Source organism: Platalea leucorodia, assembly GCF_965183815.1.
Source record: "Platalea leucorodia genome assembly, chromosome: 21".
Classification (NCBI taxonomy): domain Eukaryota; kingdom Metazoa; phylum Chordata; class Aves; order Pelecaniformes; family Threskiornithidae; genus Platalea; species Platalea leucorodia.
In genome coordinates this window covers 5338220-5460138 of record NC_138843.1, presented here as the reverse complement: position 1 = coordinate 5460138, position 121919 = coordinate 5338220, and the positions used below count along the sequence as shown (strand labels likewise).

The following is a 121919-nucleotide window of genomic DNA, read 5'->3' as shown; positions in this document are numbered from 1 at the left end:
TCTGGCGCTGGGATGGCTTAGGGCTGGCTGTGCTTCCACCGCAGCTTTAGGTATTTGCCGCAGCGTTCTGTCGGCCTCGTTGGTTTTACAGACCGTTTGCCGTGGGTCTGAGCCCCCCGAGGGCCCCGGGGCGGCAGCGGGCGCAGGGTGGGCCGTGGCGGGCGGCACGGAGGTTCGCGGTGAGCGTGGCCGGACAGCAAAGGGCGTCGGGGTGGTCCGGCGCTGCCGGAGCTGCTGGTGTGGCATCGTCCCACTGATCCTGCAGCGGGAGAAACTGGATTTTTTCGCCACTTACTTACACACGGACACACGGACACACGGACACACACGCTCCCTGTTCCTCACCACCCCAGGGCACTGCAGCTTTCCCCCGTGACGGAACCGTGCGCTGTTGTGTGTGCTGCTCATGACACATTGGGGGGGCACACTTCCCTTTACCCAAACCCTGTTGTTCTGCCCCAAGCGGGGGCTGAGGCTGTGCTGGGGCTTTTGGGGGCGGGGGGAGGGAACCATCTGTGGCTGCTTCGAAACATTTGACCAAACTGACCGTCTCCGGCCCCGAATCATGGGCGGGGCGGCGCCAGCCGGGGGGGGAGGGGGGGTGGGGGGTCACCCTGTCCTGCCTGGGCACCCGTGGGTGCCGCGGCCGCACATGGGGCCCTGCGCCGTGGCCCCTCTCCTTCCCAAATTCGGGATTGACCCCGGCTTCGGCTTCTCCCGGGCCGCAGCGGGGCCGCGGCAGCCAGGGCAGCCCCAGCTGCTGCCGCGTCCCCCGGCCGCGGTGGGGGGCTGATGTGCGACGTTTGGCCTTGTTTTCCCCCAACGAGGCAAACGAACAAACAAAAATTTTAAAAATCGCCTTAAATTTTCACTGGAAGCGGCCCCTTCTCCGAGCGTCGGCTCAGACCAACCCAAGCGGAGGCGGAAGAGGAGCCGCGGCGGGGAAGGGCCGCGGCCGCGGGGGCAGCCGGGGACGGCGCCGCGGCCCCCGGGCCTCAGCGTCCTTCCAGCGAGGAGGCCAAATACTGCGATTGTACGTGAGGGCGTTTGTTCCATTGCGAGTTTAGTTACTGCTTTAAGACAAAGTGTACAGAAATGGCATTTAAATTTCTCTGATGCTTCCTGGAAGCCATAGAATTTAGGGGCTTTTTTTTTTTTTTTTTTTAATAAAAACAATTAAAAAATAAAATTAAAAAAAATCATCTTCAAAACCCTACGCTTTCTTCTGCGCTTGACTGCTTGGCCCTGAGGGTGGGGACATAAAAAAAAAAAAAAACGTCCCCTTGTTTCTTTCTCACGTGAAGCAGCAGGAGGAGAGGCTGCGGGGTCGGGAGCCGCGGTGGGGCCGATGGCTGCGGGCGGCCCAGGGCTCCCGCCGGATGGGCCGGGAACTCCGGTAAAAAGCGGGGACGGCAGCGGCGCAGGAGGGCAGCTCCCAGCCGGAGCCCAGGGCTCGGACGGGGGGGTCCGGCCTGAAGGACCACAGCCCTGAGCGGGTGGGGGAGCCCTCGGCCTCGCTGCCGAGGAGGAGGAAGGACGGGATGGGCCTCGTGCTCGAGCCATGGCCACGGCACCTCACACCCCTCGTCCCGGCTCCACCGCCCACTGCTGCCGGCCCCTCCGCGCCGGATCTGCCCCGCGGAGAGGGCAGGGGAAGAGCCCTTCATACCCCCTCAGAGACCCGGACTGACCCCTGCAAGGGCCAGGGCCGCTTTTAGGGCGTTTAATGTCCAAAACCTTCAATCGAGGTTAAAGAAATTCAGGCATAAAAGGACGGGGTAAAGGTACCCCACCGACGGAGGGGATACCGCCCGCTCCGTGCCCTCCCGCTCTCCTCCCGCCGAGAACCAGCGGTTCTGTAATAACCGCGCTCCCCAGAGGCCTGGGGCTCCCCGAGCCGCGACTCGCGGCCTCTCGGGGCTCCCGGCCGCGCACCGCGGAGCGGAGGCCGAGCGCCTCGCACCCTCAGCTGGGGGAGAAGGGCCAGGAGCCAGCGGGGCCCCGCTCCGCCTTCCCCCGACACGGCGGCGGCTGTCGGCTCTCTTCAAATGATGAAGAAACTTCTGTAAAGACAACCTGAATGTCTTTATTGATTTCCTATTTACAAATCACAAAGCTGGCCAAAAGCAGAGTGTGAACACTGAACGAGAGCATCGGATACATTCATCAATACAGCACGGGAGTCGAGACAGCCCCAGCTCCGCTCGGAAGGTGACGTGGTACAACAGAACGTCTCAGACTTTTGGAAACAGGCATGTCCAACAATGGGTTACATTCATCTATCTACAAAAGCCAGAATTGCGTCAAACTGCGTAAAAGCCGTCAGAACAGAAGTTGCTCGGGTGTAGCTCGGCTGGACTCCTCTCCCTCCCCGCCAGGAGCGGCTCCCAGAGCGAGCGGGCGGGCGACGGCGGGCGGGGGCTTTGGGAAGAGAATCCACGCAAGGAAAGGGCCGTAAGAGCAGAGGCTGCCGGGCAGCGCCAGCGAGGAGGCGCCCCGCTGGGCCGAGCGAGGCCTCCAGCCCGGCTCTTCCGCAGCCACGGGCGCAGCTTTGCTTCTGTCAAATTCCAATTATTCCGCTGTCGCCGCCTGCCTCCAGGAGCGCCTGGAGGCGCGGGGCCCCGGGGAGGCGCAGGCCCCGACGCGGGGCTCGGGCGCCCGTAGCGGGGTTCCCACAGCCCGTGTACGGCCCGCGGGGCCGCCGGCCTGGCGGGGGCTGCTCATCCATCTCACGACACTTTGCATTGCACAGTCAGGTTCAATAACTAAGTCATGGACCCATCTTTTTTTTTTTTCTTTTTTTTTTCCTCCTTTTTTTTAGTACTGGCCATATTAAAAACATCCTACCTTGAAGCAGGCTTACAATGTACACATCTTACAACGTCTTCCTAGAGAACGTAACACACTATCGACATCTCTAATAGCTACGGGTTAGGAGGTGCAGGGCGTTCCTGGCCGTGTTACTGCTGCGTGGCTGACGAGGAGGCGCCCGGCCAGAGCCGAGGGGAGGGCGCAAGAGGAGGAGATGTCACTTCCCCGCTGAGCGAGGGGGCACCGAGCCGTCCGCACCAGCCCAGGACGCCCAGGTTTTAACTTCTGGCAGCTAAACACGGCGGCGACGGCTGCCCCGGGGGTTACGACGGCTTCGTGCGCCTGGAAGCAGAGGGGGAGGTTTGCAAAGGGGAACCTCAGCTGCGAGGCGGCAGCAGCCCTGCCAGCGGGTCCCGCGCAGGCTCGGGGAGGCGCTGGCCCCGCTGCCCGGGGGTCCTGCCCTTGCGGCCTCCTCTGCAGAGGGCGGGGAGGAAGTCACCTCGTAGTCTTCACCAGCGAGCGTAGGGTGGTCAGGCCGCTGCAAGTAGGAGCCGTCCGCCTCCTCCCCGGCGGGACGGCGCCTTCCCTGCTCAGCTGAAGTCGTACCTGCGTACGGGGAAAAGCGACCGGCCCTCAACAGCTAAGAAGGGGGCGTCTTCAAGATCACGGAGCTCAACGGCCCGAAGCCAGGTGATCTCTGCAAATACGACGTCTTCCTCCTGCGCCTGTCCCAACAGGCCGACTGCGCCTACACAGGCGAACAGAAAATCTTTGTTTTCCTCAACTGTTCCATAAATCCTCATCCCTCTGCTGCGTTACTAGGCAACAGGCAGTTGCACATCAAGCCTCTTCCTATTTCGCATCAGGGCGGCAGGCTCTGAAGCGGCCCAGGAGTGGGTTAGCGATGCGCAGAAACGAAGAGAAATGCATTGAAACGTGCGTGGAAACAGCCGGGATGCGCAGGAACGGGGGCCAGGTGAGGCAAGTTCCCTCGCTTGCTTCAACTGACAGACCCCGGCGCTGTCTGCAAAGGATTTGCTTAGCACAGGAATGACGAACAGGGGTACGCTGCTGCTGAAGGCTGCACGGGGGTTACCGGAGGATCACCCATCGCTTGAAGCGCGCTACGGAGTTTGAAAGAAGCACCACCAGGCCCCGGCGCGGCAGCCTGCACGCAGGGGAGGAATGAGCCTGCCCGGCCAGAGCCGCTGCCCCTTCTCGAGTCCGCAGGGCCACGGGCCGTCCGCAGGGGAGGGCAGTTCACCGTCGCCAACTGCCCAAGGTAAAGGATTGTCACAAATTAGTGAGAATCGCATGAAAACGCCGCAGTCTCTCCAGAGGCGCTCTAGTTTTGAGGTCTCCCTCAAGACCGTGTAGTGCTGAAACAGCAGAGCCTCAGGGAAAAGGCCACTTTCCGTAACTTTTTGAAGGCGGCTGCGCGTGCCGTGGCTGGCGGGAGGGAAGGCGCCAGGCACGGGCCGGCCACGAGGCGTGGCAAACCGTCTCACCTCCACTGCTGAGCTGGAGCAGAAGAGGACGGGCCACACAGCCCCCGACCGCGTCTTTTTGCAGGATTAGCTCCTCACAGCAAGTATAACCACAACCAGAGCCACTCATTTCCATGCTTCTGACTGGTGGAAAAGCATCTACATTCATTACAGTCAAAAAAATGCATGTTGTTAGATAGGATTAATCAGTAAAGTGAAAAATGACTAGCCACAGACAACCTACAAATGATACTGGTATACCAGTTAGCCTGGTACGTGATAGCAGCAGAATCACTAGCACAAGGCAAAACAGGAGCTTCGAAATGATTTTACTGAGACCTTTGGCTAGTGTGGCTCCAATTGGTGTGGTCAAACTCAGCCAGAGATTTAGTTTGGAAGGTCACGGGGAAGAGAACGGAAGAGTCCAGAGCCAGCTCCGCAGCTGCACTATGTGTAGAAGATGATCTCTGGGATTTGTCCATCCTCCACAGAAGTGCCGTTGTTATTCCCAGCTGCGTAACAGAACGTAAAGCAGGTTTTGGCTCCCGTTGTTGGCGATTCGTGGATCACTTTGCGCAGTCCTTTGGTTCCGTAGTGGGAATCTGGACCCTGTGACCGTCACAGAAGACAAGAACAGATCAAGACAGGGATGGCAGCCCCGCAGGAACCTGCCGCCCAGGCACGCTCTGGGAGGTTTGGCCTCACAGCCTGGCCCGAAGCAATGAGCTCTGGAGATCTCAGCACCTCCCTTTTCTTTCTGGTTCTTGCACCTCAGGTATTTTGAGCAAAATTCTCGTCTCTATCAGACCTTAACACTGCATTTAACCAGGTCTCAACAGTTAAATATCAACTTTTTTAAACCAGGGCAGGCAGGCTCTGGATTACACGCCCGCAGAACTGACAGCTTATCTGTGTACACCAAAAAAAAACCCAAAAATCCCATCGCTTCATCACTAATGCACGCTGCTAATTACCGTACACTTGCGAGACAAGGTAAAAACCAACTCTGAATGCTGGTGGTGAACGTGCACGTTGCACCGCCAGGCGAAGGACCACAGAGCAGGCCTTCGAGATCATACCACAGGCCTTGAAAAATGCAGAGCAAGAACCACGTTGCACTGACAGGACCACAGAAGCCTGCTTTCCCCTGTCTTTACAAGCCTCTCTTCTACCCACGCCGCCCCAGGACAGTACCTTTAGGGTAGCACACGCTGTGTAGTTGACGTTGGGTAAAATCTCAACAGGTTCCTTGAACATGACCCGGAAAGTGTTTGATGATCCGTCACAGCTGAACCCCGTGTCGTTCTGCCCCAGGACCGTGTTACTGTCCGTGTGGATGATCTGTAAGACACGTGTTAACTTTTAATCTGCACAGTTAGCTGAACGCTGCCCTGCTCCAGCGCAGGTCTGCGTCCCCTGGACTGGATCTGAGGGACCCAACAGTTTGACCAGCCCCTCGGCGACTGCACCATCCCATTACTTATAGAACCATCATGGAATCACAGAACGCTTTGGGATGGAAGGGACCTTTCAAGCCCATCCCGTCCATCCCCCTGCCATGGGCAGGGACATCTTCAACTGGGTCAGGTTGCTCACAGCCCCATCCAGCCTGGCCTTGAAGGTTTCCAGGGATGGGGCATCTCCCACCTCTCTGGGCAACCTGGGCCAGTGCTTCACCACCCTCATCGTAAAAAATTTCTTCCTTATATGTAGCCTGAATCTCCCCTCTTTTAGTTTAAAACCATCACCCCTTGTCCTGTCGCTACAGGCCCTGCTAAAAAGTCTGTCCCCATCTTTCTTAGAAGCCCCCTTTATGCACTGCAAGGCCACAATGAGGTCTCCCCACAGCCTTCTCTTCTCCAGGCCGAACACCCCCAGATGTTGGTATGTATGTACGTTACATCCGTCTTCAGTGCTGTGATCGCAGCGAACCACTGCGGGCTCGGCTCCCAGACAGCCCAAGACAATCCCTCCTTACGCCGAGGCCCGGCAGAGGACTGCAGCCCGACGTTCGCTTGCCTTTCTCCTCCAGAGAGGAGAATCCTCTCCTCCAAACCTGCACTTGCCTTTCTCCAAGAGCTCACTGACCCGACAATTAAGGAAGAAGTGCTGACAGCCTGTGCTCGTCACACCGGCCGTGCCGGGGTAACTTTCCTGGGGACAGCTCTTCTCAAATGATCCAGACGGGGGTTACGTACACGCATCCAGGACAAGGCACACAAGATTTCCGTAAGCCACCTCACTCTTCGAACAAGATCACGATGGACTTCTGACGACTGAGTCTCCCTCAGTCCTACTCGGCATCTCAAACAGGACACGGACGACGTGAGGCCGCACATCGGCACGGCACAGGCCCAGCACTGACACAGCAATTGCTTTCTTCTCTTCCCGCGTTGAATCGTGGCTGCTCTGCTGCATTCGTACAGCTCGGAGCAAAAGACGTTCCAGGTACTACTGCAGCACCCGACTGTCGCTGCAGCGCCTGCAGGGCAGCATTGGCCTGGCCTGCTCGGCGTGGGAAAACACGCTCGGCTTCTTCTCGAGCTGCGTCACAACTCTCCGAGACGTATTGTCAAAGGCTGCGAGCGGACTTGGGGAGATACCGCAGCGACGCGCGCAACGGGAGGTTGCATAAAATCGAGCGCAATAATCCCTCTTATCCCCAGTGCCCCATCTGGCCCTCGCTACATCTGCCAGCCACCCTACCTAGAAACAAATACAGTCCCTTCTAACTTAAGATTTTGTTGCATATTCACTAAAGTGTGCGAGTTAGTCCCTACATCAGCAAATATTTTTAACGTAGTAGAGAGAATTACCTGTATATTTACTTGGTAATCCGTTGGCCCATGTATGGATCCGTATAATCCAAACCCAACTACAAATATCCTTTTGTTTACTGAGAACCTGCAGGAACAGATCAGGAAAGTCAGACCAACTTGCCACTCCTGTACTGGTTTAGTACAAGGATGATTCACAAATATCTTCTCTCACTTTCGTTTTATACCTATGATTTAATCAAACATACTCAGTTTTAAATGCAACTAATAACTGAGATCCTTTGCAGAAACCATAATTTGTAAGCTTACACCTTTCGCTGTCCTAATGGGCCGGCGATAATTTTCTTTGCTCATGTAAAATAACAAAGCTGCACAATCCCATCACCGAACTGCAGAGTCCAGGCTCCGAAAGCGCTGCGAGGTTGTGGTACAACGTCTGCGTCCAAAACCGCCAGGCAGGCAGGGGCAGGGTAGCCTGCAGAGCGCGGGATAGTGCCCACCCTCCCTTTCCAGCAAGGTAACAGCAAAGACCACTTAACGTGTCATTAGGTATTTCACTGCTGAGCACTGGAGGAGAATCACTAATGTGCTTCTGAGTATTTGCTGGCTCTAGCTGCACTCAAGATACCCAAGAGTAGAAAATAAGATTCAATGGCTCCTGAACGCAGGAATCCCTGCTGCCTAAGGCAGCGAGGGGAAGGACATTCACCCCACCGCCCCACTACAGCTCCATCTTCTCCGGTAGCAGAAAGCCTCAGCGCCTGCCAAACCGCCAACATAATTTCTTCACCTGTCCACCAACTCTTCCAGTCCTGCATGTTTCAAGAACAAACGTCTGCAACAGGCTAGAAGCCACTGCTCTGCCACCAGCACAGAACATTCGGTGTTGAAACCGCACACAAGCCTTGCTGAAGGCTGACCCTGATGCTGAACCTGAAGTCAAATACAAGCTCCAAAAGGTCTCTGGACGTTAGATCCGAGAGCAGGAGGCGTTTGGAGCTAGCAGCTCTCCCAGTTACGATCTCCTGTAAGAGGATGAATGGAGCAGGAGATCCAACCAACAGCTCTGTCAATATGCAAGAGAACCATCGACAAAAAGGCTTACAAATTTTAAAGAACTATATTAACGTGAGTCCCCCTTCCACCCAAGACAAAAGACAAATTGGGAAATAACCCAGGCTTTCTGATTACCTCCTGTCTTGCTCTAATCGCTTGGCCACACAAGGCTTGCAAACCACCATTTGCCACGCCACACCTCCACGTCTCTGTCACCATGACTGGGCTTTGCTGTTTCTCTACAAGCTTAGGTCTAAACAAACTAGATATTAGCAGAAAAGCAGGCGCAGCAAGCGTTTTATCCTAATCCCTCCCTCAAACAGGCAAGATTAAGGGGCTTCAACAAGCCACATTCACACTTACAACAGAGCGGGGAACCAAGCTGATGGAGCACTGGTTAGCTGGCATACCCGGGCGCGGGAGGAAGCCAGGAGCTGCCCGGTGACTCCAACCACTACGTGCCCGTACAGCTGCAGCGAGCCACTTGAAAAGGAGAGAAATAATCCCCCGAGAAAAGGGCTTGGAGGGCCACATTTGCTGGAAACCTTTGCCAACGCAGCAGCAAAGTGGCAGCCTGCAGCTGCACGTGCAGGTTAAGGCATCAGGCGATGCTTTTGCCCAGCAAAATGTTTTCCCTTCAGGGTTCGCACTAGGGTTTACATGGTGGAAGTCAGGGTCTAGCACCCCGCGGGTTTAGGTCTAGTGTAGGCTCAGAGCTCAGTAAACATGAATCTATCAGCAGCAGAATTAGCAGAGAAGCTGACCTTATCCTGTCACTAGTCCCACTGTACCCCCAGCGGCTCTCCACCTGCTGGAAACGGCTGATGCTGCACTCCTTCCCTCGCAGGCAGCAGCGCGGTCTGTCGATGAACTCCACCCGTGGCTTCGGGTTCACTGTGAAGTGGAGGAACAGGCTCACCACTTCCCGGTCCGTGAGGATTCCCGACTGGGCAGGCCCTGCAAAGGAGCACGAAAGCAGCGACGCCGTCAGCCGTCAGAAACCAGAAGGGATCCTTTTTTTGGGATTTACACGGAGAGGCAAACTTGACTCGCAGCTAAGGGCGGGCCAAACCCACATCACACATGGGATCTCGCTGGTGTGTCAGGAAGTTAAACCCCAGACAGGAACGCGCTGCTCGCCTTTTATTTGCACACCAGTTGCGGACTGCAGAGCCTCTGTACGGAGCACGTACATGAAACGGCGATGAAGCGCACAGCTCTGCAGAGCTGAAATGCATTTGGCTAACAAAACTGGTTTAAAAACCCAAAACATGCAGCTAATCCTTCCCCCACTCCCTCAGGAGATGATAATACTGGTAAGAGATGGGGATCTTCATACATCTACACCGGTATTTTATAACATCACTGTTCAGACATCATGAAAGCCCACGAGGGGTAGCGGGAGGGAATGGCACCTCGTTACCATCAACTTAGAAAGTATAGGAGTATTTTTCAGTCAAGACAAAGGTGTTTCAGCTCATGCCCTGCTCTGACTCCCTCCTTCCCTCGGGCATTTAATCCCTGCTTTGGGTTCGTTTGGGTTTTTTAATACCTTTATTGTAGAACCTACAAGAAAACGCTAGCAATTTTAGCAAGAGTTGAAACACGTTCTCATCTCTTCTCCAGTAACTAGATGTTTTTTCCAAAGTGATGCTAAACTCAAGCTTTGGAAGCTAGTTGGAATACTTTCAAAAGTGGAACCGGGTAAAAATTAGTCTTTTAGCACGAGAGTCAGAAGCTGCTCTGCACCTCTATTTGCAAGAAGCTTTTAACAGAGACAAGACTACTGCATACTGGAGAAACAAGTGTTAAGTGCTTTTTAATGTGGGAAGCAAACACCTAGCTACTTGTTGGTCCAAAACGAGTTGTAGTTGGTTAAATTCAGCCCGCTGTTACGCAGACATAACGCGGTCCAAGGCTGCAATAGGTAGAGATGAAAGAGCTCAAGGGAGTCGACTGTTAACAGATAAATGAGCTTATGGATACTTTGCTCAGCAAAAATTAGTCGTCATTGATCATGTCTAAACTTATCCTGTGTTGCTGCAATTCCATTCTCAAATGTTTCAAATTACTTGCTCTAAGGGAAGGGAGTGACACATTTGCCAGTTAAAACACCTTCATGCAAAACTCCATGTTCAATACCAGATTATACAATAAACTGGTGAAACCGCTGCCTGTAAAAACACTTTTTTTTTTTGCCTTTGGGAGAGGGGGGCAGAGGGGAGTGGTTTCCCTCTCCTACCTCTGCTGTGATCACCAAAGAAATCAGAGTCACTCAGAAGAAGGACAAAGCAATTCCACGGCAGCCCCCTGTTTAAGGAACAGCCGACCAGCGCAGCCTCTCGGGGCTGGGGTTTCTTTTGTTCATCTTTTAGGTTAAAGTGGATGGAGAAAACTGAGGAGCTTCTCTCAAAGCAAGACGACTAACCAAAGATCCGAGCTGAACGAGCAGCCGTGACAGACAGTATGGGAAAGGGCATTGACATTCCCTGCTCAAAGGCTTCAACCCAGATATGCCAAAATTAACACACGCCTCCCAGTGAGACAGAATGATACAAGATCAGAAGGAAGGGTTGAAAGAAACAGGATCTACAGAAAAATGCAAAGCTTGGTATACACAAACTACTCTGATGGCTGTAACGCTATCCAGGAGGAGGACGCTCTCTCCCATCAAGCCGGATCGTAAGCCTGCGATCTGCTGCGAAGCTGCTGTTTGGCACGACGCGCACCGAGGAACAGCGTCTGCCGTGCGCTCACCCGTGCCAACACAAAGGAAAGTCACCCCGTTGGGATGAACGGGTCTCTGCATCCCTCACCAAGCCGTTTCTGAAGAGATTCACATCCCTAAGACCACATCGGAGCCGTGACAGGCAAAACAGAAAGTAGGTACCAAGTTTAAAGCACAGATTTACTTCTTACTAATATCCCTCTTCATCTTGAAATATGTACATTAGCTGTCGATAAGCCGATGCCATCTCCACCTTGAGAAGTGATTTCCAAAGGAAGTGGTGTCAGCGACCCTTTTTGCTTCTTTGTACACAGAACTGCAGCCTAAACCAAGTTTCGGTTTTGAAGATGGCTCCACAGTGTCTTTTAGCATGAAAACTATTTAAGCCAGTTGCCAGTTTTCAATCCCTGGAGAACCACCAGAGTATGAAGTCAAAGACAACAGGCAATGAAAATAAAACAAAAAAATCTTTAGTCAAAACTGTTAAATGATTTAGACCCAGATTTTAATGTAAACTTGAAAAATGCTTTGAGCCACAGACTAAACAACGCCAACCCTTCGGCTCAAAGAACGTTTTCAAAGTTTTTTCTGTTATGGGGCTCTGCTCTGAAGAGCATCAGCAAGACATGGGCAACACCACCACTGGATTACAGGCAGCAGCAAATAGAAGATGGGGAGAAACACCCTCATTTCTCTTTGGGAGCAGGCTACAATCAACACCAATTATTTGCAGCTCCATTAGCTTTGTGTAGTTTTAACACTTGGAAAGGTTAGAAGGGAAAGCATGTGAACCCCTGTTTGGATCTTTGCTCTCAGCTGAATGAGAAAGCAACCATAAAACGTACTAGGAGTACGAACAGTCAGCTATGATCCAACTTGCTCCTACCTGACGGAGCACTGTAGGCTTTAAAACAAGAGTGAACGATCATGGATGAAAACAGCATTTACACAGTAGATTTTGTAGATCAGTGGGAATGAGGGATAATTGCAAATTTAAATTACTACAGGATACACAGAGAAAATCCATTTTCATGTACTTGATCCTCTGTAGTTCAGAGAAAGCAAAGACCAGGGTTGCCAGAAATGCCTTTGTTCAGTTACCTGCTGCAAACTCCTCAATAGTCATCAATGGGAAGCGGATAAGAGAAAGTGCTTTGCCCAGTACTTTCCGCTTGTTCTCTGGAATCACCTGGAGTTGCTGCCGTTGACACTCAGCCTCCGACCAGCGAACCACTGCATTAAACAAACGAACCTCCCGAATCCCCAGGGTATCCCTCTCCAGCACCGCAACCAGGGTGTCTGCAAGGCAGGACAGATAGTGACAACTTTAGGCACTAACCCAAATCACCCGATTTTACCTCGCCAGAAGTCCCCTAGGTACAGCCAAGGTAAGTCAAACAGAAGCAATTCAAAAAACAGCATCTCCCAAAAGTGCTGCCTGCAGCCTCTGAGGAAGATATATCTGCATATTCCATAAGCAAGGAACTCACTGGAGCAGCAAACAGTGCCCAATTAATTGGCGTGTTAATGGAAGTGCAGTAGAATGAATTGCAACTTACTTGATGTCAAATTTGGATGAAGCTAGCAGCATGAAAGCCAGAAGGTTACCCGTGCCTTACCTCCATAGTCCATCTCATTAGAAGGTTCAAGTCTGAATGTTAATGTTTATTAACTGTGCCCAGCAAGTTTGGAAACTGCATGCGATAATTAAAACAGCCAGTTCTTGCTTCCAAAAACGCAACACCTTTTTAACTCCAAAACCTGACAAAGACTCAGGGAAGAATGCCAACTCCACAAAAGAAGGCAAGTTACACCCACCCAAAACCTGCCAACATCAACAGAGGAAACAGGCTTTATATCATGCCCAGAAAACTCAAGTTGCACCAAAGTAAGCAGATCCCAGGATGTTTCTGCAAGCAAGCATGCTCTTTTGCAAATGCCTTGTCTCTAGCCACTTAGTGCCAGAGACTGTTCGTTCTCCAGAACAGTAAAGCCACAAAAGAGGCGTGCCAAATATTAACCTGTAATAGCTTTAGAGGCTAGGTTGTTATGAAAGCATGTCGAGGGAGGAGGGAAAAAAAGCTTACCCAGATCAATGTCTGTAAACCCCTCCGCGTTGATGGCATCCGATGTGTTCTTGTCTATGTTCTCTAGGCAAAGGCTGGCCAGCTGAGGCTCATCAAAAAGTCTTGCCTAGTAACAAAGCAGCAGTTGTTAACACAAAAGGTATTTTAAAGTTTACACTAAGTAAGGACCCCTCCTTCTCTCCCGGAGCCCATCTTCATTAGCGATACTATGCCTGACTGCACCATGAATTCACTGGGCTGCAGCAGTCTTTCACAAGCAGTTAAGCATGACAAGGCAAACACTAGAAAAATCCGCGTTTGGCATCAGTTCTGGTTTGGCTGTGCAAGTCTTCAGGCACGTCTTTGTTTTAACATCACGTCAGTTAACATGGCTACGGTGCTTTCTAGCGCCATACTGACCGTGTCAGCTAAGCATAGGTAATTTTTACTACATAATTTTTATATTTAGAAGAAAGCTTTGCCCAGTGACTCCAGGCCTGCTTGCTCTAGGAATACGTAGAGACAGCTTATTCTGTAAGAACACAGTCACACTGATCTCATGTATTAGCAAAAACGCCTTAGCAGGCACACTGCTTGCATCCCAGTGCAAAACCCTGCGGGGTACGCAGCCTGCTTAGTGCATTTGCATGTTTTGCACAGAAACAGCTACTCTAATCTAGTTACCTTAAAGAACTCCCCCCACATAGGTTACTATCCCAGACAAAGCCTGCGCACAGCTTAGAGAGTTGCTCAGAATCTCTCTGCCCAACTTACGTGTGGTCTTGTAGCAATTCCACTACCGCTTCAGATCCCCCTGGACCGCCCAGACACGTTACCAGCCCCGTGCCTAGCATAAGCAGAAATGGGGTGGGAACACACCAAAGTCACTCAGACAACCTCCTATTTCCAATGCTTTGGTTTTGCTATTTAGGAAGGAACTGCCTTAACGTCACACCTAACATTAGTGCAAGAGTACACTGGGACTTGAACTCGCTGCCACAGGTAAGGTTTAAAACTTGTGTTTTGGGCTGGGAATTCAGTCGCTCACGGAGGCTAGCGCTGTCGAGCATCTTCTGCTTCACCCTTGCTCAGGGGCTGCAGAGCTCAGCAAGGCCACCCTTCGATGCGGAGACCTCAAGTGCAGAGAGCTGAAACAACGCTCCATTTTCTCAGGGACCGGGGAAGCTTCAGCAGTCGTCACCTGCTCCTGGGGCTGGAGGACTGCCAGCGCCTTGCGCTCTTGGCATCCCAGAGCTGTGACTGACTCAGACTTTACTCCTGTAGTGGCTGTCTTTTGACACGTGAAGGACTTACGTTACACTCGCAGAGTTCTCCCCCACAGCAGCTTTAGGCAAGCTATTATTTCCTTCTTGAAAGTGACATTTGCATGTACGTCTGGCATGAAAGAGGATCACGGTTCACTATGAGGCACGATCAATTAGGAGAGCTATTTGCCACTGATATTTCTGCCCGAGATCAGCAGTTGCTCAAAACGCTGTCCACGACACAGTTGCTGGACCAGCAGGATTCAGCAGTGATACACGCAAAGGCGGTTTGGGGCTCTACGATCTCAGGTCCACAGTCTTAAGCCTGTTGGGAAACGCTTTGTACAAGATGCATCTCAGGTCTGTAACTGACTGTACAACTGGTCAATTCGTTGCAGTAAAAGCAGAAAACGGATTTTCACACTGAAGGACCAGAACCGAGAACATTTTGAGAACAGATCCATTAATCGAGGGGCCTTGTGCAGCCAGTCACTGAGATACAGATACGTTTCTCGAAGAACACCAGCCTCAAACATTTTAGACTTGATATACTGCGATAGTGAACATAAACTAGTTACAAATCGCCACTGATAATTAACCATAATGGATAAGCCACAAACAAAAGGAATCAGGAAAGCCTGTCTCCATCTGGCACTTCAGCTGCCCCAGTACAGCTGACAGAGTGTCAGACAGTCTCTTGTTTTTGATATCTGAAAAACTAGGACACCTTCCTCTTTTGCCAGAGAAGGACCTTGGTGACTTGTAAAGAAGCCACCACAAACCTAAACGTTACCTTGCCAAAGCTGCGAAGTCAGGTTGCAGAGACTTAGCATGCCGCAAAAATCCCTGCATAAAGAGCACCACCAAAAAGCCGACACCTCTAATCCTCGTGAGGTGACGGCTAGCGTAAGACGCCTCTTCAAAACTGCAGCCTACGGGAAAGATCTCTTCTCGGCTCCTGGATAACAGCTCCTGGTCTTTCAGATGGCAGGCTGCTGAACCCAAAGAACGGGAGAGCTGCAGCCAAAGAGTTACAATTGTCCTACCACGCATCAGATGGGAGCGCAGACTTGGCTACCATCACGCAAGCAAGAATGTTTAAGTCCTGAATCTTGCCGAGGGAGGTGCAGCGTGGTTCCCCCCATGTCTCAGGCTGCCTCGCCCATTTACGGCATGTGGAAAAGGGCCAAGTTAAAAAGAGGATGTGTAAAGAGGGACATGGTATTTTGCAGCAATAGCTGAATCCTAGCAGTGAAGAGCATCTACAACAGCAGTGTAACAGGGAACTAGTTTGAGAACTTGATCCAAATATTTAAACTCAAATAAAATCCCAGCCTAGTCGCAGCAAAGAAGCAAAGAGCTCAGCAGCGACTGCTTCAGGCCAACACCGCTTTAGGGCAACACTACAATTTCTGCAAAAACTGCTGGTGTAGACACTGCCACCGATGTGGTAACTACAGTCAGAGCCTGGAAGACGCCTGTACTCCTGACAAGGAGGAAAAAAGCCAGCAGACAGATATGCCGGGCAAGACAGGACAACCCCTCAGAGCCAGACCACCTTAGTGCGCTGGTTCCCACGTCACAGCAGCTGCAAAAACTCCTCTGCAAGGTTTGTTTAACATCAGAAATCACGGCAGCTTTCCTGAGCTGGCTGATCAGAAACATTCCTCCAGAGCTGGTCAAAAGTATGCCCGTTCCCTAAAGGAAAGGAACTCACACATGCGATGCCTATTTGTTTCTTGCTCCTACACCACCCAGAACAGGGTGTCCCTGGCAAGGCTACAGACGCTGCAACGCACAGGTGACAGCACCGTGGAAGTCACCGATATGTCCTCAGCTGTCAGCAGAGAGGGCGGCGGGGACCAGAAAGAAAAGATGGGGCTAGGAAATGGGAAGGATAGTGATGCTAATTGCATCAACCTGCATGCAAAGGCTGATCTTCTCCAAAATAAGTAAAGTTGTAGACACCGTCTTGTAGTTTGCTGCTTAGAAGAGCCCAATGGAAGCTGGAGGAGTTCAAGCCTCACAGATTGGATCAGACAGAGGGGCACAAGGACGTGCAACCGGCCTCAAGAGTCAAGAAACACAGCTGCACCGAAACTCCAGGTTTGCGTGCCTTCAGTACAGCGGGAAGGTGAGCTGGAGCTGGCTGAGGAAGAGATCACTTTGTTCCTCTCCTAGGAAAATAAATCGAAGCACTCATGAAAAAGTTGCATTTTCTGTCTTTCACCCCCATTTTAGGGAAACTATTGCAAAAAAGCCCTTCAAAGAACATCTGACCAGCTAGATGCAGCAAGCTTTGCAGAGCGAAAGCTTATTACACCAGTCCTGAAGCTGAACAAGCGAAAATCCTCTCATTTCACTTTTCTTCTTGGCAGATGAAATCTTTCCACCCTGTTAATTTCTTCCCCAGCTCACACTCTGGAAGGAACCGCCTGCCACACCGAAACAGAAAGCAGATCTGAAATGGCAGTAACATTTGCGTATTTTATTGTTCTTTGTAAGAACCTGCTCATCAGCGCTAGACTCCTGTAAGGAAGAACTCAAAATGACACAGAACTGCTCTATTTTGGATGATCAACTCCGTAACACTCAGAAAACTTCTGTTTTCCTATTGTGATGGACCTTGCTCAAGGGACTTAATGCAAACGATTGCAAACTCACCTGTGTTAACAGCATGAATGCATTGTCTGCTCGGAGGTTTTTTTTAAGAAACTCCACACAATGAGCTTCAAGGGCTGGAACTGCATATTTTTTAGCTGTGTAAAGCGTTGTCATAACAGTCTCTGGTCCGATCTGAACTTCGTCTGAATAAAGAAATCTGAAAACATGCAAACAAACATTGCTCTGGTGAAGCCAAAAAGATAACAGGGTAAAAATCCTTGCAATTCATAAAAAACGTTTGTGCTGCTGCCCACCATCCCGGCCCCATTTCCTATACTTGAGAGATAGAAGGGTTTTCACATCCTTTCCACTGACTATGGTTTACCAAAGAGGTCTTTTTGTTGTTGTTTTGTTTTTTAAACCCACACTCTTGACAGTGTAACTTTTCATGAATGAAATAGCTGGGATATCTGCGGAAGCACCTCGAACTGCATCCCACAACCAGTGAGCTGTTTAGCCTGCCACTGACACTGGGCCAGAACAGCCTCTGGCCAAGCGTACCCCTTAAAATTAACATTTTTGGCTGTTCAACTAGACTAAACAAGGACAAAAATTCAATCCTGCCTGCCTACTTCAGAAGAGAAGCTCCATTTTATATACTAATTCAAAAGCGATCAGAAGCAAACATATACACCCACTGCAGGTGAGGGGTTTTATCCATACCCTGCCTTCCCCTCATCTCTTGACTTTATATACTGAATTGTTTCATTTCATTAGACAAGTGCCAAAGTACAGCACGCAATATAACTTCAGCATAAAGCAAGAGTTAATTGCAATGAAGAACAAGGACCGCCACGCCGCTAGCAAAGCATCAGCCTTTGCTGGGAGGCCACAACAAGGAAGTACATTCATACGGCATGGAAAAACAAAGGTCTTCGTAGGAAGCCTGACCGAGCCTCCTCGTACCCAAGCGTGCCGATTAGAGACGACAGGAACTGACAGGCTGAGCTCAGTCAAACCAGTTGCACGCTTGATGTTACTCCTAATCCCATGCAGAGTTTTTGTTTACTGTTTGTCCTTTAACCAGTTGAGCATTTGCCAATCAGGATCTGAAAGGCACGAAGCACTGAGGCGTTAATATTAAGTGCGTTAACTGTGCTTGGCATTCCTATTCCACGGGATATTTCGGATACTCCAGCCATTTCTTCTCCCGCGTTTCTCCAAAGGGGGCACAGCAACGTGTCGTGCGGCCGCTATTCCTGGAGGCTTCAGGCAGCAGCAGAGCTCCTGCTCCTCTAGCTCGAGAGGGCCAGGGTGCGATGCAGGGAAGCGTAAAGGGGGGGATTCAGAGGAAGGGAAGCGCTCTCACTGCTGCTGAAAGCAGGCTTTTGTGCTGCTCTAGAGCATCTGTTAATAACAGCATCAAGCCACAGGCTCCTGAATGTATTTTGCACACATCCCTTCGCCAGTCCTATTTTCACTAAGTAATCCTTTTTAGTACAAGATTAAAAGAACGCAGTTGCTCTAAAAACAACTAGTTCTATTTACTGCAATTACTATGTTAGCATTTATTTTTACGATAGTCCAAACAGTGTGCGCTAAGAGGGACAACAAGAGAGACTCAAACTGTGAAAAAGTGTAGCATCAATTTAAAAGAAGATTTAGATTATAACCCCAGACAATCAAAAATGTTCTTTGGACTACTATGAAAATAATACTAATACTACTCATAAAGGATCTTTTATGCCATTACAGCAGACCTATTAAAGGCCACTAGCCCACAAACACAATCTAGTGTCCAGAAGGGACCTTTGGAACATTCAGGATGGGCACCTTGTCCCTTGATAAGCTCCTGATCCTACAGCCTTAGGTCATGGCTTGGACCAAGTCCAGAGACAGATGTAAGGATCAGCTGCCACCTCAGAACAGCGCTTGGAGGGGCTGGTTTTACTCCAGGAAGGCTCATACCACGTACCTGGTAAGGTTCCTACTGGAACGCAGCACCCAAACTTCCTTTGGCACGTTAAAGCTCTGAGCATTTTAAAAGCAAAGTTCGATTCTAGATGTAAGCATCTAAGATATCACTGGACCATGTGCACAGCTACTGTAGCATAACCGCAAGCTTTAGAGGCACTGTGATAATCCACACACAATTTCTCTTATACAAAATATAAACATTTCTGTTGAAATCCACCTAAACTCATCACTTTCATCTTTTCAGATGAGGGTTCTCTTCCAAGATCATATTGTTTATACAAGTGCTGAAATCTCAGCACTGGCAGGGAAACAACATGAGTTTGCCTCTAATTCACTCGATATTTTAGCCTCGCTCAGTTTTAAAGACAGATACTAACTCTGCACTCCAGAGGGCTCTACCTGGCTGACAGAGTCTTACGCCAATTAGAGGGATTCCCCACGCGCTGGTGTCTGGTTTAAAATGAGCCAAAGGGAGGGGGCTAGGGGCTCCCTATTATTTCTGGCCTTTCGCTCTAGCAAAGATCAATTTTAAAATCTTCTAAGATAGCACAGTCATGACCAAAGCAGTTTTTGAAGGTAAAGCAAAAAGTGTGCCAAAGCTATATATAGTCACTGTTCCCAATAGGAAGCAAGCGGGGAACATGTCAAGAGCCCAGGACTGGAAACCCCTGGAAGTAGGTTACAGAAATCCTATAGAAACGGGACAATGACTTCTCAGCATACATTCAGGATTGCTGCTGGATGTTATACGGCACCAGCCGAGCTTAAAGAAATCGGTGAATAGGATGTTACGGCCCCTTCCTCCTCCTTCCCTCAGCATGCAGACTTGCAACGCATTCTGTAAATGTAAATTCAAAACCAGCTCTCCAAAAGAGGAATAAAACACACGCAGGGGCAGATACCACACAGAATGGCTGATGCTGGTTTCACACCCTTGCTTACCTGTTATAACTTGCCCGTTTGCCCATAACCTAAATGAGCTCCAAGTATTTGTAACTTCCAGAGCTTTAAGAGGATTACTTTTCCCCACTTCTCTCAAATAGCATTTGGATCAAATCAAACCCATTCATGAACAAGAATTTATGAGACAATGTCTGAACAGTGAGTATCAGCTTAACTACAAGGGCCAGCACGTGCATTTATTCCAGTTGCTGACCAGAACACCTCCCTGTTGCTGCATTTGCGTGGTGCAACTATACATAACTACGTATTTACAAAATTATCACCTATCCAGTCTAGTTTTGCGCATACGGCAGATCAGCAGCAGCAGGGCGTATTCATTAACTATTGCTAAACCAAAACATGAAGCGAGTCAGGTATTTTTGTGTAGCAGCTACACTAGACTTTCACCCAGGAAAAGAGGGATTTAACACCAGCACTTAAAACACCCTTGAACAAATCAACAAAGAGGCATTTTATTTAGAAACTTAATGATCTCCACTCTACAAAATAGTTCACTGCTTTCATTTAAAATATCCTTCTCTATAATAAATCTGTTCATTCCACTTATACCATACGTTAGAAGCAGCTTACTTCAGCAGAGCTAGGAAGGCAGCAGGCTCCACATCAGGCAGCTCAATCTCTGTAGAAGTTGTGGCCATTCCACCATTAAACATCGCATCGAAGACTGCGCTGCCCACAGCCAGCACAAACCTAACATTAAAAAACAAACAAGCAAAAAAAAAACCCCTTATGTTAAATCATATTTACTTTCCAAAAAAATCCCAGGCTAGTTGCTATTCCCCAAGGCCACCCCCAGGGAAAGAAAATTGTTCCTAGCGTCAAAGCAAAAATGTTTTGCAACAGAAGGGAGCGTCAGGCTTTCTGTTCGTTTACTGCAAAAACACCAAAGCTGCAAGCCACTTCATTCTGAGCCCTGTCCCGGGATACAACATAGTAATGGTTCCCCCAAGACAACATTTTGTGCATCGTGGAACAGAACACATGTGGCTGCTTTGCAAAGCCCTCGTAGGAGCCTACAGACCATACACGAGGTTGAGGAGCTAGGAAAGAACGAAGTTAAGGAACCAAAGTTCTTCCAGGGAACAGAGCCCAAGTCTTGGTGCAGTTCCGCACGGTCACGTACTGAAAATACTTAGGGAAAACTTGTCACTATGCGCTACCATCCTCCTCCCTTCTCCCCAGACGCCAGGAAGACATCCTTGGTGACAGCAGAGCAAGCTCTCCAAACACGCAGGTTGCACCGGCAGCACCTCCCGCAGCACCCGGCACAGGAGCTGCCTTCCCCGGGCACGCTGCTGTCCCCTTCCATGCAAAACCTGCTTCAGGCTTAGCCTAGAAGGTAGAAAAAACCTCATTCGAAGCAAACTAGCACCGTTAGGTGCACACAAACCCTTTTCGCACTGCTGAGTTTACGCGGTAGTTAACGGCGAGAGGCATATTAGCGGCCCTAACGAAACAGGAAGCAAGAATTCCCACAAACCAGGTTTAAGACCAAAAATAATATTCCAGTACTCCCATGTAAACAAGATGATTTCCCTCGCTGATAAACACCAACTCCTATTTTAGGAGGAGGCACAGACCTGGGCTGCTGAGAGGCCTGTATACAGGAGCTGCTGTACCTGCCTTACGCCTTAGAAAAGCCATTTTGAGAACGTTCATTGTTTGAAAACGCAGAGATGAGTTTTTCCCAGGAAAGCAATCTCGCTCCTGGGTGTCTGCAATCAAGCAGCTCCTTGAAGTTAAATACAGCACAGGCCACGAAGGTCACCGCTCAGCAGCGTGGGGAAGCAGGAGACCAGGCTGCAGAAGCAATTACTGCAACCAACTTCTCCAACCAACTGTGAAAAGGAAGAAACTGGAAATGCAGGGGCTCTCGCTGCAGCAGAGTTTGAGGCACGCTTCAACAGAGAAAAGCATCAAGAACTGCAGGCAGAAAACCACACAGGACAGAAGGCACGAGGCAGAAACCCTCGGTACTTGGGCCCCAAGGAAAGCCCATCACTAAAGGGGAATTTCAGGTAGATTTTGCTGCAGTAGGAAATGTCACAGAAGCCTTTTTTCTTTTAAACAGAATTTTTCATTTTCTCGCTTTTCACTCCCCTCCCATCCAGAGGAGGCCTTCCACGGACACAATAGAGCGAAGCACCGTGGACGTGCCAGGCTTTTTTGCCGTGAGGGACTGCGTGGCTGACAAGCCGGGTTGTATTGTTTCTGATCGGTTAAGAGAGCGAGGGACAAACCACAGCGGTTAAAAAAAAAAAAAAAAAAAAAAAAAAGAAGTACACACATGCATATTTTTATCAAACAATTCTGAAGAAAAACGTCAAGAACAAATAAAAAACCTTGTTCACAATACTAGAATTGCCAGATGAACAAAAATCCTTGCTCCTACAAAAGCAGTGATGGTGGCAAGACAATCGCAGGCATTATTTGCTACTAAAAATTAACATAAATTAATTACACTCTAAAATCTTCATTCTCACAGCCAGCACAGTGTACATCCTCAATGAGCAGGCAGCCTTCAGAAGCAGTTTGAAAAGGGCAAAAAACAACTCTCAAATTTTTGCTTCCATTTCACCCAGGGATAAGTCAGTCTGATTTTTTTAAACTGCTGAGCCCTAAAGGGATCCCAGTAGGTGCCAGAGAGATACGCAAGACTCTGAATTTTAAGTTCCCTTAAAACATTAAGGGAACACAATTAATATAAGAAAATCCCTCTCTCTTCATGGTGTCTCTTGCTAAAACAAACACTTAAAGCTATTCTAAAGACACCCCAGGAAAAGCAGGGATGCGCACCATTTCCGCTACGCAGTCCAACAGCCTTCCCCAACTGCTCAGGTCTGCAGAAGGAAGAGATGGGGGTTGTTTCAGATGGGAGAAGCACAACTACGAAGCCAAACTGGCAGAGTAACAGGGCTTTCTTTTGTTTTCCCCTCCTATTTTCCGCAGCGCTGTAGCGACCAGTGCACAGCCTCTCTCCGAACCCCACGGAGCGCTGCCCGATGCGAACGCGCGACTCTCAAAAGGGAAACGCAGGTACCCTAAGCTCAGCGCAGTGACCCGCCTTTGTCAGAGGAAGAATTCAAACAGAGGCTTATTTTTAAACAACGGCATGGTGGCCAACAGAAAGTGGGCTACTGAAAGGATGCAGACGATCAGAAGCAGAGCAAAAGAACTAAGAAAGCAACACTTGATTTCTTGTCATTCCCTCTGCATGTGTAAGAATCAAAGAAAACTGACTTCCAGCAGTAAGAGTCACAGGAACTTCCATGAGGTTAATAATTTCATTTGTCTTCCTGAGGACCTAAAGTTGACTCCGAAGGCTTTTGAAGGCCTGCAAGAAAATGTCTTTCATTCCGCTACTTACAGCTTCCTACCCACCAATTTTCACTGCTCCCTTGCTCACCTTGGCAGCTCCACCTGTCACCTACTTTAGTTTGTATACCCAACACTCCTGCTCCCTTTCTAGGCACTACGGTAGTACCAATAATAAAATAAACCACTCGAGAACCATGACTATCCCACCGCTGCATACCACCTCCCTCCTCCATCTGCTCCACTGCAGAGAAATCTTAAAATATCTATTCCGGAAGAGCTGGCACAGGAACAGAGCAACGTGTGATGTGCTGGAGCTCGGCGAAACCGTAGGTGACAAGAAGCTAATGAATGACAATCGTTTGCTGGCTGCATCCTTCCAGCGCAAGGACTGAAGACACCAGGTGAAACGAGCAGGAGGCAGGTTCCAAAACGCCCAGGAGAAGCCCTTCACACGCGACCCCAGGAGCTGAGCAGTGGGACACCTCGGCACGTGGCACCGCGGCTACTGCAAATTAATCCACACCCAAGAAGAGAGAGGGTGAGCTCAGAAGAGAGACACCTGGAAACAGCAGCCAAAAACCTACTCAGACTGTCCCCAAGCTTCAGATCTCCCAGGCTGGAGTACACACAGGGGTGCGTCGCCACACGCTTGCCCTGTTCCCTTCTGGGCCATGTTTTCTGGCCAATTAACAAGCTTAATTATCACACCCATGCAGCTCCTGGCTGATGAGGTTTAGATGTTTCATCTCATACATGTTGTGCTCGATGAAGCAGAACTGGAAAAAGACAAAAAACCCTTCCCTCTTACTGCTGGGCCTAATCAACGTGTTGACCTTGGCCATGTTCGCATCGTGAAGTTTCGAGACAGCCTGCTCGGTCTGGCATTTGTTAGCCTTGACATCAAAAAAAACTTAAGGCTGTTCCATCTTCTTCATGGCTGAATCAGCAGCAAGAGGGAACGAGCTCAGGGTGCAGAAATCGACCTTGCTCCAGGGTACGCAAGCAACTTCCACAAGGTCTGGAGCCTCCTAAAGGTGGAAAACATCTGATCTTCTCAGGGCTGCAGATGCTTCACAGGACAGACGCTTGGACAGATGAACCTTCAGTCGAACCCAGCACAGCCACTTATGCCATTTATCTACAAACATGGCTTTCACACGCAAAACGAACGTTTGCTCTTAGTTGCTACGTGAGGTATCTATTGTCCGCTTCTACGGCTCGATCGCACGTTTGTGCTAAGCGGTTTGTTGCCAAAGCAGGCAATTTCTAACACACCATGCAGCCGTATCAAAGATGACAAGTAAGATATTGCAGACCACTCCTCAAGGCACCACAAGCTGCCGTCCAAGAACCCTATTTAGGATACGCTCCTACTGCAGCCACGCTTTATGCCTGGTCCGGTCTGAAAATTAACACAATAAAACCAGACTGTAGAAATACTTACCTGTTAACTGCGCACTATTTCAGACACCTAGCATCAAAGTACGAACATCTGCCCTTGGTCGCTGAAGCAATACAGTGCCTCGCAAATTAAACTCATGGTTGCTTTGCGACTCAATTCCAGCGCAAAATATCTTCTGCTGTCAGGCTGCTGTGGGAGAACTGCGCACAGAAGGGGTCTGGGCGGTTTTATTTTAAGCTCTCTGTTTCTGAAATAACCACGGTACTTCATGAATCATCAGGATACCCCAACTGTAATATCATACAGGCAAGTTTTACTAAAATCTATATAATCCTTAAGTGGGATGTCACGGCATGACACACTCTATTCTATCTTTACCACCCAGAGCACCAGATGGATTTCAGAGCAATTAAGCAGCATTTCACTTTGGGGCTATTTTTTTTTTTTTTTTAAAAAGCTTCATTTATTTTCCATTTATTTCTGGGCTGAACATTGCCCCTCCCCACCTAGCAAGCCCAGTTCTCGGGACAGGAACAAGCTCACTCAAATACTAATTAAGCTTCAAATTATAAAAGAACAGAACTGACACCCTAAGTGGGCAAACCAGCCTAGAACAAGCGTGTTTCATTGAAAAAGGGAAATCTGAAGGGGAAACTTCCAGGAGCACAAGCACGTATGAGAAAAGCGATAGTTCAAAATAGTTTGGAGCCAGGCTCCCTTTGCCAAGCACCACTTCCAAGTACCCCAATAAGCCTTCCCCCACCCCAATTAAAGCAGGTCCGGTCTTCGAGCAGCCCAGGAGCACCTCCCGGAGCGGTGGGTTGCGAGTGGCACACATCGATTCACCAGAGCCGCCCCAAGAAGCAGCCCAATGTCAATCATGGGCCACATCGGGTTTGCATTTTCCAGGTGGAGGCAGTTCCCAGCTTCTCAGCGAGCGAGCAGCTCAGAGCTGCGAACTCTTAAATGGCAGCTCGGCCTTAAACGTTAACCTCGACGGGTTACCTCCTGCCCAGATGTCATTCTCAAAACAGCTCTTCCAGAATCGTGGGGTTTCTTTTATAGTGGTAGATTACCCCCCCAAAAGAAAAGATTCAATAAAGGTTATTTTAAAAAGAAAATGTTGTGGCAGAAATTTGGTTTCTCAAATGCTCTCTCTTTCCTTTCCATCCCCAAAGCTCTCACCGATCCCTAAATCTATCAGCAGAAATCAGGCAGTCTTGGAGACTATTCCCCCTCTCCTCCACTACCCGCAAAACCAGGGATTGCTTATCAGCGAGATCCAGGGATTTGGGGCTTTTCCCTGCTACGCTTGCCTACCCTCCCGGGAAAACAGGCTCAGCTGAAAGCTGGACCCCATCACCTGGGCTGTAAGAAGAAACACGACATCGATCCGAGGGCTGGGAGCGATTTGAGGTGACAAGGGCCCGAGGGGCAGAGCTGCCTCCCAAGATGTCAGAGCCCAAACCCGGGGGTCCCGCGCTCCGGACCCCGGAGCTCCATCGCGCCGGGGCGTCCGAGGCCGGAGCGGAGCTGGGCCTCGCCGAGGCCGGCGCGTCCCCCCGAGCACGGCGGGTAAAACGCGGGGTGAAGCTACCCGACCCCCTTTCTCCTTCCATGAGGGAGGCACAGCAGCCCAGACCCCGCACCCCCCCAGGGGGACCCCGGACACCCCACGGCAAACCCCGCACCCAGCCCACGGCCTGCCCCGCGGCCCGGGACCCCCGGCAGGGCCTACGGGCCACCCTCCACGGCCCGGCCAGGCCACCCCGGGGCCCGGGGCCCCCCCCCGCGGCCCACCTCGGACGCCCGGGTCGCCCCCGCGGCGGGGCCCACCTGTGCGCCGGGATGCGCTGGGAGCCGCGGCCCTTCCCCACCAGGAAGTGCACGTCGCTGAGCACCTCGTTGTTGAAGAGGAAAGCGAAACGCTCCTGCACCGTCGGCTTCGTCGCCTGCCAGTTATAGACCGGCTCCCGCTGCAGCGCCCCGCCGGGGCCGCCCGCCCCCCCGGCGGCCCCCGCCGCCGCCCCCGCAGCCGCCGCCGCCGCCGGGCCCCCCGCGCCGCCGCCGCTCGCCGCCGGGTTGGCAGCGCCGCACTGGTTGTAGGTGAGGCCGGGAGGCGACGGGGGGGCGCCGTTGGTGCAGGCGGCGGCGGCGGCGGCGCCGTTGCCCGGCGGCGGCGGCGGCGGCTGCGGGCAGGAGGAGGAGAGGCCCCCGGGGCCCCCGCCGCTCCCACCGGCCGCCATCTTGTGCGGCGGAGGCGCAGGAGCGGGCGGCGCGGGGCGGCGCTGCAGCAGCACCAGCACCAGGAGCGGCGGGCGGGACACGGCGGCGGCGGGCGGGAGGGGGGCGGCGATGGCGGCGGCAGGGCGGGCGGCGGCGGCGCCGCGGCGGGTGCTGGTGCTGGTGGTGCTGGTGGTGCTGGTGCTGATGCAGAGAGCCGGGCAGCAGCGGCGCATGGGGCACGGCGCGGCGCCGCCGCCGGCCGGGCCAAGGGGGGAGCGGCGGCGGCGGCGGCGGGGCGGGGAGAGGGCGTGGGGCGGGCGGGGCCGGGCAGGCCCGGGGTGCGGGGCGATCCCTGAGGGGCAGTTTGGGGGATGAGGGGGCGATCCCTGAGGGGGCGATCCGTGAGGGGGCGATCCCTGAGGAGGATGAGGGGCGATCCCTGAGGGGCAGGTTTATGGGGTGAGGGGGACGATGGCCTGAGGGGCGGTTCTGGGGGGCGAGAGGGCAAATCCCTGAGGGGCAGTTTGGGGGATGAGGGGGAGATCCCTGAGGGGGCAAGCCCTGAAGGGGTGATGCCTGAGGAGGAGGATGGCAAATCCCTGAGGGGCAGGTTGGGGGATGAGGGGGAGATCCCTGAGGGGGCAATCGTTTGGGGGATGAGGGGGCGATCCCTGAGGGGGCGATCCCTGAGGAGGATGAGGGGTGATCCCTGAGGGGGCAATCGTTTGGGGGATGAGGGGGCGATCCCTGAGGGGGGATCCCTGAGGAGGATGAGGGGCGATCCCTGAGGGGGGGATCCCTGAGGGGCAGTTTTGGGGGATGAGGGTCCATCCCATGATCCCATGAAGGGGGTCATTCGGAGAGGGGGGGGATGGGGGGCAGGGGGGGGCAGGTGGCAGTGTGGGGAGGGATGAGGAACAGGGGGGCAATTCATGGAGGGGAGGCTGGGGGTTTGGGGGCTGAAGGGGGGTCGGTGCTGGGGGGTGAGGAGCGATGGAGGTTTGGGCCATGGAGAGGGGCAGTCAGGGGGGTGGAGGCGAAGGGGGGCAGCCCTGGGGGGGGAAGGGGGGGGATGTGGAGGGAGCAAGGTCGCTCCCTTCCCGCTCTCACAAACCAGCCTTTCCTCTAAAGCAGAGACCCAAGCCTCCGCTGTCCCCAAGACCCTGATTTGGGCCCAGCAATTCCTCAGAATAATGAGCCCCGAGTGACAGGCTGCTGCTGCTGACACCGGCCCTGGAGCACCACGTTACCGGGAGCACCGTGGGCGTTACCCTGCCTGTACCGGGGAGCCGCAGCTCTCCCTGGGGACAGGCTGAGCCACGGTGGCCTGATCCCTCACCTGGTCGTGCCCTGTTGCCACCAAGATGCTGAGATCTGCTCGGCAGAAAGGCACGCTGGCCAGCGGGTCCCCGCCGGTGGCCATCTCCTTGCCAGCCAGCGTGAGGTGGAAAATGGTGTTGGGGGGGCAGGAGGAGTCTGAAAAGCAGAAGATTAATTAAGACGCTGTGCCACTGCCTTGCTGTGATCTCAGCAACTGAACCGTTAAAGTGATTTATTCTTCACGGGGTAATTACATTCCCCCTTTCTCTGTTATCCCTCCCCTGATCTGTGTTCAGCTCTTGGAGGTGCGCGCACATGCGTTCGGGAGCAAACGCGTGGTCCTTGATTCGACACGTTCAGCGAGGAGATGTCCTCTCTGCCCCTTCTGCTCGCTGTGCCTTTGTGTCACCGGCTCTGCAACACCCGACGATGCGCTATTTATGTTGATTCAAAGCTTCCAGACCCTTGTGTAGCTCAGGGATCTCTCCCGTTAACCACCGTGGCCAGATGCTGCCGTGGCACATTGCAGCGGTGTCGTTACACCGCTAATTTTGCTCGAGAGCTTCCGGCCTGGTTTTGTATCGTGTTATCAAATACCTGGTTCTGCTGCCTTACGTGCCGGCAGGTTTCTGCTGCGTTTTTTTAACGCTGCGTTACACTTGACATGGACGAGTTTGGGAAACTCCTGTGGCCGCAGCTCTGCGGCGCTCAGAGCTGGCCGTCCTGATGGTCCCTTCTGCCGTCTGGTCTGGGCACGCAGGAATGAGTAGAAGCCTTTAGAGGAACAGTTCTTTTTCCTGTGCCATCTTTCTTGTATTAATAATAACCGAGCATTAAATACAGCCGTATTCTCTTTTAAAAACACTGCATCCTTTTGTCTCGCACGCCATTTGCTTAGCACATCGCGCACTGGCCGAGCCGCTTCCGTGCGTTTCGGCGTCACGTTTTTTACTCGCAAATGGGATATCTGGATGCCTGCCGGGTCCCTGCTCCGTCCTCTTCGGCTTTCGGCTGCTTCATTCGGGCCGTAAGCATTAGAGGGAGCTAAAGACTGCTGCGTGCGGCTGGGTGGTTGGGTGCTTGGGATTTCTGGCGGGGTGGCCTGGAGCCCGGTGGCAGGGCGGGTGGGCACCGGCGCGTTGGTCCGGCGGCCCTTCGGCTCCAGGGGTGCTACCGGGAGGTCACCAAGAGCCCCCCGCCCTGTCCGGGAGGTGCGTGGGCACCCAGCCCAGCCCACGCTGGTGGGGATGGAGGTGGTGGAGGCTGAAACATCACTGTAGCGTTCCCTGCTCCCGAATCCCAGCAAATCCACGGCTGGACCATCCTCGAGGACCAGCGGTGTCTCGGCGGGGCTGGTGTGCCTGCCGGGGAGGACGTGTGCTTCTCCGTCATGCGGGGAGGGGATTCGCTGCCCACCGGAGCGGCACCGCGACGGCCATCCCTCCCCATTCGATGCCGATCTCCCCGGCACCACCACCCTTCTCCGTGCCTCACTCACTGTGCCGGCCCTGCCGCGGCTCCTTAGACAGATTAGACGTTGTTTAGTTTGGAGAAGAGGAGGCTGAGGGGAGCCCTCATCGCTCTCTGCGACGGCCTGAAAGGAGGCTGGAGCCGGGGGGGTCGGTCTCTGCTCCCCAGGAACAAGCGACGGGACGAGAGGGAACGGCCTCAAGCTGCGCCAGGGCAGGGTTGGGTTGGGTATTGGGAAAAACTTCTTCCCCCAAAGGGCTGTCAGGGCCTGGCCCAGGCTGCCCGGGGCAGGGGCTGAGTCCCCATCCCTGGGGGGATTTAACAGCCGGGGAGATGTGGTGCTTGGGGACACGGTTCAGTGGTGGCCTTGGCAGTGCTGGGTTAACGGTTGGACTCGATGATCTTAAGGGTCTTTTCCAACCTTAACGATTCTATAATTCTACAATTTATTTATTCACCTGTTTATTTGGCAGGTGATGAAATAAGCAAGGATGATTCGTACTGCGGCAGTAGCCAGAGGCTCAGCTCAGGACTGATGTAAAGAAACACAGCTGCAGAAGTAAGGGATAACACGGACAGCACAGCAGCCTGCGCGGGGCACTGGCGCCTTGGCTCTGTGGGATGGGGCGAGGTGTTTGCGGCAGCGGCCCCGGAGCAGCGCAGCAGCGCTCAGCCGTGTGTTAGACAAAAGAAATACAGTCAAAGAATAGTGCCATATGGGAGACTTAAACATCCCAAAAATAAATCTGAGAACTAATGCTCCTAAAAATGGCATGGCGTTGTTATTTCTGGATCTGATAGCCAATAGATTTCTTCACAAATTAGGCACTCAGCAAAAGGCAGCGCTATTTTAGATGGGGTAATCGCAAGATGATAAAAAGCCTGGCCACAGCAATAACTCGGGTTGGGAACTGGTGTGATTCGGTTGGTGTTAGATGAAGGCTGGCCAAATATAGCGCTGGAAATAAAGGGTCTCGGCTGCACGAGGGCAAGCTACGAGCAGCTGGAATGAATGCGGTGGGACCGGAGTGCTCAGAATTCGACGGCAGAGGACACCTGGCCTCGTAGAGGCAAAAAAATACATTTGGAATCCATATTCCAAGGAAAAGCTGGAAACGCAGCGATAGCTCTTACCTGGCTGAGCAGCTCATCTCAAGGCGCGGCGTTAAGGTGAAACGAAGCTCCGAGGAGGACTGCGCGGCAAAGGCAGAGACATCGTGGGTGTTCGGCAGAGGAGGGCTGAAGCGGGACTGGCCAAACCCCGCGCGTTAGCAACAAGCCTTTACGTAAACCTTCAGCCAGGTGAGAAGATGAATCGCAAGGCCCGTGACCAGCCACGGGCAGCGGCAGAGTCTCCGAGGAGCAGAGCCGGAGAGGCTCTCCCAGACTTTGGGAAAACCTGACGCGGCTCCACTCCCGCCGACCGACCGCGCCTCCCAAGGCCTGTGCAATTCCACCCGGAGCTGCAGTCCGGTGGGAAAGCTGAACCCGCACCCCGTGGCTCTCCAAAAGCCACATTTCACCATCCGAGCTCACAAACACAAGACTGACCGAGGTCTTTTCCAGCCACCGGCGGAGACGGCCATGCCATGCTGTGCTCGTGCCACCAAGGCTCGACCTGGTGCAGCGGGACCAGCCTGCTCAGGGCGTTCAGGGGCAGTGACTGACCGCAGGCAGGGCCAGACCCACACGCTGGGGTCTGCCGGGGTGCACGTCGCAGAGGGAGAACCTGCACACCTCCACACCAGCCACAAAATGACACCAAAATGGTGCATTCTACCAAAAAAAACCCCAAACCCACAAATTGGTTTGGTTTCGTTGCCTGGACAGGAGTGGTGATTCACTGCAAAATGCACAGTGGTTCTTTCCTTCTCTGCTCCGTCTCATAAAACATTTTAAAAGTACAAAATGGAAAACTAAACCTTTTTTTTTTTTTTTTTTAATCCAAAACAGCCCTTCACGCCCTCCTCTCTGCACGCCCAGCATGGTTTTGGGGCTCCCTGACTGTTTAGGAGACCAGTCTGGGGCTGAGGGAATGCGTGTTCCTCACGTCAGGGTTTTTTCGAGCAGCTAGTGAATCAAAACCTTGGCTAATCACCCGGATCGTCTCCTGCCACCGGTACAGCTGGGCTTAGACCCAAAATACTGAACACACTGCATCTGCCTGCTTGCCCACCCTCCTTGGTGCCCTGTGCCGAAGCCAGGAGTGACTCCACCGGCCACCCAAGCACCGCGGCTGCTCGCATCTGATCGTGACCTGATGGCTCAATTAAATCCTGAGACCAGGAGCACTGACCCAAGCCGCCACGTCACCCAAAGCCCGACTGACCCGCTACATCACCCAGGCCACCCCGGGGGCTCTACAGTGGCCCCTTCGCTCTCGCGGTGCCGGCGGGCCAGCGTGGGCAGCATCGCCACTGCTCCTGCTGCGGGGCTTTTCTCCAGTGTAAATCACCGCAGACTTATTTATAGCACCCTTATCCCAGCGGGAGAGCCTATTTTGGGCCGATGCTCAAGCAGGTTATTTTAACCCAGCGTTGGTTTATTTTTGGAGCTGCCCTTCTCCGCACGTGCTCTGAGATGGTTTCCAGCTACCGTGTGCTTTCTAGGGGTGGTGAAGCCGGGGTGCAGGGGAAGAGAGACCACGCAAAGAAATTTCACAGCGATTAAAGCCTAAACCAGCCTTCACACAAAGCTCCCTTTGACACCGCCTGCCCGGGAGCCACCCAGCATCTTGGAAGGTCCATCGACTGTAGCATAGGCCACAAGCAAAGGGCGGGAGAAGAAGGGTTTCTGCAGCAGTGTGCTGGTTTTGGCTGGGATGGAGTTAATTTCCTTCACGGTAGCTGGTATGGGGCTGTGTTTTGGATTTGTGCTGGAAACACTGTTGATAACGCAGGGATTTTTCATTTATTGCCGAGCAGCGCTTACACAGAGTCACGGCCTTTTCTGCCTCTCACCCCCCCACCAGCGAGGAGGCCGGGGGGCACAAGGAGCTGGGAGGGGACACGGCCGGGACAGCTGACCCCAGCTGACCCCAGGGATGTCCCACACCATACGGCGTCAGGCTCAGCAATTAAATACCGGGGGAAGAAGAAGGAAGGGGGGGGACATTCAGGGTGATGGCGTTTGTCTTCCCAACTCACCGTTACGCGTGATGGAGCCCCGCTTTCCTGGCGGTGGCTGAGCACCTGCCTGCCGATGGGAAGGAGGGAATGAATTCCTTGGTTTGCCTTGCTTGTGTGCGCGGCTTTTCCTTTACCTATTAAACTGCCTTTATCTCAGCCCACGAGTTTCCTCACCTTCACCCTTCCGATTCTCTCCCCGTCCCACTGCAGGGGGGTGAGCGAGCGGCTGGGTGGTGCTGAGTTGCCGGCTGGGCTTAAACCACAACAAGCAGATAGCTGAGCGCCCAAGGACGGGTGAGGCAACACGTGAGAGGGGAAGCAGAGCAGGATACACAAGGGGGGAGAAAAGGAGAGCCGAGCTGGATGCTGGATGCGTCCAGGGTCGCGATACGGTGCCCCCAGGCACAGGAGGGAGCAACAGCTTTGTTCAACAGAGGCAGCAGCGGGATGGGACACGCTCCTCATCCTCTGCATCCTCAGCTCTGGTCCCACCACGGCCATCCCGGAGCAGCCTGGGAGGGGAGACTCCTGGAGCCGCCCCGTCCGGATCCGGATGCTGCAGGAAGCAGCTGCACCATTTTCAAGCAGCGAGCACGGACTTCTCGGCAGCGAGTCGCTGCGGGACTTTCTCCGCTCGGAGCCGCCCTCGCCAGCGTGCAGAGCTACGGGGCCCCAGCAGAACTCACAGCCCCGTCCTCAAAAGTGGGGTCTGCTGGGACAGCAGCGCCAGGCAGGGCGTCCCCACCAGCCACGGCAATGGCATCCAGGGGGCTCACAGCTCCATCCTCTGGCATGGCAGCAGGGCTGGAAAACTTGCTTATACAAGGCCAGAAAATACCTTAAAAATTAAAATACATTCAAAAAAAAAAAAACAAGGTCTCTGCTGCTGACAGAAGAAGGCACAGCAGGGCTCCCGCAGCCCTTCTCCCGCATCCTGATCACCAGCCTCCAGCCCCTGCTGCTGCCCACATCCCCAACATCCCACCGCGCACTTTCCTCTTGCCTCAGTTTCCCCTTCCACAACCTGAAAGATAAGGGGAAGCGGGGGTAGACAAAGGGCCAGGGGTATCTCCGAGGGGTGGCAGGGCAGCGGGCAGCCTCCGTGCCGCTGTTTGGGGCTGGCAGGGAGCACCGTGCCGCACCCGTGACCCACCAACCCATCGGGGGACTCGGTGGATCACACCACCCCGCTGGGAAAAGTGAGTCAGGGCCTGAGCCGCTGCCAGCCCGTATTCCTGGCATCCGACCCCACTGCCCTGCGGCTCCAGCCCTGCCTGGCCCCCGGCCGCCCTCCCAGCCCCCTTCGGGCCAGCAGCAGGCTGGGAAGGAGCCAGTGGAGACTGGGAAGGACGACCATGGGAAGAGCCCTTGGATGGAGCACCGGGGGGCTCGCTTCCTCCCCGCCGCCTGCCCAAATCTCCCCCCAGCAGCCGGCCGCGGCCCCGCGCTGCCCAGCCGGCCCCCAGCCACGCGCGGCCCACGTAGGTCTCAATGCATTTTTATTAAATCCTTACAAAACAGAATACAAAATTCTGGCATCAACAATTGTTATAAAGGAAAACTTCAATTCAGCTGTATCAGTTCACCTGGTACATACAGTAAAGTGCTTGTTTTTGTGGTTGGTTTTTTTTTTTTTCCTTTTTTTTTTGTTTTGTTTGTGGGTTTTTTTTTTTTTTTCTTCATTTTTATTTTCCAGCCAGCCCCCGAGCGGAGGCTGCCATTGTACAAACCAACAGTGCGTTAACATGACTCTTGTCGAACCAGCTTTGGCAGTCTTCATCAATTGTAAAGCGGAGAAAGTTTCTCCTGTTTTGATTAAAAAAAGTTAGCTTCACAGTAAACGTTTCTAACCAGTTCTAAGTCGAGTTAGTCGGCCGAAGGAAGGGCGGGGGGGGAAGGAGAGGAAGCCAAAACACTTAAAATTTCCAGCTTAAAAAAAAAAAAAAAAAAAAAAATCTTTTTGAAGTTGGTTTCCAAGACAGATGCTCTACGGGGGGGAAAGGCTTTGAAAGAGGAAGAGAAGGGCGGTGGTGAGAGGGGTTAGCTGGTGCTGGACCACAGGTCGGGGAGCATCTGTCTGGAAACCACCCCGGAGAGGCACCGGCAGCGGGGAGGGGATGCCCAGCCCCGGCACGAGCACCTCCCCAGCCAGCCCGGTGTGGTGCCAGGCCCCCATGGCTCCCCAACGCCGCCACGAGCCAGGGCTAGAGGTGTTTCAGAGTCAGTCCCCCAGCTCTGGAGGCATTTAAGGATCCTCTATAAACGCACAGACCCTGCCACGCACACCGCACACCAGAGGTACTGGGAGCTCGCCACCCCGGTGCCACGGGTCCCCCCAGGAGTGCCATGCCGGGGACGCTGGGTCCACGGTCAAACTGAACCCCCAAGCCAAAACGCAAAGCCAAGCCTGGGCCGAGCAACCAGCAAAGAGCTCGGGTGCTCCCCGGCACGTCCAGACCCTCGCCACCAACACCTGCAAGCACCTGCCGGCTGCAGGCATCCCCGGCCGAGGATGCCCACGCACCGGCACAGCGCCCACGGGGACAAGCTCCCGCACCGCATGGGTCACCCAGGCCACGCACCAGCCATCAAAAGTGTGTGTGTATATATGCAAGAGTTAGGTCTTGCACATGGGACGAGGGGGAAGCTCGGTTTGCCAAGAAAAGCACAGGGGACAGAAAAATTTCAAAGACATGCCCCTGCCATCCCCTTCCCACGATTTTTTTTTTTGTTTTTTTAAAAAAAAAAAAAAAGGCTGCGGTGTGCAGCATTAACAATAGCTTTCACAATACCAGCTCAAGGCATCGCGCACTGTACATCATTCAAGTATTTCTTAATATAAGACAACAAGGAATTATCTACAACTGATAAAACAAAATAAGCTATAAAAAGTAACAATGTACAATCAAGATGGATTTTTTTTTTTTTTTCCTTTAAAGGAGGCCTCTCCGGAGTGTCCCGGTGCCTGCAGGGGGGGGTCTCCCCTCGCCACCGCCCCGCTCCTCCTCACCCCGCGCGCTGGGACCGGGGGCACCCGGGGGAGAGGGCAGATCGCAGGTGCCAGGCGGTTCGGGGGGGAGCCCCCATCCCGGACCCCGCTCGGGAGAAGGGCCGGGAAGGGTGAGAAAAGACGGTCCCTGCCCCAAACGCCATCAGCACCCGCGATCGTCATCTCCCAAGATAACTCACACACACCTCCCTGAAACAAAAACCAACGTATATTGCATAGTATTGCTGTCAGCAGTCTTAAAATAAAAAGGAGAACTTTTTTCTTTTTTTTTTTTTCGGAGACAGTGCCTGTCTTCAGCTGAAGACCCGGGGAAGTCTCTTCCCCAGCTCAAAGCAAGCTCCCAAGGCCTTCACCTGTGCACACGATGGGCCGAGGCTGCTTTTTCAAAATATAAAGCTCAAAGCATTAGGTTGGAAGGGAGACAAGATTGCTAATGAAGGGGGCACCCACCCTCCCTCCCGGTGGGCCGCGGGGACGGCAGCGGGCGCAGCTCGGCGGCACGAGCCGCGGCAGGGAGCGGAGGTTTGCCGCTCTGGCTTGGCGCAGGGGTGTTTGGAGGAGCTGGACGCCAGCCCGGCTCCGAGCACGGGCACCGCTCACTCGCCCGGACGGATCCAGCCCAGAAACCAGCCAAGGGCCTCATCCCGATTCAGCATCCCAAGTCCTTCCCTTGCCTGCGTTCCCTCCCTTGCCCAAAGCAAGCTCGGAGGAAAGGGCAACTCCGTGCACACACATGCATGAACAGGCATGAACATGGATGCACATGCACACGGGTGAACACACATGCCCAGCTCTCCCCCAGCGCTGCTGCCCTGACCCCAAACCCTCCGGCCCCACATCCCGAGCCCTCCCCAGGGTGCTCCTCCACGCCATGGCCCTTGGGTGCTGCCACCAGCCCGGCCACTTGCTCACCGGCATCGCCGGGGCACTCGGCACCCTCCGTGCCCCCAGACCCTCCTGCCACGGCAGCCTCGGGGCCAGCCCAAAGCCACGCCAGGTCGCACCGCCCTGCAGCAGGTCCCAACGCTCTTTAAGTGGGGGGTCCTTTGCTTTCCAGAGAGCACTCCGCTATTCCCAGAGGGATATTTTTTGGCTGCTCCAGCCACCCTAGAGACCTCATTCCCTCCACGAGGGCACAGACACTGGCAAGGAGCCCCTCCAAAAACAGGGGTGCAACACCCAACCCGGCGCAAGAGCACAGCCCCAGACGCCTGTGCATCCCCCGGCTCTGACCTTACCCCCGGGGAGCTGGCAGCTGGAGCGCGGGAGGATAGGAAGACATTTCTCCATGCCCTGTAGAGAAGCACAGCTGGCAGTTTAAAACCAACAATAATTAAAAAAAAAAAAAAAAAAAGGAAAAAAAGGGGGTGAATAGCTTATTCTGGAAGCAGGCTGCCAAGGAGAGAGGGCGGCTCGGTGGGACAGGGCACTGCTCCCTCGCTGGCACCATCTCTCCCCGGCCCGAGCGGTTCCCTGCACAGCGCCCGCCGCACCCCCCCGAAGCGCAGCTGGGGTGTCGACACCCCCAGCACGGGACGGAGGGGCTCCCCGCGCCGGGAGCTGCCTCCCAGACCCCCGGGAAGGGTGTTTCGTGGGATCTGCCCCAACATCGGAGAAAGACCTGCAGCTCCGAGGGGAGGGACGAGGTTAAAACGCGACTCCCGTTGTTGAAAACGCGACCGAGGGTCTTTTGTTCACAGTATGAAATGAGCTGAAATCGTCAAAGCAGCCGCGGATACAAAGAGTCCTTTGGTGTCGGGGAGGGGGAGAAAAATGTCAGAGGAGAAACCAAGAGTCGGGAAACAAAAGTCCGTGTGTCTGTCAGATGTCCTTGAGTGTGCCCTGGGTGAAGCAACCTCACGCTTGATTTAATACCTTAAAATAAAAAAGATCTTAAACAAACCCTCCCACCCCCCGACCTGCAAGATCAGCAAAACCTTGGAAACCAGCCACAGGGACGAGTCCTGATCTTGTCACTAGCCAGAAATGGGGGGGGCTAGGGGTGGGGGGAAGAAAGAAAGAAAGAGGAGGGGGACACGGGGTACAGCAGGTCCGAGGGGCACAGCTCAGGCTTGGTCGGCCACCAGGACCAGCGGGGCCACCAGGTGCTGCCCGGCGGCCACCGCCTTGGCCAGGCTGTTCTTCTGCCGTCGCTTGGCCAGCTTGGACTCGGAGGGGGGGGAGAGCTGCATGGCCCGTGAGGTAGCTTTGATGATGATGGGTCGTGCTTCCTCCTCCGCCTCCTCCTCCTCATCCTCGTCGCGCCGCGTCAGCTGGCGGTTGACGGCGATGGCCTCGGCGGCGAAGGAGGTGAGCTCTTTGGCACTGCTGTTCCTGCGGGGGAGGCAAGGGCTCAGGGTGGGGATGCGGGGGGCTGGAGGGAGGTTGGGGTCAAATATTGGAGTGTCCCCCCCTTGTGTGCACGCCACGCCGGACGGCTCAGGCACCAAAACCACGGCTCGAACCCCAATCACGTGCTGCAACTGCTGCCCAGACAGAGAGCCCCGAAAAGCAGCAAGGGTGGACAGCAGCCCGCTGGGGAGAGGAGCCAGGATTCAGGGGGCTGGGATGTGTCCCCCCCCCACCCCAGAGCCACCCGCGCTCACCTCTGCAGGATGATGGGGGTCGGCAGGGTGTTATCCGGGGCGCACTGCAACGAAACGCAGCTGGTCAGAGCTGGGCACCCTGCAGCGGGGTGTCCCCTACCCCGGCTTTTGGGAGCAGAGGATGGAGGGGGGGGCAGCAGCACTCACCCCCTGCACCCAGGGGTGCTCCAGGACCTGGGCCGCGCTGAGCCGCTTCTTGGCGTCTCTCACCAGCAGCTTGGAAATGAGGTCTTTGGCTCCGAAGGAGATGTGTGCCCAGTCCTTGTCGGGAAACTCGTACTTCCCCTCCTGGATGCTCTCGAAGAGCATGTTCTGGGGGGAGAAAGAAATAAAAAAGGGGCTGAGCCAGGAGCGGTGCTGCCAAAGCGGCGGCGGGTTTCGGCGATGCCAGGGTCCCCCGCGCACCTGGCAGGTGTGGCACGCCTCGCCCCGGTCCCAGCCGCAGTCGGAGCCGCAGTGGCCCACGAAGGGGGGGTACCCGCTCAGCATGATGTACAGGATGACGCCCAGGCTCCACAGGTCGCAGCGCTTGTCGTAGATGGACGCCTCCTCGTTGAAGGCTTCCACCACCTCCGGGGCCATGTACTCGGCGGAGCCGCACTGCGGGGAGAGGCGGGGGTGAGCCCCAGCACGGGCGCCCCGAGGAATGGGGGACCGATGAGGCAGAGCCGTGCTGGCCGGGGGGACTGGGGGGGTCCTGCCAGAGCTACAGGGCTGCACCCCCTGAAATGAGGTGCAGACATGGCTGCCTCCCCGGTTTGCTTCTGGCACGGCAGATCACAGTCCTCTGGGTTTCCCACCACGCGGGGGATGCCACAGACCTGCCTCTCTCAGCGTCACCCAACGGGGGGCTGCCACCCAAAAAAAAAAAAGCCTAAAGGGGTGCAATCCTCTCCTGGGCACCCCCGCGGGGAGGCCAGACCCACACCCCACAGCGTCGCTGCCGCTGCCACCCAACCGGCTCAACGTGGCAGCATCCGTCCCATCGCCTGGGAGCGGCCGCAAAACACCGCGGGCGGGCGGCAGGGACCAGCCTGCTCTGCCTGTTCCCCTGCCTGATGCAGGCAGGGCTGCCGGAGCAGGCGCAGGATCCGGTGCCGGAGGAGTTAACACTGATGCAAGGAGAGGCGAGAGCCAGCGGCCATGTTCCCCTATTGCTCCTGGGACTCGGGCTTTCCAGCGCACGTGACCCGCAGCCCACACGGGCCTCGTGACGAGGGGAGAAAAAAGCTGCAGCCAGCAGATAATCACCCCGTAACGAGAGGCCTCCAGCCCCAGCAGCTGATGCCACTACAGGGAAAAAAAAAAACAAACCCAACCCCAAACCCCAACCACCACCCTGCAGCAGGGCTTTAACCCTGCAGGGACCATTGCTGAGAACGGGGAAACTCGGGACACCTCAGAAATTCAGCCCCTGCCCCAGGAGGAGGGTAAACGCGGAGGAACGAGGGGGCTGGAGTGTTGTGGCCCCCACCTCTGCTGTTGTGCACCGCACATCGGCCGGGCTCTGCCCTCCCTAGCACGTGAGCACCCCGAAAACACCGGGGTGCAGGGCAACACCCTGCACGGGGGGCCCTGCTGCTGGCGATAAGGGAGCGGGGCTTTCTGCGGTGGGGGGGAGGCTCGGCGCCCCCCCGGAGGGTGGCACGGCTCCTTGCAACATGGGGATCCCCCCAGAAGCTTTCGGGGTGTCCACCCTGCAGGGTCCGCATCGCACACAAGCAGCATCCCGCAGCAGGGGGGGGGGGGCCCTTCTCATCCGCAATCGGGGGAATCACGGTGGCCCCCCCCGAACCCCCCCAGCCTCTCGCCTGACCCACTTCTCCCCGCGCGCGCCAGCCTCCGCGCAGCCGCCTCCACCGGGGCCGGCTGTTGCTAAGGCTCACGGCAGCCCGGGCTCTGCGCCAGCCCCCCCGGCCCCCCCTGCATTATGCAACCGCATCTCGCCCGCCGCCGCGGCGGGGGGGACGCCGCGCAGCAACAGCGACGGGAGCGACGAGCAGGGGGCTGCGCGCACACAGCCTCGTCCCCAAAGCCCATGGGGCCGCTGGGGGGGGTCCCCAGGGACAGCCCCCCCCCCAAACCCAAGGGTTTTGCCCGCTTACCGGGGTGAGCAGCTCCGGGGTGGAAATGGGGGAGCAATCGCCGTTGAGTTTGATGCCGCTTCCCAGGTCAAAGTCGCAGATTTTCACCGGGGAGACCTGGGGGGTTGGAAAGAGCAGCCAGTGACCCCCCAGCATCCCCCATGGGCACCCGCGACCCCCGGCAGCACCCCCCTGTGCCCACCCCAGCTGCTCACCTGGTCGGGGCTCTCGCACAGGATATTTTCTGGTTTTAGATCCCTGTGTGCGATTCCTGGGGGGGGGGGGGAAAGAGACGATAAAGGCAAAAATCCCCCCCCTACAAAACCTCTGTGGTGACAGGTCTGGGGGTGGCACAGGGACCCCTCCCTCCCTGCCCCAAATCACCGCCTGCGTCATGGCGAAGGGCAAAAATTGCTGCTGGCCTCGAGTCCTGGCTGAACCGGAGGAACAGGCTCTGCCCCACGAAAAGCTTCGTGATTCAGCTGGGCCTGACCCTGTGCGCCTGGGCCGGCGCTGTCCCCCGGGCAGGAGGCAGCGTCCCCCCGGGGAGGGCACGGCGGCACCCCGGGGTGTCCCGGCTCACCTTTGTTGTGCAAAAAGTGCAGGGCGCTGGCGATATCCCGCACCACCACGCTGGCCTCCAGCTCGTTGAAGTGGCGTCTCCGGTGGATGTGGGTCAGGATGGAGCCTGCGGCCGGGCGAGAGCAGAGCGGGGGCTCGTGGGGGCTCCCACCGCCCCGGCGTCCCCCATCCCGGCACCGCACTCACCTCCTCTCATCTTCTCGAACACCAGGTAAAACCTTTCCTCCTCCTCAAAGAACTCGATCAGTTCCAGGACGTTCCTGCGGAGACAGCAGCATCAGCGGAGCATCCCCCCAAAAACCTCCCGGGGTCCCCCTTCCCTGCAGCCCCCCATACCCCCCGGCAGCACAGGTCCTGGGCGGGGGGACATGGGACAAACTGGGTTTCCAATGATTGAAACCACACGGCCGGGCCCCCCGGCCGCATTCCAGGGGGGAGAGGGACTTTCAGCGCCCAGCTCCGCTCCCTAATTGCTCGCAGACCCTGCTGGCTCGCTCGCCCCTCTCCAGAAACAGCCCCGCTCAGCAGCTTTCCACGGCAGGACGGCAAACGCCGCCGCGGCAGCTCGGCTCGCCCCTCGGCACCGCTCCAACTTGGCCGCCGTGGCCCCCGTTGTCATGGCAAACTGCTTAACGTCGCCTCGAGATGCTCCCAGCAAGGCCAAGAGGAGGGAGCACCGTGCGGGAGGGCGGCCTGGCTGCAGCCCATGGGTGTCCCGAGCATCAGCCCGGTCTCAGCCTACTCCCCGTGCCCGTGGAGGGGGGACGGTGGCTGCCCCGCGGTACCTGTGTCCCTGGCACTGATACAGCATCTCCACCTCCCGGAAGACCCTACTGCGGATGTGTCCCAGGCGCTTCTCGATGATCTGAAACACAAAGGAGGGGAGAATCAGGGAGAGGCACCGCCGTCAGGGTTGGGGGGCTGGCGGCTGCTGCACCCCCACCCAGCCGGCGCTGGGGACCCCCGGGGCCGGGCGGAGGCAGGCTGGGGGTGTCCGAAGGGGTTAAGGCAGCAGAACAGGCTGTTCCCGGCAGCGATGCCAAGCCGCTCCCTCCCGGGGCCCCGGCCAAGGCGAGGTCCATGTGATACCGCCGAGCCCCAGCGGCAGAGAAGGGCTCTTCGCCCCGACAGGCGCTGGCACGGCGGGCGCCTGACGGACATGCCAGGGGGTAGGCAGGGGGTCCCGACCCATGGCCCCGTGGGGGGAAGAGCAGGGTGCTCCCACCAGCCCTTCAGGGCACACAGAGCACCCTACCGCCATGCAGCCCTCCCCGCTGCCTCAGTTTCCCCACTGGGGCACCCAAAGGCCCCCCCAGGGCAATGGGGGAAGCCAAGTTCCCCTTGCATCTGGCTGCATTTTGACATGGGGCCCATCCCAGCCCCCTCACACCACGGCTGGGAGCCCACAGAGTGCAGAGCCACAGGACCCCCAACCCCAAAAGTGGCCAGCTCGTCCCAACCCTCTCCAGCACCCATGTGCTCGCAGGGGCACAGAGACGCCCTCGGGGCGAGTGGGAGCTGGCCACCCTGCCAGCACCACACACCCCTGCGTGCCCCGGGTCCCCAGACGCGTTGCAAGCATTAATTTAATCTCCCGCCTGCCCTAATTGACAGGGAGAGAAGCGAGGCTAAGGGGGTTGACCAAGGTCCCCGAGCTGGGCGGTGGCAGAGGACGGTGTGCCACCTGCATGGCCCAGCCCCGCCACGCTCCTGCCCCTCTCCTTCCCCTCCAGGCCATGAAACCGTCACCCTGTGCCAGCACTGGATGGGCATGGGAGCCAGGAGAGCCCGAGATGCAGAGGGCGGAGAGGGAAACTGAGGCAGGAGGCTGGGAGGGCGCCAGGTCTGCAGCCCCGAGCGGCAGAGCTTTACCTTCACTGCGTACTCCTTGTTGGTGATGAGGTTAACGCAGGACTGGACTCTGGCGTGGGCCCCTTCTCCCAGCACCTCCTCCTGCAGCTGGTAAACATCTGGCAGGGGAGAGGTCGCCTGAGCCATCGGCCCCGCCGCAGCATGGGACACCACGGCTGTCCCCAAGCCTGGGGACGCCAGGAGGGCCCCAGCCCTGCCCCAGGCCGGCGGGGGACCCCGGGGTCCTGGGCAGCCCCGCTCACCTTCGAACCTGCCGGAGAAGCTGTCGGTGGCTCTGCAGCGCTTCTTCTTCTTATTCCTTTTCTTGGCGTCGGGGATATCGATGGGTTGACTTGAAGGCATGTCTGCACCGGAGCAAAGCCACCGGCATGAGTCACCCCCATCGCCATCCCCGGGGCAGCCCCCCGAAGCCTTTGGGGTAACACGAAGGGCCAACAAACCGGGGGGCGAGGATGGGAGGAGCCCCCCCGGGACGCAGCCCCGCGGGAAGGCACCCGCAGCACCCACAGCTCACCGGGACGGGGCGGGCACTCAAAGTTGAAGACGGGTTCCAGGTGGTTGGACTGATCAAACTCCAGGTCGAAGGGGTTTTGTCCCTGCAGGGGCCAAGAACTGGAGTGAGACGGCAGCCGCCGGATCAGCCGCCACCGGCCGCCCGGCACGGACACGGAGCCTGGCACACTCCTGGTCTTGGCACACGCTCTGCTCACCCGCCCCACCAGTGCAGGACACCAGCTCACGGTGCAGGACACCGGCTCACGGTGCTGGTGCCAGAGCCATGGGAGGAGGAGGAGGAGGAAGGGTTTGACCACATCTCCTGATGGGGATGGTGCCATGTGGTCATGCCTCCACGCCAGCAGCCCCAGGCCAGCAGGCAGGGGACGATGAGAGGGCCTGGGGCCGCCCACACCAACCCAACCCTAAATCTCCACCCAGACCTGAACTACAGCGAGAGGGGAGAAAAAAAGCCACGGGGCAGGACGGGCTCTGGAGTCACCACACCGCGTCCTCCCGCCTCCCCGCAAGGGCACGGTGGGCCGGAGCCCGCTCAGCCCTGCTCCGGTGAACGCCGCGCTCACCGGGCTGCGAGGGACCTGCAACCTGGCAGGATCAGGCCCCACCACAAACCCTCCCCGCGCCCCGGATCGGCGAGGGGCATGGGAACCGCTGCCTCCCCCACCCCAAGCCCCGGTGGCTCTGGTCCCAGCACCCAAATGGGGACACGGGGACCCTCTGCCCCCCGCTCCCCTGAGCCGCCCCACCATGGGACGGGGCAGCGCCGAGGGAGGCAGAAGGGCCCCGTCCTCTCCAGGGTTACGAAATCTGTTTGGGTGGAGGGTGGAGGTGGCGGATCCCGGCGGCGTTCCCAAACCCGCCCCTGTGCCCCGGTGCCCGGGCCGGCTGCCAGCCCCAGCGCGTCGCAGGAACAGCGAACCCCGGCCACCGCCGCCAGAAAGAGCCAGAAAGCGCTGGGGCGGCTCTCAGGGTGCCGGGGAGGTCCCCACCGCCGTGCGGACTGGGTGGGGGGTGTCACGCCAGGAGCACCCGCCCACCAAGCACCACTCCAGATCCCCGGGACCGAAATGCTCCTCTCCAGCATTTTGCCATCTTCCCCCCCCTAAAATATCTGAATTTGCAGAGTGCAGCGTTGCCCTTCGGCTGCCAGCCCCCCCCTGCAGCTGCAGGCCACGGCCCCTGCGCCTCGGCAGCCGCCCCCCTGGGACGAGCAGCTCCGGCCCAAGGCCCTGCACCGCGGGCAGGATGAGGCCTCCCGGGAGGGTACGTGGGGGGGACACAGGGGACACGGGGCCCTGCCAGCTGCCGCAGCACCGGCACACAAAAGGTTTGGGGGATGGGAGGCGCGGGGTGGACGCTGCTCATGGGCTCCATCAGCGCATCCGAGGCGTCCCCCCCGTCCCCCGCCACGCAGGAGGGCGGTGGGGAGGGAGCCAAACCCCAGCCAAAAAGCCTTAAAAGCAGGATTAGGTGTCAGCTAAAATAAGCCGGGCAGGTTTCGGGTGATCTCCCAGCATCCCTCGGAGCGCCGGGAGCCAAACTAAACAAAGATCCCACGAAGCCGCTCGGCCACACGCCGGGACAAGAGCGAGCATTCAGGGGTGCGGGACCCGGCAGGATCCGGCCCCCCCTCCCGCACACCCCAACCGTGACAGCGGCCAGGACGGCTGCGCTGTGACCGGGCACGGGCCTGCCGGTGCTGCGGGTACCCCTGGGCCGGAGAACGGGCGCCGTGCTGCCAGGATCCGGCCCTGGCACAAGATGCTGGCACAACAGGTCCCGGGCTGGGCCTGGGGACCCCCGCAGCCCCCCACCCCCCTGCTGCGGCCCAGCGCCCCGCTCGCAGATTAGGGGCAAACGGGTGGAGCTGGGTGGGGGGACAGTGCAGCCCACGGGGGACCCTCGTGGGAGCTGCAGCCGGGTGAGCAAAGCCTTGCTGCAGCATCCCAGCGCCCACCCGGGAGGGGGGCGGTCTGCGGACCCCCCCCCGCCCCTTCAGGAGCACCCCGACCCCCGGGGTGGGGGGACAGGGGGGTCCTGCTGCCCGGCTGGGGTGGCAGCACCCCCGGTGCTTCCCTCCCTCGGGGGGGCGGCGTTGTCCTTGTCCCCGGCCCCCCCGGCCCGGGCAGGGGCTGCGGCGCAGGGCGCTGCGGAGCGCAGGATCCGGCCACCGCGGGCCCGCACCGGCCCTGCCCGCACCCCGGCGCATCCCCGGGGAGGGGAGCAGCCCCTTACCTTGAAGGAGCGATGGAAACCCGGGATCTCTGATTTCTTCTGCACCATCTTGCTGCGGGGGGGGGCGGCGGGGGGCGGCGTTGCTGGGAGAAAGGGGGGGGGCGGAAAAAAAAAATAAACGGGGAGGGGGGGGGAGGGAGGCGGAGGAACGGGCAGAGCCGGAGGGGAGTCCGGGGGGTGGCCGAGACCTGCGGGGAGAGGAGGGGGGGGGGTCAGACGGCTGCGGGCCCGCAGGGAGCCCCCGGCCCCCCGGCGCTCACCGGCGCGGCCCCGCGGAGCCGCCGGTGCTGGTGGTCCCGCAGCCCGCACCGCACCGCACCGCACCGCACCGCACCGCACCGCACCGCACCGCACCGCACCGCACCGCCGCCCGCTCCGCTCCGCTCCGCGCCGCCGCCGGGAGGGGACGCGCGGCTGCCGCCCCCGACGCTTTTATAGCGGCGGCTCCGGCCCGCCCCGCACCGCCCCGCACCGCCCCGCACCGCCCGCACCGCCCCCGCCGCCCCGGGCACCCCCCGAGCTGCGCCCCGGGACGGGGTCACCCCCCCGGGCACCCCCCGGGGACACGAACGCCCCCCCCGGGACACAACCACCCCCCCGGGCACCCACCGTGCTGCTCCGGGGAGCCCGCCCCCCCCCCCCCCCCCGGGCACTGTCCTCGGTGCAGCAGGGGACGGGGACACCCCCCCGGAGGGTCCCCGCACCCCCCCGTGCTGCGGTCAGGGACAGGGACACCCCCCTGGCCGCCCCCTCGCACTGCACCCAGAGGTGGGGACACCCCCAGTGCGTCCCCCCCCCGGCATTGAACCCAGAGACACAGGCACCCCCCCAGGCTGCACCCAGAAACAGGGGCACCCCTCAACCCCCCCTGCACTGCACCAGGGGGTGGGGACCCCCCCAAGCACCCCCCCAGGCACCCCCCACCTCACGCCTGGGGACAGGGGCACCCCCCGGGCACCCTATACTGCACCCAGGGACAGGGACGCCCCTTTGGGGTCCATCCCCCCCTGCCCCCGGGGACACGGCCACTCCGCCTCCGTCTTCGTTTTCTGCAGCCCCAAGGCCCAGGGCCGGGGGTGGCCCTGCCCCCTCCCCAGCCCACACATGCCATGAGCGGGCCAGTGCTCAGCCCCACAGCCAGGCCTGCGCCGCGGGGGGAAGCAGGGCGCGGGGTCGCGTCCCTCCGGCCCTGCAGGCCACCGAGGTCCTGCTGGATGCGGCCAGCGGCGGCGTGGGGGGAGTCTCAGGAGCGGGACCCCCACTCCAGGCTCGGTGGCACCGTGGGAGGCCGTCACCGTGCGGGTGTCCCCCCCCCGTCTCGCGTGACGCCAGCCTGGGCTGAGAACAGACGCGTTCGTTGCGCCGAGCGGCAGCGGCAGGGCCAATGGCTGCGGCACCACGGTGCATGACTTCACCGGCCGCGCCGCGCATTGGCTGCTCGCCCCACCGCCGCCATTGCGCACCCAGCGGGCCCCCCGTTTCGCCGCAGCCGCCTCCCCCGGGGCTCCCCACGTCAGCCCCCCCCGGCGATGCAGCCCCCCGGCCCTGCCGGCACGCTCTTCCCCCCCACCCCCAGCTTCTCCTCCCCCCCCCCCCCCCCGCTGTTCGGGGACGTTTCGCCGCGGGATTTGCAGCCCCTCAAAGCCACCGGTGCCATCCTGGCATGGGGCCACCGCAGTGGGGTCCCGGTTGCCCCCCTCGTCCCCTCCGGCCCCTCCAAATCTGCCAAAATTCCTGCTTTTGCAAGGCCCTGGCAGCCGCTCCCGTGTCCCACTCGCAAGCAGAGCAGCTGGGGAAAGCCAGGCACCCCGGACCTTTCTTCATTAGTGCTGCTAACGAGGCCTCCCCAATTAGCCCAGGCCGGCGTGGCAGGGCCCAGCGTGGTGCTGCGGGACCGGGGGGATTTGCAGGGTTTTGGCTCCCAGGGTTAAAGGAGGGACAGGGGACGGGGACGGTGCCGCGGGGCGCGCTGGCCGCTGGCACCCGTCGGGCGACTCCGGTTCTGGCAGAGGAGCCACATGCCTCCAAAATTGCGCACGCTGCCATGTAGGTCACCGAGCCGCTAATGACAGGGCGGCAGCGCCGGCACCCACAGCCCCAGGGGGGCCACCCAGGGGTGCCCGGTGCCGTGGGGACACCCAGGGCCAGCCGGGAGCTCGCCCAGCCCGTGGGGGTCCCCATCGTCACACGGGGTGCTGGAGCACTCGCAGCCGTGCTTACTGGCTGCGTGCTCACTGCATGTGTGCTGCCTGTTTGCTGCGTGCTCGCTGCATGTGCAGTGCGTGCTCTGCGGGTGCTGGCTGCGTGTCACGGCACCTGCGTGTTCTACACACCGTCACTGCACCCTCTGCGTGGCTGGTGCGTGCTCACTGCGTGCTCGCTGCCCGCTGTGTGCTTGCTTCGTGGCCTTTGCATGTTTGCTGCACGCCTGGCGCACGCTCTCTGCACGTTCACTGCATGCCTGCACACTCGCTGCACGCTCAATGCATGCTTACTGCATACTCCTTCCACGCTCAGTGCTCATGCTCCACACTCACTGTTCACTCCCTGCATTCTCCTGGCCTCTCTGCACACTCTGCATGCTTGCTGCATGTCTGCACCCTCACTGCACCCTCACTGCACGCTCACTGCACACTCCCTCCGTGCTCACTGCTCATGCTCCACGCTCAGTGTTCGCTCCCTGCACGCTCCTGGCCTCTCTGCACACTCTGCACGCTCACTGCATGTCTGCACCCTCACTGCACCCTCACTGCACGCTCACTGCACACTCCCTCTGTGCTCACTGCTCATGCTCCACGCTCACTGTTTGCTCCCTGCACGCTCCTGGCCTCTCTGCACACTCGCACCACGCTTGCTGCACGCTCTCCGCGCTCTCCCTCCCACACCGTACCCCACCTGCGAAAGGCCCCGACCCGGGAGGTGTTGGGGCGATGCCGGCACGGCTCAAACCGGGGGCGGCAAGAGGCAGCGACGTGCGAGGGGCGGCTTCCTCCAGCTGCGGGGCCGCGGGTGAGGCCTGCAGCCAGGCGTGACGAGAGCGTGGGTCTCAGGCTGCCGGGAGCAGAGAGCGAGCACCCGGTGCTGTTTGGCCGGGGGGCTGCCGCCGGCGCAGGGCACTGGGAACGCGCTCCCCTTCCCTGCGCTCCCCCCTGCGGCATCGGCCGCCGGCACCCTGGGGACGGGCACCCGCGTGGGGCCAGACGCTGCGCGGCAGCCGGGCGTGCACAAAAGCACACGCGCGTCTGCGCGAGGGCGAAGCAGGAGGCGGCAGCGCCTCGCCCCACGCGGTGTTTGCACACATGCACACACGCGTGTGCAGCTGGCACACGTGTGCACACACGCGCGCAGGTGCAGCCTGGCCAGGTGCATCCCTGCGGAGCCACGCGGTCGCCCGAGGGCTGGCTCGCCCACGCACGCACACACGCATGCGCATGCACACACACATACATGTGCGCACACACGCGTGATCATGCCGGCACCGTCCCCCGTGTGTTGGTTTTTTGCCTGCACGGGCATTCATCCTGGTGCATCACCGTTTCCCCGCCGGGGCCGGGGGCTCTGCCCCTCTCCCGCGGATCTGGGTGGATGCAGGGAGCTTATCCCCGGCCGCTTTCCCCCGGGCCTCCCCCGTGCGCGTGCGTTTCGGGGGCCGAAGCCGGGGGTCCTGCACTGCACCCCCCCTTCACAGCAGCCCTTGCAAATCGGGGGCTGCAGCAGGTCCCGGCTCCGGCCGCGGGGACACACGAGCCCCCAGCAAACCCACGGGCGGTGGAAGGGCCCGCGACGGCGCCCGGCGAGGGCTTTGGCAGCTGATGGCCTGAGCTGGCAGCGCAGGGCATCTGAATTTTTTTCAGGGGAACACGGATTTTGATGCATTTGATGCCACCCGCCTGCTCGGGGGGTGCTGGGCCCCCAGCCCTACTCCCTCCTCCTGATGGTCACATCCAGCATCCAGCTGCAAAGCCGGGGCCGGCGGCAGCAAACCCGCCGTGCCCTGGTTTTTGCTGGTATCCACGAGAGGCAAAACACCGGGACGGGGTCCCCGCAGGTCGGTGGAGCCCCACGCGCCGAGACCGGCCGAGGGAAAACAGGAAAGTGAGCGGGGCCGTGCCGGAAGGCGGCTATTGTTGGCGTGGGGAGCGGAGCTGGAGGCCATGGCAGCCACCCTGCCCGCCTGCCGCCCCTCCGGCGGGCACCACGGCCTGCCCCGAAGCCGCGCACGGCTGCCCCGTTCCCCGCGGGATGTGGGGCAGCCCCGGCGTGGGCAGGAGCAGCGGGAAGGCGGCCGCTCGTGGGACGCGCAGGGCTTCCTCCTCCCCTGCTCCTCCAGTTTGGAAGGGAAAAAATAAAATAAATCCTTTTTCCTTGTGTTATTTCCCTGGCACAAGGAAGGCCCAGCTTGCCTCCCCTGGAAGCGAGAGGATTTGGAGCCTTGGCTCTGTTTCAAATGAAAAAATCTTGCAAAAAACCTGGAATTTCCTGCCAGGCAGAAACCCGGAGGTTTGACTCTCCCGGCGCTGGTTCTGCTGCCGGGGCGGGACGGGAGGGACGGGAGGGACAGGGGACACGGGGGACACGGGGGACACGGGGGACACGCACAGGCGCACATCCAAGGCATGTGCGGGTGTGCGGCCGTGCTGGCTCGCACGCCGGCCGGTCTCCAGCCTCCCTCCTCGCCCCAACGCAGCCAGGGGAATTTGGGCAGCTCCCGCGGCGCCCGGGCAGGTCCGGCCCTCCAACCCTGCTCCCCGCTGTCGGGGCAGGACGCCGGGGCTCCAGTGCACCCCCAAGTCCCAGCGCTCGCCCCCCGCCACCACCGCGGGGTTTTCCCCAGGGACGTGGCCCCAGTCCCTCGCTCCCCATCTGCTGCGGGGAAGGGGCCGGGGCGAACCCCGCTTGGGTTTCCCAGCTCCTGCTTTGCACCCGTGTTTCAGGGCTGCCCCCCCCCCCCCCCCCCCGCCCAGGGACTCCCATGATGGGACATGGCCACAGACCGAGGAGGGGTGGCCATGCACAGAGTGGGGAAGGTGGTGCCGTGCCTCAGTTTCCCCAGCGGGCAGAGGTGCTTAAGGAGCAGCCGTAACCCACAGCCGAAGCAGCCAGGCAGCGTGGCCCCAAGGGAGGGCACAAACATGCACCAGGGTGGTTTCACCCCAAAAAAGCCTTCGAGCGGAGGTGGCAGCCCGGTGGGGAGCCTCCCCCGTCCCCCAGCAGCCCCGCAGGGACTTGGCCGGCCCTGGCTCCACCACCCCGCACAAAAACCCAGGGACGAGGAGATGGAGGCGGTGGGGCAGACGGACTGAGTCACCGCGGGGAGGGGAATCCCAGCAGCCCCCAAAAAAGGGGCAGGAGCTCTGGGAGCTGCGGTTTCGGGGTGCCTGGGGAGAAGGGCAGGGAGGGGGCTAGCACCGTGCCGCGGTGGGGGTCCTGCCTTGGTCACCCGTGGCAGATGGGAGAAGCATTTCCAGGTGGCTTTTAAACACCCCAGGCTCTTTGCCCCTCTCCATCCTCCAGATTCCCCGGGAAGAGGTGAAACCCGCAGGAGCGGCCCCGACCCACTGCAGCCGGGTCACCGCGGGGAGGCCCCGGGAGCCGGGGGACGCGGTGGGAGGGGAGGCGCAGGCTGGCGCGTTGCACCGTTTCCTAGAAGGAGCAGAAAAAGTCCCAAACCACCAAAAAAATTACCCTTGCTCCTTTGCTGTTTGAAAAGGGCATGGAAGCCGCAGCGGGGGCCCGGGCACCCCTGTGCTGGAAGACGCCGGGTGCTGGCGGCTGCGTCCCAGCAGCCTCTCGGGTTCGCAGGGGTGGGTGTTCGGCAGGAGCAAAAATCAACCTGAGGCCCCTTTTTTTAAGCTGCCACTGGCAAAGCACTGGGTAAGCTGTGGCAGGGAGGGAGCGTCCCCTCCTGCGGGGACAGCGTGGGCACAGAGCAGCAGATGCCCTCTGGTATCGCCTGCGAGCTGCGGGAAGGGGACACGCGCTCCCTGCTCCGGTGCGTTCCCAGAAGGGCTGCCGGGTCCTGCCCGTGTTCCCGGCATGGGGCCGGGGAGCTGCCGGCCGCCGGCCTGGCCACGCCGTACAAGGGAGAGGGGAGCGCGTGCTGCGCCGGTGACCGTTCCCTTGTCCCAGGAACGGCTGTCACCTCCTCCCCGGAGCCCCGGAGCCCAAAACCAGAGCGGGGCAAACCCACGGCCCCGGTCCCCCTGCCCGGGAGGAGGCGGGTGGCAGGGCAGGGCAGGGCTGGGGGGCTGCCAGGGCCCTGCGGGGTTCCCTCCGGGGGGGGATCTGGCCCCAGAAGCATCAGCTGTCTGGGGAGGGAAAAAAAAAAGCACATTTCAGAGCGCATGGAAAGCTGCCAGCTGCCCGCTCGGGGACAAGGGATGGAGGAGCAGGCAGAAAGGATGCGCTTGTGTTACAGCAAGGCCCAGTGATGCTCCCAGCAGGATCTGCTGATTGAGGAGGCAGCGTCGGCCAGGGACATCCCCATCCTCGCCCAGCAGGGACGCGGCTCCCGCACGGACCCCGTGGGCATCTCCTGGCTGGAGCCCGCTGCTGTGGGAGACCCCAGACCCTGCTCTCCTGTGGCTGGTTTCCGAGGGCCCGTGCAATCGCTGTGTCTTCTCCCCAGCTTTGGAAACCAGTGGCCAATTTTAAGCAAACCCGAATGGGACCTGAGATCCTAAAGCTCCTGAGCTCCTCGGCACTCGGGGGCTGGAGGAGCCCCGTGGGGAAAGGGTGCAGGGCGAGCGATCGTTTCCTTGGGAGCAGCGGGCGACACCACGCTGAGCCAAAGAGAAGAGAGATTTCCCTTCCAACATACGGCCGTGGCAGAGCGCCCTGCAGCCCGCCAGCCTGTGCCCGCTCCAGCACCAGGGCAATGCCATCTGCGTGTTTTGGGAAGGGGTCAGCCCCGCAGAGGGGAGGCTGCCGGAGCCCTGGGCACGTTACCTGCTCGACCCAGGCGGCCTGGCCCTGCGATGCAGGAGCTCTGCAAACCTGTTCTCCTTCAGGCTCTCACCAAAGCCTTCGTGACACCTCGGCCAGCAATACCCCACCGGCACCTGGGGAGATGAGCGCTGAAATTACCGGCAGGTCCAGGTGACAGCTCAACCCGCTCGGCCAGGCTGGGCTCAGCTCTCAGCGCTCGCTGCAGCCCGCTCGCCTGCAGACTTTGACTCGCTTGCAAGGAGGCAGCTGCGGCTCATGGGCGAGTAAACACAAGGCCCCCGCACGGGAGATGAAAGCAGGGCGCTGCCGGGGTGGCGGAGGGGAAAAGGCGGAGGCAGAAGTAGAGAAAGGCCGAGCGCTGGCTGCGGTGCCTCTGCAAACCTGTCTGGGCAACATCCTGCACTGCTGCGTGCTGCGGGGGACGGGGCTCGGCTGCAGCAGCACCTCCAGGCCCCGGCGGCTCTTCTCCCCTCAAGGTGCTTCTCCTCCTCCTCCTCCCTTGGCTGAGCCGGTCTCGCATGGCAGCGGCCAGATCTTTGCCCCCCAAAAGGAAGGGAGGGCAGAGGAAGGCAGCGCCCTGCAGCCCCGTGGGTGCCGGCCGGATGGGTGCCGCACGCCCCCGGACACGGCGCGCAGGGCACCCGAGGTCAGCGGGAAAGAAAGGGAAAGCGGATGAAAAGCGACACGAGCTGACCCGGCACCGCTCGGCGCCCGCGCGCAGCCCCACCACGACCCGGCACTCGGGTCCCCGCAGGTTTGTGCCCTTCGCTGCTTGTGGGCAGGATCCGGCCTCGCTCCTGGGGCGCACCGGGGGGCTGCTGCACCCTCTCCCAACCAGCGGTGGGTCTCAGCTCCACGGGGGGCTCTGGCCACGGCACAGCGAGGCCACGCTGCACCCTCCAGCAGCACCCAGCTGGGGGAGACGATTCCAGCTGAGCTGCACCCACGAAAATCCGGGGGAGGGGCTGGAGGGGGCTTGGGAGGGCCCAGCACCTCGGCCGGGCAGGGGGCCCGCGGCAGCCGTGCAAGGGGAGCGGGCAGGACCCGGTGCTGCAGGCAGGGCACAGCCAGGAGCTACGGCTGTGAAGCCCGTTACTGGCCAGGAAAGTAACTTGCGGACCCGAATGCAGAGCCTGGGCCAATGCAGTCCGTCAGCCCCGACGGCTGCGCCCACAGCTCCCGTCAGTGGCAGCAAAGAGCCCCTCGGCAAGCTGGTGAGCTCGAGTCCAACATCCACCCAAGTTTTAGGGCTGGCGAATCAGCCCTCGGGTACAGGGACAGTGCAGAGACAAGCCAGGACAACGCCAGCCTGCCGCTCGAGCTCCAGCACCCGCCCGCTCTGCCCCACAGCCCTGGGCAGGAGCGTGGGGCTCGGAGCAGCCCGGCCCCGGCACCGAGGGGGCCGGAGGAACCAAACCTGGGGGCAGCAGCGCCAGGAGCGCGCACCCAAGAGCTTTTCGCAACGGTAGGAAACAGCTCTCCAGCGCACTTCCCGAGGAGTCCAAACACACCGTGTTTGTTTTGCTGATAGAAAGCCTGTGACGAATGTGTAATCACGAGACATTTAGCAATCGGAGCGTGCTGTGTAAACACAACATAATTTATTGGTTCCATTTCAGAGAACTATAGTGGTATTTGTACGAGTGTCCTAACGATAGCACAAGAAACGAGAGTCACATATGTACAGAGATTCCAGGACACAGAAAAACTTTGTAAGGAAGAAGTGGTTAGTGGTACAGTTTGGTCACTGTTCATAGAAATATTTTCTCTTACTGTAAACCCTGCTCCCCGACTCCCCCCAAATCCTAGGTATCCTACCTACCTACCCCGGGGGCACTGCAAAGCTCCCGTCACGCAGCGGAGCTGCTTGTGCGAGCAGCAGACAAGGCGGCTCACCGGAGAATTTGGGTACCAGATGTGTGCAGCGGAGCGGGGCCATGCTGCTCGGGAAGAGGGAGGCGGCTTCGTACCCTAACGGGAAGCAGAAAATGGTGCCCGCGCAGCCAGCGAGGCCGCAGGGCAAGCAGCCCAGGTCCTTCTCGGCAGGGTCAACGTACCGCAAGGAGACGGCGAAGTGCAGGCGTATGAGAAGACTTCCCCACACCTGCCCCAGCGCCTTCCCTCTGCTCATTCCCAGGAGGCACAGGTCCGCTTGCCCTAATGCTGCCAGCACGGATCCCCGTCCCGGCGGGGACGGCGCGCCCGGAGCCGCAGCCGGGCTGCGCGTGGGGAGGAGCTCAGCTCGGGGCTGGTGGAAGAGGCAAGAGCAGGTTCACAACTGCAGCGCTCCAGCACAGGCTCCGTTAGCAGCGGCAGCAGCAGCGGCCGTCAAAGAAACCCACGTCCAACTTCTTTCAGAGGGAAAGCAAGGAGGGCCAAGCCTTGGGGACGGGATGCCGAGAGGAGGGTGAGCACAAAAGCAGCTCTGTCCAAAAACTGGACTCACAGCCGGTGGAAGAGGTGCTGGAACCAAACAGCACCCCGAGGGATCCATGTACACCCGCATTTCTTCCCCAGTCCCCAGGTAACCTCCCTTCACAGGTGGGAAACGGGTGTCCGGAGGGAAGTACCGCTTCCAGGGCAGCGCCAGCTACACCACGGCTCTGTCTGAAGCATCTGGCTCGGCTCGCTGGGTGCCGCTGCGGTGAGGGATGGGGGAGAGGCAGTACAGGGGGGCTCTTCCCTCCTCAAAGAGCGAGCATTTCCACAAAGTGGCCCAAAATATTTTCTTTTTTTTTATAGAAATTACTATAAAAAACTAGTTTATCTAGAGCATCTTTACAAAAATATTCCTGCAATATCACAGTTTTACATTGAAACTCATTAAAAATATAGATTTCTTCAACAAAACGTCTCTGTTCTCCCCTTGAATCACATCTCCAGTACAGGAGTGGGACTCGGAGTCCTCGGAAGAGACGCCGAGGTGGGAGCAGGAAGGTCTGGTCTCAGTGGCACATCCGGGAGGTCATTTCCTTCTGTCAAAGGGACAGAAAAGACAAGGGACCATGAATGAAGATCCAGATTGCCAGGTGAGGGTGTGGGTAAAAAAAAAACCTCACCTTTGTTTAGTCATAAATAGTGTCAGGCATGCGGTGACACAGTTACTAAGAGCTCCAGTTTGGGCAGGTCCCTGTTCCCCCCACCGCTCCCGTTCCCGGGCACCGGCAGGACACCCTTCCACCGCCCAAGGGCTCTGCACCTCTGCTCTGTTGCTTACGGCTTTAGAAACACCATGCCCACCTCCTAGGTCTAACTGGTCACGTTCTCCATCCTCCAGACTCCTTGCAGAGTGGCGTTGCCCTTGCTTTCCAGCACGGGAAGGAAGCACAGGAGTTTTTAGCCATCCACATCCTGGATGGCTACCGGCGCTGGGCTCAGGCAGCGCGCGCAAACAAGGCAAGCCCGCCGCTAGAAACGCAAGGAGGTTGCTGGAGAACAAGTCAGCTTCCCCCAGCTGATGCCCAGATGACCCTGGCTCAGCTCTGCCTGCACGTCCTGGCTCCCAGGTTCCTGACAGTCAAGCTGCAAGCCCAACTGATGTCCTGAATTTGGGCAACCAGTTTTGAGAAGGTACCAGAGACCTCTGTGACTCCTCCACCCGCAGCCCACCCCGTCTGCAGACCCCGACAGACCAACGTGTACCCTGAGCCCACCCAGACACTCACCAGTGGTTCCAGCTCCTTGGTGTCTATGAGATTGAACTCTTTCACAAAGTAGTAAAAGTGCTTGTAGCAGGTGTTCACGTGGGCTTCCGACCCCATCTGGGTGATCCTGTCGAAGTGGTGGATGTAGACGTGGACAAAGACGCGGAAGAGCCTGGACAGAATCTTCTTCACCACCGGGAGGAAGTTCTTGGGAAAGGGAGTACCTGGGAGGGAAGACACAACCACGAGACACTTTTCAGTGGAGTTAAAACTCGTTCCTTGGGACTAAAATAATTTGATAAAACGGATAGCTTGAGACAAAAGGGCTTCTGTCCCTGGTAATTTCCAGTTCCCCTACCCTTTTTCCTTTCCATCCGGATCAGATTTTTCAAAGCACAGATTTCTTAAGTGACAGAGTGCTGCACGCCATCAATCACTGCTAGCGACTGAAAGCAAGAGGCCAGCCTCGGAGATTCCCAGCGGCTGCTGCAGTCTGACAGAGTTTTCTTCTGCTCCTATTTGGCACGTTTATATAAACAGTGCAAAATACTAGCTACAACCAAGCAACTTCCCAAAAGAAAGAGTCAGTGCTGTTAACTCCCCACAGTTATCTCTTATTTTGATATGTCTTTAGCTCTTTGGTTAAAAATTAAAGATGTTAAGGTCCTCCTTAAAGGCCTTAGTTCTTTAGGATGTGTTTAGCCAGGGCCCTGCAGCGGAGCGGTCTGGCCAACCAGCCATCTCGGTAGAATATTGCAGTTTAAAGTTCACGCAGGTCGTTTCTGGAGGAACGAGGATTAGTTAAACCCCTTCAGCGCCCTGCAAGAACTGCAGCGCTCCAGTCGGCCTTAAGGGCGAGGAATCTGGTAAAAGCTGAGCTGAAAACAACAAAAAAAAATTAAATTAAAACCCCCACAACCCTCCTGCTGTCGGAAACTTGTCTTGTCTCCCCGAACACAACAAACACCCTGCTTATAGTCCCCAGAGAGTCTTGTGGGAGAGTCCTAACTAAAGGCAACACAGCAGCCATGACATGAGGAACGGGTGGGGAGGATTTTGGTGTTCCAGCTGTCTGAAGAACTGGCTGTTGATGGCCCTGCTCCCCGCCTCTGCCCGCCCAACACCAGGTTTAAGCGGCGTTTTGGCACGGGTGGAGGAGCCCTGTGGATGCTCGTGTGGCAGAGGCGGCAGACGCGTCCCAAACAGGGGCCAGCTGCGTCCCATCAGAGCTTTGAGGGGATAAACGCTGGGGCAGGAGGGAGGGGGCTCTGCTGCATCTTGTCTTTTGCCTCCCAGAAGATGGGAGCTCTGAATGGGATCAATCATATTTACCTAATGCTTTAGATACTGAATTCTCACATCTCATTCAGCACAAAATAAACAAAAAGCCCAGCAATCTTTGTCCCAAAGCCAGTACACGAAGCTGCGTTTGGATATGCAGATTTAGGTGGCTTAGGGCAAATTCTCATTTCCATCACCCTGGCAATAGATAAAACACCGCCCCTCCCTCTGTGCACAAGTCAGCATCCCACCCAGCTGCAACAAACAGCCGAGCGCACGCCAGGAAGCACTGAGCTAGAAAGGGCAGAGTCAGCTAACGCCAGCCTGTAATAACAAAGAGGTTAATTATGGAAACGTGGCCACCATCACCAGGCCAACGCAGAGCACGCACGTTGAACCCAAGCTAGCAATCAGCTGTAAAAGAGCTGTCCTTCAGGAGACCGTGTCCAGCAGGAACTACTCAAGAGTCATGTCAGAGACTGACTTTTCTAACAGCAGCCCCTGCTTTTCGCTGCCTAGGCTCGGCTTGGCTTTCCTCGAGGTATCTGTGACTCCGAATGGGATCTGGTACAGCTCTGGGTATTTTAGCACTCCAGAGGAGCTCTGAAGTTTCTCGTGCTCGGAAGCGCTCACTACACTGCCAGCCTCTGAGCAGCACAAAAGGAAAGAGCTCTGCTACAAGGGTGACCTGTGCAACAGCATCTCCTGGAACAGAAACGGAACCCGAGGGCTGGAAGGAGAAGACTCTGCACCAGCCTCCCTCCCCCCAGCCGCAACTGGAACTGAACTCACCGACATTAGTGGGAAAGATGTCCTCGTTGTTGATCTGTACCTCAATCCAGTCCATCAGGAGGTTCATGTACTGGGGAGCAGACAGGGCTGTGGGTTTTCGGTACTTGTGCTCGTCCTGCCATCGGTACTCGTACTTGGGTCCCCCCGACATGACGGGACAGGAGTGCTCTGTGCAATAGTCACTGATGGTGCCGTAGATCAGGTTGATGCGGTTGAAGAAGTCCACCACGTGCACGGCCACCCAGTCGTTCTGCTCCTCTCCTGGTGGCAGCTGGACGGCAACTTTCAAGTCCAGGCCAGCGTTGAGCGAGGCTTGAGCCTTCTTGTGCAGCTCAAACCGCTGAGTCCCCGGCTCAAACTTGCGCTTGGGCCGGAAGGTTTTGTCTTTATTGAACACTTGCTTTAAAGCATGGGACATTTTTCTTCTCTTCTTCTTTCTTTTCCAGGTCCAAAGCAATGACAGCCGGAGACGCAGCGCTGCTGGGCCACTTCCCGGGGCAGGGCTGGGGCGACTCTGATCTTCACAGAAACCTCCCTCTGCTCATCTGGTCCTGATCTGCAAGGCAGCACAAAAGGGCAGCGATTAGGAGCAGCTCTCTCAACAGGAAACCATGTCTAAATCCCATAGGAAGAGATCTGGGATACCATCTGGGCCCTCGCCCCAGATCGGAGAAGGGGGGGAAGCCAACGCCAGCTTTCTTTCCTCCCCCTTCTCTTTACAGCCCAGCTTGCAGCAGAGCGGCGGCTCTGCTGTCAGAGGTGACCTGGGCTGAACGGAGAGTCGCCCCTGCAAGGCAGGGATGAGGGAACCAGCCCCAGAGGGAAGGGGTACGGCCTCTGCAGGAGAAGGCTGCCATTCACCCCGACATCACCACACCAAGAGACCCAACCCCACGGAAACAAGGAGGAACTCATCCCACCTCTCAGGAGGAGAATCACCACCCAGGCAGCTCCAACACACCAAATCGTTAAGAAGGGTAAAACAAGCTGGGTTTTACCTGGGTCAGATTTTTCCCCTACGCTTCCCCCCCTTTGGAAACAAGCCTACTGAAAAGGTGAAGTTATGACAACCTACAATAAAGTTCAGATCTGTCGCCAGACGTACTCCAACAAAACAGCTGTCTGAGCAGGAGCTGCGTGCGCTGTCGTACCACTAAAGACAGGACATGAAAGGGTGGAGAGAAACAAGAAGAAGAAGAAGAAGAAGTCGCAGCTCAGGCACCCGGAAAGAGAATATCCTGAAATAACACCAGTTCTAAGAGCAGCCACAGCCTCTTCTGCAGGTGCAGACAGACCATAAACATATTTTCATTTCAGTTTAGCTCACTTCAAGTTGAAGGCTGGTTGAAAGCTGGAAGACCAGGGAAAGCTCGCCTTCCTCTTCCAGTCTGTGGAAAAGAATTAGCTCCAAGAGGGTGAGACACAAGTTAAGATCTGAAAGGATGCTGACGAGAAACACAGCTCTGTTTATCTGTAGCTAATTATACCTCCTTTGTTCCCACATCCATCCCCTCGTATAATTTGTGTCAGGCTGCTCTTTGATGGAAGCTCAAGGCAGAAAGCTGTGTGTACCAAAAATATTATTTTACATGTGCTGGACAGAGAAATAAATAAAGTAACAGAAATTAACTAAAGCTGATGCCTTACAGGATCTGGCAAATAAGAGTTTCCATAATTTTATAAGAATGCAAGCAAACAAATCCCTTTCACCAAGCAGAAATATATCAGATTTATATGAAGCCATAGTGTTGTTCAAATAGGTAAATAGTATCCTCAAATGTTGGCAAGAAAATCCCAAATTCAAGGTCAAGACTACCTTTGCCGCAGTTCAGCCCATCTCTAACAGATGCTGCATAGTGCTAATCAGCATTTCTTCTCCGGAGAAAGATTAAAAAGATTTAAACCAAGGCCTCTTGTTTTCTTATTTAATTACAGCAAGGAAGAAAACCCAAACCACTTCAGTTCGTCCCACTAAGAACAGGCTCGACGTTTCCTAGCGCTGCTTTTCCTGCGGGAACAGGCTCAGGAACCTCTTCTGTGCAGGAGCAGAGATCCAAACTCCTGCTGCAACATGGGCCACGACACGTCGGGAGAAAGCAAAAAAGCGTTTTAACGTGGTTCGGCGAGATCCACCCTGGGCTGCGAGGTGAATTCACTGCACGCGTGCTTTCGCTGCATGTAGCACTGCTAAAACAGCTGCCGTGACCCTGTAAGCTACCGTGTGAGCCAAAAAAAAGAAAAGGAGAAAAAGAAGAAAACCCCCAGAAAAGGCGTCCCGAGGAGGTGTTTGATCACACCACAGACATGGTTAGAGGAAGTAGCGAGCGGCGCGGAGGGACATCTGAGCACGAGGCAGCAGCTTTGGTTACCGAGAGCTGTGTCACAGCCTCACCACATCCTGCGGCAAAACGCCGAGGCGGCCCGGCGGGGCGGAAGCACCGGGGGACTGCGCCCACCCCGCCGCGGTGCCAGGTCCAGAGCAAAGGCAGGACTGGCCTCCCAGTAACGAGCAATGTGGACAGCAGGTGCTGAGTCTGCAGCTACTTCCAGCAGGAAATCAGTCCCAGAGAAGTACTTGCACGCGATGATTTCCTTACGCTGGAGATGGGAGGAAGAAACAGCCTTTAAACCAAGCAAGCCATAAAGAAGCACAAGCATCGCCCTCCACACAGCTCCCTGGAGGACTGGCAGCATCCTTGCCACGGTACGACTCTGTTCCCACTTGTTTTCTGTAAGATTTATCCGATTGCAGTGACCACGCTCGCATCCGTGCCGGCCCGAGACTGCAGCCAGGCACCGTCCCTTCCGCCGGAGAAGGACGTGTTTCTTGCACAGAGAAGAGGATGGGGTAAAACTGAACGGCAAAACTGCAGGGGAAAAAAAAACCAAACATCCCCTGGGCTTGGCCACGCACATCAAGAAGCAAACGCCGACCATTTTCTAGAAGAAATTGTCATTTGAGCAGGGTGGAGAGACTTTTAATATGGCTTATTTGGTATCAAGGCAGTACCTGTCCTACAAACAACTTCCTCTTCCTACGGAGACATCATTCATGAGAACTGGGGAGCTCGACACAGTAGCAATCATCTCTCAGACGATTCAGCATCTGTCTGAAGGCATTAGCAAAATGAGTAGCTAAGACTTCAAGCAGATGCAGCCTATTTAATTATGGTCTTTGACTGCAACTGAGCTAAAAGAAACATTTAGCTCTAGGGGAAAAAAAAAAAAAAAAAAAGGCACGGAGACCAAAAGCATCCCTGACATTGCTTGAAGATGATATCACGCGTACAACACCTACTTCCACAGGCAGGAGTCACAGCTTGGCAGCACTAAGACGCTGCCTTTGCACAGAAGAGAAAGGAAAGGTTAGGAACGATTAGGATATGGGACATGCAAAGCACCTGAATGGATTTGCAAGCTTCAAAGATGAGGGGAAAAAAATATCCCCTCCCAAACAAACCTGCAGTACATTTTGTTTACTCCTCCTTTGCAGCCAGCCAAGATCACAGCACACGTCACCGGTGCTCCGAGAGGACCTTGGCCATCCCTCCGAGATCACACAACCGCCGCAGAAAGCCCCACGCCGTGGCAGGCTGTTCGGAGCACAAACCAACCTCCAGCTTCTCCGCTATTCCCAAGGACACGGGAGAAGCCTGCCCAGCGAGGGCTGTCGAGGCCTGGCCCTCTCTTCCCTTCCCAAAAACTCGTTTTCTCCCATTACTCCCCGCTCTCACAGCTCCAGTCCTAACGCTCATTTCTGCTGCCGGCAATCCGGGGCAGGGCTGTGTGTATCGCTCTGCCGTTCCTCTTCCCTCGCCGGGAACGGCAGATCGTGCGGTGCTGCCTTACTTTAAAACCAGGCTCCGGGTAGAAGAAACCCAGGCGGTCGCTTCCCCGGCTCTTGGTTACTTTTACACGCAGCTCAGAGAGGGTACGAGGAAAGGAATGACAGTCACCTCCTCCGAAACACCTGGAATCTGCCTCCCCTCACAGCCTGCCACAGCCGTCCCAAGGCCTTCCAGGGGAGAGCAGAGTCCCTGCCGGACCCTGCCCTCCCCGCAGAGGCAGAACGGCCCAAAACCCTCTTCCAGGAGTCCCATGACTGCTCCGTCAGCGCCTGCCCGGGGCAACACCCAGCGCTCCCCTCCGCCGCTAACACCGTGCAGGGGTTTAACAACAGCCAAGAAAAAAAATAAAAGGCAAGCCAGCACGTCAGCAAGCTCCTACCTGCGTTTCTAGCCTCGGCAGATTACTCTTGCAATTGCTCAGCCCGTCTCTGCAACTTCTACGAGCGCTTGTAGGCGCTGAGGCAAAGAGCTTCCTTTTTCAAACGAAGGGGGACAAAAAAAAAAAAAAGTCCCGTTTCATGCGCGGCTGCAATCCCAAGGCGTCCGCAGGCTGGGGAGGGCTCAGACGCGCGGCCACTTCCCTCCCAGTGACCCCAGCGCCGGGGCGGCTCACATCCTGCTGCTGGTAAGAAAGCCCTTAAGCAAACCCCAGTGAGCAATGCATTTCTCAAAATAATTGATTTCTCTAGTTTCCTTTTAGGGAAGCCACGCTGCTGGCCCGCGAGATGATACCAATATGGTATTGCTGCTCACCATTCACACCGAGTCCAGCCAAAAGCTCCTTCTGCGGCTGCTTATAATTGCAGCCCTTGGGTGACGAGCCCGTCCCAGTCCCCACGGCTCTGGGAGGGAAGGGAGAGGGGAGCAACGAACGCCCGCCTTCCCCCGAGCCGTTTTCAGTGCCCTTACTCACCGCTAATGCCATCGCTCAGGCCAGAGTTTCCAATACAGGACACAAAACCACCCGTCCCAGTTTGATAAAGCAGCCACAAGATATCAGATGCATCGAGCGCTTCAAGTAAAAACCGAATTTACAGAGCACGCCCAAGAAGCAAAGCGCCTTCAAAACAAGACAATTTAAACAAAAAAGCAAAGACGGACGCACACGCACATTTTTTCCATAACTCCCCCCACCTTCACAAATACCTTCCCACAGCCATTCCGCACGAGCTCAGTTTCTCAGGACAAAATGATCCTGGGTTTTCTACGATCAAAGGAGAGATTTTAATACGGAGAGCGAGGATCAGACCAATTGTGGGAAGCAGGGCTGGACCGGCACTAATGACAGCCAGCTTCTGGAGCCAGTCTGGCAACAAACGACAGCTCGCCTTCACGGGACGAGGTTTTCGGCTCCTCTTTTGAGTTGTTTTATGATATGAGAAAGAGAGGTCTGTCCTCGTGCTTACCTGGGCCAGGGCAGGGCAGGGCGAGGAGCGCGCGGGGCAGAGGAGGAGGGCCGAGCGCGGCTGCGGCAGGCACGCCTGGCCATTCATAATCCCGGCGAGACGGCACTTCCACGTCAGCCGCCTTCCTGTCTGGCACCGAGTCCGGCCTCCCGGCCCAGGGAGCTGCCAATGTTTTCCCCAAAACTAATCATTCTCCTCTACAAGCTCTGCCGCGGTGTTTCTGTCTTTTCCCTCTGCAAGATCGCTCCACGCTGCTGCACGAGGAGAGCCGAGCAGCTGCCCGGCGTTACCTTCAGCATCGCCTTTTCTTGTTTTTCCTCCGTGCTCGCTCCTGGCAGCAGGAGCGGCTCTGAAGCTAAAGGAGAGGGAGCAGAGAGCGGATCCAGCCCAGCTGCACCTACAGCCCCGCGCTGGGCGAGACACGAGCAGCGAGTTCGTTCTGCTGCTCTGCAGGACAATATCCACATTTTTCTTTTGGAAACTGCTTTAGTAGCAGCCTTCGACAAACTTAACAGAGCCGTTCAGAAATGCGCATTTCAAATGTTGAATTCCCAAGGCTTAGGCGAACAAAGAGCCCTTTATATTTCACCACAAAGTCAGTTTTAAGAAAGTCCTGCTGGTCACCAGCCACCCCCCCACCCCCCGCAATTTAAATCTGCTGCACAATTTGGAAATTCCCAAGTAAGAAACTGTACAGACACGGCATCTCCCCGGCACTTCCCGGAAAGCGGCCTGCTGAGGAGCAGGACGGGCTCTTTACGTGCCTCTAAGCCATGCAAACGCAGAGCCTACCCGCATCGCTGCCTACATAAGAAAAGGAAACAGCATAATATAAGACCAAAAATAGTTATACTGGGTTTTAATTGGTATCTTCTTTTTCTCTGAAAGGCTACGCACCCAGACCAATTTTAAAGTCAAATTAGTTTATATAATCAAGGGAAAAGCCCTGTTAAATTAAGCCATAGCTGGGTTAGGAGAAGACCCAACCGAGGCAAGCGCGGCAGCTCTGGCAGAGCCCATCAGGCAGCTGCCTGCCGCAGCCCGCGCCAGATGGCAACGCCGCTGCGCCGAGCGGAAAGCCCAGGTCAGCGAGCGGCAAGAGGCGCTTCCCAGCCATCGCGAGCAGGACGGGGGAGCAGGCAGTTTATTGCTCACCTCCGAGCCCAGGATTTAGATCCAGACCAAGTGGCGATGACAGGAGGGACGTTATGGGGTTTGTGCGATGGAGCTCGCACCAGAAGCGGATACTGATGGGAGGCAGGTAAGGGAACCAGCACGGATGGGGCTGGATAATCCCTTCCGGCAGGGGAGTGGGAAGGCTGGATCGCCTTCACACTTTGCACGCGAGAAGACCAAATTTCCAGCATGGGTTGTCCCCCCCCGGCCTTCCAGGCATCCTCCCCACAGCCACAGAGGGTGGAAAAGCCACACGAGAAAGTAACTTTGGTGAAAGATCACCCCTCCAACTTTCCCTTCCCCAAAAGGGGAAGGTCAGACAGCAGATGCTGCAATTTAAAAATCTTCATTTGAAAGCCTAGAAATGACTGCAGCGTAGCAGGAACAGCTATCAGAGCCCTGAGCATTACTGATTTAGGGCCAATTTTCTCGCCTCTTACGTGACATCTGCATCTATTGCAATGTCAGAGCCGCAGCGATTTTGGAAGGTTTCCACAGATCGCGCTCACACGTCCACGCCGGGCCGACGGCCGCATGTGGAGGCAGAGCTAATCCGCTGCAGGCTTTGCAGACGCTGCGTGAAGCTGACAAGCTGGGTCACGACTCCAGGAGGCAGGTTAACTGCACAGACACATATTTCTAGGATAAACCACAGGCAGTGGGTGGCTGACGGCATGCTACGAGCAGCTCTCTTTTCGAGTTCTGAGGGGCCGTATTTTGCGGCCTGCTCCTTTGGGAAGACCTATCGCTGTCCTCCAGCCTGGCTTTGTCCCCACTGGAGTACTCATAAGGAGCAGTGTGATATTTATTGAGTCCAAGCTGTGAGAGACACATTTTTTCCTGCTTTTGCAGGCTCCACATTATTGTCGTTACTGGGCAGGGATATTTTTGAACCAAAAGCAGCTTCATCCACTCTAACTTTGGGATCTGCCCCCACCCAGGTAAAAGGTAACGCTGGTTTGGAGCACGAATTTTGCCTTAGGCTGGTAAAATGACTACAGCAAGAGGCAGTATTTTAACAGCGTGGCTGTGGGTTCCAGATCACAGGAGATGCCAGGGCTATGAGCTCCTTCACCCAGGGATGGAGCCGGAGCACGAGCTGGCCACAAGGCCAACCTTTCCCATGGCAGGGGTAATCCCACCGTCAAATACCTCTTCTCCCCATCCTAATATTACGCTTTTGGAAGAAAAGCAGTATTGTTGCTTGCCGAAAGCAGATGCCCAGGAGGCTTGCTCTTCCCCTCCACGAGGAGATATGGCAGTAACCCAACACGTTAGCATGTCTCCAGGCAAGGAATAAGCCCACTGATGTGGAGCTAGAGATCACGTCAAGACTAACCACATCATAAGACCTCCTGCCACACAGTGAGAGAAAAAAGAAGATTAAAAAAAGGCCCAGACAGCAGCCCCAAGAGAAGCCTGCAGTCAAGATGAAAAAAAAATTACAGTGGCTTTCAACACAGCCATGGGCCTTACTTAGCTCCTGCTTCAAACTGAGACAGGTTTTGGATGGCTCTAGCTCATTTTCTGTTCCACAGGCTCCCTCAGAGCCAGCGCAGAGGCACGCAGCCACAGCTGCGATTCACCCAAATCCACCTGGTACCTGGGAAATACAGCACCGCGGTCCCCGGGCAGGCAAGGGCAAGGACCGAGCGTGGCTGCAGCAGGACGCTTCCACCGCGGCACAGCCCTACCCTGGCAGCACACGGGAACGTCCGGCAGCGTTGCCACTTTTGCCTCAAATCGACCCAACACCAACGAAGCCAAGCACCCAGGGACCAGACCGCTCTGGAAGAAGTCAAAGCTGCCGCAGCACGATGGATTTTTTTGCACTGGCTTTGCATACTTGCAAAAGTGTTTTTGTTCCTGGCCTTCGCTGCCTCCATTCCTCTCCTCTGCTCCCCGGTCGCTTCATGTACTCGGAGCAATAATTCACTCAAGAGCCCTCTATCATTTCATCAGGAGCAGAACAGCACTTCTAGCACAACACCAGCTCCAGAGGGAAGCAAGCAGCAGACCAAAGCGGGAGCCACAGATAACCCTGCCTCCCAGGGGCACCTGGAAAAGGGAGGACAAAGATGCAGCCTCAGGTGCACTCTTTATTGACAGCATTAGCTAGATATTATGTATTTCTAAAGATAAGCTCCTAAACCTCCAGTAAAGCTGGTTATGGATCCACCTACAGCAGCATTTACGGCTCAAGTATCACAAAATACTTTCCTATCTTGTAAGAAATTAAAACTCCAAAGGTGAAGGCAATTCTTTTCCCAGATCCGAACGCTGCGCACAAGACCGGTTAGGTTTTGCAATCTCTCTTCTCTGACCCCACTCGCTTTCACTGCTGACAAGGGAAACATTTTTCCTTTGTGTACTGTGGCCATAGAGATCCCTGGCCGATTTACAGAGAAGCACGAGTCACAAAATGCGGCACACGTCCGTACAGCCCAACCTCCACAACCGGGACTCAACCGCAGCGTTTCAGGTCCGGCGGTACTTCACATCGCACCAGCAAAAGGGCCACGTTAGAGCCAAACGTGGACAAGGAAGCACCTGGCCCACAGCTCCCGCACTAGAGGACTGCTGAAGTCACGGAGGAGGACTTTGCTCAAGATGCCGAGTTCGCTTCAAGCCCCCTAAGCCTCAGCCAAGGGGACGGGAGAGCCCGTTGCCATTCCTGACGATGGCACAGCTGAGTGCGCAGCCCCAAGTAACGCCTCCTAAAGAGCACCCCAGATCCTGAAAGGGGAGCCAGGCACAGGGAACCAGCTCCCTGCTCAGTGCCTCGACTCAGCTCCTAGCATAAACCAAGAGCAGAAGTTTTTGCTACCACACTGCCAAGCTGGCGTGAACTTCCAGCACTCCTCTCCTCCCTTTCTGGGAATTTTAAAAGGTTACAAGCTTGCCCTCCTGCCCGAGTTAACTTCACAAGTATGTGATTAAGATAGAAAGCGAATCTAAAAGATGGAATATACAGTCCAAGAAACGACGATAGATAAACACAGAGTTGGATGCGAGCCTAAAGCTCGGAAAGGAAGCAGAGTGCAAGGACGAAGCCCTGGGGGCTGCGATAAACAGGTGGCTGGGGAAATTTCACATCTCCTAGCAAAAATCCCCCCCGCCCTGCAACCTGGCAGAAGACTTCCAGACTGGAAAGGGGTTTTAAACAAAGAAGGAATAGAAATCGAGAAAATGTGGCCACTCTTCAGCTCCAAGCACTAGGAGAAAGCAATCTTGCCTTTCGCTAGCACCAGAGCCCACGACAGGGATGCTTTTCCCTGACAGCCGTGCCACACGCTGGACAACTTCAAATCCCTCTTTCCTCTCTCTCCAGAGGCTTTCCTGCCCTTTCCTTTTTGTCCTTCCCATGCACAGGAACAGCTTTCTTTGGCGGAGCTGGGATTATCGTACCGCAGATCACAGCGGGGTAAGATTAGCATTCCTGCGCTCATAGCGAGAGACAGAAGCAGAGCAAGAGTTTGCTTTCCAGCATCACAAGCTCTCCCTCATGACAGCCGAGTCGCAGATCTGGAAAAAAAAATGGACAATTCCCCATTCTCCCCAAGCGCTTAAAAGATTGAGGAGCTTGAACTTCAGGACCATGCCCTTACCTACAACACAAACATTTATTAGCTTAGCTGGAGGAGGACGGGGGGGAAAGAAGTGGAATAAAACACACGGGTATCCAAGGCTGTAACTTCGCGGCTACGCCAGCAAAACCCTGACTCTCTGCGCTGTTTTTTTCCCCTCATGATGAGGTTTGTACTTTGCAGCGGGTACCGCCGCCGGCACCTGCGGCCTTCCCGGGGGGGCGATGCCAGCAGCCGGGGTTCCAGCACGGACCAGGGCTCCGCCAGCGCAAGGCCAGGAGAAACTCGCTCGCTGCCTTCCGCCCAAGGGAAAACAGAAATAACGAGGAAAAAAGAAGAGAGGAGATTTAGAAGCCGCGCTTCAACAGGTTGCTCGTCGCGGCCGGCCCGCCCCGGTGCGGCCCCACGGCCCCGGCAGGCCCCTGCCCGGGGGCGCTGGCGGGGACGGTGACCCCCGGGCAGGGCTGGGGACCCGCCCCGGGCCCGGGCCCTGCCCCGGCCGCCTCCCGAGGCCGCCCCCAGGCCCCCTTCGCCCCCCCGGGGCCCTACAGCCCCCCCCGGGCCCCGCTCCCCCCCGCTCCCCCGTACCTCGCTGCTCGCAGTGAATCCGTGGCGGCGCGGAAGCGGCGCCCCTCGTGCGGCCGCAGCGCTCCGCCCCCCGCCCTCCCCGCAGAACTTGGCGGTCGCCCGCGCGGCCCCACTCCGCGCGCGCGCGCGGCAGCCGGCCCTACTTCCTCTTAAAGGGGCCGCCCGCCCCGCCGCGCCTCGCCGCCGCCGGCTCCTCCCGCGGGCGGGGGGGGCGGGGGGAACCGGGCCGGCGGCCGGGGGCCGGGGGCAGGCACCGCGGGCGGCGGTCTGGGAACGATTGGCTGGTTTATTTTATCCTAGTCTTTTATCTTACTCTATTTTCTTTTATTTGACTCTTTTATTTTCTTTTATTCTATTATTTTCTTTTCTTATATTTTCTTTTATTCTACTTTATTTCCTTTTATTCTACTTTATTCTCTTATTTATTTTATTCTACTTTATTCTCTTTTATGCAACTTTTAAGTTCTCTTTTACTCTTTTATGCAATTTTAAAGTTTTTTATTCTTTTATGCCATTTTAAAGTTATCTTTTATGCCATTTTAAAATTTTATTTTATGCAATTTTAAAATTTTCTTTTATTCTATTTCATTTATTTTTTATTCTATTTATTTCCTTCTATTTCATTTTTTTTTCTATTTTGTTTATTTCCTTTTATTCTATTTCATTTATTTTTTATTCTATTTATTTCCTTTTATTCTATTTCATTTGTTTTATTCTATTTATTTCCTTTTATTCTATTTCATTTGTTTTATTCTATTCATTTCCTTTTATTCTATTTCATTTGTTTTATTCTATTCATTTCCTTTTATTCTATTTCATTTATTTTTTATTCTATTCTATTTATTTCCTTTTATTCTATTTCAGTTTTTTTATTCTATTCTCTTTATTTCCTTTTATTCTATTCCATGGATTGTATTTATTTTCTTTTAGTCTATTTTATTTATTTTCTGTGTTTATTTTGCCGGAGCCGGGCAGGAGGGCAGCCCGGGGGCCCTGCGCGGCCCTCGGCAATTACATTATCCGTTAGAGCGCGGCGCAAACGAGGGAGGCGGGGGAAGCGGTGCCAAATGTTGAAGGCGGTGGGAGCGACGAGGCGCCCTGGGAAGGGCAGGAACGCTCGGAAAGCAGAAGCAAAAATTAAATTAAGGTCGGGAAGCCCCCGCGTCCTGGGGAAGCGTCTTGAGGAGCCGCTAACAAAAACGGCCTTTTTCCTCCGTCCGCCGCCGTCCTCAGCCCTCCCTGAGCACCCTCCCACCCTCTCCCGCCCCCCCTCCCTCCGGCACCCCAACATTTTCCTTATTTTTCCGATTTCCAGCCCAGCAGCGCTCGATTCCAGTCTGTGGGGTGGGTTTGGCACCCCCGGGAGCCAGAGGCAGCCGCGGTCCTGCCCCGGCTTGGCCTGGCCAAAGAGGAGCGGCTGAAGGGATGTGCGCGTACTTTAAGTTTCAAGTCATAAAAAGGAGAAGCAGGAAACGCAGCTGCGGGTTCAAAGGGAAATTTTCACAAAACATCAGGAGGGAAGTCCAACGCAGGTGGCGAGTCCCTGGGAAGCCTAAAAACCCCTGCCAAAAGCACAGCCCTTCCCCGCGCCCCGCGGAGCTCCCTCGGGTCCTGCACTCGGGGTTTCTTCCCTACAGGGGAGCTCGGTGCTCTCCGTTCCCCAGCTCGGCCGTCCCGGACCCCCAGCTCGGCCGTCCCGGACCCCCGCTCCTCTCCTCCCCTCCCGTGGTGCTCCCAGCCCAGCCCCGGGAGCATGCGGAGCACCCAGGGGTGAAGGCTTCGGCTCCTCGATCCACGTCTCCCGCTGCTCCCGGGCCAGCGCAGCATCTTCCCGGCAGCTTGGATCTTCCTGGAGAGCAGCTGATCCCACTCCCTGCTCCCGGCGGCCGCAGCCCCGGGCCAGGGCAGGGCTGTTGCCCCCGGGAGGAGCTGGGGCAGCTGCTCCAGCAGCGTCGGTGCCTCTCCGCAGAGCGCAGCTGCCGAGGGCTGGGCACCTCCAAGGAGCAGAGGCTGCTCTGCCCAAGGCTTGGCATGACAGGGTTGCAACCGCAAACCTCTGGGGGGGCACGCTCCTGTCCCTGCGAGGACGGTGCAGGGCACCGCTTCTTTTACGCGCTCGTTCGTACATACCGTGAGCAAAAATACACTCGGGTAAGGACCGATTCTCTTCATCCAGTTGCTCAGTGAATTTTGACGTGACGTAAATGCAGAGAGCAGGGCAGGAGCCTGGCTTACTGTTCAAAGCCAGAAGTGCGCGGTGCTGGGTTCACCGTAAACTCCTGCATTGTCCAGTTACGGTCCTGCAGCGCATTAAATACTGGATGTTCGCCCCAAATGCTTCCCGGGTTTGGTTTCATGCATTTGCACAGAGATGGGTGGCAGTGGTGGTTTTCACCCCGTTTCGGCAGATTTGTGCAGTCGCACAAGACGGCAGAGCAGGCAGGCAGCCCCCCGGCACGCCGCTCCGGGATTGCAATATCGGACTCGCGCTGCATGCGGAAAACAAACCAGCGGGTCCTGCCTTCGCGGCAGGAGCTTCTCTACCAGTAACGGGGCCGACAAGTTAGTGCAAGCCCGGGGTTTGGTCTGGTAGCTCCTGACTACGCAGCCCCAGATGTTTTCTGTCGTAAGAGATGATTTTCACAGGTTCTGGTCTTACTAGCAACCGCTGAGACTATCAGCAAAACCAATGCCTCGGCTCCTGTTGGGAGAGTACTGGACCTGAATCCTCGCATTAACGCCACCGCGTTTCCATCACAAATTTTACTGAGAGGAAGAGATGGAAGGGGCTGAGTTCTGCCCTTCAGTTTCTAGGCATCTCATTAAGACCAGAGCTCCGAGTGCTTAGATTTTAGCTGCAACTGCGACCCAAAAAAAAAAAAAAAAAATTAATGCAGCTTTAACTTAGGTTATCCAAATTACATTTGTTTGTTTGTTTGTTTTTCTGTAATTTTTGTGTTAGTGACAACTGTTGCTTGCAATGCTGCCTTCCAAAGGAGCGTTAAAACCTGACAGCCTGCCCGGTTAATTGTTCACAGTGCGTCGGAATCAAAGCTTCGGCGCCTGTAAAAATCAGGTCAGTTAAAACACAAGAGGTGAAGAGGAGCCTCCACCACCCAGCCCCCTCACCACCGACCCCTTTGCTGCTCACGCACCTCACGCCTTCGAGCCGTGCCGCTGACAGCGCCGGTACCCGTCCCGCCCGCCGGGGATGCAGGACGGGCGGGCTCCCCTCGCTGATGCACACCAGTCCCCCGCCGGTAACAACCCATCGCCCCACAGAGGGGGGTTAGAAAGGACTTCTTACCTCCTCCCGAGCTTTTGGGATGAGATTCCTCTTACCTCCCCCAAAGACACAAGCATTCAGAGCTGCGGTACATCCAGGGCATGATTTTGGGTCCATAAACTGGAAGGGTCTTGTAAAAGGACTATTTACAAAGCCAAAAATTGAACTTTGTTTTGAAAGTTTATTGGATCATCTTGACACAAAATCATTACAGCAGCTTGTGGTATGTTGTTGTCTTTTTTTTTTTTAAGGGAATGTTGATAGCAAATAAATTTGTGAATGTAACACATCATACAGTTTCAAAATTCTAGAATCACCGCACAGGATTCTGTAAGAGAAGACTCTACATGCTAAAGTGACAGTTTTCATCCATGAATTAAAAAAAACACTAATTGAGGAACATTATCCTTTAAGACAATTTTAATATGTTCAGTTTCTAATACACAAACTGGCTAACCAAAGGAGGTTGACCAATACCAAAAACTACCACTTCACCAGCAGTGAAGCCTGCTGCAAACGAATTCCTGCAGCGCGCAAGTGCAGTCAGAAGACGAAGCCGGTCCTAGCCATAAAACCACAGCAGAGCCTTTGCAAAAATACCCTAATATGGGACGAGTGTAAAGAGCACACGACATGCTTAAAGGACAGGACATTCACCCGAAGGATAAGATCAACGCCTTTATCCTGTGTAGGGTTTTAGTTCAACTCCACCGGGCAGTGCTGAGGCTTGTCGGAGTGGCGGCGGTGCCGGAGAAGTGGAGACCAAGCCAGCTCCTCCCTGGGAACAGCAACCAACAGCTCTTGACCCGTGCCTCAAAGCAAAACCGTTCGAGTGCGTTCTCAGTTTGCTGGGTACGCAACAGCAAGGAAAAGAACTGGGGAGGGGAGGAAAAAAAAATAAAATCTCAAAAGCAAGAGATTTTGGAGAAGGACAACGATGAAGCACCTCTGTAAAGGACACAGTGACATCCCTTCCCAGTCAGTGATTCCAAAAGATTTCGATAGTGCAGAATGGGTTTCGCTTTGTGGACCCTCCCTTTCTTCCCTCGGAAGTCAGCTGCTACAGAGCCAAGGCTGCAGCTCCTGCCCGAGCCTCTCCCTCCAGAGTTCTGCTGCAGGGCCCCAGTTACACTTGCGCTGCTGAATCTGCACCCACTGCTGCGAGGGCAGGGCGGTGGGACGCTACGGGGACAACTGAGACAGCACGACATCTCTGATTTCACAGCACGGAGGGAGGGAACGGGGCTGTATCTGCAAACTGTTCGGAGTACGAGGGATTACACGTGTAGGCGTTTCTCTAACCTGGTAGTGGTCAACCTCAGCTGGTGAGCAAAATGACAAAAAAAAAATAAAGCAGGAACAGACCCCTTTGGATTTCCAGTTTCTTGCTACACCCTAACTTTTCAGGAATGTGAAATTGAAGTGGACTCATAAAACACATCAGCAGAGACTGCTCAAAGGGGAGAGGCATGAGAGACTCCATTTGCGGGGGTGGGCAACAGGAGCAGAGAACCAAGCAGTAACACTTTCAGCCTGTTTCATGCATTCGCTCTCTACTCTTTCAGCTGTCACTAAAAGAAGGTTAAGGCTCAAGGCAACTACTACAAACAGAAAGTCAAACATCCCAGTTCTCACAGGGCTCATTTGGATTAGCTCAAGGAGATGGAGGATGTTTATATGCTGATCACAACAGATCTTGAGATAATAATAATAATAATAATAAATCATATATAAAAAAAAAAAAAAGAAGAGGCCTTCAGGTCCAGCACCAGCCTCTGCTAGAAATATACATCAACTACAGCAGCCCTGAAGACATATTCCATGGCTAAGGATCAAGTCAACCTTCCCTGGCAATAAGCACAAGCAACAGACTCTGTGCTACTGTTGATAAAATTCTGCTTAGTCCGCCGTCCCACGCAGATGGCAAGGTTTATGGGACCGTCGTCAGCTGCTGAATAAATAGCGTCCCTCCCTCCCTCCTCCAGTCATGTCACCAGGATCTCTTTGGGCTAGAAAGGGTTAACACCACAGTTTGTAAAAAGTTTTGAAATAAAAAGGTAACATACAGCCTTAAAATGTCTAAACTGCAAACAATGGTGGAGTTAACTGAAAAGCACGTGCCCCAGGATAGTACATGCGTACGAGGGAGAAACTTAACACTTGGGTCTGCTCGTCTTTACACATTAGGTGTGTTTCTTGTAGTTGGAATATTTTATAAGGAATATTCAGCACTTGGACAATGTCTCTTTCATCTCATCCAACAAGTTGCTAAGCAGGGTGGAATCATTACATTTCCCATCTATGGATACAGAGTTCTCTCCCTTGGAAAGAAAAAGAAAAAAAGAAATCCATTAGCTCCTCTTCTAAGCAGGGACAATTTTATTCCCAGCCAAGCTCAGGGACTGGAAACAGCCGGTGGAGCCTGCACAGCAAGGAAGCAGGCTGAGCCGAGAGGTCAGATCGGGGAAGCCATCGGCGCTGCTGCTACCCACCAGTATGCGCTGGGCAGCAGAAAGCCCACGGGGAGGTACGAGCTTGGTGGTAGCACAGCGAGAACTGCTAGATGGGCCAGGTGAATTAAAATGCCCATGGTGTCCCCGGATGATTTAGACAGGAATATTTCCCTTTCTGTTAAGACAGGAAAGGCTGCGGCTTTAGCTTCTCTCGGGTCTCGGTTCAGAGTGTTACAATGCTCTCACCTTTTTTACCAGTAAGCAGACGTGATGGCCTTGGATAGAGCGACTGTACATTGATGCACACGAATCAACGCGTTCCACAACTGCAAAGAAAGCAGGAGTTTTCCTTTAGTGAGGCAACTTTTAATATAAGATTTGCTTCCCGCGAAGAGGAACTACGGCTTTGCCTGGCCTCAAGGAACAGAAGCTTCTACTGAGTGAGGGGAGGAGGAAGTCAGGGTTAAGATGATGCCCGTGCCTGGCTCCTCCTGGCTCCTATCTGGGATATTTCACAATAACGAGGTTAGTCATTTGTCTTTTAAGTAAGCTGCAAATGGTTTGTGGCAAAAATGCTGATCAGAACGTACATCTCTTCCCCAGAAATACTTCCAGTGACACAATGTCTAATGCGTACACCAGAGCACGATGAAACAGCCATTCGTTTTGCTTCATCCAGTACTGTTTTTTTAATTAGTAAGTCCAAACTTGAATAGCTCGCGCTCTCCCTTACTGAAACGAAGCATTGGGGAAAGAGGTAGCTTGAAGCACTGAAGATCAAATGCACCCTCCAGAGAACAGTTACAGCCCTAACTATAAGCAAGCTGCTCCCGTGATACCTGCCACGTGCCTTGCTGGACTGAAGGAAAGCCGCAGGGACAGGAGGAGAGTTCATTCTGAAGAACTTTGCATGCTTTGAGGATATCAATGTATTACAAAACTGGAAAAAAACCTCCTCTCCCAAATTTATGTAATCTGGGCATCACCTGCTTCTGTCATCATTGAGGCCACGGAGTTTTGCACTTGCCAAGCACAGCAGAAATTTTAGAATATAGAATTTTGCAGAAGGTTCTGCATCGAGGAAGACTCACCTGAAAAATGATGATGAAAACAGATCTTTGCCAGTAGATGTTGGAAAGAAATGCTAATTCCATCTACTTTAATAGAACTCATGTGCAGATCTCCAGACTCTAGGAGCTTGGCAAAAGCATCACTGCAAAACAGGAAGGAAAGTAAACACCTGTACTAGAAATTCAAGTGAAATCTGCCACATTAGCCCCATGCAGACCTTGAGACATCTCAGGATGCAGAAGTCTAAGTCCTACCAAGCTCTAGGAAAATGGGTTTACAGCAAATACGGGAACCAGACTCCAGACTCCACTGGAGCACCCTATGACCTCATCCATAGCTACGACCTCTGCCAGCCTACAGGGCATATAGCTCCTTCTTCAGAATCACTTGAAAGAAGTTGCCGGACATATTTTAGGAGTCAAACATTACACAAGATAACTGAACTGTACCCAAAGCAATCACGAGCAGCCAAAGTCAAAAGCATGCTGCGTATCTTGCAGAGATGGCCTGCAGCCAAAGCTCAGCTTCACATGGGCGGCAAAAGCACCAATGTTGTGCTCCCTAAATGGCACTTACCTATAGCAAGGCGTCGTGATCAAGTATGAAGCGCAACTGAAGTGCAATTTGAAATCTAGTTTTTCATGGGTTGAACCTTCATCATTCTGCAACAGGTCAAAGGAAAGGAGATGAATGGGAGCCCCCAGGCAGCAAGAGGAGGCACCACCCCCACCTACCAAACAGGCACCGACGAAGACTTTAGGGCTCAGTTCCCTTTGATATACCCTGGCTGGGCCTGAGGGATCAGGCTGAGGACCACCATCACGCTACGTCATCAGGCCACTCAGAGACAAGGTTTGAGCAGCTAGGTTGATACATACACCTAGAGCAGATAAGGGACACAACTGGAGGGACCTGGCTGCATTTTTGATTGCACTCTGCTGAAATATATTGAGCAGACTGAATTTAAACTAACACTTGGAGAGGTGGTTTTACAGTTCACTATTTCCCAAGCAAAATGATAGATTAGTATCTCCCAGATTCTTAGGTACTGAAAATAGGACTAGCATACTATTTTTAAGAAACCCTTAAAATAGAGATAACTGCTGACTCAGAAGTAGCCACAACTGTCTCCATTCACTTCCTTCGAGCTGTTCACGCAGCTCCTTCATTAATAATTTTACCGAAATAAGATTAGAAACCCTAGTTTTATACAGGTCGGCACTTATTAAACAATGCCTTCAGCTAACCTCCCTCTTGTTCTGGGTTTCCATCCTTATTAACTGTATCTAATTCTTATTACTATTTTTCCAGCCTTGTACCAGGTAGCAGCATCCAACTGATCTGTGGATAACTGAGATCAGAAGAAACAGACTCTGGGTTGCACCTCTCGCTAGCTGGTTGACCTCCTCTCCCCGGCAGATGCACCACTGCAGTGATTTTCTAGCTGACAATGTGGCATACGTTTCAGGCTGCATTGCTCACACGCTGCCAGGAATGACAATTTAGGACATGCTTACGCAGTATTGGGGACACTCTTTGCACAAGATGTCATGTCAAAATACTTCTCGCATCACAGAATGGGTTGGTGCAGCAGAGATGAAATGATGCCTAAGAAAAGCTCTAAAGCAGTGCTTTCCACCCAAGTCAAGCTCCCTTATGCGGTTGCAAAGGAAGCAGAAGCACAGAGTTTAAAGCTGCACTTACTTTGACTATAAAGGACAGTGTTCCTTTTAACTTCTGAGCCATAACAATACTCTGAAGTGTAAACACAAACTGGGCTTCATTAGAGATTCCTAGCACGAAGAGAGGAGAGGGAGAAGTCAGATCAAAAAACGGTTTCCGTATCTAAGTAATGGTTAGAATAAACCCATCAGTAGCAGCTAAGCTTTATGTACCGGCTATTTTTGAACCAAGTTTGAAGTTTTCCATGTAGTTGGAAAGAGTTATAATGCACAATTCCTGTTGTGAATTACCAGCGTTACAGCACTTAGCTCTTGAGTCTCCGAAAAGCAGCAGCGATAGCTGGCATTTGGTAGAGGTTATTGAGCGAGAGCCGGGGCAAAGTATGTCACAGCGGCAATATATTTAAACTGTTTTTATAACTAGAAAATATACAGCTTTTCAAGTAGTTTTCAGAAGTAATTTGAATTCTAATGTTTCTATGTTTTTCTTCAACAAGTCTGTGTTGAGAACTGCCTTATATAGAATAAAAAAAAAAAAAAAAGCCCCACTGCTTTTCATGGGGGATCAAAACGCACCCTGAAGCCACTAAATCCCAGCAGACTTTTGTGAGCTGTTTCAGTATTCAAATTAACCCTTTGGCGAAGGAAGGGCAATTCAAAGAAGTTCAGCAATTCGACTGTAGTACTGTACTAGGTAGGAAGCATTTATCCTTCACCTCTGTGTCTAATATTTCTTAAGGGCTCAGCTCCCCATCCAAATAAGCACACACTTGTCACAAACTTTCACTGCACATGGCCTCTGCCATTAGAACGGTGGAACAATAGCTCAAGAATAAATCCAGAGTGGATTCTAACGGTTCATGAACCTATAACTTTGTTTCATTTTAAATCTCATAGCAAACTCCTCATGAATTTTGGATTCCTGTAGTTAGCGATGCTGGCATGTTCAAAGGCGTGCCAGCCTACAGTCACCTGAAAAAGGAACTCAGGCGTTTGGACTCCCAGCCCTACATTAAAGGCTTCGCTGTTGCTGTACAGAACCACCTGCGTTTCTAGCCGTACTGTAAGGAGGTGAAAGCCCAGTGAACACCCAGGCAGAGGGACATGTCTTTCTGGAAAACAGCAAGTAGCAAGAAGTTCAAACATTTCTTTCCACAGGAGGGCAGTGCAGGACTAGACATGCTCCAAGAACCCCGTGCAAAGCTGCGCGTACCAGGGGGTAGCTGGAAGGGCACAGGTATCCCATCATGTACTGATGATCCTTCTGGTCGGAGCATTTTAGTGTTGAGAGAGTCCAGGACATTTAGTTCCATGCTCTTAAGGAAGCTAGTGCTTTTGTTCTCAAAGATAACAGAGACAGTAACTTGACTATCATTCTGGAGGTTTCCTTGAATATCATAGGTCTGCAAATGGAGGGAAAAAAAAAAAATCACAGGAAAAATTCAGAGACTTCAAACGACAGAGGACCAGAACAGAACACATCAGAATAAAGCAAGCTTCAAAAAGAAGGTAATTTGGTACAGCTACAGAATAATGAAAAGCACACTGGTGATCAGCTCCACAGTACTGCTAGTAGGAAAATAGCAACTTAAAAACTTGCTAAGTGGGACATCCAAAGGAATGGAAATGGAGCTTTGTTATGTTTCTACCTCCTGAGATTTAAACAGTCCTTCAGTTAAATGTTGTCTACATAAAGTGGCTACACTATCCCCAGGGTATCCTCTGTTTTCTTAGAGAGCACGAAAGAGAAGATATCTGGATTTGAATGCCAAAAAACTCACCATTTTAACGTATGGATTTTCAGCAAGAAGGCGGTAACTGGACATAGGCTGAAAAACAAGAAAGAAATCACAGTCACAATATAACTAATTTCTCTGAAAAGAGCTGCCATTCTCCTTCCTCCCAAAACAGTTTAGCTCCTGCCTTTTCCCAAGGCAAGCGCTGGCAGTGCACAGCTACTCACTGGTAGTGGTTCATCATCTAGTGTTCCATTCTGCACCGACTCTGTTGTCTCCTCCTCGCTGTGATGACTCTTCTTTTTTGATTTCTTTTTATCCTTTGATTTCTCTTCTTTCTCCTTCTTGTGCTTTTTCTTCTTATGCTTGGAGGATTTCTACCAAGAAGAACAAGAAACTACAACAAACCCTTAAAGAAACCCTCTATTTCCAGCCATTACATCATGACTCCTCTACCAATCTTTAGACTCTCACTCTACGCAGCCTTCTGGATGACTGAACAAAGTTTCCTACTACTGCAGAAACCCAAACCAGAGCTCCCGTTCTTTAAACCCCAGTCACCGTTCTGTGTTGAGTCCCAGTAAACCCTTGCTCCCCACTCAGACGACAACGCCTTAACCCAAAGCAGCCTGGGATCAGCAGGAGGCCAAATCTCTTCAACTGTTTGGAAGCTCAGCTTTAAAACTGCTACCCGACCCTTGGCCCAAGGAACAACCAAACCCTTACTATGAAGTGTTTAGAGCTCCTCAAGGACGTAACATTCCACTGCTGCCTAATTTGCAGGTGGTCACTACACTGAACAGGATGCTGTTGGTAATTCCTGTGTGCTCCTTTTTAAGGAACAGGAGACACTAGGAGAATATGGCTAAGGGTGTCAGCAACCTAAACCACTTACCTTTCCTTCTTCCTCCTCATCTCGCTCTTCCCTTTCTTCCTTTTTTACCTCTTGAGGTTCAGCCACAACAGCAGCACCCGCTTCAGGCTCTCTCTGAGTGGATTAGCAGAAGGATTATGACACTAAGGCAACGCAGCTGAAACAACTGAAGCCCACACCAAAAGAAATCTTAACAGTGACACCCCCTGCCATCAACTGTTATTTCAAGGATTACATTAGACCAACATGGTATCAAGCCTTTCATTTTATGCCTCTGAAACCCAGCAAATATGACCACCTGAGGACAAAGTACAAAAGATTTCCTCCAAGGAAACCATCCCCTTATATTCCCTGTCTCTTCCACTAAAATCTCCCATCAAAATTCATGAGACTTTTTCTTTCAGACTGTCTCTCTCCTGTCTATTAATATTGCTAGTGTCTAACTCACACTAGGAAATAAAGCCATACACTAATAATATAATATTAAACCCCACCATTAATCTTAAAATCCACCAAGCCTGTAGCTGCATCTGTATTTCTATCCCTTGACCTACACAGCAGAATGAGCTTGAAACCTCCCAATACAGTGTCTGTAAACTGGGGAGATAAAGTGTCATTGCTTCGGAGCAATAAGTTGAGGAGATGAAGCCTATCTTTCCCTTCTCTCCTGCAGCACAACAAAGCACTCCTATCACAGCTAAGATGCAATCGTAAAGTTTCCTGTGATGTGGTAAGATGTCTACCTGTGGCTGGGTAGTGGAAGCAGGCGGTGGAGCAGTGGAGAGCCAGAAATCCAAGTCTTCCCCCTGAATTTCAAGAGAAAACAAAACCATTAAGGTTCATTTTGATATTATTCTTTAAAAAAAAAAAAAAAAAATCAATTAAGCTAAAACCTTAAGTTTTCATGGAAGTGCATCGCTCCAGAATGCTCATGCAGAGATGCTGCAATACATTTAGGAGCAAATAGTTCAAGAACCTTAACTTCAGCCTTTGAGTGCACTTCCAAACCTGGACATAGCTGACAGAAACCGCAAGTTACCCTACGTATCACGGAATCTACAGGCATTCAAAGCACATTGGCTGCATCTGAGATGAAACCTTCGTCTCTGCAGGGTGGTCAACAAGAAGGATACTTCAAGTCTTCTTCGGAGTAACGGACAACTAATGTCAGGTTTTACAGCTGAAAGATTCTGAAGCATAGGGGGGACAGGCTGCAGAACAAAAGTGAGTTCCAGATATTTTGCTAAAGAGTTCCCCATTTTAAGAACAGCCAAAATATCAGTAAATACAGCTTTCAAATTAGATCTGGAAGATCTGCTGTGTAGGCTGCAGTAAGCTGAATTCTGCTAACTTATGAGGTTAAGTAAACGTTATTTTTATTAACAGAAATCTTTAAATACCCGCTCTTATGGTTGTAAAGATTTAAGGAAATAAAGGTTGAAAACATTCAGCTGTTTGAATTGTCAAATGTGACTGTTCCTAAGCAACAAACAAAACACAGCAATAAATATGGCCCATAACAGCAGTTTCTAAAACAATGTAAGTCTTAGAGAATTACCTTTTTTTCTTCCTCCTCCTCTACTACCTTTTTCTCTTTCTCTTTCTTCTTTCCTTTGTCTCTCTCTTTTTCTTTGTGTTTCTTTTCCTTCTTTTTGGGTTTCTTGCTCTTCTTCTCTACTAGGGGAGCTTCTGAGTCTGGTGACTTCAGGGTCTCCACATTTCTGTGTCTCTGCACTGGCAGCTTCTCGCTGTCTGCTAAGGGTCTTAAAAATAAAGAGACCATTACCCTTCTGCAAATAGTCTCCCTTAGCTCAGATTATCTGCTGGGCGTCCAAGACAAGGTATGCTTTGTTTTTAAAGAGTTGGGCCCCAAAATCTTAAACCAGCACATACTTCTGCACCTGAAGTTTATTTATGCAACTGCAGGCACTGCCCTTGTGGATTAGAAGTTAATAGAAACAGTTGGAAGGTGACGGAGAGCCAAGCTCTTGCTGACACCTGATCGCTCCTAAAAATGATAACTAGAGACTTGCGGGCTGAGTAACACCTACAGAAGAACACATATGCATAGCGTTATGCTGCATTTCTGTGGAACCACTCAAAGGAATGGCAGAGATGGGAAACAGTAGGAAGCACTTGCAACGGTGTGGAAATTCAAGCAGTGGAACGATAGCACGGTGCAAACAGCCCTAGAAGGGCTTGGGTTTTGTTACTGATGAATAGATCACTTCAATCGGAAATTATTTTAAGCAATAAATGGTTTCATTTTGGAAGTTTATGCTATGAATCTGTACTCTACCGTTACATTTTAAAAAGTTGCGTTTAATTTCAGATACTCATTTCCAAAATGCATGAGGAGTAGTTCAGATTTACATTGTATCCCAAGTCCATTACTTGGGGAAAAAACACCACAGAAATTTCTCCATTCGTGTCAAACACTGTCCAGAACTCAGTGAGAAGTTCACCGATTGCCTCTTTTTCTGTTTCTACAGCTTTTACTTAACATTAATTTTCATGTTTGAGCAGCAAACACCAGTTCAGGAAGATTTCTAATGGTCTCACCTGCCTTAATTTTTTTTTGCTTATCTTGCATGAAGACCCAGACCCAATTCTTTTTTTTTTTTACTTTGAGACACTCTAAGGGCAAGATGGACCCCATCTCTTTGAACAGTAAACAGATCGCATCTTTAAGCTACTTCACATATACCTGTACAGGAACAGGGATTGGTGCTGAAAGTCAATGATGAAACAGACTCACACAATTTTGAGGGTCAACGATTTCAATACTTTCATCACCCTTCGAGCATTTACGCTGCCCACTGAAATCAAGCAACCTGACAAAGAAGGTCAACCACTTAGCGATATATTCTTACCTGGAAGGCTTCCCTGAAACCAGACTGCATGTGAGCGTGACACAGACATAGCAGTGCAAGCACAGAGAGAGAGAGAGAGGACAGAGACATGAGAAAACGTGACAGGAGAGCACACTGACTCATATGAAATGGGAAGAAAATGGATGGAAACAATACAAAAGTCCAAAGATGCCTCCTGGAGCACAGCATTCAGAAACTGCTCTGATCAGTGTTTTCTACGCTGCTGAGGCTTGTCATGCAAATGCGAGGTCTACAGTCAGAAATTAATTCCTTGTATACATTTGTCCCCTGCAGGCTCAGAGGAACGCTCAGAGGAACGTGACCGGCTCATGAAGGAAGGAAGTTTTTCAGAAACTGTTCTTTCACTTTTTAAAAATGCTACATCACTTTTTTGCAAGATACCAAGGGGCCAAACCCCTACGGACTTGAGAATTGCAGAGAACGGCACAGACTTTGAAGTTAAGTATCAGAGAGAGGGAGATACTACACATGCGCCTGCGCAGTCTTCAAATCTTTACAGGAGGCATCCATGGACCATACATCAGCAATTATTTTTAGTGTGGCGATTTTGTAAAACAGCAACTAAAAAAAAAAGACCTCCATGTGCAACACTTAACAGCCCACGGCTAATTATCATGTGGCATGCAGGGATCCGGAGCCTGCTGCACTGCAGCCTGGGGTGCCGGTACTGGAACCAACTCCAGTAGCTGAACGGGGACCAGACTCTGAGCAAAGTTATGGTATGGAGTTCACGCAATCTTATTAGAACAACATTTTTCAGCAGTGGAACCACACCGAATGTCCACAGGGCAATGGGGATGCTACCAACTGGCTGCTACTGGTCAAATGATCACGCAGAGCAAACAGGCCTGCCATGTGCACAGGGGCTCTGATTTGAAGGCAGATGAATGCAGGTCACACTCAGTGCCAGTGCAGGTTAGATCAGAGATACTGGTCCACCCAGAAGCTCAGACTCTCTCACATCTGATCCCAGCTCCGCTGCCTGTGCTTTCAGACTCCGTTCAGTCACACAGAATGATTCCCCTGCCCCTCCCCAAACCCCGCTACTTCAGCACCTGAGCTTTTATCACCTACGCCGCAGCGGGAACCCGAGCCTGGATGATCATCTAAGGTTACGTCCAAGCCACGGCGAGAATTAGTCTTTTCACCTAGCGGACTGTAGATAGTGCCTTTGCCCGTTTAGCCCCAGACCTGCCCTCGTGCATTCTGATTAGCAATTAAGTAAATTGACATAAAAAACCGTCACTTACTTATCCAGGTCTATATCAAGTGCCTTATATGGATCATTGGGATCCTTGTCATCTTCATCACTGGGCAAAGCATTCTGCAGGAGAGATACAGACAGCATCCACTGAAGAAGCAAACCACAGGGAATTTCAGAACTAAAGCTTTACATCACCCAAACCAGTTGAAGGTTGTTAACCCTGGACCAGGCCAGCTGGCAGTCAGGCACAGGAAGTTATAGCAACAATGCGCTTTAATGCAGCGTCTAGTTACAAGATTAATTTAGAACAGAAAACCATTCTTCATAAGACTGCAGGATTTGAACTGCTGCTGTTCAGTTTTGATTAAAGGAAATTTTAGGAACAAATACAGATTACATCATTAGCATGCGCAATTAATTATAATCAGCTGCAAACCTGCTGACTAGACAGCAAGTTAATGTCAAAGTGAAGCGGCAGAGCATAATAAATGAGTGACTATTTGGACAGAGCTACTTTTATAGCAGAGATGCATATTGCTTGTTTTGTAGGTTGTTTTTTTTCCTTTTAATAGCATCAGTGGCAATTTTTGTCTTTTTGTGCACAAAAAGACAATTATTTCTCCCCCTGCAAAGAACAGCCTAGGACCATCTCAATCAGTCGTTTCTTAAACGGTTTTGCAAGAAACTCAGAGCTCTTGAACTGCAACAATACCGACTGGCTGGCAATTCGGGGGGGGGAATCTCTCAAGAGCAGCACACAGATAAACCCCACAACTCAGACCACCGACCAAAGCAACTGACCTCTGGCATCTCTTCTGTTATGATATCGACATGGTGAGCTGGAGCAATATCCTCCTCACTCTCCGTGTGCAGAGAGTTATGGCGATGGTGTTTACCTCTCTTCTCCTTTTTCTGTTTTTTCTTTTTCTTGTCTTTCTCCAGTTTCTGTTTATGTCTTCGCTCCTCTTCCAGTTTCACGTACTGGTCAGACATAGGCATTCCTGTAGAGGAAGCCAAACTGCTTTCAGGCTACAGTCCACATGAACACTGATCACTGAAACAATGTGTTAGGAGTGAACCTTGCTTCTAGCTTCTCAGAGTTAGAAGGATCAACACCTCTCTATGCTTCCGTATCATCTCACATACGGCCCCTCTAGCACCAGCTTTCCTATCACACTCCATCTCTCCAGAAATAGGACGCAGCTCTATCCTGCTCCCTGATTCTTGTCCACATTAACGGGATTACAAAGAGCACCTAAACATCAATATTTGAAGTAGAATTGGTGCCATTGCTGTACTAATACTGACGACTTTCCACACTTTTGGAGAAAACCCTGTTACGTAAGCCTTAAATATTTTACACTTAGAACTCATCGCTTGCAACGTACTGCACTTTATCAACAGCTTTCCAGTGCTATATCGAACCACTCGTTAGATATACAACTACCTTTTGATTTTTGAAGCAAGATATAAAAATAGTATCTCTACCATTAGACTCCACCGAATGTCTCCTGATCACCTTCGCCAGCCCTTTAAGACATTCCAAAGGTGACTGTTGCCTACACAGAACAGTGCTTAGTTTACACGTTACAGACTTGACTGCACAATATACTTAATCACAGAATTACTTCTAATACTGTCTTGGACTGCAAAGCACTATTTTCAAACACGTGTAAGTTAAGGAGATATATTTAAGAGTCTAATGAAAGTATGCTCCTTGACCCTAAAAACCTCAGGAGGCATTCCTAAGAAAGAATTATTACTTTTGCCTAACTGAATTTCTGTCATTAATTTTGAAGATTAGCTGCACTTACCTGGAACTTTTAAGGGGACAGAAAGGTCGATCTGGACCACAGGTATATGCTCCACACCTGGAGTGTCTTGGTATCGCTAGGAAAATGAAAATTTGTTACATTCTGAGCATTGCCAGGTACAAATCTATATAAATAGACACATTTCAAAACGTCAAGCAGTTTAATCCTTTAAGTGAACATTTTACAGGATAGGAATGGAAGAGCTCAGTACTAAATCCTGTGTGGTAGCAGAGCGTATTTTAAAGCCAGCTGATAAATATTCTAAAAGACCCTGCTTTTAGCTACAGTTTTTTAACCCTGCTACTGCCTGAAGAAGGCCTGCTACAACTCTCCGAAGAATTTTTGGTTTGTGTTTTTTTGCTAATAACTTGCCACTTCAAAAGATAAATTTTGAGATTTGAGTTGAGGAAAATCGGGCAGTCCTTAAGATATACAGGGAATAAAGCAGGTTCCTGCCCTGAAAAAGGTGTTAAGAAGAGACCATAATGCCCTTTTGCTCCATAAAACACACTGCACGTTCAAGAGGAGGATGTTCAAGGTTCACTCACTCTTCGTTGCTCTTAATGAAGGGCCTGGCAACCCGAACCCTTCCATCACACAGAGTCGGGACAAACTACCTGCACAGGAATTTGCGACTCAAGGGCACAGAGAAGTGTCTCTCTGCAGCTTTTAGAGAGTCCTTGCTGAAATAGAAACACTGCGCTTTCCGTGACAAGTTAATCCAGATTGTTCCAAACTACTCTGTAATGGGAGCTGTGACAATTACCACTTTCTGATTTCTAAACTGGAGGTCCACCAGAGATGCAGAGAAAGCTGGCTGCTCTTGTGATATCAGGTCATTTGTGAGTTTCTCAACAGAAACAAGGCTTACAAAAATACTTGTAGGTAGCCACTCCAATCGGCACACTATCCAGCGATCAGAACTACCGCAGAAATAATCAGAATGTCCCAGAGGGAAGCTGCAGCTCTGACATTCATTGAGCCTTCAGACAATTACATGAGAGGCCAGCAAGAGATTTTAATTCAGACCCACTCACCTTCTGTGGGGAAGGAGAGCTTTTAATATAAAATGGGTTGTTTGCCTGTTCTTGTTTCCGGGCTTCTCGACGCTGAAAACAAAAGAGTATTTGTAGTTAGAATGCTTGTTTATAAGCAAAGAGAGATAAAAGGCACTAAAGTGCAAAATGCAATCTCCCTGAATTTTTGGAACTACTTGTAAAAAGACTACAGCATAGTAGCTTGAGTATGATAAATCAGTTTTGAGTTACAAGACATACTAGAATATAACTACAGGTACGGTTACTACCATAACTAATATTCCTTAGAACATACTTTCTTTGCTTTTTCGTTCTAGACTAGAGAGAGTAACTTCTGAAGACCAGATTTTGATAGCAATTCAAACGATTCTATTTTCAGTTTTTCAAAACAGAGGAAGAAGTGAAGATTCTTATCAATAAAAGGTTTTCTCTATGAAAACAAAAAGGTCAGAAGCAAGAAAGGTGGTATCGCTGCTGGGAACAGTCACATTACAGTAATTCATAGACGCTGCTGAAGTCCACGAGCAAAGATGCTGCTTCTTTTTCTGCTGATACAGAGCACACAGAATAGCAGAAGCACACCAATGGAGGAGGCGTGTAACAAAAACAAAGTTGCAGAGCTCAGCACAAGTGTCCATCCTCAAGACCCTGTACTGCGAAGTGAACTGCACTAGACACCACAGTTTACAGGTTAGATTCTTACAAAAGCTCAAAACTCCTAACAAGGGCCAAGTTTTTATAGTCTATCTTGCTTCCATTTGGACAAGAGAGGCAAGCCAGACTTCCAAGAGAACTTTATATCAGATGTATTCCATAATGCCTAAAAAAATACCTGTGTTCAAATACATTATTTTGATCACATCAAATCATCAGATTTCCTGAGCTGTAGAGAGCAGAATGGCTCCCTGGCTACGTGGAGAATCTACAACAGCTCCAACAGCTTTAGTAGCATTTACAACATTACTACTGAATTATGTAGGGAAAAGCGTTTCAACATTCACTCACTCTGGCCAGTTCCTCTTCGTCTATTTCTGGCTGTCTGTGTCTGGAATGCCTTTGATCCTCATCATGAAAAATTGTTTTGGGCTTTTCGTCTTCAGACTCACTGTCTGATGGAGGTTCATTGATCCAGGCATCAAGGTCCAAGCTGGTAAGAATTGCAGTAAACAAACAAATAGCTTGACTCAGTACCCCAGAGTATTTCAGAGTTTCCCATCACATACTTAGCTTTACTATTTAAGAGTTTAAAAGTTTAAATAAGGCTTTGGGAGAGAGAAGGAACCTCACCCCTCTGGAACTGGCACTTTCTTCTGTGCTTTAGGAGCCACAGGGTTCAGCTCACCAGCAAACAGGGCTATTACTTCCTCAGCTACAGGTACTTCTTTTATTTGTAGCTTCTGAATGTATTTTATTAGTTGCAAGATGCAAGAAGCCTAAAAACAGAAGCAGAAGTAATTTCAGGATTACTATTAACAAACCGAACCAAAAAAATCAACTGCAATGAACATCAGCAGCAGATAACTCTTCTGCTCCATTAAGGGCATTAAGGGAAGCAGCATAACTGCAGGTTTAGAGCAAAGGTAAAAAAAATCCACATTAACCCTCTCTTCTAGCTGTGTCCTTATGTGCTCGCATAATTTTAAAACTAAATTGTTTTGAGTGAAATAGTTGCAAGCAGTCTTCAGAGGCTGTATCGAACTGGAATAAGATCTGGGCTCTGACATGAAATGTCACCACTCTTCCCAGTCCTCTAGTTCTAGAGCTTCTCTTTCACCGAGTTACACAAAGTACAGAACAAACGCACCACTCCACTGATAACAAGGGCTTATATAAAATATGCAGGTCCACAGAAAATTACATACATGCTCCAAGACAAATGAGAGACTTTGTATGATAAATTCCAAAGTAATTTTGTTCTCTTACCCTCTCCTGGACTTCTAGATCTGCACTCTGTACAAACTGAGGCAAACGGTCAATCATCAGCTGGGTAATCTCCTGAGCTGCTTCCTTTTCCCCAGATTGCTCCTTCTGCTGCAGGATGGATGCATAGAGCTTCACCATGTTCTGGACATAAACTGCCTGGATGTGGCCTGGTAGAGTTGTAACTTTAGGCCTCAACATTGCTTCTAAAGTTTGGTTTGCTTCCTCGAGGTGTCTATAAAGAGAGTGGACAGACGAAAGACAGCAATTGAGCAATTTCAACATTTCATCAGTCTTCATGGAGAAGAATTTCTCCAAAACCTCAGCTGCAGTACAAACTGTTGCAGAAAGACAGGACAGGCTACAAATACATAATCACTTGCTCTCTGCGTATTTTCCCCTTCCCAATTACAGTAGTAACGTGGCGCAGAAGAATTTACAGCTTTACCTTTTTACAGAAGGGGAGGGACACCTCCGTTTCCACCTTCGCAAGTTCAGCATTCTCTCCATTAACTAAGCATTGCACTTCTAAGTGCCAACTCCTTTGACAGTCTGGATCTAGCAGCCCAGCTACCTTCCTGCCATTCTGTACTTCACCACTCGCGTCAACGAGGTTGTATTTCCAATCACTTACTGAACAAAAATAAAATCTAGTGGGCAATGCTTCACACACTGAAAAGAATGCAGATCGTAACACTTGTTTTAATAAATCTCACGCTCATTCAAAACTGTCTGCTCACGACTAAATGGAAGAAGCACAAAAACGTTACTGGTCCATTATGAATGGAAAGCTAAAGTTCTTTCAAAGTAAAAACGTGATCAAACTGAAAAAGGAGAGTATGTTCTCTTGCTTCTTAATCTACAGTTTTCTTTGCAGAACTTTTTTAATTAAACAAAGATCTGAGTCGTATCAGTGTTTCCCAAAAATATCACACCTACTATGTGAATTTAAACTGGAACCAGTGTTCAGAGCGGCAATTACAAGAACAGATGCCACACCAGGTGATAAAAGGAGACTACAGTATCATGGTCTGGCAGCTTACCAAAATGGAAGCTAGGTAAGCACGTGTCTATGCACGCACAACCAAGAGACAAAACCATCTATTTAAGCTAAAGGACGCTGTTGGCCCAATAACATTGAAAATTGTGCTACTGTGGGTACAGGTAAGTTTTAAGCAAAAAAGATGACTTCTAATCCTCAGGAAGATTAGGTTCTGCAAAAACCTCTCAACAAGGGCAAAATAAGGAGGAGAGCAAAAACTAATTCAGTCAAACACGGTGACTGGACATTTTCCCTATGATATAAGTGGCATTAGACCCTAATGGTTAAGGAGTTTCTTCAATGTCTTACACTTACTGCTTATACCCACAATTACGCCTTCCTGCGTGAGTGGGCAGGACTAGAGATAAGAAAAGAGACCAGATATTCAAAATGAAGTATCCGTCTTGGCTAGAAACAGCTGGGGAGTCTTACGGGGTGAGGGAGTGGGAAAGAAGCAATCATTCTGTTAGCTTTAGGGTGCATATTCTGAACTATCTTTCTCTCAAAAATACTTTTCAGTGACCCGAATCTTTGCCCGAAAGAAGCCGCTCAAAGCGCGTCAGGCTTTCTGCTTGCACTTACTCAGAGAACTCCCCACAAATCCAAGCAGCAGCATAAAGCACCTCACAGATCCCATTTCTCTGGGTGTTGCTGGCTATGAGATGGGCATTGTCCAGAAGCATGGCCATTTGAGAAACTGCAAATTTACGAATAGCTTTAACTCTGATAGCTACATCTAACATCTGAGCTGCTATAAGATGCCCATGTCGTGTGCCTTCCAACCGGGTCAGCTCCACCAAGATGCTTATGTACCTACAAAAAGTGAAAGGGATGCAATTTTATCAACAGACAATCACGCATTACCATTGCTGATGATCTCAAAGTTGACACTTAAAACCACTGACCATTCAAAGTTTGTGATATATTGATAATTGGACTGACTACAAATATCTATGATTTTGGTCAGCAGCTCATCCCGGTACGTTGTCCCTTCTGCTTTGTCCACGTGAATCATCAGTTTCTTCACTATCTCCATCAAGTTCTTCTTCGATACCTGTTAAAGAGTTATTGAAGGGTTGAACCAAAACCAAGCCATTTCCCATACTGTCAAGTCCTCCTAATTCCATTAAAGCAGCTGCTAGCTCTTTGACAGACCTGCGTCATGTGTTAACAAGAAATCAGACCCACCTCTTAGGCCTTTTTGCTTCTAAACTAAACAAATTTAAGAGTCATTAACATCCAATAGAATTCCAGCATTTCAAAACATAGTTGTATTAACTTGCTCTGGAAACTTATTTGTTTAAATAAAGCGACCAAAATATTCAGTAAATCTCACCAGTTGTTGTGACTCGCTGCTTCCAGCTATGATCTCTCAACGGGTACATGCTAAAGACACCACTAACAAAAAATGTATGTAATAGTATTTCTACAGTCATTCATTACACAGCACTCTTCCTCAGAGGCAGGGTTGAGCAAACCGGTAGACTCTTTCTCCTAGGTTATCTCTTGACTAAAGACATAACAAGCAGAATTTAACCGCCAGGAACTAAGAACGAACTTGAATTCTCTTTGCAACAACATTAAAACCACTCTCCTGATCAAATGTTAATGAAGTTATTCTCTTCTGGTGAGGACTACCAGACAAAAGGTGTTCTCCTTATTTTTCACTTCTCTAAAATAGGAAGCTATGAGACAAATCTATCACAACCCCTTGGTGCATATGGGGCACAGACTCCCGAGTGAAAGGCATTTTACTATATAAATCATAACCACAGCCCTTTAGGAGAGCAGATGTTGTCACTACAAGATTGCCCCTACAGCCTACGCACATTTTATAAACTGCCCTGCACAGCTGCAGAATGCACGCACAAAACTGGCGGCACACAGGAGACCAAACAGAACGAGATTCTGTACGTGTCGTTAAAAGGCATAACAAAATTTACAGTGAGGGCAAATTTGATAAAGCAGCTTAAAGCTGCCTTCTCCTGTTGTTTCAGACTGCTCCAGACTGTTTCCCAGACTTTGCGTAACTTATGTCAACCTGAGCTACGGCGTGCTGCAACGTGGACTGCAACGCAGAAGTGCACGGACCTGTCCAAACAGGCCTATGGTCCACTCTAAACCTAGACGGAGGACAGGAGGAGCAGCTAAGGCTTAGGCATTAGAAAACCAGCCTTCTGGGTGACTTCCACAGCACCTGAACTCAGAAACTGCAGTCTGAATCGAAGTTTTTAAAGCCCTCTCATGCTGTGCCAGATCTTTTACTTGTCCTAAGTGCCAGAGAAGATATGGGAGTTATTATCACCAGACTACTGGGGAGAGGGGAAGAGAAAGTTGCATGTTTTTCTTAAACATCAGCCTCCTAACGAAAGGGTCATGGGGGCTGGAGAGGAAAGGAAATACAGGTAGAAACATACCATGCCATATAGGAGATCTAAAGCTCTGAGTCGGATAGACTCATCTTTGTCATCCAAGCACTGGAGAATGAGATCCTTGTGAGATTGAACGGATTTAGGATGCGTTTTCAGGATTTTGGACATAGCTAACAGTCCCAGGTATTTCACTGTGAAAGACAAAATAAAACTTCTTTCCAAATATAGAAACACTGTTTTGTGTTGAGCATGAAATCTTAATACCAAGTGCTTCTACTTTAATACACTCCAACACCAACTTTAATACACTCAAGAATCTATCATGAGGAAGAGAATTTTTGAGAAAGTGTATCACAGATTACGGTCTTTAATTTCATAATCTCATATACAGGCACACAATTACATATATATATTCTTAATTACAGTCGTCTTGCACCTCAAGTTTTATCATTGATTTATATAGCAACTATGGGTTTTGAGAAGAGGCATCCTAGGACGAGCACAGCTTTAAAAGCGCTAACGAGACTGGCGTATGAAGTAGCAGCCTTGTTCTCCATGGGAAAAATTCATAAAGGCAGGAAAAAGGTTTGCACAAAAAAGGATTTCCCAGCGTTCTTTGCAGTCACTAAAGTAAGTTACACTACAGAATACTCCGCGCTACTTTCCAAGCAGCAAGTTCATAAAAAGGGAAAACCCAGAGCATAGAAAGAGAACTCCTTTAGATTTACAGGACCACAAACAGTTGTAATAATTAATCTCATTGGTTTTAAAAAAGCTCATTATAAGAAGTGCTCACTATCAAAAATTATCTCCACATTTAAAAACCCAGCAATTGTTTACAACGTACCAGGCACTACAATACTGAACAAGGCGTTTGGAGAAACAGCTCACTGCTCTAAGACTGCTGCAATTTCTCCCCAGTGGTTGGTTGCTAAAAGCTTCCATGAAGACAAGCAACATACTTACAGTTCTGGTCAGAATCTTCTATCAATATCCTTAACTTCTGAACACAAAGCTGGAAAGAAGATCATGTCATGCTTATTAGAAGCCTTAAAAGTCTTAATTAAAATAACTCTTCATAAAGTTTCCTTCCACAACGAAGCATTCTGACCAAGACCCGGGGCCTCTAGTGAGAGGGTCTTGTTGCATTAACAGACTTCAAAACAAAAGGAACCTCTGTATGATTGGATTGATAGTAGCAGTGAATAAGAGTTAGGAAAACTCTAAATGAGAAAAATCTGCATTTTAGAGCAAAGGCAATAAGATAATTTATCTAGGAAATGCTTCAGTCTGTAGGGAGCTATCGCTTTTGCTTTTGACAGAGGAACACAACCCAATTTCTCCATGGCACTTGGTATTACACAGCAGAGAAGACCAAATAACCCCACCAAACCCCAGCGTCGTACCTGGATGCTGGCGCTGTGATTGGGCATCCCAGAGGACAGAGAGATCAAAACTGAAATACAGAAGCACAGATTTCAGTTAGCATTTCTGCGTTCTGAATGAATGCAACACAACACCTAAAGGTCAAGAGCTAGCTCGGCTCACAAGGAAAGGGGCCTGTTTATTTTGTTGTTTGTTTGTTTGCTTGGACTTTTGGGGGGGTCTGGGGGAAGGAGACGGCTGTGCCACAATCTATAGTTTCCTGTATCTTGAGAGTAATAATAGCAGGGCAGGGAAAAAAAGTGTAAAGGTAGGAACTGCTGGAACAGCCAGGTCAAAGCTGCTTTTCATTACGCTTTGCTCTCATTAAGGTTTACTTTACCGATATCGCGTAGCAGTCAAGACTGTAAATATGTCATCAGCTACTGTATAGCTGAATTTTTAAGTGTGCAGTTCCCTAACGTAACGAGATGCAGCAATGGATCCTAGAGTTTAATGTAATTAGATTGGAGCTTTAATCAAGCCAGCAAGAGACTCGAGGCACAAATCAGGTCCCACTGTTGATTATATTGGACATTTGTAAAGCTCTGGCAGCATGCAACCCCACAGCAGAAAAGGTGGCGTTATCCTGTTAACTGCTGCCGTCATACAGCACGTCCATGCCAACCCCAACTCTTACTGAGCAAGTCACACATGCTGACCTGGGTAACTAAGAAGTATAGAGGCATTTTGCTCTCCATAACCCTGCAGAGCTACGTTTCAGAGAAGGCGTGTTGGGTGCTGTCATTTTGGGTCACGCAGAGAGGGTGCAAGGTGCTGCTCTAACGCAAGCACGCGGCTTCACATCTCATTTTCTGAATTTGAGTTTTACGTTACAGCCCCTGAGGTGTCCTGGGTGTGGGAGTTTCCCTCTGACCCACCGAGTTAGCCTGTTGTATCTCAGGGAAGCACACTCTCATCCACAACAGAATTAACCTCCGTGTTATTTTTCCCCCCATCATAATGTCACCTCATACTTCCCTGGAGGAATGAACAAATACAAAGCGAGTAACAGATCACCCCTTCCTCTTTGAACTGACCCAGCACAGCAAGTTCCTGCATCCTTATCCAAACTACCCACAAGAGACAGGCTTATGGCCGAACTGTGGATCTCAATAACCCTCTGCTTCCACACTATGATAGGAAAAGTGCCAGGTCCGAGCTGGAATACTGTGTTATCCCTTTTTGCCTTTATTTCTTTCTCCATCCCTGTTATGGAGTTCACATCCCTCCCCCAGAAACCAAAACTGTAAATCCATGATTCCAATTACCTCCTTTAAGGAGCTACACCAAGTTTTACGCTGTGAAATTGCAGAATTAAAAAAATAAGTCTGCTCCTTCATCACATAATAAAACTTTGTCGAAGTTTCCATGAGGCACCAGTCTTTTCTTAATTCTGTCGCTGCTGGTGTATTTCGTAGTTCTAGCAACATTTAGGAGCTTGTGTATAAATAATCACTCCTTGTTCCTACTTCATTTCAGCCTTTAGCAAATATGACATACCTGTAGTAACTTAGCCTCATCAACTGATAACAAAGGATTTCAGTTACAGTTACACAGTAACACAAATCAGAAGTTTGCCAGGCAACTTATTTCAGTTATAAAATACATTAAGTTAAAAAAAGGTTTACAGTTGGTGTTAATTGATGACAAAGTTCATCATGTTTTTTTTTTTCTAGGTTACAAATTTCAGTTCTCACCTGCTATTACTGTGTTCACACATTCATATAAGAGAGACATGGCTGAGGTGCTGAAACAGAAATCAAGTATTTTAAATAAGGAATAAAACCGGCACATTTTGAAGAGTTGTCAGCAATATCTTGGAGCTAGTTAACACCTTTAATTACACAAGAAATTGCCAGTCTTCTGTTCCATATACCTTCAAAGTAGATGAAATGATTCTCACTTAAAAACTGTTGGGGGGAGGAAGGGCTACTGAAGGTTTAAAAAAAAAAATCTTCTCTGAGAAGCAGCAAGTAACGGCACTGTAACACAAGGAACGAGGAAGGAAGCGGTTACTCAGAACCTCAGTACCAGTTAGAGAGCACTGAAGCAATCTTTCCAAGGATCAAATCAAATCCTCTGCCAAGGTCAAAAATTCACGATAAGACAGGCAGATGGAGAACCTCAAGTCTCTCTCTCCAAAGCGAACGAGCCATGCACAAACAGCAGACTTCTGGCGTGCAGGGACACACTTGCTCATCCCTGTAAGCGAGCAACCCGTTTTCAACGTCTGATTTCCCCAAACTTAAATTCAAGAGAACTTCCTCCAGTTGAACACACATACAGTGCAATTCTGAGGACTTCAAGGGTATGAATATCATAGATATCAAATCCTGATCTACACAAGAGGGAGACACAGCAAACCTCACATGTAACAAAGGAGCAGACTCCAGAAGCAAGGTCTGCAAAGGTAATGAGCAAACAACTCCGGAGGCAGCAGTCGGGAGCGATACCGTGAAGGTCACTCAGCACACCGGGTACGGGACTCCGGTACGCTCAGAACCGAGACAACCGTTTTTGCTGCCTACGCACTTCGTGGTGGATGGCAGGGTGGTTTGCCTTACGCGTAAGTGATACGAGATCCAAGGTGTCTGAATGGAGACCAAACCGAACAGGATTAAATCCTCACAAATAATAAAATGACTGACTAACGTGGGAGTTGGGGAGAGGAGGCAGAGGCAAGATTCAAGACATACTGTCCATCTTCCTGCTTTTTCTGGCAAAGTACTGTCTCCGGTGAATTTGTATCTATTTGTCACCGCTGCAAAAAGCCTCTTTAGGTAGCTGCTGGCTGGTCTGCTCTGAACCAGCCTTAAGGGTATACTAGGAGGATGGACAGCAATTGTTTGGCTAGAGCTGCTCTCATGGCTACACGGTTTAAAATTTGCTCATTCCCATCTATCTTCTTGCTGTGCCACATGAAGAGAAACCAACCTTTTAATTTAACAACTCATGCATAAGATCACACTTTTTCACAACTGGGAAAATACATGTATTCCGTCCAAGACATCTACTTTCTGATTTCAGTTCAGAATTAGATCCAAAACAACACTACAAACCAGCTTTAACACGGGACAAGGAAATATCTTCCAGTTTACCTAATCCATATTTAGGACACATATTAAAGGAATCTCTCCCAAAACACGTCTGGGCTGACAAAGAACTTTAATATACTCCTTGCCATGCTCCTCTGGTGGGTAAGGCACTTCCAAAAAAGCCAAGAACCAAATGTGTGTAGGTGAACAGAAGAGGCAAATAAACAGCCAAGCCTCTTTTAAGCCAGAGTTTTTCTATATTCTCCATAGTCATCTCCGGCTTAAAACAAAGTGAAAGGAAGTTAAATTGCTCCAGTTTTCATGCATGCTTTGGAGAAATTCATGCTGACAGACAGACACCCAAAGACTTTTTCCTTTAAGGTATTTTATCTCACTCAGGTTTTTCAGAAATAGTCCTGATATGATTATCTTTTGATACTTGAAGCCAATATATTGAGACTCAAGAAAAAGTTCAGAAATGCATCCGCAGACCTAGCTACCGACCCACCTAACGGGCACTTCACCAGTCCCGAAGGAACAAAGCAACGTTTGTCACACATACCTGTGGATGAGGTTGGTCAGCGGCTCTATCAGTTTCTTTCCCAGCCTAGGTTCTAATGGAGTAAGAGCACCAAACTATTAAAAAAGAAGTGCAGACAAGAAAGTGATTTAATAGCTGCTTTTAAACAGTATAAATCCATGATTTAAATTGCAGCTTATTATATTTAAACCAAGCTATATTAAAATATTTTTCTCTCTTTGCTTATGCTCACAAACACTAGAAGATATTCCTGGCTTCTTTTTATTCAGATTTAATGGTAACTATACCTCCAAGCAAGAAATCTCTTTTCGCACCCAAGGTAATTTAATCAGAACCCCAATCCTGTAAACATAGATCCAGAATACTTGCCAGTTTTATAATTTTAATGAGAACCCAATTATTGGTTGACGACGTCATCAACTTGAAAAAGAGTGGAGCAAGGGAAAGGTAGTTTTTGGGATTGCGTCGAGCCAGCTCACAAATAACATTTACTGCAGCAGACTGCACACCTGGGAAAAAGAAGTGGGAAAGGCAGAAATCTCATCAATGCCGTAATTGTAATTGAAGTTTCTGGTGCAGAACCCCCAGAACAAAAGCAGCTAAAGATTCAGACTTGTGTGTCCAAGAGGAACGCTTCAGCCTCATTACCAACCATGAGGTAGTGAACTAAACACAAGAACGCACAAACAAACTGAGAAAGGATTTTATTTAATTTTGGCTATTTTCTAATGTATCGGCAAGCTCGGTATCTGCTTTGGGTTCAGTATGAGAAAGAACAGAACACTGTCAGCCTCCTTCCCCCTTTACTGTGGATAGCTTGTTTGTGGGACACAGACAACATAATAATCAATAATCCTACCCACCATAAAGTTTCCAAACACTCTTGCTTCTTTAAAATGTATTATTTAGACATGCTTAAATACAACACAAAAATAATGAATCCTTAAACAACCAGACTGGCCAAGTTCATTCCGTCCTAATTGCTCAGCCTCTAAATTGATTGTTCTCAATTTGGAATCTTTTAATCTAGATAGCCTGGGTTTTCTAGCAGAGAGCAGACCTTTTCTCCATGAAGCATAATAGATATTTCTTCCTCTGTTTGCAGGTGAGGGGTGTGTGTGTTTTGCTTTCTTTAAAAACATTGTCCCCAGAAGATGCATCTTACACGCCCACACCACCTTAGTCCAGTACGTACAATTAAATTTCTCCCTCTAAACACACACACAAATCAACTGGAGATCACAGAACTGCATCGCACACAGAATCCTTGAAACAAGCGCACGGCGTTTTGGTGCAGCAAGGGAAGACCAGCACCTTCTGGGAAGACTGAGCAGAAGTGCAAATATGATACAGAGCAAGTGCAGATTTCCCCTGCTGCAGCTGAATTGCACTGGCACAATACTGAAGGGCTCAAACAGCAGTCTGGACTCAAAGTTTAAATTTAAAAAAATAGAAAAAAAAAATCTACTAAACGATATGAAATTATTTTAAGTACATCCATTGCAAGCCAATAGCTGCAGCTTTGCAAAAGAGCACAGGAAACAACAACAAAAACCTAAACCCTGAAATCAACTGAAGTATTTTCAATAGCCAAGTTTAGCAAGCAGCAAACAAGGAATCACTAAGTCACTTTGTCCCATTAAGGTTTAATGCACTGATATAGTTTCAATAGCTTCAGGTTTGAAGTAAGAATTGGACATTTTAAAGAATGTATTTTTAACGTGGCAACGTCTATCCAAACTCTCATACGCTCATCTACCTATGAAACAGGTGAATCAGCACCCAAAGATGACTGCAGCATTTTTCATGTATTCTTCTCTCCGCACGCTCTACAAGCACGTACACCTAGATGTTTTGGAGCAGAAGTAATTTACCAAAATCCACTCACCAGGATCTGGATCTTCAAGTTTCTCTTTAAGGCGAGGAAATGCAGGACGGAGGGACTCTGGGTATTTCAAAAAAACTTTGTACATGATTAACACTGCCTTCTTCCTGATATAAGGCTTTGTATGAGACATCTGTTAATGAAACAGTTGCAATCAGGCCTTTAGCAAATTTGTGTTTCCAGAGTTCTTCTCAAGGTCCTTATGTCCACACTACTGTCCCAAAATTTCTTTCTGGGAGACTCAACTACTTTTCAAAACCTCAGCTTTGAGGGGAGAGCAAAATACTGTCATTTATCACCAAAACTAACAGGATATATTCAAGGTAATCCTGGAGCTAACTAAGGTCTGTAAAGGCTCCCCCAAAACCCCACAAGAACAAAGCATCAGTTTTCACATGTAACAGTTCTAAACTTAACAGATATTTACCCGATTTGAACAGTTTAACATTCTTTAATTACAGAAAAAAAGTTCTTTCAATCTTATCAACTCACCAGTGTCATGATGTCATTTGCCAAGTCCCTGGCAAGATCTGGAGTAACAAAACAGGACAAGCCAGTCAGTGCAACTCCAGTATCATATTGGTTAGGGCTACTCAGATCCTAAAAAAGGAAAAACAGGCTCAAAAATTTAAGATCACACAGGATGTTGAGAAACAATTTTCTCAGACCAATTTTGTCCACTCAACACATATGAAGCAGAGCTTCTACTTCATCGGAATATTAATATCAACTATTAACAGAAATGTCCTCCAACACCCGCTAAAATACAGCCAGCCTGGGGTTTGATAACGGGCATGAGGAATCATCATTAAACAGTAGATGGATGACTGCAACATAAAAGCAATTAGAGATATTGTACCTTGGTGGCATTTTAGGAATAGCAAATAATTTTTAAAAACTCATGACATGATCACAAACATGTTTAAAGTCCTAAAAACCTGGCATTAAATCCTAACCCTGCAAAGCCAGAGCCCAACTCTCATCAGCTTCACTGGCAACAGGCACTCTTGTCGAGTGCTTAACAGTGTCCTAGCTTAATCTCTCTGTTAGAGAAATGCGATTACTTTCCTCCCAAGCTGCTGGCAGCACTGTAACTTTCGGTCCATAAAGACATAACCTAAGCTAGGGTGTAGAATACATTTTATTGGTCACGTTTCCTCGGACTTATTTGTAGTCAGTATCCTACACGGTCCTACGTAGTCTTTCAGGTATTTCTAAGCATCAGATTCTTAACAGTATTAATATTCCTATCTGAGTATGTTCAAGTATAGATTACAAAACCAGATCTCACTGAATACAGAGCATCACAGGATCACACCTTAACCGCAGGTACTAGGAAACAAAAATACGCAGCGAACTGCACAGAGCATTCCCACGTGAGCTACCGGCATTAACCGTCCAGATCCACGCGCGCACGGAGGCTGCTTCAGGAGAGCTAAACGTAGCCAGGCCTTCCGAGATCTGTGCCATTTGCATCTCATTTTAAAACCTTTTGCAGGTGGTAGGAAATTAGATTCTACTTTAAGAATAATGAAATCTACTTCTTAAGGAGCAACAAAACTTTGCAATTTATTCTGGCTTTAATGTATTTTGAGAACTGACAATCCCTTAAAATACAAGGGATTGCTAGATTAACGAAACGTGAAAAAGCATCTTTATTTATGCCTTTAAGTAAACACTCGGGCACAAAAAGGAAGGAGTAGCCTAGTAAGTGACTGAAATTCAGTATACTAAAATCTCCATAATAAAGAAAATGGATGGACATTATTAAAAATACACACTTGTCAGAGCAGAACAGTTTAAAAGATAAAGGGAAAAAGCACTAGTTCTTTAGGCAAGATCCTGGATAACATCCCACTGATCTTTTTTAAGCAAGTAAAAGACATTTTAGCTACTTAGATGGTAAAAATGTAGGCACATCTTGTACTGGATCTTTTAAAGCAGTGATACTTTAAAAAATTAAACTTATGAGCTTTAAAAATACATCTGTAATCTGAATAATAGGAAGAACAGGAAAATAATCCTGCAACCCTATAACTCTGAAAAAAATCAAGTGATAAAGCTCTATGAAAATGGATACAACGCACTTCGGTACATGAATACAGAACATAACTTTCCATACACTCTTCACCACTTTTACACGCAATTATACCAAACAAGTCTGATCTGTTATTACCAGAAGAAAACAGGCCCTCACAGATAGGCATTTGTGGAGCCAGGTGACTGCTCATTTGACTTCAGGAATGGGGACATTTTTCTTAGCCCTTACACTCTTATAAGGGCTGCCTGAGAGCCCAGTAATATTAACAAAGGTTATTGTTGTCACCATTCACTGTGATAAATAAACACGGAGAGCTGGTATGAGGCAGCACGAGGGAAGCCTCTGGACAGGCGCTCCTGAGTATGTCATTAATCCTTCAGCTTGTGGAATGAGAGTAGACTGTAAACCAAGTAAACAGAATTCTACTTAAACAGCTTTAGATTCCTAAAAGAGCAATACTTCATACAGATTCGAAAATACAAGTAGGGAGACAACATAAGAAAAAAATTAAGAACTGAAGTCAAAAGTTTACCTTTCGGATCTGATTAGTAGTCAACATAATTACATCAGTCCCTTCATGAAAGCACTGAGAGGCAGCTAGGTAACCGATTCTCTGTAAAAAGGCAAGGAAAAAAAAATTAAAAGCAAGTTTAGACAGTGTTTAGATGAACAACAACTGTAACTTCATGAGCAATATTAAGAAGATGAACAGTTAGACAGGAGGTTTGCATAACAGAAAAGACATGACAGGGTTCTCTAGTCTTTCCCAATATAAACCCACTTTTCTAATATCAGACAAGTAACATCTCCAGGGATAATACACCTATCTTAAGGACATTAAACTAGCTTCACCTCCTCTACTTTGTTAGAACATATACGTTCAATGACCACAAAGATGTAGAAATAATGTAGGATTGTCAGTAGGAGAAATGGAGACGATTACATATATCTTGTCCGTGTTGCATCTAGTACAAAGCAAGAATAACACTCCTTGACTCCTGACTTTCAGGTACTGAAGCCCAATTTGGAAGCTATTCCTTACGAGGTAACATTCTGCTCCATTTGGTGAAAAAAGTCTGTAACAAAGAGCATGAACAAGACCCTTCAAGAAAAATTGTAAAGCTAAATATGGCTGCTACTAGGAATCTTAGGTGGTCTTCACAAAAAAACACCCTTTTTTTTTTCCCACAAAAGATATTTGACAGCTATTGTCAAACCTCTGGTAGAAAGAGCCTGTACTAGCAGGTCAAGTATTATCCATATACTAGAAACAAATACAGTCTACTCCCTTTCCATATTAAAGAAAGCAGACCAAAAGATGATGTACCAATGTGTTTATTAAATACACTAATGAAACAGCTTGGCGAGTACAGTTGTAGTTACACAGAGAACTCACTTTGAATGTAAACTTCGATGCACTCATGACTTCAATAATATTGAAAGCAGCCCAACTGATGTCGTAGCCCAGCATCTGTAACTGTGAGCAGAAAAGCCAAGATAACAAACTTCTGAAATAAGAGACTCAAGAAAATAGGTAAAGATACCTCCAAAAATTTAAGACGGAACAAGAGTCCAAAAATAATACTATAAGACATCTCAAGTTTGTGAATAATGTTATATTCTATGCCACTCACAGTAAGGGAAAGAAGTCTCAAAGGTCCACTAGGAGCAAGTTTTAAATAGTTTCCATTAATTCCAGGTACTACATATGCAGTTATATAAGCATCATTGTTAAGGGTTTTTTTCCTGGATTTCTTTTTTTTAAATAAAAACCAGAACCACAAAAATAATTCTTTAACAGTATTTCCCTCCTCTCCTTCTCGACAAAGGACTGTGCAAAGAGAAACAAACACCAGTTTCAAGTGTTCATGCAACTGTTCGGGAAGAAACGACCCAGTTGAAAACAACTTTTTAAATTGGATTGGTTTTAAATCAGCTTAGCTTCCTGACGTATCTCAATAAAACAAAATTGTACCACTACTAGTGCCAGCAGAATGAACAGAATGGGAACGTGCAGCCTCTGACATCAGACACGTGGGAGCGTTCTCGCCTGCAGCCTGCACTTACAACAGCCTAAGAAACTGCAGTGTAAGAAAAGCAGCGTTCAGACCGAAGACCAGCCCCAGTCAGCAAGAAAGAAAAAAAATAAAGATGCGATTACGTCGTATCCCAGCAAGGCACTTACATATGTAAGTTTACAGACTGCATTTGCTTTCACGGCAATGTTATCCTGCTTTAGCTCCTGCTTGATCTCATCGATGCACTGGGAGATGTATTTTGCCTGAGGAAAACAAACAAACAAAAAAATTTGTGCTTATTTACCAGTTCTGTACATTTCCAGCTTGTTAGTGGGGAGAAGGAGCAGAACTCATCGTTTGCAAGCACCAAACCTCACACACACACATGCTATTTAGGTAAGCACGTAAATCTGATTAAACTACTCATTAACAGGAAACATCACAATTCTATTTCAAAACCAAAAGTACACCGAGATGTTTCTTCCATGGTTTCCCTTCTCCTCCCTCTCCCTCGCAATTGCACTGTTCAGTCCAGAGCCCTAGCTTCAAAGATTTGTGAAAAAAAAGTTGTTCAATGGAGATCGTGTAGGTAGGGGTCTGAAAAAAACCCGAGTCCCACCGATCCCAGAACATACAGTGGTCACTTACCGCAATAGGAAGCCGGAGATCACCCAGCCATTACATGTTTAGAAAAAACTATGTCGAACACTATTAATAGCCCACAAATTTTAGGTGACTGATGAAAATACTCCGAATTACTCTTCTTTTGGGCACGCTGTATAGAAATGGCACTGCAGACGTGCACCCACATCAGCCCTCCCGCCTGAGGGGACCACGGCAAGGACACCCCCTCCCTGGTTCACAACTTAAACGAGTGATTTTGCCATTTACACATTTTGATAAGCAACACTTCTTTGTATGAATTTCTCAGTAATTCAGAGAGCCAAATGTCACCATGTTTACATTTAAATATTGGTCCTTCATTTCTTTCCAAACAATCACATCTGTGCTTGTGGGAGGGATGTGGCAAATGCATGGTTTAAAAATATCTGTAGAGATTTTACTTTAGAAGTAGGCTGAGCTCAGTCAGAGATTCTTTCAGTTCACAGTTAATGATGATTTAGGTACTGAAGCTATCTGCTACAGAAATCATGAGCATTTAAAAGCAGAGAAATAACCTCTCCTTAGAAAGCCACACATGCACCAGGGCATTTCACATTCAATATAAATAAATCAACTGCCAGAGGAACCAGGTCAGAAACAGATTACCTAGTTCCAAAGTAAAATCCTGCCTGAATACCATTACCTTCCACCAAAAAGATATTTTCAACGTAGAAGTCTACTGGTCTGCCTTTAATTAACATTTCTTCTCTTTACACAAAATTTTGTGTATCATCCCAACCATTCATTGGTCTTTTACCATGTCCTAGAGTGATACTTATGCTTCAAGCCATAAGTTTTCTGCTAGAAGCAGAGAATGTTGGTTTTAATAAATAGCAGGTGACATAAAAAGAAATCGTACAAGGTCCGTAGTGCAAAGAGGCACTGCAATGATCCAGGTGAGGAAAGGCAGCAACTGGATTTTAACGCAGGGACTTCATACTCCAAGCAGCAGCCACATAACAACAATTTACACTGCTGTCGTTTCGAGTCTAGCGATACCAGAATTAGACTCCACCGTCAGGACGCGCGGTGAACACACACAATTCAGAGGAGCGGCAGCTTCACTGGCTTAACAGCTTCTGTATAAGCAGAATAATTATTTGGCTTTTCTCTCAAACCTTGCACTTACAGAGGGATAAAAGCCAGCTCCTCCATGGCCCAAGTAAGCTCAGGTGGAACCACGTTTGTTATTTTGAGACCTTTACTAAAAGGTCTTTGTTGACCTTCGCCGAGCTCCTGTCTGACCCATTCCTGCAGCCGGTTGAGGCCCCTCAAAGAGCAGCCCTGCTCTCCAGCGTAACACACCTCAGAAGGTCTGACAAAAGAAAGCTGGCAAATGAATTTACTTGAAGAAATTTAAGATATTCCTAAATGCCTGTATTTGGGGTAGCCATACCATCTTTGCAACGGGAATTTTCACGTTAAGGGAGGGCACGCTAAACACCAAACAGCCCTTTCCTCTACAGAGATAGCCATCTGTCCTCCTGGATGTGGGCGAGCGGATCACATCTGCCAAAACTGGAGATGGCATTGCCCCCAAATGCTTAACAAAGCCCGGGTGACTTCTCCCGGGAAGCAAAAGATTTGGGATTCTGAACACATTGCCTGAGAGTGACTCAGGTCCAGACAGCTCCCACGGGAAGTTTAAACTCTTGAGTTTAAACTGAAAAAAAACTTCTGACAGTAGAAAATACACACTTGATTGGAGATGCTGAAAGAACAACTTATACAACATGCAACTGATCTGCAAACACATTGTACCTCGCCTTGAATATTTTATGCACACACAAGAGCACGCTGGACCAGCGTCACAGAACCCTTCACGTGCGTATCTCATTGCCACGTCTTGGCCAGCGGGGTCAGCGCTGGTTCTCAGGGCAGACTACTAACATGCAGGTTCTCAGCCTTCGTGCCCATAACCAGAAAGCATTACTGTCATTTCCCACAGCATCTATCCCAAACCTATTTTTAACATTAGCTTAAGTTTCCTGAAAACCTCTTGGGAGTTGAACGCAAACCACTGTGTGACCAGGAGGGGAAAGAAACGGAGTACGGAAAAGTTCAATAATGTGTAGCCCGGCAGAGCTGAATACAGGCTCCCGAGTCACTAGCCACACTCCCACACTCGATGGCCCCAGCGGCCTGCAGGCAACCCGCTGTCTACCAGTTAGCCTACCATAACCAGCAACTTCCTTTAAAGAGGGTGGAAAAGTGTATTACAGAACTCGGAATCAGATCCGAAACTAAAATAAGGGATTTAAGAGCAGAAAGAAGTCCTTCCAAAATGGCTGCACTTCAAATCCTAAAAGACTACAAGGAATGAAAGACCCTATATATAGAAAGCTTTAAAGGATCAGCAGGTATTAACTTTTTGTTAATCTCTGTGGAGTAACACTGTCATGAGTGAGCAATATGAAGAAAACTGATCTCTTTAGTCTCCCACTTAAATCTGAAACCCAACCACCACACCACAGCCAGATCCCTACCCCATTTACCGTCTACAGAAATACGAAGGCAACGAGTACGCATGCTCGGATCGTTAGCGAAGCACTTGCCCGGTCTCTGGCTAGCGGAATCGCTGACCTCTGCAAAGCACGGACAGGAGGCTGCACCAAAGCATTTTCATGCTGAAAATACCCTCAGGCCCCACACTGCAGCCTGCAAGCTGTTCAATTCAGATGGCCAAACCAGACAGTGAAAGGGAGAACAACCACTGGATGCCATGAAGAAAAAATGGTAGCCCCTAAGCAAGGCCTACATGTTTGCAGGAAAAAAAAAAAAAAAAATTACATACAGGACAAAATCTGGATACTTTTCCCAGCATTGATTCACTGATAGTTTTTGCATAAATCCTTCTAATATAGCAATTTCCTAGTGTGGTAATTAAAAATAAGTACTTCCCAGGATATAACTGGCTCAGTTTTTCCTAAAATGCTTTTGAGATCCCATGAAGAAAGAAATGCAAAAGGAAAATACTTCAGAATTCATTTATGCTCAGGGTATTGATTATAATACCAATATATTTCTTAACTATCAATTCCTTCCTAATTCTGTGACAGTCTTATTTGAAGTCTTCCTGGGATGCTACTCAATTGCTCACACATTTTGGCCAGCCAACTGAGGAGCTCTTCTAAGTCACAATATTTATAGACCTTTGGACATTCCCAGCCAGACCGCTTTGAGCAAGCAGGGCAATTATAAGGAAGCCTTTCACTCCCGGTGTAGTCAAGAACAAGCAGAACCATTAAGTGAAAAAACACCCTCAGAATGATGGCAATCCAGGCAAAGCTGCGAGTCTGCAGCCAAAAGCTGAAGGGCATATGATAACACAGGGAAAAGAGCTGAGAGGAGCTCTTTCATTCGTGCTAGGCTGCCAAGTGGGAAAGGAGCCTTTCCCAACTCCGTGGAAAAGGCTCCTTAATGAAATGCTACAGCGACCGCTTGGGTGGTTGTTTTCTCTGCCGTATCCCTCAGAAGGGGGAACATTACAGAAACACACTCGGAGCAGCGCAGCTATAACCCAAGTAAAGCACGCAGATGTTGGCAGTAATTACTCAACAAAGCTGTGAATACAGCACAAAGTCATAACTGCCACTTCTTAATGTGTTCCACCAAACAGATGCAGTAAGCTTTTTATATCTGTTAACAAAATACACAAGCTAATTTTTAAAATAAACCAAAATTCCTCAAGAATTCCAAGACCTCACCCAGCAAATATGTGCATTTAAACTAGTGCGAGTGGCTAAAATAAGAATGAAGGTATCAAGAATCGAAGACACAATCCTTTGAAACAGAGGGAGGGAGGAAGGGAGAAGTGGGTCATGGTAAGAAGCCAAAATGTCAGTTTATAGGATTTTTCATTTCCCAAGCCATGTTTTTTGAATTAACTTTGAAAAACGCTAAAACTTTATTCCAAGCTCCGGCCAAGACAGATTTTGGGGTTTGCTGACAATTTCGGAGAGGTTCACAAAAGACTAAGATTTTTTTCAAGCGATATGCGAGCGAAGTTGAGAAATCACTTATCTAACTGAACAACAATTGCATTCCTAGGAAATGTGGCATGCTCTGCTGTACTCACCGGCTGATGAGAAGACGCTAACAATTAGGATGGATATCACTGCAGAACCTTTAAATTTAATCATGAAAGCTATTCATTTCCAATAGTCTTAAAGAAGCTGTACTCTTAACCATAACCTTCTGAAACCAAGAGATGGCAAACTCACATTCTTACCACTTTGGGTCACAGCCCAGCAAACCAAAGGCAGCAGAATCCTCCACCAAAGTCCTTGTCAGGATCCAGCCTCAATCCACTGGATCTGCTGCAGCTGATCTGAGATTCAGACCTGTCACTTACCGCAACAGCCAAGTGCTTTCCACCCAGATGAAACAGCAAAATGTCAGTGAACATCAGTCCCTATTTCTCTTGCACTTTCAGGGTTAAATACGGTGTTTTAAGGAAAGGATGATTAACAGCGAACACCACAAGAAGCAAGATATGATCTGATCTAAACGGGTAACTACACCACTCTAAAACAGAAAAAGTTTGGAATAAGTAGAACATAAAAATAAATAACTAAGCACAACATATGACACTTTTGTTTTAAGCACTGTAGGATTTATCTTTTTTTGTAGCGCTTTGAGACATATGCTTGCCATTAACCCCATGAAATCACATTAAGCACAAGCACATGACAATCTCACATGAGAGGAAGAGACTGCTCCAGCTTCCAGAAAACGAGCAACAACTGCCCTTCCTTTTTCTTTTTTTTAAATAATCTTAAGAAATGCTACCTGTGGGATGCAAGCCACATGACATGACCACGATGCTTAACACAACAGGCAGTTACACCACAGACACCTTGCGGTGGGGAAGCAACTTTTGAATTTGTTTGTGCTTCAAGCAGAAGATCCTGTTACAACCACAGCGCAGATCAGCTGCCACCTCCTGACTTCGGAAGAAGGCTGGAAAGAAATATGGATCACTTGCCGAGCTTCTATCAAAACCCCGAAAAGCAGTACTTCACATCAAACACCACCAGTGAACTAGTCAAACAGAATTTATACGCCTATAATTGACTACAGTACCTGAAACAAGCATCGTACCATGACAGCACAGAATAAATCAACTGAAGTAACAGACAAGAGCATAAAAAAGTGAAGCATGCCCCCTTCCACCTAGACACAGTGCTAGAGATAAGCATAGTAGATGTTAACTTCTGTCATGCATAACTAAAAATATTACATTGTTTAAATACTGTAGAAAAGGCTATTTGAGGTAAGTAACAGGATCCTTCATTAAGACTACTCCATGGCTGGACAGAAAGAGAATGCCAAGGCATATGCTATCTCACAACTAACTACACTAAAACCATAACCCGGGCAAATTAGATCAGCATGGAACAGAATATAAGCAATAACTGAGAAACTGCACAGCATTCCTGTGCATTTTGGTTTGCAGCAGCCAAAATAAAATGGTGCAGAGGGTAGTCAGATGCAACGAAGAGCTCAGAAAACATGTTACAACTTGACATGTGTTTTGAAAAAGCCAAGCTTATCTTTCACTCAGCTGCTGATAAACAGTATTGCTATATGTGTTTTAACATGCCTTAGTTTGCCTTTGCCACCCTGCTTTCCAGGGATTTATTCACTCATCTTGTAGGTAGCCTTAAGATCCTAGACCAACGTACTGTTCTCATCAGTGATAAACACTGGAGATGCGACGGCGAAGCTTTGCCAGTCCATTTGCAGCAATCTTCTATATTATTTATTGGAAACATGATGCATTATCCACTGCCCCCTTGGCTATTACAAGCAAAGCGAGATAGCAAGACTCCTTGGCCAAATGACACTGATGGAGGAATGCGAAAAGTTACACGTTTTTTCTTTTCTTAATGTTTACTGAAATTATACATACCAACTGAAATTCGGTGTGATGCATCCATCTATCCTAAATTGATTCATAAATGAATAAAACCCTTTGAACCTTATTTTAAAAATCCAGAGAGATGCTAAGCAAGCAGTGTACACCTACCAGCTTCAGAGCAGATACTAAACAACCCCAAACCACCACAGCGCCACAAGGCACTGTAGAAAAGCACATACGCTCTTCCGAGCGGGTACGTAACACAGAAGGATTGGATTTCAGAAAAGAAACAGCTGTAGGGCTGCAGCTGCTTGTCCAAAGTGACTCCAAGCGAGACCCAGGCCAACGCGTGCACCGAGAAGACGACGCTGCCCCAGACATGCTGAGCACCGCAGCACCGGCGGCATCTCCCCGAGCAGCAGGGCGTGCTGGCAGCCTCCCACGGAGACTTTGGGTAAACCTTTTTGGCGGTTTACCCAAAGATAATTGAAGTATTTCACACAAAAGAGCACCTATGCAGGAAGCTGGAGCACAGCTACGCGAGCCACCCTGGGCCGCCTCCCTAGGCGGGAGATGCCAACAATTAAGTGGGTGTTGGATAGCAAAACCCAAACCAGCCCTACCTAAATCAGTACGCGTGTATCATCAGCAAGGCTCTAGAGATGTCCCTTAATATCGCTCCAGTCTGATCAGTCCCTTAATATAAATATGTCTCCACTCTGATCACGGTATTTGTTAAATTAATTGCACGGCAATTAAACAATCCTCAGGGGCCCGTGCTGTCTATATCGTACCTGAGCAGACAACTTTTAAGACCAGAGCGATGTGTCAGATGAAAGTGCTTACCCCTGCAAACACAAGATGTACTCAAACTTTTATTTTTACATTACTATGCAAAAAGCTGTGCAAGTACTTTTACAATAGATTTTTCCATTTGCTAGCTCCAGACATATTCCTGTGCACAATTTCAGGCTTTGATAAAGGTAGGCTTCGTTACAAGCACGCGTTTTGTTGTACGTGTAGGAAACCGTCGCTGCCTTCTAAGGAGCTAAAGTAGCTATTGTTTCCGAGACTCAGCTGACTGGAATTAGTTCAGATGGAAATATCACCAAAAAAAGATGCTTAATGATGTATTAATAAACATGTAACACTGAAAATATTACAAAGATGTAACACTGATTTATGCAAAGCTATGAGTACTTCTCAGGTATGGAAAGGTAAGAAGGACAAAGAAGAAAAAGATGGTTCGTGGCCACTGCTGACTTCTTAAATTCAGTACAAATATTTGTGTAATTGAAGTAGATTTGCTCACCTACTCCCTGCTGTACAATCACGCCACTCGCTCTAAACAAACTTACATTCCTCATAGCTGAAGCTTAGTCACACCGCGACAGCTAGAAGTGATATATTTTATGCAGCCCGAATTTGCCACGAAGATTGAACCCACCGGAAGAAAGTTTCAACGTACCCACACTGACGCCTGCTTCCCTTTATGCACCTTTTAACATACGAGCCCTCTCAACAAAAGCTACCAGGTTTGAACATCGAGGTCATAAAATAAACAACGATAAAAAGGAAACACCTAATACAAAAACCAGCGCTCAGCTACATACTCTCCAAACGCCGTTGGATCAGCCTACCGGCCAGTGACTGAGGAGCTAAGCCGGTATGAACCAAACATTTTTTCACGCCCAGCTACACTTCAGTATCCAACAGGACTCGTAAGGATTGTCAGTTATTTTGAACGTATGCTTCTTACTCAAAAAAGCACTCAACCACCTTCACGAGCTACTAACGCCACGAGTAACCATGTTATTTTCTGCACCTTTTACCTTACTCAAATATCTTTATACTTCCTGCCACCTGGATTTAAGCAGGCTCCCCTTTAGATTATGAAGCATTTCTATTATTCAGCATGAACAATCACATTTTTTTAATAACCTAAGGCACACAAATGCTTCTTTGTAACTGGTCCCATGACTCGGTCTTCCTGATGCATGTCATTTAATGCTTCCCTTGCTGCTCTTCATGTCACACCAGAAGTGGGACACGCTACCAAAGAACACTTTTAAGTGAAAAACCTAAAGGTGTTCTTTGTGCACCAAATACATTCACTAACCTACATCGAAGAGGATGAGGCTTTTCAGTCACTTTTGTGGACACCAACATTAGAGGAAATCACAAAAGGCCACATTTTCTGCACTCAGCACTGGGACAAAAAGAGCTGCATCAAAAAGCATCAAATAAACAACTCTCTGAAGATGACCCCAGTAGAGAAACACAGTTAGTATCTTTATTCTACTTTGATTTTTCTGGCCATTCTTCCACTGGCCTCACAAAAGGTGTGGTGTATGGGCCACTCCATTTCTTAGGACGAGGTACCAGAAAGCTCCTCCTCTCCCCTGAACCTGCCGAGGCAGAAATTTTACCTAAATGCGTAAGAAAGCGATCTATCTGTAGCATTTCAAACCCTCAGAAGAGACAGCTACAAAAGGATCTGCACTGGGAACAAAGTGATTAGCCTGACTTATGCCACAGTCAATTAAGTAATATTTAACACAGGAGAAAGCAAGAAGCTAATGAAAGGCAGCGCTAATGCAAAGCCTCAGCTGCTCTCTGCTTGTAATCACGCAAGAAAAAGCCAGCGTCTTGGCTCGTGCTCCACAGCTCCAGGCCCTTTATTTTCCGTGACACAGCAGGTAGGGCAGGGACACGGTTACACTGGGCCTTGCTACCTCGGAGGCCGCTACTAGTCTGCTTTTTTCACCAATTGGTGCGAGGTCCTTATCCAACCCTCTTTTGTGTATTGTTTCTATTTCCGACTTTGTCTTTTCCAGTGACTCACACGCTCAAAGAATTAACAATAGCAACTCTAGATCCACTTGAAAGTGGGTGGAATAATGAGCTCCCTTCAAAGATATTAACACACATATGACAAGCAGTAACTGATCGAGCGTCAGTGACTGAAAGAGCTGCCTGTCATCAATGAACTGCACGCTGCCTATCCGTTGGGCTGTTTTTTCAGACTTGGGCACCAACAAGCTTTTTAGCATTCCTCAAAATTCCCCTGTTATGTTCCATCCCGTATCCTTTACCATTAGGTACTAACACTGCAATAGTGGCTAGAGGCCAAGCCGTCAAAAGACCATAGCGTTAGATGGTCTTCAGCCTCACTGATGACAGGCTGTGCCCAAAAGACTTTTGTGATGTTAGAAGATTCCTCGAAACTCCTTACGCCACCATTTCATCTGAAAATGTGTCAGAGAAGTAGCTGGAAGTGTGCAGTCGAGCGCAGCAGCCCTATATTTAGGGGAAAAGTTTTTTTAACAATACAAGTCCACTGTGCTTAGGTAACGGTCACTAAAAAGTGAGAATGTGCTGCCAGTTTGGTAAGCCCCGTCTTTCCGAGCAGTGAAATACATATTTCACAGCACGGACACTCAACACATGTCTCGTTGTTATCAACTGAAATTAATTTTTATTTTTTTCCAACCAGAAACACTGATTGGTCCTTTTGCTCCTCCAACTTGCTTCTGTACAAAACAACCTAAGTGTAAGCCAGCAACGAGATACTTATCACCAAACACTACACACAAGAAAATGTTATTATTTTTTTTTTTTAACACACTTATTTCCTAAAAGTATTGATTACCAAAAACATGAAGTGCTAATCCTGCCACACAAGCAGCAGATTCTCTGAAGGAAGAGGGAGGCAATTTTCCCAAGTTATGACAGAAGTGCGCAGACATTTCATGCAGGACTTTAACCCCTTCTCCCTCCTGAAGTGTCCTCCGGTAAATCAAAGACACTTGAAACACAGAGGGCCATGGTCTGACCAGGACAAAGCACCGCCCATTGAACATCTCCGTTTCTGTTACTCTGTCATTTCAGGTTTATAAAAGAATCTCTCACCATTGCACCTGACAGCAGCTTCCTTCTTGGGAAGAACAAACTTCTTAACTGCAAATGCAACTGTGCAAGAGCAAAATAGCAAAGGATTATCCCTTCCTTTATTTCACATTCAGGAGAACATCCCTAAACAGAAGTCATTTCTCGGTTTGGAATATCTTGGGAAAAAATCCATTACACTTTTAACAGGCTATCGTACAAGCCATTCCCCTCTTGAGCGTGCTGGGTAGCACATCCATAAAAAGCAGGCAGAAAGTGGGAGAAGTTATGCCATAGGGTACAAAACCACCTAACAACGGGTGAAAGACACACTGCTTTCCTTACCAAAAGGATTCATTTCCCAAATGAAAGAGAGAGAATGAGATATTAGAAGTGAATGTCAGGGGAGAATGGAACAGGACCAAGTCTTTCTTGCAGGTTTGGCTTTCCCTCAATCTTTGAGCTGGGAAACACCGCAGGGATTAAAGCATCTGTACAGACTGTTGAAAAGCAAACACAACACGTCAAACTAGGAAAAGACCTAATGCTGTTATGCCACCTCATTCCTTCCACACTAGCGTTTACTCTGCAGAAGGATGATGCAGCTCCAATTTTCCCCGGAAGATTGGAAATTGGACAGAGCATGCCTGCACAGAAAAGTGACTGTGTTAACTAACTCCTGTCCCTCACCTCTCATCCTTACAGGCAGCCATCACTTCAGTTTCAGTGTTTTAAACTTAAAATAAATGGGTCAGCTTTGGATACAGACCAGAAACTAAAATGAAAATGGCCTCTGACAGGTAATTAAGCACTCCGCAGCAAGGATGCGAGCTGAAGTGCCAGGCAGCCTCCAGTACCCTCTCAGTTCCTCTAGTGAGCTGAGGAGGACACTTAAAATGTATTGGTAAAGAGCTCATGGCTCTCCAGTTACCTCACAACAAGCCTGGGGTTACGTGCTTAAGAGTCCCAGCAATACAGGATGAACATAAAACCATCAAGCAAGAATGCAGCAGGTCTGTTGAAAAGTTGTACTGAGAAACCCACGTCTGAACCGAGGTGACAACCATTTGGCACGTCCTGCACTACAAACACATCCTCGATGCATCAGCGAAATACCAGATACACTCGCTTGTGATGGTACCTGTGGAGGAACTGGAAAGGAATAAATCTTACTATATCCCATCTACCAGGAGAGACTGCCCAGAAAGATGAGGGAAAAAGTGATGGCAGAATTCCCATACGATTAAACTCCCAAAGACAAGAACCAACGCACACAACAGAAATTAACCTTCTGCAAAAAGCGTAACTAAATCGGAAGTCAAAGCAATAATCATGCCTTCCATTCTTTCCAAGTCATTTTTATTTAACAACCACAGTACCTCCTTTCCAGAGACATCTCCTTCATAGAGTAATTCTTGTTGAGCTGAGATCAACGGCTAATATCCTTGCCACCAAAGCACACTGCTGTTTATTTTAAACAAATTTGCTCTTCTGAACAGGACACAGTGTGTGTCTTAAGCTTAGACACTTATCTTGAGACACACAAATGTTTGTTTAACAGCTACATCGAGTATTGGAGCAACACTTAGTAGATACAATGAACAATGGAAGCACTGTAAGAAAAGGAGGAAGAATTTTTGCAGCTACTTCCTCTAAAATACTATTCTGATTTTGTAACATCACCTGAAAACTAGAAAACATCCATGACCATCGCCTGGGAAGCACTGAATCAACACCCAGCATCTTAATAACAGAAGGTTTACAGCACTCTTCAGCTAGCTGATCTAGAAAAAGGAACAGTCCTGCGCTGTTTGCAGCCGCTCTATGTAATTAAGCAAAATCTTTGAAGGATTCTGAAAACAGTCTATGCTACAGAAGACACACGTTTCATCAGTGCAATGTCTACTGATCAGCTGAACACAGCCTGAAGTTCAGGTTTTAATTTTTGCTGTGCGCATGAGGATATAAAAAGGAACCATCCCTGCAGTTATCTATTTTAAAATAATCTCACAACTCGTATTTCAAACTAAAGAGCTACCATTGTTTAAAATACTATCACGCTACAGTCCGACTATTGTGACTGACATCAGCCTCTTACTTACAGTAAGAGATAACACATCCGCTTTGACCTCACTGGTTCCCAGTGCGTGCGTATACCTGTGTAACAACTTCCTTCAAATACACAGAGCCCTACAAAATTGCCTGAGTATTTTTTCCTAACTCCAAAGGAGATCAAAGCCAATGCATTTTAACTCTTTCTTGTCACAGACTAAGAACAAACTCGGTAGGGCTTACGATGCACAGGAACTTGTTAATCCTGACTGTGCAACAGCACTTGTGCTCTTTACGAAGTCCTGGAAAAGGAGCTATTTGTCACAAAATTATTTTAGAAATGAGAATAGTACGTTCAATCCTCCTCAAAAAGGACTGGTGCCACAAAGGCCTGGACCTTCAACAGGGGGATCCTCAGAGGTTTGATAGTTGATGAAACATTCTCTGTCCTATGCACAAAAGAATAAAGCATATTTACTAAAAGCAGCATAACACACAAAGTGGGCCTAAGCACACTATGGGGAAGTGCTCCATAGAAATAGCGTTCACCTTTTCCAGCTTTGAGTCGAACACATTAAGTGTCCACGTAAACACACTGTTTCCACTTCTCCATGTAGTTTCCCACGTTTTCCAGGGCACTGTACACTTATCTTCCTCTGTCACCAAATCCATACCCATAAACTTAATGTATACTAGAATAAAAACCTAAGTTCCCCAGGTATCACCACTAATAAGTAACACCTTGTCCTGTGCACAACAGGCTTAAAAGCCATTTGAACATTCAAGTGGTTTTGGAAGTTGTGTTTTGTGTTTCAGTCCAACAGCACCAGTAACGAAGATCATAGTTTTCCAAATTAATTATTTCACTTAGTTACACGTTTACAACTTTTCCAGACGCTTTTCATAGCTGATACCATTTGGATATTATACTCATATAAAGACACATTGTAGTCTACAAATATTTTTAGCCTGTCACTAATTCCACAGCAACTCACTGATGTTCCAGCAAAGCATAACTGTTAGACCATTCATAAGAAAGCTTCTAAGGCCATGACTGCTTACTTGAAGATGAACATAAACGATATCCTTTGTGTCCGTTACTTCCCAATTAACATGTGACACTTCAACGTGGAAAGTCTCACATAACACGTTCTTGATGACTAATTAGTTCACCTATACTAATTTCATGATCACATGCCTCTAATACAAAAGAGAATAACAGGCCAACGCATCCAATTGCTTTCTGCCTACAAAAGCTCTGAAACAAGAAAAACACATTTCAGTCAGGTGGTATATAACATGAATCATTTGAAAGCTGAATTATGACTGAACTCGGCTTTCCTGTATATCAGCTTCACGATGAAGAATGTATAGTCGACTACAGTAGCTGACCATAGTGCAACAGGAAGGAATTCCTCTATTTTTTTATCTATCAGGGATCTCGACACCACAATAAGACACTAAATGGGAACGCGAGTACCAAGCGTGACCCTCCCTCATCCTCCTTTTCAACTCACTGCTCCCCTAACGCTTTCTTGTTCTCCCACAGTCTTTCCCTTCTGGGCTACACCCCAGCATCGTCTTCTTCATTTTGATTCCTGCTTCCACCTTCCCCAAAACAACATCCCCTTTTCCAGGGTGGCCGAGGCACCCGGCTGCTTCTGGGCCTGGCGCAGCCTCCCCTGCGGGGAGCGGGGTGGAGGCGGGCTCCCCCCCTTCCCCGACCCCCCGGAGGTGCAGGACCTGACTGGGAAAGGGGTGACAGCCAGCACGGAGGGATGAGGGGAGCCAGCCCAGGCCGGAGCGAAGGGGAACCGGCCAGGCCGGGGCCCGCCGAGGGGAGCCGGCAGCCCCTCCGCGGCGGGGGCCGGGTCCGCTCACCTCGTCCTCCTTGTGGTTGCGGATTCCGCGCACCAGGTCCTGCAGGTTCTTGTCAAACATGCGGTCGATGCTGCCCTTCACCATCTTCAGCGCCATGGCGGCGGCGGGGCCGGGCCGCGGGGCCTGCGCTCGGGGCTGAGGGGCCGGGCCCAGCCGGGGCGGAGGGGGGAGGCCGCCGCGGCTCCTGCTACTGCTAGAGCCGGGTGAGACCAGCCGACCCGGGCCGCTCACATCCCGGGCGGGGGGCGCGGACGGTGCTCGCCCCCGGCGCGGCGCGGCGCGGCACAGGGCGGGCGGGCGGCAGGGGCGGCCCCGGCGGCCGCAAGCCCCAACTCCGGGTTCCGCTCGGCCTGACAAAATGGCGGCCGGTCAGCTGAGGGCTCGGCTCCGCCCCTGCCCGCCTAACCACGCCCCCGCCCGCCCCTCCGCTCTCCGGCCCCGCCCATTCCGCGGCAGGCCACGCCCACCCCGCCCGCCAACGACAACGCATCACTGCTACAGAGAGCCCCGCCCACCGACGCCCCGCCCACCGCTGCCTGGCCCCGCCCCCGCCGGGCCCACGTGGCGGGGGGGAGCGTGGGGGCGGCGGGGCGCGGCGTGGGCCGGGGTCCCTGCGGGCGCGGGCCGCTGCGGCCTCTCCCCCTCCCCGTGGGCGTCTTTAATGGCTGCACAACCGGTAGAGCCGAGTTTTGGCCCTGTTCCTCGTGGGGACGCAGCTCCACGGGGAGCAAGCGCCAGCCTCCGAGGCCGCTCGCAGTCACTAACGCTCGTGGAGACCTAGGCGGCCTCACGAACCTCCCGGGGCCGGTTCGGCTCCATGTCTTTATCAACGATCTGGAGGAGGGGATGGAGGGTACCCGCAGTCAGTTTGCAGCTGGCTCCCAGTCGGGCGGGAGCGTTGATCTGCTGGGGGCAGGAGGCTCTGCAGAGGGCCCTGGCCAGGCCGGGTCGATGGGCCCAGGCCCCGGGGTGAGGGGCAGCAAGGCTCAGGGCCGGGTCCTGCCCTGGGGGCACAGCAACCCCAGGCACCGCTGCAGGCATGGGGAGGAGCGGCTGGGAGCTGCCCGGCGGGAAAGGGCCTGGGGGTGCTGGTCGACAGCCACTGGACATGAGCCAGGAGGGTGCCCAGGTGGCCAAGAGGGCCAGTGGCATCCTGGCTTGTATCAGGAACAGCGTGGCCAGCAGGAGCAGGGCAGGGATCGTCCCCCTGTGCTGGGCACTGGTGAGGCCGCCCCTCGAATGCTGTGCTCAGCGCTGGGCCCCGCACCCCAAGGCGGCCATGGAGGGGCTGGAGCGTGGCCAGAGCAGGGCAGCGAGGCTGGGGCAGGGGCTGGAGCCCAAGGCTGGGGAGGAGCGGCTGGGGGAGCTGGGGGGGCTCAGCCTGGAGAAGAGGAGGCTGAGGGGAGCCCTCATCGCTCTCTGCAACGGCCTGAAAGGAGGCTGGAGCCGGGGGGGTCGGTCTCTGCTCCCCAGGAACAAGCGCTGGGACGAGAGGGAACGGCCTCAAGCTGCGCCAGGGCAGGGTTGGGTTGGGTATGGGGAAAAACTTCTTCCCCCAAAGGGCTGCCAGGCCCTGGCCCAGGCTGCCCAGGGCAGGGGCTGAGTCCCCACCCCTGGGGGGATTTAACAGCCGGGGAGATGTGGTGCTTGGGGACATGGTTTAGTGGTGGCCTTGGCAGTGCTGGGCTAACGGTTGGACTCGATGATATTAAAGGTCTTTTCCAACCTAAACGATTCTATGATTCTATGAATACCATCACCCATTTCCCCAGGTGACAAGTGCCAGCGTGGAAGAGCTGCTCTGGGTGACGGGTGATGGGTGACGGTGACGGTGACGGGCGATGGGTGCAGGCGGACACGGAGCCTCACGGGCAGCACCACGCGTGCAGGCACAGAGCCGGCAGCGGCTCAGCTTTCCTACGGCCGCAGCTCATCCTCTGCCCACGTGCTGACCACCCGCATCACCCCTGTACACACGTCTGCCCTGGGGGTGACGTGTCCCACTGCGGGTGGGTGGTGCCGTGGAACAGGAGAGAGAAAAGAAAATGTAGAGGAGCCGCTTTCCCACCCCACCTTCCTCTCCAGAGCAGGATTCCAGCATCTGGGAAAGGAGAGGAATAAACAGAAAAGAGCTTGCAGGCAAAAAGGAGATGTGACCTTGCCAAGATCTGCTCGGGCTTTTGAGCCGCTCTGCGACAGGGGGAAGGAAAAGGATTTCTGTTTGCTTCCAGTGTTTTTCCCCTTTGTTCTCTGTCTTCAGATTCTGACTTACAGCTTGTTTTTGTTGGACCCTGGCAGAAGAACGGAGCCCATGGCTTTGTTTTTGTTTTATTCAGAAATAGCTATGGCCATCAGCTCCTACACATTAGGTTTCCCTTTTTAAGGGAAAAAGTCAAAGGGTAAGAGTTACGTTCGTAGGAGTCCTCGGGGTACGGCTGGCGTCCAGGTACCTTGGACGAGGCGGTGGGTTGGGAAGGGGCAGCCGTGCCCACCCGTGCTGCCACCGTCCCCTGCGGCCGTCCCCCTGCCTCTGCCGGCGTGCCAGTGCTGCTCTCCAAGCGGCTCGGCCAGAAAACCTCGCAAAAAGCCCTGGTTTTAGCCCAGACCATTTTAGTGGCTCTGTTGGAGCCCAGGCCCACACACCATCACACCGTCACACCATGACATCCTCACACCGTCACATCCTCACACCGTCACGTCGTCACACCGTCACGTCGTCACACCGTGACATCGTCACATCGTCGCACCTGCAGGACAGAGCCAGGCGTGGAAGCCCAAGCTGGGAGATGTAAAACCACAACGAACTCCCCCCCCCACTAACGACCCCTGCGCTGCAGGGTGGGAGCTGGGCAGGGGGGAGCCGCAGCAGCACCCGAGAGCAGGGGCCGGGGACCGAGCACACAGGAAAAAACTCCTACAGACGAATTTAGACCCAGGACTTGATCCCTCCAGACTGAGCTTCCAAGGATTTCTCCTCCTGGGGTGGTCTGACTTGGTTCAGCCTTAAAAATTTGGGGCGGTAAGGACTTTTTTACTCTCCTTCTTCCAAACTCTGGAGGGTTTGAAATTCCCTTACGATCACCCTTAATTGAGAGCGTGGCTCTAACCCTAACCATTGCCACAGGTAATATCTAAAGCCCTTAAAATTCCCAGCTTCTTGTCTCTTATGGCTTTTGCAGCTCAGATTTTTTTTTTTTAAATAAATAACGCCACCTCCTGTTTTTGCTGTTGTAATTTCACAGGCTTTCTTGGGGAAGGAACTGCAGCTGTGTCTCCTCCTGCCGCTGGCAGCGAGCGGCCCTAAGGGATGCTGTGCCGTGGGAGAGCTCTCGCCATCCGCCACCGCGTCCCAGTTTCTATCAGGCGGAAAACACAAGCCCGGCCATCGCGTCCCTGATGGAGCTGGACCTGAGCCGCGCAGTTCAGGGCCCGATCCTGCTCTGTCCCCAAAGGCAGCGCTCCTGTGAGTTTTCTCGCTCTCTTGCGGGGCTCCCCTGTCCCGGCACTCGGAGCGCTCCGTGGGTTTCGCTGCCCAGACTCTGTCCCAGTGAAGTGTAACGAGGTTTGGCTTGCGTTACCTTAATCGCTAGTTTTTGTGTAAACTGATGTGGAGGAAGGAAACATGAAATCGGTGCTATTCAGCCTCCAGGGGCAAACCCAGGATTTTCTACAAAACCTGGCCTCAGGCTGGGCTCCAGCAACCGCTGTGGCACGGGAGCGACCTCAGGACCGTGATGCTGGACCGGCCAGGCCCGGTGTCACCGGTCCCAGGGCCACGTACCTCCACCGTCCCGGCCCCAAATGGGGGGCAGATGCGGACAGGGTTCACCCAGCGCCCGGCCAAGGCCAGGGGCTGCGGCAGCCTGAGCGCAGCCGGCACTGTCGGGTGCCGGGTCTCGCGGTGCCGCTGCCCCGCGGCACGTCCCTGCCCCTCAGTGCTGGCCCCGGCACAAGCGGGGCGATGGGTGCCTGAGTTGGGGTGATGGGTGCCCATGTTGGGGTGCCCGTGCTAGTGTTAGGGTGACCGTGCTGCGGTACCCATATTGAGGCGCCCCATGTTGGGGTGCCCACGACGGGATGCTCACAATGGGATGCCTGTGACGGTGTGCCTGTGTTTGGGTGACTTTGCTGGGGTGCCTCATGTTGGGGTGTCCTTGATGGGGTGCCCATGTTGGGGTGACCATACTGGGGTGCCTGCGTCAGGGTGCCCTGGCCCCAGGTGACCATGCTGGGGTGCCCGTGTTGGAGGACCCATGCCAGGGTTCCCATATTGGGGTGCCCCATGTTGCCGTCCCCATGCAGAGGTGCCCATGACAGGATGCCCGTGGTGGAGCGCCCATTTTGGGGTGCCCATGCTGTGATGCCCTGTGCCCGGGTGCCCATATTGGGGTGCCCTGCCTTGGGGTGCCCGCGTTGGGGTGCCCTTGCTGGGATGCCCGTGCCGGGGTGCCCATATTGGGGTGCCCTGC

General features: G+C 51.6%; 5 protein-coding genes across 5 annotated transcripts; all 5 read right to left on the bottom strand.

Moving 5' to 3' along the window:
• Positions 1-2069: 2069 nt before the first annotated feature.
• On the bottom strand, positions 2070-26913 carry BTBD2 (BTB domain containing 2; the record flags this gene model as incomplete). The annotated part of the gene is made up of 9 exons (XM_082331311.1): positions 2070-4907; positions 5493-5639; positions 7115-7202; positions 8896-9088; positions 11961-12158; positions 12947-13052; positions 16855-17011; positions 20305-20424; positions 26291-26913. 9 exons carry the CDS (start codon positions 26911-26913, stop codon positions 4746-4748), a joined length of 1794 nt encoding a protein of 597 aa, XP_082187437.1. The 3' UTR covers positions 2070-4745.
• Positions 26914-27742: 829 nt separating this feature from the next.
• On the bottom strand, positions 27743-33940 carry LOC309599670 (uncharacterized protein). The gene is made up of 2 exons (XM_082331313.1): positions 30605-33940; positions 27743-29520 (listed from the first exon to the last, which is right to left on the bottom strand). Exons 1-2 carry the CDS (start codon positions 30619-30621, stop codon positions 28590-28592), a joined length of 948 nt encoding a protein of 315 aa, XP_082187439.1. The 5' UTR covers positions 30622-33940; the 3' UTR covers positions 27743-28589.
• Positions 33941-34260: 320 nt separating this feature from the next.
• MKNK2 (MAPK interacting serine/threonine kinase 2) lies at positions 34261-45659 on the bottom strand. Its single transcript, XM_082331312.1, has 13 exons — positions 45504-45659; positions 43267-43348; positions 42995-43096; positions 42753-42850; positions 41666-41745; positions 41067-41140; positions 40882-40986; positions 40514-40569; positions 40320-40415; positions 38620-38814; positions 38362-38526; positions 38215-38258; positions 34261-37942 (listed from the first exon to the last, which is right to left on the bottom strand). The coding sequence occupies exons 1-13, from the start codon at positions 45549-45551 to the stop codon at positions 37675-37677; spliced, it is 1413 nt and encodes a 470-aa protein (XP_082187438.1). The 5' UTR covers positions 45552-45659; the 3' UTR covers positions 34261-37674.
• Positions 45660-55210: 9551 nt separating this feature from the next.
• MOB3A (MOB kinase activator 3A) lies at positions 55211-58588 on the bottom strand. The gene is made up of 3 exons (XM_082331291.1): positions 58169-58588; positions 56117-56319; positions 55211-55426 (listed from the first exon to the last, which is right to left on the bottom strand). Exons 1-3 carry the CDS (start codon positions 58584-58586, stop codon positions 55397-55399), a joined length of 651 nt encoding a protein of 216 aa, XP_082187417.1. The 5' UTR covers positions 58587-58588; the 3' UTR covers positions 55211-55396.
• A 59-nt stretch (positions 58589-58647) lies between these two features.
• Positions 58648-117727, bottom strand: AP3D1 (adaptor related protein complex 3 subunit delta 1). The gene is made up of 33 exons (XM_082331290.1): positions 117451-117727; positions 103271-103366; positions 102482-102562; positions 101618-101698; positions 99537-99644; positions 99048-99177; positions 97529-97668; positions 97181-97254; positions 95281-95330; positions 93565-93614; positions 93125-93173; positions 92204-92349; positions 90692-90840; positions 90369-90599; positions 88748-88979; positions 88112-88257; positions 87830-87971; positions 86825-86896; positions 85788-85863; positions 84775-84974; positions 84020-84093; positions 81434-81638; positions 80619-80681; positions 79897-79989; positions 79229-79378; positions 79047-79094; positions 78479-78668; positions 77288-77376; positions 76160-76245; positions 75604-75725; positions 74759-74838; positions 70904-74380; positions 58648-58724 (listed from the first exon to the last, which is right to left on the bottom strand). The coding sequence occupies exons 1-32, from the start codon at positions 117544-117546 to the stop codon at positions 74285-74287; spliced, it is 3645 nt and encodes a 1214-aa protein (XP_082187416.1). The 5' UTR covers positions 117547-117727; the 3' UTR covers positions 58648-58724; positions 70904-74284.
• Between the last annotated feature and the right edge of the window lie 4192 nt (positions 117728-121919).

Coding starts and splice junctions, on each gene's coding strand:
- MOB3A (XM_082331291.1), bottom strand. CDS start 58,586: ATGTCCCATGCTTTAAAGCAAGTGTTCAATAAAGACAAAACCTTCCGG. Junction 56,320..58,168: donor CATCTTTCCCACTAATGTCG/GTGAGTTCAGTT, acceptor CTTCCCTCCCAG/GTACTCCCTTTCCCAAGAAC. Junction 55,427..56,116: donor CCAAGGAGCTGGAACCACTG/GTGAGTGTCTGG, acceptor TCCCTTTGACAG/AAGGAAATGACCTCCCGGAT.
- MKNK2 (XM_082331312.1), bottom strand. CDS start 45,551: ATGGTGCAGAAGAAATCAGAGATCCCGGGTTTCCATCGCTCCTTCAAG. Junction 41,746..42,752: donor ACAAGGAGTACGCAGTGAAG/GTAAAGCTCTGC, acceptor TTTGTGTTTCAG/ATCATCGAGAAGCGCCTGGG. Junction 40,570..40,881: donor GCACTTTTTGCACAACAAAG/GTGAGCCGGGAC, acceptor CCCCCCCCCCAG/GAATCGCACACAGGGATCTA.
- AP3D1 (XM_082331290.1), bottom strand. CDS start 117,546: ATGGCGCTGAAGATGGTGAAGGGCAGCATCGACCGCATGTTTGACAAG. Junction 97,255..97,528: donor TCATTAAAATTATAAAACTG/GCAAGTATTCTG, acceptor CTTTTTTAATAG/TTTGGTGCTCTTACTCCATT. Junction 93,174..93,564: donor ATCACAGCGCCAGCATCCAG/GTACGACGCTGG, acceptor TCTTCTTTCCAG/CTTTGTGTTCAGAAGTTAAG.